The following is a 113,554-nucleotide window of genomic DNA, read 5'->3' as shown; positions in this document are numbered from 1 at the left end:
GAGGCCTGTTAGTAGTATTTTAAAATAACCCATAGGATAACAGTATACATTGGAGTTTTAGCAGTAGGTTGAGAGGGGAAAGGGAAGATCTTGGTAATATTACAGAGAAAGAGGATCCAAACTTTACCCATGGCCATGCATGTGAATGGAGATGGAATTGAAGAGCCAAATGTTACTCCTAGGCAACATGTTTGATGACAAGATAGATGGTAGTACTGTTTACTGTGATGGAGAAAGGGGATAATATGAGCCCAGTTTTAGACATTAAGTTTAAGGCAGTGGAGTGCCATCCATGAGCATATAGCCAGGAGGCAACCCAAGAGTAGGGACTGGATTGCAGGAGTGAGAGCAGGGGTGGATAGATTTGTGTGTGTATCATCTGCATAGAGATTATATCTAAGGCCAAAAGAGTTGATGAGGTCACCAAATGATAGTATGTAGAGCGAAAGAGAGATCTCAGAACAGAGCCCTGATGTATACCCACAGACAGATCAATAGAAGACGAAGACATGTTAGCAACAGAGATGGAGAATGTGTGACAGGAAAGTTATGATGAAAACCAGGATAGAACTGTGTTACGGATACAAAGAGAGAGTTTAGAATATGAAGGAGGAGAGTGATTGAGAGCATCAAACGCAGCAGATAGATCAAGTAGGATTAGTAGGGAAAAGTGACCTTGGGAATTTGCTTTAAGCACAGTCTGTAGAACGAGCTGTACGAAAGGCAGGTTGTAAAGGATCCAGGAGGGAATGTGATTTAAGAATGTTGACATTCTAGCAATTAGGAGACAAACAGCAGGAGGGATACAGGGTGGTAGTTAGTAAGGCACATAGGGTGTAGGTTGTTTCTGAGAAAAGGGTGACCACTACAGGCTTAAAGTAAGAGGGTAAAGAGCCAGAGAATATGGAGGAATTGAAGATGTGGGTGAGAGTGGGGACTAAGAGATGCAGTAAGGTGTGAGGGGATATGATCTAGAGGGCATGTGGTAGAGGGAGAAGAGAAGATGATTTGCTTCCAGCTCTGTAAGAGAAGAAAAAGAGTCAAATGCAGAAGGAGAATTAGGTAGGAGAGAAGGGGGAAGGGACAGAAGGAATCTCCTTGTGGGTGGCATCCACCTTGTCTCTGAAGTAGTCAAATGCTTGAGGAGAAGTGAAGGAAGGATGGCAAGTGTGAGGAGAAGGTTAGTGGAGGGAGTCAAATACAGGGAAAAAAAGACAGCGTAAATTAAATTTGAGTGTTGATGAATGTGAAAAAAAAGTAGTGTGGTTTGGCCCCAAAGAGCAGCTTTATACAGGACTGGAGACATTTTTACTGTAGAAAAATCAAATATCAATTGTGTGATTTCCTTCATAGGCATTAAGAACAGCGAGTGGAAGTGTGATGAACATGTTTGGGAATTTAGCCAAGGGTGTGGGTTAGAGGGACGAGTGTGTCAGAACCTAGAAGGGGCATATAGATAGGAGGATAGCATTGCAAGAGTTAATAAGATTGTTAGTTTAAGTGAAAAGAGAGAGAGAGCAGAGAGGTTAGAGTAGATGTCAGAGGAGAGTTTAATTAAGCAGAGGAAAATCAGTGGGACAGGTAAGACACGGTGAGGGGAATGACTGATTGTGACTGATGAGAGCAGAAGAGGTTATGTACAACTAGAGCCTTGTTAGTAATAGTGGACATTCCAGAGGGCACAGGAGAAGGGAAGAGAAAAGTAAGGAAAGGAATGTGGATTACATTAGATAGGTTAACACTCTTAGTAGGGAGGCCTGATGTGTATATGAGCCGGTCCAAGATTATAAGAGATATCCCCCAACATCAGCGAGCATAGAAGGAGACACAGAGATAGGTGTAGAGAGAGACAGAGATAGGGGTATGTAGAGAGAGAAGGACGTCAAGAGAATGAGACAGATAGACGTAGAGAGAGGAGACGTAGAGAGAGGGGGCGTAGAGAATGAGGGAAGGTGGAAGAGAATAGGATGTGCAGGAGTGCATTTCATTGAGCAGTGCAGAAATAGCTGCAATAGAGGTCTGTACAAATGGTGCTTTGTGTAGACACATGCAAAGGTAGGGGAAGGAAAGTGTATAGAACATGTGGATAAAAGCAGGAGTGTGGAAGTTAGAGAAATTAGAAAAGTTTTACAGAGGAGTGAGGAAACAGTAAACAGAAAGAACAAGAGAGAGGTTACATTGGGATGACGTGCTGTGGTAGAGAGAAATGCTAGGAGAGAGCCTCCAGATATTAGAGGACATGAATTGAGGGAGCAAATGTATAAATCAAAACCGGAGGGGGAGGTATAGCACGAAAGCTTGCACAGCAGTTGATGAAGATTATAGTCTTAAAGTTGCGTGTACCTGTCAGGGCACTCAAGAAGGTCAATGCTCACAAGTGCAGAGTTCATGAAGAAATGCTGAATCCAGTTCCCCTCCAATTTAATTTTAATATAACTTTTTCATTCTTCATTACTGCAAAAAGCAAACAAAACAAAACCACATTGCATTACTATTTTCAAAATGGATTGAATGACATATTCAACAGTAACTGTGTGATGCCAATATTGCCTTCTCACTCGTAGGCCAGTACGGTCAGGTACCCAGTACTGATAAAACAATAAGTGCCCGTACTAAGTACCAATATGAATTATAAGGAAATGTAAAATCTCCAGGTCTCTCTCCATCTCTGCAACAGATATATGGATAAGCCCATATTAAGGCATCACGTGACCGGAGCCGTCACTGACTGGGTATATGCAAAGATGCAGGGAGATGCAAAGAAAGGGAGGGAGAGAGACAGGGAGAAGATGGGAAACGGAGGGAGGCACGGATGGCGGGCCTCTCTCTTTCACTGGTGCATGCAAGGAGCTGGTCCCAACATCCACAAAGTGTGTGTGTATTATTGGTTGTGTTTTATGGCGGTAGGAGGATAGTGTGTATATTGTGTGTGTGTGGGAGTATTATATTGTGTGTAGGGTATTATAGTGTGTATATTATGTTGAGGTGCAGAGGAGAGTATTAGATTGGGTATCTTGTGTTAGGGGGTATTGTGTATATTGTGTTTAAGACTATAATATTATTGGGGAGATTATTATTGAGGAGGTATTAAAGTGTGTATTGTGGGGAGTATTAGTGTATGTATTATTTGTGGGTGACAGATGCTGTGGGTAGGCCAAGAGTACGGGCCAGACTAAGGTGGAGACTTTCTGTATTCTGCATACAGGACTCTACATGCACTGCAGAGGTGAGATTCCCCCAACTCCAATTTGCTACACTCTCCAAGAGAGATTATTGTGATCAGAGGTGGAAGATGAGCAGGGTCACTGCCCAGGGAGTAGCCTGTCAGGGGGCATGGAAATCTCTTTTGGTGCGTATGTTGCCACGTGGCATTGATTGACCGGTCAATTAGCACTGCTTCCTATCACAGTGACATGATCCGGTGCTGTGATCGGTTGCAGCGCTGACCAAGGTGTGTTAGTGCAGCAATTTACAGGGAGGGAACAGAGGTTGTGGGTGACAGATGCTGGGGGTAGGCCAAGAGTACGGGCCAGAGCAAGGTGGAGATATTCTGTACTCTGCATGCCCAGGACTCTGCATGCATGCCAGTGGCTGTGGGGTGTGTGTGTGTAGGTATGCCAAGTGTCAGTGTGCATAAGTAAGTGTGCTGTGTGTGTAAGTAAGTTTGCCTGTGTGGCAGGAGGTGTAGGGGGGTGGGGGGCGGGGGGCGGTTCAGCTGGAGGACTTTACCCAGCACAAAAGCACATAGATGCCTCTGATTATATCACCCCAAATGCTGATAATATCCTGCTGTAGATGCACTTTACAGAAGATGATATAGATGTCATCAGTGTTTGGTGGGTTCATTAAATCAATCCATCATATAATAGCCACACTGTGCATATGATGTACTGAATCAGTAACACCAATCACATGAAGACATCTCCATGGTAGGGGTAGTGTTGAAGTTAACAAAATATGTCCAGCACTGTGGAGTGGAGCCCATACATAATAATTGTGCACATTACCAGAACAACATATTGTCAACTGCATGATCATTTTGCTGCTTGTAGTGTATACTCTTGTCCTGTGCAGTGTTGTAGTAGATCCGTCTCTTCGGTGTTCACTGCAATAAAAGTAAGACATTGCATTAATATTACAGAAGTTTGGGGGCTGAAATCCCACTATGCTAATGACAGTTTCCCTTTGCATAAGATTCTTGTGATTATATCTCAATGATGATCAATAACAACTACATCATAACACAGCTGCTCTATACAGAATATGTATTTGCCATCAATGGTCATGGAGGCAATATGTCACACAATGTACATATATAGCAAGGATTATTTCTTCCTATGGTGTATTATGATGGGAGGGTGAGATTCTGCATTATCAGCATCAGTAAATCTGTAGGAAACTGAGTGATATTCTATTTTTTAATGCAATATTAGGGTAAAATAAAGCTTGCTGTATCTATAGCCATGCTCTACCCATGATGTGCTGAATCAATGACTGCAGAGCGATTTAGAGTGGTAAACATGACTTGAACTCATCTCTGAATAGAGGGTAGCACAGTAGTGCAGAGTAGAAGGTGAATGTATCTCAAATGGAAACCCTTAGCAGCTGTGTGGGGAGTAGACAGTACAGACTGACCAAGTAAATAGTAAAAAGTAGTAACTTCAACATTACTTGGTTTTGTTCTCCACTCCTGTTTTTCTGTTCTTTAAATCACTAATACTGATGCCATATGTAACCTGTACTGAGAGTTATATACTCTACTGGCCTAGATCAAATTAAATGATGCAAACAGGATCCCTCCCACTCAAGATTCATATGATTGCACCACCTCAACCTTTCATAGCAATAACATAGAACTGCAGCAGTGCGCTACTGCACATGTTCTTGTTATGAATGGTAGTAGATGTGGTCCTTGGGTCAGTACTTCATACTGTAGCCACACTCTATTCATGATGTATTGAATCAACAAAAATCTGCATGGTACAGATCACAGGAAGGGGTGGAGTAGAGGTGAATATGTCCAATGCGAAACCCTTAGCAGCCGGATTTTTTGGAGTCAATAAAACGACAAATACTAAATGAGAAATATACACATTGCTTATCTGTCTCTGTGTAGTCATTTTCCTCCTCTTCAACTGTCCTTCAATTTTCTATTTTGCAAGAAAATGAACACATGGCTTCAATATTCACTTCTGTTCTGCAGTCTTTCCTCTTGAAATAAAAAAGTTAAGCATTGCATTATTATTATTATAATTATTATTGACGATACATACAATGAACCTTGCTCCAAACCATGTGATACAAAGCAAATCCACCTCCCTCCCACAGCTGTGCTCCTTCTAGAGCTTCTACCACACAAGTTATTCATGTCAGTGAAACTGTACTGCAGTCCCGGTCTGCACACAATCTACTGAATCAATGACATCACACTGTGTCACACAATGTCATGCTAACGACAGGAAACAATCTTTGTATATATCTTTGTATATATAATAATAATAATAATAATAAAAAAAATAAGACAGGACAGACACTCCTACATTGCAATCAATAGAAAATAACTGGGACAGGCACTTCAAGGATGCATACAGTCCCGGATAAACTGTAGCTACCTATACAGGTGTGCCTTGTCTCTAGACTCTGCATATATCTCTATTTATATACCACCCATTGTGTACTCAGCGCTTTACAAGAGAGACCAAAAAGTACAGGAAATTATTATACAATAAGTTCAACAAACAAAAACAGACAATAGGAAAGTAAATCCCTGTCCTGGGTAGTTTACAATCTAAGAGAAATGTAAGGAGACTTACAGAGAGACAACAGGTGGGGGAACAAGTGCAGTAGATGACAATGCTTGTCCTTAATGGTGGGTACTTGTAGTATAAAGCACTTCTTGGGAACAATAGTTAGTGACTGAATGAGTGACAGTAGCAACGAGTAAAAGCTATTGAAATGCTTCATTTAAGTTGTGAATTTTAAGGTTGATTTTAAATGTGGGTGGAAGAGGTTATGTTGGCATATACTGAGTGTGTGTGAGTTTCACAGGTAAATTGATGGGAAAGGGTTTCAGGCAAGAGAGCGAGTGCGCAGTAGAGGTGTAAGAAGTATAATGGAGACAGTTATTAGTAGAGCTTAGGAGACGAGGAAGGGCATAACGAGACCAAAGATGATATGTAGGAAGGAGCAGATGAATAGAGAATAGTGTTGGACTGGGTCCTCAACTATAAAAAAATGGGTAACGGGTACCCGGCCAAAATGAAAGGTTCTACCCGGTCGGGTACACGGTTTGGCACTTACCTTCCGGGTGGCGGTGAAATCTAGGATCAGCAGCAGTCCTGTGACGGTGGCAGCATCTGTGGTGTCTTCAGCCGGCGGGGGAGCTGCAGGCTCACAGACACAGCTTACCTGCTTCGGTGCTGTGGAAGTGATTCCTGCAGCTCCCCCCGCCAGGTGAAGACACCTCTGATGCTGCCAACATCAGAGGACTGCTGCTGCTGATCCTAGATGTCTTAGGAAAGGTAAGTATAAAAGATTATTTCCAGCTGCCCTGACATTACCCGACGCCGGGTATTACCCGGCCAAGTCCACTTCTCAGTGGCCGGTTTCGAAAGAGTTTAGAATATGAATGAGAAGAGTGATTGACAGTATCAAAAGCAGAAGAGAGATCAAGCAGGATTAGTAAGTAAAATGGACCTTGGGAATTTTCTTTATGTACATAATTGGTTACATTGGGAAAGGCAGATTGTGAAGGGCCCAGAGGAGCATGTGATTTAAGAATGTTGATCAAACGGGAGATCACAAGACGTTCTAGCAATTAGGAGGCAAATGGTAGGAAGGATACAGGGCGATAGTTAGAAATTCACACAAGGTCAAGGTTATTTTTGAGAATAGGGGTGACCACTGCATGCTTAAAAGGAAGAGTTGAAAGAGCCAAAGGATATGGAGGAATTGAAGATGTGGGTGAGAGTGAGAATATAGGATTGAGAGGGCATGTGGTAGAGGGAGAAGAGAAGATCAGGTTCCAGCTTTGTGACAGGAGAAAAGGAGTCAAGAGTGCAATGAGATCTAGATAGAAAAAGAGAGAGGGGGAAGGGAGAGAACGAATCTACTTGTGGATGGCATCCACCTTGCCTCAAGTGAGCAAAGGCTTGAGGAGAAATAAAGGATGGATGTTAAGTGGGAGGAGAAAGTCAGTGGTGGGACTCAAATACATAGAAGACAGTGTGAATGAAATTGGAGTGTTGATGAGTGAGGAAAAAGTAGTGTTTGACCTTAAAAAAAGGAGCAGAGTTTTACAGAACAGGACAAAGGTTTAGTGTAGAAAATCAGACTGTGAGATTTCCTCCATAGGTGTTAAGAGCAGCAGTGTGATGTGATGAAGTGTGATGAGAGCGTGCTTGTGAATTTAACCAATGCATGGGTTAGGCTGCGTCTATAGTAAGCACGCAACAGAAGGCAAAGTTAGCGCATGCCTGTCGCTCCAGCAATCCCTGCACTGAGGTCCGAGGCGACGGGGAGGCCCTGCATCGCTCGCACGCACTGTGGACGACCAAGCGTGTGACCATGATAATCACGGCCTTAGAGGGATGAGTGTGTCAGAGCCTAGAAGGGGCATATAGATGATGGAGGAGGAGGGAGGAGGAGATGATAGCATTGTAAGAGTTAACAAGATAGTTAGTTTAAGCAGAAAGTGAGGAAAGGTTAGAGATAAGGGTAGATGTCAGAGGAGAGAGTTCAATTAAGCTGAGGTATCGAGTAGGACAGGGGTGAGGGGAATGAGAAGTGGTGGATGATGAGAGCAGAAGAGGTCATGTACAAATAGACCATGTTAGTCGTAGAGCAGACATTCCAGAGGGCACGTGAGAAGGGAAGAGTAAAGTGAGACAAGGAATGTGGATTACATTAGATGGGTTAATACGCTTAGCAGGGAGGTGGAGAGAGAGGCAAGAGGCAGAGGGTGGTGTAGGGGTAGAGGAAGAGATGTTGCATGTACCTTGTCAGAACATTAAAGAACGTCAATTCACACTGGTGCAGAGTTGATGATGAAATGCTGAATCCAGTTCACGTCCAATTCAATTTTAACAGAACTTTTTCATTCTTCATTACTGCAAAAAAAAAAAAGTAAAAAACAATGCATTACTATTTTCAAAATGGATTGAATTCCCCCACCAATGACTATGTGTTACCAATATATCCCTCTCAGTCCCACTGCAGCACATACTGTACCAGTGTGAAAGTAAGAAGGTACACAGTACCGGTAAAACAATACGTGCCGGTACTATGCACCATATGAATTATAAGGGGATGTAAATCTCCCAGTCTCTCTCCATATCCGCAACAGAGTGGGCTCCGGTCAGTGGCATGGATGCCCATATATGGATATGCTCATATTTGGGCATCCCATGTCACTGACCGGAGCCGGCTCTGAGTATAGGGATATATGCGGAGACGCAGAGGTGCAAGGAAATGGGAGGAGGCACGGTGAGAAACAGGGAGAGACCACAGGAAGATAGAGGGCAACAACTTCCACAAGGTACGTCTATGTGTATAATTGTTTGTATTTTGTGCAGAGGGGGTAATTTCAGATAAAATACAATTCTCCACCCTCTACGAAATAATTCCACTTTGTTCAGTAAGCCAGAAAGTCTTGGTTCCATGGGGACTGAATTTTAATGCAAATAAGGTCCTTAATACACAAGTAAAGAATAAAGTTACTTATTCTCTACTGTAAGAAGTGCCACATTGCCCACTATTTGGGTCCTGTGCCCAGATTGTGACCATGCATGGCAGAGGTGAGATTCCCCCAACTCCAATTTGCTACACTCTCCAAGAGAGATAATTGTGATCAGAGGTGGAACTAGGGGAGGGGGTGAGCAGGGTCACTGCCCAGGGAGTAACCTGACTGGGGGCACGGAAATCTCATTTAGTGCATATGTTGCGGCACTGCATTGATTGACCGGTCAATCTGCACTGCTGCCTGTCACAGTGACATCCTGATCGGCACTGTGATCAGCTATAGCACTGACCCAGGTGAGATAGTTCAGCACTTTACAAGGAGGGAACAGATGTTGTGGGTGACAGATGCTGGGGGTAGGCCAAGACTGTTGGCCAGAGTAACGTGGAGACTTACTGCACTCTGCATGCCCATCCTCTCCCTGACATCAGGGGAAGGAAGTGGCCCTGGGGTGTGTGTAGGTATGCCAGATGTCAGTGTATGCATAAGTAAGTATGCCTGTGTAGTGGGAGGTGTAGGGGCGTTAAGCTGGAGGACTTAAAACAGGCACAAAAGCACATAGATACCTCTGATTATACCGCACCAAATGCTGATAATATCATGCTGTAGCTGCACTTTACAGAAGATGATGCAGATGTCATCATTGGTTGGTGGGTTCATTAAATCAATCCATCATATCATAACCACACTGTGCATATGATGTACTGAATCAGTAACACCAGGAAGACATCTCCATGTTAGGAGTAGAGTTGAAGTTAACAGAATATGTCCAGCACTGTGGTGTGTAGCCCATAAATAATAATTGTGCACATTACCAGAACAACATACTGTCAACTGCAAGATCATTTTGCTGCTTGTAGCGTATGCTCATCCTGTACAGTGTTGTAGTAGATCCGTCTCTTCAGTGTTCACTGCAACAAAAGTAAGACATTGCATTAATATTACAGACGTTTGGGGGCTGAAATCTCACTTCGCTGCGGACAATTTCCCTTTGCATAAGATTCTTGTGATTATGTCAATGATGATCAATAACTGCATCATAACACAGCCGCTCTATACAGAAGATGTACTTGCTCTCAATGGTCATGGAGGTAATACGTCACACAATGTACAGATATAGCAAGGATTATTTCTCCAACTGGTGCATTATGGCATTATGATGGGAAATGTTGTGAGATTCTGCATTATCAGCATCACTGAATCTTTTGGAAATTAAGTGATATTCTATGTTTTAATGCAATATTATGGATGATCAGCCGGTAAAATAATAATAGCTTGCTGTATCTGTAGCCATGCTCTACCCATGATGTGCTGAACCAATGACTGCAGAGAGATTCAGAGTGGTAAACATGACTGGAACGCATCTCTAAATAATGGGCAGCAAAGCAGTGCAGAATAGGAGGTGAAAGTATTTAAAATGGAAGATCCTTAGCAGCTGTGTGGAGAGTAGACAGTACAGACTGACCAAGTAAATGGTAAAAGGAGTAACTTCAACATTACTTGGCTTTGTTCTCCACATTGAAGCTTTCCTCCTCTTTAAATCACTAATACTGATGCCATGTGTAACCTGTACTGAGAGTTATATAATCTACTGGCCTAGATGAAACCATATGATGCAAACAGGATCCATCCCACTCCAGATTCATAGAATTGAACCACCTCAACCTTTCATAACAATCACATAGAACTGCAGCTGTGCGCTACTGCACATGTTCTTGTTATGAATGGTAGTAGATGTGGTCCTTGGGTCTTTACTTCATACTGTAGCCACCCTCTACTCATGATGTATTGAATCAACGAAAACTTGCATGGTTCAGATCACAGGAAGGGGTAGAGTAGAGATGAAAATATTCAATGTGAAACCCGTAGCAGCCGGATTGTGTGGAGTCAATAAAACGACAAATACTAAATGGTAAATGAGAAATATACACATTGCTTATCTGTCTCTGTGTAGTAATTTTCCTTCTCTTCAACTGTCCTTCAAATTTTCTCTTTTGCAAGAAAAGGAACACATGGCTTCAATATTCACTTCTGTTCTGCAGTCATCCCTCCTGAAATAAAAGTTAAGCATTGCATTGTTATTATGATAATACATACAATAAACCTTGCTCCAAACCATTTGATGCAAAGCAAATCCACCTCCCACCCACAGCTGTGCTCCTTCTAGAGCATGCATGTCAAACTCCAGTCCTCGAGGGTCCCAAACAGGCCAGGTTTTCAGAAGGGATATCCTGAAAACCTGGCCTGTTTGCTGCCCTCGAGGACTGGAGTTTGACATCCTTGTTCTTGAGCTTCTACCACGCAAGTCATCCATGTGAGTGACACTGTACTGCAGTCCTGGTCTGCACACAATCTACTGAATCAATGACATCACACTGTAAAGGCAATCTACAAGATGTATTAGTTGTCCACACTTCCGAAATGTTACTTTTATGTCCAAATCACTTATTCCCATGACCTGATATTTGTATTTGTTATTTATAGGATTGTCACAAAGAGTTGATGAGGTCACCAAATGATAGTATGTAGAGAGAAAGAGAGATCTCAGAACAGAGCCCTGATGTATACCCACAGACAGATCAATAGAAGACGAAGACATGTTAGCAACAGAGATGGAGAATGTGTGACAGGAAAGTTATGATGAAAACCAGGATAGAACTGTGTTACGGATACCAAGAGAGAGTTTAGAATATGAAGGAGGAGAGTGATTGAGAGCATCAAACGCAGCAGATAGATCAAGTAGGATTAGTAGGGAAAAGTGACCTTGGGAATTTGCTTTAAGCACAGTCTGTAGAACGAGCTGTACGAAAGGCAGGTTGTAAAGGATCCAGGAGGGCATGTGATTTAAGAATGTTGACATTCTAGCAATTAGGAGACAAACAGCAGGAGGGATATAGGGCGGTAGTTAGTAAGGCACATAGGGTGTAGGTTGTTTCTGAGAAAAGGGTGACCACTACAGGCTTAAAGTAAGAGGGTAAAGAGCCAGAGAATAGGGAGGAATTGAAGATGTGGGTGAGAGTGGGGACTAAGAGATGCAGTAAGGTGTGAGGGGATACGATCTAGAGGGCATGTGGTAGAGGGAGAAGAGAAGATGATTTGCTTCCAGCTCTGTAAGAGAAGAAAAAGAGTCAAATGCAGAAGGAGAATTAGGTAGGAGAGAAGGGGGAAGGGACAGAAGGAATCTCCTTGTGGGTGGCATCCACCTTGTCTCTGAAGTAGTCAAATGCTTGAGGAGAAGTGAAGGAAGGATGGCAAGTGTGAGGAGAAGGTTAGTGGAGGGAGTCAAATACAGGGAAAAAAAGACAGCGTAAATTAAATTTGAGTGTTGATGAATGTGAAAAAAAAGTAGTGTGGTTTGGCCCCAAAGAGCAGCTTTATACAGGACTGGAGACATTTTTACTGTAGAAAAATCAAATATCAATTGTGTGATTTCCTTCATAGGCATTAAGAACAGCGAGTGGAAGTGTGATGAACATGTTTGGGAATTTAGCCAAGGGTGTGGGCTAGAGGGACAAGTGTGTCAGAGCCTAGAGGGGGCATATAGATAGGAGGATAGCACTGTAAGAGTTAATAAGATTGTTAGTTTAAGCGGAAAGAGAGAGAGAGGTTAGAGTAGATGTCAGAGGAGAGTTTAATTAAGCAGAGGAAAATCAGTGGGACAGGTAAGATGGGGTGAGGGGAATGACTGATTGTGAATGATGAGAGCAGAAGAGGTCATGTACAACTAGAGCCTTGTTAGTCAGAGAACGGCCATTCCAGATGGCATAGGAGAAGGGAAGAGAAAAGTAAGGAAAGGAATGTGGATTACATTAGATAGGTTAACACTCTTAGCAGGGAGGCAGAGGCAGGGAGGCCCGATGTGTATATGAGCAGGTTCAAGATTATAAGAGATATCCCACACATCAGCAAACATAGAAGGAGACACAGAGATAGGTGTAGAGAGAGACAGAGATAGCTCTATGTAGAGAGAGAGGGACGTAGAGAGAATGAGACAGATAGGCGCAGAGAGAGGGGGCGCAGAGAGAGGAGGCGCCAAAAGAGGGGGCGCAGAGAGAGAGGGGGTGCAGAGAGAGGGGGCACAGAGAGAGGGGGCACAGAGAGAGGGGGCACAGAGAATAGGATATTAAAGAGTGCTTTTCATTGAGCAGTGCAGAAATAGCTGCAATAGAGGTCTGTACAAATGGTGCAGTGTGTAGACACATGCAAAGGTAGGGGAAGGAAAGAGGAGAACATGTGGATAAAAGCAGGAGTGTGGAAGTTAGAGAAATTTGAAAAGTTTAACAGAGGAGTGAGGAAACAGCAAGCAGAAAGAACAAGAGAGAGGTTACATTGGGATGACGTTCTGTGGTAAAGAGAAAATGCTAGGAGAGAGCTTTCAAATATTAGAGGACATGAATTGAGGGAGCAAATGTATAAATCAAAACCTGAGGGGGAGGTATAGCACGAAAGCTTGCACAGCAGATTATAGTCTTAATGTTGCGTGTACCTGTCAGGGTATTCAAGAAGTTAAATTCTCACAAGTGCAGAGTTCATGATGAAATGCTGAATCTAGTTCCCCTCCAATTTAATTTTAATATAACTTTTCCATTCTTCATTACTGCAAAAAGCAAACAAAACAAAACCACATTGCATTACTATTTTCAAAATGGATTGAATGGCATATTCAACAGTGACTGTGTGATGCCAATATTCCCCACTCACTCGTAGTGAAGCACATATTGTACTAGTGTTGAAAGTAGGCCGGTAGAGTCAGGTACGCAGTACTGATAAAACAATAAGTGCCCGTCGTAAGTACCAGCTCCGCAACAGTGCGGGCATCACATTAGTGACGTGGATGAACATATATGGATAAGCCCATATTAAGGCATCACGTGACCAGAGCCGTCACTGACTGGGTATACGTAAAGACGCAGGGAGATGCAAGGAAAGGGAGGGAGAGAGACAGGGAGAAGATGTGAAACGGAGTAAGGCACGGATGGAGGGAGTTCTTCCGAGCTTCTGCGGGCCTCTCTCTTTCACTGGTGCATGCCGGGAGCTGGTCCCAACATCCACAAAGTGTGTGTGTATTATTGGTTGTATTTTATGGGGGTAGGAGGGTAGTGTGTATATTGTGTGTGTGGGAGTATTATATTGTGTGTAGAGGTGCAGAGGAGAGTACTAGATTGTGTATCTTGTGTAAGGGTGTTGTGTATATTGTGTTTGGAGCTATAATATTATTGGGGAGATTAGTATTGAGGAGGTATTATAGTGTGTATTGTGGGGAGTATTAGTGTGTGTATTGTTTGTGGGTGACAGATGCTGGGGGTATGCAGCAATCCCTGCACTGAGGTCCGAGGCGGCTCTGCATCGCTCGCACACACTGTGGATGACCAAGCATGTGCCCATGATAATCATGGCCTTAGAGGGATGAGTGTGTCAGAGCCTAGAAGGGGCATATATATGATGGAGGAGGGAGGAGGAGGGAGGAGGAGGAGATGATAGCATTTTAAAAGTTAACAAGATAGTTAGTTTAAGCAGAAAGTGAGGAGAGGTTAGAGATAAGGGTAGATGTCAGAGGAGAGAGTTCAATTAAGCTGAGGTATCGAGTAGGACAGGGGTGAGGGGAATGAGAGGTGGTGGATGATGAGAGCAGAAGAGGTCATGTACAAATAGACCTTGTTAGTCAGAGAGCAGTCATTCCAGAGGGCACGTGAGAAGTGAAGAGTAAAGTGAGACATGGAATGTGGATTACATTAGATGGGTTAATACGCTTAGCAGGGAGGTGGAGAGAGAGAGGCAAGAGGCAGAGAGTGGTGCAGGGGTTGAGGAAGAGATGTTGCATGTACCTTATCAGAACATTAAAGAACATCAATTCACACTGGTGCAGAGTTGATGATGAATCCAGTTCACCTCCAATTCAATTTTAACAGAAATGTTTCATTCTTCATTACTGAAAAAAAAGAAAAGTAAAAAACATTTCATTACTATTTTCAAAATGGATTGAATTCCCCCAACAATGACTATGTGTTACCAATATATCCCTCTCAGTCCCACTGCAGCATATACTGTACCAGTGTGAAAGTAGGAAGGTACACAGTACCGGTAAAACAATACGTGCCGGTACTATGCACCATATGAATTATAAGGGGATGTAAATCTCCCAGTCTCTCTCCATATCCGCAACAGAGCGGGCTCCGGTCAGTGGCATGGATGCCCATATATGGGTATGCTCATATTTGGGCATCCCATGTCACTGACCGGAGCCGGCTCTGAGTATAGGGATATATGCGGAGACGCAGAGGTGCAAGGAAATGGGAGGAGGCACGGTGAGAAACAGGGAGAGACCACAGGAAGATAGAGGGCAACAACTTCCACAAGGTACTTGTATGGGTATAATTGTTTGTATTTTGTGCAGAGGGGGTAATTTCAGATAAAATACAATTCTCCACCCTCTACGAAACAATTCCACTTTGTTCAGTAAGCCAGAAAGTCTTGGTCCCATGTGGACTGAATTTAATGCAAATAAGGTCCTTAATACACAAGTAAAGAATAAAGTTACTTATTCTCTACTGTAAGAAGTGCCACATTGCCCACTATTTGGGTCCTGTGCCCAGATTGTGACCATGCATGGCAGAGGTGAGATTCCCCCAACTCCAATTTGCTACACTCTCCAAGAGAGATAATTGTGATCAGAGGTGGAACTAGGGGAGGGGGTGAGCAGGGTCACTGCCCAGGGAGTAACCTGACTGGGGTCACGGAAATCTCATTTAGTGCATATGTTGCGGCACTGCATTGATTGACCGGTCAATCTGCACTGCTGCCTGTCACAGTGACATCCTGATCGGGCACTGTGATCAGCTATAGCACTGACCCAGGTGAGATAGTTCAGCACTTTACAAGGAGGGAACAGATGTTGTGGTGACAGATGCTGGGGGTAGGCCAAGACTGTTGGCCAGAGTAACGAGGAGACTTACTGCACTCTGCATGCCCATCCTCTCCCTGACATCAGGGGAAGGAAGTGGCCCTGGGGTGTGTGTAGGTATGCCAGATGTCAGTGTATGCATAAGTAAGTATGCCTGTGTAGTGGGAGGTGTAGGGGCGTTAAGCTGGAGGACTTAAAACAGGCACACATCTCACTTCGCTGCGGACAATTTCCCTTTGCATAAGATTCTTGTGATTATGTCAATGATGATCAATAACTGCATCATAACACAGCCGCTCTATACAGAAGATGTACTTGCTATCAATGGTCATGGAGGTAATACGTCACACAATGTACAGATATAGCAAGGATTATTTCTTCCTCTGGTGCATTATGGCATTATGATGGGAAATGTTGTGAGATTCTGCATTATCAGCGTCACTGAATCTTTTGGAAATTAAGTGATATTCTATGTTTTAATGCAATATTATGGATGATCAGCCGGTAAAATAATAAAAGCTTTCTGTATCTGTAGCCATGCTCTACCCATGATGTGCTGAATCAATGACTGCAGAGAGATTCAGAGTGGTAAACATGACTGGAACGCATCTCTAAATAATGGGCAGCAAAGCAGTGCAGAATAGGAGGTGAAAGTATTTAAAATGGAAGACCCTTAGCAGCTGTGTGGGGAGTAGACAGTACAGACTGACCAAGTAAATGGTAAAAGGAGTAACTTCAACATTACTTGGCTTTGTTCTCCACATTGAAGCTTTCCTCCTCTTTAAATCACTAATACTGATGCCATGTGTAACCTGTACTGAGAGTTATATAATCTACTGGCCTAGATGAAACCATATGATGCAAACAGGATCCATCCCACTCCAGATTCATAGAATTGAACCACCTCAACCTTTCATAACAATCACATAGAACTGCAGCTGTGCGCTACTGCACATGTTCTTGTTATGAATGGTAGTAGATGTGGTCCTTGGGTCTTTACTTCATACTGTAGCCACCCTCTACTCATGATGTATTGAATCAACGAAAACTTGCATGGTTCAGATCACAGGAAGGGGTAGAGTAGAGATGAAAATATTCAATGTGAAACCCGTAGCAGCCGGATTGTGTGGAGTCAATAAAACGACAAATACTAAATGGTAAATGAGAAATATACACATTGCTTATCTGTCTCTGTGTAGTAATTTTCCTTCTCTTCAACTGTCCTTCAAATTTTCTCTTTTGCAAGAAAAGGAACACATGGCTTCAATATTCACTTCTGTTCTGCAGTCATCCCTCCTGAAATAAAAGTTAAGCATTGTATTGTTATTATGATAATACATACAATAAACCTTGCTCCAAACCATTTGATGCAAAGCAAATCCACCTCCCACCCACAGCTGTGCTCCTTCTAGAGCATGCATGTCAAACTCCAGTCCTCGAGGGTCCCAAACAGGCCAGGTTTTCAGTAGGGATATCCTGAAAACCTGGCCTGTTTGCTGCCCTCGAGGACTGGAGTTTGACATCCTTGTTCTTGAGCTTCTACCACGCAAGTCATCCATGTGAGTGACACTGTACTGCAGTCCTGGTCTGCACACAATCTACTGAATCAATGACATCACACTGTAAAGGCAATCTACAAGATGCATTAGTTGTCCACACTTCCGAAATGTTACTTTTATGTCCAAATCACTTATTCCCATGACCTGATATTTGTATTTGTTATTTATAGGATTGTCACAAAGAGTTGATGAGGTCACCAAATGATAGTATGTAGAGAGAAAGAGAGATCTCAGAACAGAGCCCTGATGTATACCCACAGACAGATCAATAGAAGACGAAGACATGTTAGCAACAGAGATGGAGAATGTGTGACAGGAAAGTTATGATGAAAACCAGGATAGAACTGTGTTACGGATACCAAGAGAGAGTTTAGAATATGAAGGAGGAGAGTGATTGAGAGCATCAAACGCAGCAGATAGATCAAGTAGGATTAGTAGGGAAAAGTGACCTTGGGAATTTGCTTTAAGCACAGTCTGTAGAACGAGCTGTACGAAAGGCAGGTTGTAAAGGATCCAGGAGGGCATGTGATTTAAGAATGTTGACATTCTAGCAATTAGGAGACAAACAGCAGGAGGGATATAGGGCGGTAGTTAGTAAGGCACATAGGGTGTAGGTTGTTTCTGAGAAAAGGGTGACCACTACAGCTTAAAGTAAGAGGGTAAAGAGCCAGAGAATAGGGAGGAATTGAAGATGTGGGTGAGAGTGGGGACTAAGAGATGCAGTAAGGTGTGAGGGGATACGATCTAGAGGGCATGTGGTAGAGGGAGAAGAGAAGATGATTAGCTTCCAGCTCTGTAAGAGAAGAAAAGGAGTCAAATGCAGAAGGAGAATTAGGTAGAAGGAGAGAAGGGGGAAGGGACAGAAGGAATCTCCTTGTGGGTGGCATCCACCTTGCCTCTGAAGTAGTCAAATGCTTGAGGAGAAGTGAAGGAAGGATGGCAAGTGTGAGAAGAAGGTTAGTGGAGGGAGTCAAATACAGGGGAAAAAAGACAGCGTAAATTAAATTTGTGTGTTGATGAATGTGGAAAAAAAAGTAGTGTGGTTTGGCCCCAGAGAGCAGCTTTATACAGGACTGGAGACATTTTTACTGTAGAAAAATCAAACATCAAGTGTGAGATTTCCTTCATAGGCATTAAGAACAGTGAGTGGAAGTGTGATGAACATGTTTGGGAATTTAGCCAAGGGTGTGGGTTAGAGGGACGAGTGTGTCAGAGCTTGAAGGGGCATATAGAGGATAGCATTGTAAGAGTTAATAAGATTGTCAGTTTAAGCAGAAAGAGAGAGAGAGAGCAGAGAGGTTAGAGTAGATGTCAGAGGAGAGTTTAATTAAGCAGAGGAAAATCAGTGGGACAGGTAAGATGGGGTGAGGGGAATGACTGATTGTGAATGATGAGAGCAGAAGAGGTCATGTACAACTAGAGCCTTGTTAGTCAGAGAACGGACATTCCAGAGGGCATAGGAGAAGGGAAGAGAAAAGTAAGGAAAGGAATGTGGATTACATTAGATAGGTTAACACTCTTAGCAGGGAGGCAGAGGCAGGGAGACCCGATGTGTATATGAGCAGGTTCAAGATTATAAGAGATATCCCACACATCAGCAAACATAGAAGGAGACACAGAGATAGGTGTAGAGAGAGACAGAGATAGCTCTATGTAGAGAGAGAGGGACGTAGAGAGAATGAGACAGATAGGCGCAGAGAGAGAGGGGGCGCAGAGAGAGAGGGGGCGCAGAGAGAGAGGGGGCGCAGAGAGAGAGGGGGCGCAGAGAGAGAGGGGGCGCAGAGAGAGAGGGGGCGCAGAGAGAGAGGGGGCGCAGAGAGAGAGGGGGCGCAGAGAGAGAGGGGGCGCAGAGAGAGAGGGGGCGCAGAGAGAGAGGGGGCGCAGAGAGAGAGGGGGCGCAGAGAGAGAGGGGGCGCAGAGAGAGAGGGGGCGCAGAGAGAGAGGGGGCGCAGAGAGAGAGGGGGCGCAGAGAATAGGATGTACATGAGTGCTTTTCATTGAGCAGTGCAGAAATAGCTGCAATAGAGGTCTGTACAAATGGTGCAGTGTGTAGACACATGCAAAGGTAGGGGAAGGAAAGAGGAGAACATGTGGATAAAAGCAGGAGTGTGGAAGTTAGAGAAATTAGAAAAGTTTAACAGAGGAGTGAGGAAACAGCAAGCAGAGAGAACAAGAGAGAGGTTACATTGGGATGACGTTCTGTGGTAGAGAGAAAATGCTAGGAGAGAGCTTTCAAATATTAGAGGACATGACTTGAGGGAGCAAATGTATAAATCAAAACCTGAGGGGGAGGTATAGCACGAAAGCTTGCACAGCAGATTATAGTCTTAAAGTTGCGTGTACCTGTCAGGGCATTCAAGAAGGTAAATTCTCACAAGTGCAGAGTTCATGATGAAATGCTGAATCCAGTTCCCCTCCAATTTAATTTTAATATAACTTATCCATTCTTCATTACTGCAAAAAGCAAACAAAACAAAACCACATTGCATTACTATTTTCAAAATGGATTGAATGGCATATTCAACAGTGACTGTGTGATGCCAATATTCCCCACTCACTCGTAGTGAAGCACATATTGTACTAGTGTTGAAAGTAGGCCGGTAGAGTCAGGTACGCAGTACTGATAAAACAATAAGTGCGCGTCGTAAGTACCAGCTCCGCAACAGTGCGGGCATCACATTAGTGACGTGGATGAACATATATGGATAAGCCCATATTAAGGCATCACGTGACCAGAGCCGTCACTGACTGGGTATACGTAAAGACGCAGGGAGATGCAAGGAAAGGGAGGGAGAGAGACAGGGAGAAGATGGGAAACGGAGGGAGGCACGGATGGAGAGAGGGAGTTCTTCCGAGCTTCTGCTGGCCTCTCTCTTTCACTGGTGCATGCCGGGAGCTGGTCCCAACATCCACAAAGTGTGTGTGTATTATTGGTTGTATTTTATGGGGGTAGGAGGGTAGTGTGTATATTGTGTGTGTGGGAGTATTATATTGTGTGTAGAGGTGCAGAGGAGAGTACTAGATTGTGTATCTTGTGTAAGGGTGTTGTGTATATTGTGTTTGGAGCTATAATATTATTGGGGAGATTAGTATTGAGGAGGTATTATAGTGTGTATTGTGGGGAGTATTAGTGTGTGTATTGTTTGTGGGTGACAGATGCTAGGGTATGCAGCAATCCCTGCACTGAGGTCCGAGGCGGCTCTGCATCGCTCGCATGCACTGTGGATGACCAAGCATGTGCCCATGATAATCATGGCCTTTTGAGGGATGAGTGTGTCAGAGCCTAGAAGGGGCATATAAATATATAATGGAGGAGGGAGGAGGGAGGAGGAGGAGATGATAGCATTGTAAAAGTTAACAAGATAGTTAGTTTAAGCAGAAAGTGAGGAGAGGTTAGAGATAAGGGTAGATGTCAGAGGAGAGAGTTCAATTAAGCTGAGGTATCGAGTAGGACAGGGGTGAGGGGAATGAGAAGTGGTGGATGATGAGAGCAGAAGAGGTCATGTACAAATAGACCTTGTTAGTCAGAGAGCAGACATTCCAGAGGGCACGTGAGAAGTGAAGAGTAAAGTGAGACATGGAATGTGGATTACATTAGATGGGTTAATACGCTTAGCAGGGAGGTGGAGAGAGAGAGGCAAGAGGCAGAGAGTGGTGTAGGGGTTGAGGAAGAGATATTGCATGTACCTTATCAGAACATTAAAGAACATCAATTCACACTGGTGCAGAGTTGATGATGAATCCAGTTCACCTCCAATTCAATTTTAACAGAAATGTTTCATTCTTCATTACTGAAAAAAAAGAAAAGTAAAAAACATTTCATTACTATTTTCAAAATGGATTGAATTCCCCCAACAATAACTATGTGTTACCAATATATCCCTCTCAGTCCCACTGCAGCACATACTGTACCAGTGTGAAAGTAGGAAGGTACACAGTAACGGTAAAACAATACGTGCCGGTACTATGCACCATCTGAATTATAAGGGGATGTAAATCTCCCAGTCTCTCTCCATATCCGCAACAGAGTGGGCTCCGGTCAGTGGCATGGATGCCCATGTATGGATATGCTCATATTTGGGCATCCCATGTCACTGACCGGAGCCGGCTCTGAGTATAGGGATATATGCGGAGACGCAGAGGTGCAAGGAAATGGGAGGAGGCACGGTGAGAAACAGGGAGAGACCACAGGAAGATAGAGGGCAACAACTTCCACAAGGTACGTGTATGTGTATAATTGTTTGTATTTTGTGCAGAGGGGGTAATTTCAGATAAAATACAATTCTCCACCCTCTACGAAATAATTCCACTTTGTTCAGTAAGCCAGAAAGTCTTGGTTCCATGGGGACTGAATTTTAATGCAAATAAGGTCCTTAATACACAAATAAAGAATATAGTTACTTATTCTCTACTGTAAGAAGTGCCACATTGCCCACTATTTGGGTCCTGTGCCCAGATTGTGACCATGCATGGCAGAGGTGAGATTCCCCCAACACCAATTTGCTACACTCTCCAAGAGAGATAATTGTGGTCAGAGGTGGAACTAGGGGAGGGGGTGAGCAGGGTCACTGCCCAGGGAGTAACCTGACAGGGGGCACGGAAATCTCATTTAGTGCATATGGTGCGGCACTGCATTGATTGACCGGTCAATCTGCACTGCTGCCTGTCACAGTGACATCATGATCGGGCACTGTGATCAGCTATAGCACTGACCCAGGTGAGATAGTTCAGCACTTTACAAGGAGGGAACAGATGTTGTGGGTGACAGATGCTGGGGGTAGGCCAAGACTGTTGGCCAGAGTAACGTGGAGACTTACTGCACTCTGCATGCCCATCCTCTCCCTGACATCAGGGGAAGGAAGTGGCCCTGGGGTGTGTGTAGGTATGCCAGATGTCAGTGTATGCATAAGTAAGTATGCCTGTGTAGTGGGAGGTGTAGGGGCGTTAAGCTGGAGGACTTAAAACAGGCACACATCTCACTTCGCTGCGGACAATTTCCCTTTGCATAAGATTCTTGTGATTATGTCAATGATGATCAATAACTGCATCATAACACAGCCGCTCTATACAGAAGATGTACTTGCTATCAATGGTCATGGAGGTAATACGTCACACAATGTACAGATATAGCAAGGATTATTTCTTCCTCTGGTGCATTATGGCATTATGATGGGAAATGTTGTGAGATTCTGCATTATCAGCATCACTGAATCTTTTGGAAATTAAGTGATATTCTATGTTTTAATGCAATATTATGGATGATCAGCCGGTAAAATAATAATAGCTTGCTGTATCTGTAGCCATGCTCTACCCATGATGTGCTGAATCAATGACTGCAGAGAGATTCAGAGTGGTAAACATGACTGGAACGCATCTCTAAATAATGGGCAGCAAAGCAGTGCAGAATAGGAGGTGAAAGTATTTAAAATGGAAGACCCTTAGCAGCTGTGTGGGGAGTAGACAGTACAGACTGACCAAGTAAATGGTAAAAGGAGTAACTTCAACATTACTTGGCTTTGTTCTCCACATTGAAGCTTTCCTCCTCTTTACATCACTAATACTGATGCCATGTGTAACCTGTACTGAGAGTTATATAATCTACTGGCCTAGATGAAACCATGTGATGCAAACAGGATCCATCCCACTCCAGATTCATAGAATTGAACCACCTCAACCTTTCATAACAATCACATAGAACTGCAGCTGTGCGCTACTGCACATGTTCTTGTTATGAATGGTAGTAGATGTGGTCCTTGGGTCTTTACTTCATACTGTAGCCACACTCTACTCATGATGTATTGAATCAATGAAAACTTGCATGGTTCAGATCACAGGAAGGGGTAGAGTAGAGATGAAAATGTTCAATGTGAAACCCGTAGCAGCCGGATTGTGTGGAGTCAATAAAACGACAAATACTAAATGGTAAATGAGAAATATACACATTGCTTATCTGTCTCTGTGTAGTAATTTTCATTCTGTTCAACTGTCCTTCAAATTTTCTCTTTTGCAAGAAAAGGAACACATGGCTTCAATATTCACTTCTGTTCTGCAGTCATCCCTCCTGAAATAAAAGTTAAGCATTGCATTGTTATTATGATAATACATACAATAAACCTTGCTCCAAACCATTTGATGCAAAGCAAATCCACCTCCCACCCACAGCTGTGCTCCGTCTAGAGCATGCATGTCAAACTCCAGTCCTCGAGGGTCCCAAACAGGCCAGGTTTTCAGTAGGGATATCCTGAAAACCTGGCCTGTTTGCTGCCCTCGAGGACTGGAGTTTGACATCCTTGTTCTTGAGCTTCTACCACGCAAGTCATCCATGTGAGTGACACTGTACTGCAGTCCTGGTCTGCACACAATCTACTGAATCAATGACATCACACTGTAAAGGCAATCTACAAGATGTATTAGTTGTCCACACTTCCGAAATGTTACTTTTATGTCCAAATCACTTATTCCCATGACCTGATATTTGTATTTGTTATTTATAGGATTTTCACATGTATTACTACTGTGAAACGCTATATACATTAATAGTGCTATATAAATAAATACATACACATTTATATATAATAATAATATCAGCATGTTCTTTTAAAGCGCTGCTAGTTTTACGTAGCGCTATACAGAGACATTTTGCAGACACAAGTCCCTGCCCCATAGAGCTTACAATCTATGACATTGGTGCCTGAGGCACAGAGGATATGAAGTGACTTGCCCAAGGTCACACACACACATAAATATATACACACACACACACACACATATATATGAAAACTAACACAGAAAAAAAGAATCCCCTGAATAGCACTCTAACATACACAAATTGTATCAATAAAGGTTTATTAATCACATACACATAAATGGTTAAAATGAGGAGCAGTGGTGACCTACAAAGCTGTTATAAACTGAACCTTAAGGTGTGGGGAAAAATGCTACACTGCAGTAATAAGTACAAAGTGTGTAAATAAAGTGTAGAGGCAAGAAATATATGGAAATGAGAACACTCAGACCGGCTGGTCAAGTACTACCTAAGTTGAAGCCCCCTGTGTGAAGTGCTTGTATGAAACTAGTGTATAACTAACAAGCAAGGAAATGAATAAGTTAATTATATAAGTTAGTAATATGATCCAAGCCTATAGATATGAAACACACAGATGAGCAAAAAATTGGCAGATATAACTAACAAGCCAAAATAGGTAGCAAAAGTACTTAGACCAGTCCTGAGTGTACAGCAAAGTGTCCAGCAGAGTGATAGCTGAGATCACCACCACATCCTAGATGAGACAGACAAGCCCTGACTTGCTTGTTTCACCAAATGCTTTGTCCGGGGGCTTAACATATAGACAGTTGATAGATGTATTTGAAGTTGCATATTCTGTGCCGTGGATTAATCAGTGTACTGAAAGCAACTGAAGATGGTACAGTAGCTGTGATAGGTTGGCCTCATAGCTCCTCCTTCAATGGAGGAATCGGCTCACAGAGCACTTAACTCCCTAAATGCCCAAAGAAAAAAGTAAGCATGCAGTACTTAAAGTGAAAGTAAAATGAGAAATGAAATAAACACACACATTGAAAAATCACTCACCCGACTGAGAGCGCCTTCTACAGAGCGCTGTACCACTGCTCAGCTAGCAGCTAAAACTGTCTCATTTTCCCACCATTGAAGTTTACACATGTCCACGCCCCACTCTAACAAGACGCTGTGTACGGAAGCTCGCAGGAGACAAACTAGTGAGAGAATGTGTAGCTGCTAGCCACACTCCACGAGGTGCATTGTGGGAAATGTAGTTCTTTGCCTGCTAGCTTCTCTGACTGGTTACTGATCACATGATGTCACTAGGGGCGGGATTAGTGTGTTGCAATGTAACGGCCCGGCTGTATGATTGTCACAGAAGGGGGGAGCCTGAGAATGTCACGGATTTAATTACACATGTAATGATGTAATAACACAGCCATGAACTAAGCCAGTATACATATGGTCGTGTGATATTTATAATGCATTTATTAACATTATTGTGTGGATTTGGGCTGAATTAAACTTGTATGGGATTGTCACTTTAATATCACAGTACCACTACTGTTTAACACTTATAATGACCTCCTGATTACAGATTATTAGGGACAGACTTAAAAAGGCCTGTGTAAATATTTATTATAGAGTGGCCTCTTTACTTTATAATATCAGGGAGTATCAGACAGGCCTGTGTTTATTTTTAATATACATTAGGGTGACCTGACTCCAGATTATTGGCCTTTCCCTCTGACAAATGCATATTTTCCTATACTGTGTTAATTTTGTTAGAACAAAATAAATATTCATGCGCTAAATGACAGTACCAGTGTGAGTCCCAATAAGAAGTAGTGAGGTAAAAAACCATGGTACCAGCAACATATGTAACTGATGGGGAGGGTGCTAAAATATATGGAGTGTGGCGTCCTGATTGCTAAATGAGGTGTATTATATCATAAGTGCATATAACAATATCCCTCATAGCAATCTATTAAGAACCAACAAGAACTAGGTAGCACAATAATCAGTGCTGCAGTTATAGCCTAATAATAAGTATATATATATATATATATATATACTGCTGCGGCCAAGTTTATTCGAGCATTTGCCCGTTCTTGGCCGCAGCAGTAGCCTGGCGCGCGCCCGAGAGTGACGGGCGCGCGCCGAAGCAGCGGAAGAGCGCCCTCCGATCGGGGCGCTCTCCCTACCGCTGCCGGGTCCGCCGGGTCCCCCGGAACCCCCTGCCGCTGTCCCGCGATCGCGGGACACCAGGGCTCCCTCGGGGAGCCCCTGGACGCGCGTGCAGGGGGCGCACGCTCCCGAAGACGCGTGACCGCGCGTCTATGACGCGCGGCACGCCGAGGGGCGGCCACTAGCAAGCCGGGAAATCTCCCGGCTTGCGGTACCGGCCACACTCGAATAAAGTGTGTCGGTACTATATATATATATATATATATATATATATATATATATATATATGTAACCCATATTCCATATCGCAGATAGGGTGCATGTGAGGGGAGCTATATGTATTACCCAGTGTGGTGCTTTACCTGTGAGGCTCACAGGAGGCCTGAGCCTCCGCCAATGAGAGCCTGGGGTGTATCCTCCTGAACAATACTATATGGTGCAGCGCCTCCACCTGTGATGGCTCCAAGCAGAGCGGGAGTTGTTCCTCACAGGACAATAATATAATATCACGCACACAGCATATAAAAGAACAGTGACTTTTCTAACAGTAACATAACTATGCATGTCATACATTAAGTGTCTCTCTTCTAGGAGACACAGTAACTCACGTGTCTCGCAGGATGCAACCCCTCACCGTGTACCCACACCATGTCCAACTCCCCACACCACAACCCCACCCCCAAAGTAAGGTATGTGTGTGTGTGACTGCACAGCCACTATGTACTGATTTATAGTTGGTGCACTTATGGATGTTACCTGCCGAGCGCTCCAGCGCTAGGACCTGCAAACAGACTTCGCAAAGGATCCGACGGTGAAGATACGTCAGGGTTACCTTCCAGGGCGATCCCACCCGGTTGGTTGCTGCTGTGCTTGAAGAGGTCTGATCCTAAACCTCTGTAATGGTGCTGCGACAGTCTCTGCTTCCTTCACTTCTCTCTCTCTCTAAAGTGACAGGTTCCTGTACTAGGGCCTGTCCCTGTGACCACCCACCCTCACTAGTGGGAAGTCAGGGCCTCAACTCTAGCCTGGGGATTTCTGGCCTAGGGCAGAATCTCGCAGCTCTCTGCCCACCTTCTTTCCCCCTTTGTCCCCTAAGTCTCACTCACTCACGTGCTTCCCAGTCTGCTTCCTGACTGCACAAAACAATGTATCAAATTCCCTGCTGCAGAGAATCTGCAAGTCTCAGTGGCTGGTTGGTTGCAGGTGACAGGGAATTCACCAGAGGCTGCTGGGGGATGTAGTCCACTCAGAACCTCTTTCCTATGGGGACTGTGTGCGCGGTCTCTACTGCACCTGTGCAAAGCTGTAGTGGCCACCGCTACACATAACTGCACCTGCGCAACCTACCAGATCTCCTGTACACTTGTAATGGCCACCACTACCCTTGCCAACCTCTGCGTATTGCGCGAACCTCGCACCAAACACAACATGGCCGCTGTGGCTATCTGCGCATGCTCGAGCATCAGGGCCCCCGACGGCGCCGGCACAGATAGCGGCGCCAACTGGGAAAAGTCGCCATCCCCTTCCCCCACTGCCACAGGGGTAAGGCAAGGGGCAAAGGAACATCAGGGAAGCCGGGAGTGGCCCCCTTACATATATATATATATATATATATATATATATATATATATATATATATATATATATATATATATATATATATATTGTGGTTGACAAATCACCCAAAAATCTACTCGCTGAACAAAAAAATCTACTCATCACCTAGCCCCGCCCCAGGCCCGCTTTAAAAAAAATTGAATAAATTCCTAGTAAGAACAACATTCGTTTTTGACATGTTTATTTATTGTATTACATTATACTACAATTAGTCCTTGTTAAGAGTGTGTGTGTGACACAGAGAGAGTGTGCGTGTGTGTGTGACACAGAGAGTGTGTGAGACACAGAGAGTGTGTGAGACACAGAGAGTGTGTGAGATAGGGTGAGGCAGAGGGTGACAGGGTGAGGCAGAGGGTGACAGGGTGAGGCAGAGGGTGACAGGGTGAGACAGAGAATGACAGGGTGATACCGAGAGATACAGAGGTTGACAGGGAGAAAATGGGTGACATGGTGTGACACAGGGTGACAGGGTGAGACAGAGGGTGACAGGGTGAGACAGAGGGTGACAGGGGGAAACAGAGGGTGACAGAAAGTGAGACAGAGGGTGACAGAAAGTGAGACAGAGGGCGACAGAAAGTGAGACAGAGGGAAACAGGGTGGGTGACACACACACACACACACACACACACACACACACACACACACACACACACACACACACACACACACACACACTCTCCCTCTTACACACACACTCTCTCTCTCCCTCTCACACACACACACACACACAGACAGACATCAAACCCCTCCCCTCTGCGAGAGCGAGGGTCCGCCCTCACAAATTCCTCTATGCCTCTTATCAGCGGTGCAGACAGGAGATGAAATACAGCAGTGACCGCACGACCCTTCTTTTGGCGATGTTACATATATATACTGATAATAGTAAAAAGCAGAACAAATAATATAAAAAGGCAATTGCTTGCTTGGGAAGTAGCTTCTGCTGGGCCCAATTTGAGGAATCCCTTGTCAGTAGGGCCGCCAGCAGAAATCTTGGGGCCCAGGACAAATGCAAGGATCAGGCCCCCCTCCCTACCCCATAGCACACCTACCATGACATTTTTTTTAGGGCACAACTTTTACTCAAATGGTAGTGTTGCAAGGCCTATTTCACACCTCGCAAACCCCCCCATTTTACACTTTTTTATATTTTTATATATATATAAAAAGAGAGAGAGAGAGAGAGAGAGAGACAATCAAGTGGTTTCTTCTTCTCTTAGCCAAAGACGTACTACTCTATGTTCCTTTTCTCATTCTCCTATTTTTGTACCTTGGTATAATTGTATATACATACTTCACAGCATATGTTCCACCAAAGTAACTACGTCAGCGATGACAGCGACCAACAGTGGCACTACTGTGTTTAGGGTTCTACAGTGCACAGCCACCCTACACTACCCATCTGGTATTTCCACAGCCCAGATAGTTGAACAAACTGGCTGCGGTCCATATTATCTCTGACTCCAGCAATGCTTGGACAGTTTCCCCTATCTCTTTCTGCTCAATTTATTGGATACATAGCTTTGGATATATTTCAGCATTCTATGACACTCAGGATAGCGCTCATGATGTCATCAACAACCAGGGGACTCCCAATAGTTGCTATTATGTGATCAATTTTTACTGCACGCAGTCCTGAGTATACTATCAGCTTTGCCACAGTTGAGAGTCTGGCACATTTCTCTGCTGTACAAATGTGTCAGAGAACACATCCAGGCATTCAGTATACATCCCAGTTAGGCAGCGCTTATAGTAAGTGCGACGCGACGGGAGTAACGCTGGCGACTCAAAATTTGGAGCTGGGGAAATCAGATTTTTCAGAGGCTGTCGCCACATGTGACAGCCTCTGAACCAATCAATGCCCATGTCGCCAGCGACATCCCCGAAAGTTAAATTATAACTTTCGCAGGTGACGTCACCCGTCACTTCGCCAGTCGCGTTGCTGGCACTATAAGCATGACCTAGGGGAGGGCACAGTTCCAGTCCTCGAGAGCCGCAAACAGGCCAGGTTTTCAGGATACCCTAACCCTAACTTCTTTCACTGCAGCCATTGTAATCAGACACTGCTAATGGAGGGTATGATACATTCTCTACCACTGAAAGAATATACATCTCAGTGGTAGACGGCTGATAAGAAGCTGTTTCAGTCTGGTTCTGCCAATTCGATCGGTTTAAAAAATCCTCCATTTTCAGGTCTATGTATGTTGATCTGATTTCTTAGGCTTTCAAGACGTTATAGCAGTCCTGTTTTTAGTGCTCATTCTCTCCCCCTTTATCTCTCAACTTTTCTCTCTCCCTTTATCACTCACTCCCCCTTTATCTCCTTCTATATGACCCTTGCCTCACTTCCCCTGACTCAAACTAATCAATCTTTAATCACCTCTCTCTACCTCTTCTCCCTCTCCCACTCCCTTCTCGCTCCCTTCTCTCTCACTCTCCCTTCTCTCCATTTTTTCACTCGGACTCCCACTGGTATTAGTATCTCAGATTTATTTTGATTTTTGGTGTGCAACATTTTTCCACATTACATAGCACTTGTGAGCAAGACATCCAGTCCAGCCACGGCTGATGGGACACTGTTCTTTCACTGATCGCTATATCTGAGCTATTGGGAAACAATTTTAAACACTATTACATTCTCTGCTCTTTCTCTCAGCTGCTATCTCGGTCATTGTGCCCAGCATATGGCGTCATCAGGCATATTAATGCTTCCAACATCCCAGGAGAAAATGGTTATATTGTTTTGAACAAGGGGCCTATTTCTGATGACTTATTCCTGCATTAGTAATATGTGTCATATATCTTGGCTCAATCAGAGGCTTGGTTGAAAACTGAGCCCCTGATGGAACCACATGTGCTTAAGGTGGGATATCCTGAAAACCTGACCTGTTGGACAGGCTTGAGTACTGGAGTTGAGAACCCCTGTTCAAACATTTATCTTCCTACCAGTACATAGGTAATTTCAAGAAATTAAACAAAAAAAGGTAGAAAAACTTTAAACAGCAAAATAACCATACAGTAACTTGTAAACCTTGAGAAATGCATCTTAATAGGGTCATGTCACACTGAAAATATAGTATTCCCAGGTTTAACCCTTGCATTCATCAGCCAGATATGTTGAGTCTTTAAGTTGCATTCATTGTTTTGAAATAGACTTGGTATTTTATGTCTCTTTTTTCCTGTACACCGTAAAGGATTTTGCGGCCTAGTCTAGAAACTCTGAAGTGAGACAAATCACTTCGAAAGAGCACTCTAGATGCGAATTGGCATGGTTTGCTATGCTGCAAGCCCTTCTCGCATGTCCAATCTGTATCTAAAAAGGCTTTGTACGAAGCTGTTTCAGTCTGGTTCTGCCAATTCGATCGGTTTTAAAAAATCCTTCATTTTCAGTGTATGTTGATCTGATTTCTTAGGCTTTAAAAACATTAAAGCAGTCCTGTTTTAAGAGCTCATTCTCTCCCCCTTTCTCTCTCCCTTTATCACTCACTCCCCCTTTATCTCTCTCGATATGACCCTTGCCTTACTTCCCCGACTAAAACTGCCCCCTCTTTAAACACCACTCTTTACCTCTGCTCTCTCTCCCTCTCCCTTCTCTCTCCCTCTCCCTTCTCTCTCATTTTCCCTTCTATCTCACATTCCCTTCTCTCTCACTTTCCCTTCTCTCCATTTTTTCACCCTGACTCCCACTCTATTTCTTTCACTCAACCCGTCTCTTGCTCTCACACATACTCCCAAAGAGTAACCCTAGAAAATACAAAAGATATCTAGAAATCTAATTGCAAGGTAATAAGTCACATTAAGTGAAATGCACAATGGAATAGTCCCCCCCTTTTTTAAAAAAAACGGTAGATTCCTTACATTTTAGCTATTTGCACTTCTATATTTGTAACACTGGTAATTGCTATAATAACACTGTTACTTTTTTTTAGTTTGTACATGCACACACACACAATTAAATGACCTACTGTATCTCAGTACCTCAGATAGACACAGACACACACACACGCCTATGCAGTAAGCGTTCATAAGCCACTTATCAAGCACTTAATGCCTACTGCTATTCAGTAAGCAGTGATAGTGGCTGATAAGGCGGGAAGGTTGGAAGAGATCACGTGCCACTACATGGGTATTCTGAAGTATACACAGCGTGAAGTGTTCGAATAAAGGCCGCTGCTGCTGCAGCTGTACATTCATATGTGCAATAATGAAAGAAAAATCAATGGCGTCTATCCTCATACAATGAGTTTTGGATTCAAATAAGGCATTTCATAGCACAAGGAGAAAAACATATTAGTTAGTAATTTTGCATTTAAAATGGGAAATGCTCAATAATATAATAATATAATTTATAATAATATAATATAGGTCCCTGCCCCATGGAGCTTACAATCTATGTTTTTGGTGCCTGAGGCACAGGGAGATAAAGTGACTTGCCCAAGGTCACAAGGATCTGACACCAGGAATTGAACCAGGCCCCAGGCTTCAAACTCTCAGTGCCACTCAGTGTCTTTTACTCACTGAGCCACTCCCTCTCCACAAGAGTGCAAGAGTGCAAGAGTGCAAGAGTGCAAGAGTGCAAGAAAGCAAGAAAGCAAGAAAGAAAGAAAGCAACTGTCTATACTTCCTAATGTGTGGATTCAGAACCACAAACATGAAAAAATATATAATTAAGCAATAATTAAGAGCGGAGAGAAAAATACTAAAATAATTCAGTCAATTCATAGTGAATTAAAAGAAATTAGAGAATTAGTACATGTAAAATATTTTTATTTGTTAAGAATAGATTGATTTAAGATGACACACACACATACACACACACACACACACACACACACACAATTAAATGACATATCCCTGGACCTCAGACACACACACTGACATTACAATAAGCAGAATAGATACATTTAGTTTTTGTTACAATTTGTCTCACTCCCAGTTGTAAGACATCAATCATTGTAAACTCTTGAACTCCAGGATGAGTTTGCAGCAAAGCTTCATGGGCACTGTAGTTTTTTTGTCTCTGCTACAAATTCTCTAATTGGTCACTGATCATGTGATGTCAGATGGGCCTGGGCTTCAATTCAAAGTGTTTAACCGAGTGGTGTGTGTCTCAAATACAGTAAGTTGCTTTATTTTTTTATCTCTGGGAATCTTCTGTGATTAAAGAGGGTCTGTTACTGAAAAAGCACAAAGCTGCTGATTACTTTCTGTTTAATAGAGAAATATTCATAAGGTATCAGTGTTTATTTGAGATGTGTCTGTACCTGAAAGGCTCAACCACCCCTGTTTGTGGGGCTCTTGTGTATGAAATAGCCCAGAGCAACTACCCCTAGAGATAATATACACACATACACACCCACATACTGTAATGTGTGTGTGTGTGTGTGTGTTTGTGTGTGTGTGTGTGTGTGTATATATATCCACTTTTTATTGTCTCTATAAGAGTTCTGATAAAGATTGTAAATACTGTAAATGTTTATCAGTTGATCAAAAAAGATTTGATCAGAAGAGTTGCCCTGTAAATTATCTATTCAGAGCAGCAATACCAGTATATATGTTAGACAGTGATTGTGGTTTGAATGGTGAATTTTGCAAGTATCTATCTGCGAGTTAATAACATACAAAACATTTACAGACCTGCTGTTATTACTCTGTGAGTTATGATATGATCTCAAACTGATTTTTGCCAACATTTGTTTGCTAGCTAGCCACATACAAATCAATTACAGACCTGCTGTTATTACTCAGAGTCATGATATGATGATATATGGCAAGAGATCCAAATAATCCTCATCCTATTTACATATCAGCCACAAAAAGGGATTTTTAATAATGTATATGTGTTTTTAATTATCTATGTAGAATTAATAAAATGTTATTATTTTCTGATATCCGCAGTGATTCTGGCCAACCTGACAGATCTGCAGTAATATACTGCAAGACCAATTTGTTTGCTAGCTAGCCACATGCAAATCAATTACAGACCTGCTGTTATTACTCTGAGAGTCATGATATGATGATATATGGCAATAGATTCAAATAATCCTCATCCTATTTACATATCAGCCACAAAAAGGGATTTTTAATAATGTATATGTGTTTTTAATTATCTATGTAGAATTAATAAAATTTTATTATTTTCTGATATCCGCAGTGATTCTGGCCAACCTGACAGATCTGCAGTAATATACTGCAAGACCAATTTGTTTGCTAGCTAGCCACATACAAATCAATTACAGACCTGCTGTTATTACTCTGAGAGTCATGATATGATGATATATGGCAATAGATCCAAATAATCCTCATCCTATTTACATATCAGCCACAAAAAGGGATTTTTAATCATGTATATGTGTTTTTAATTATCTATGTAGAATTAATAAAATTTTATTATTTTCTGATATCCGCAGTGATTCTGGCCAACCTGACAGATCTGCAGTAATATACTGCAAGACCAATTGTTGTCTACCTTTACCATACGAATGACAATAGAGTGCTGTATATAAGGGGAACTCTTCTGATCAAATCTTTTTTGATCAACTCTGATAAACATTATATCTATACCCCTTGAGCACCTGTCGTTTGATCCTATATACCTATTCATAACGGTGATTGCGGTCACATTCACGTACTTTAAATACTGTACATGTTAATTTTTCTTTGGTTTGAAATATGGTATTCATTGGTTTATCATCAACCAGCCCTGTTTGTGGGTGGCTCTTTGCATAGTTCTGTGTATTCTCTGTGTTTTTTCTGTTAAGTTTGCTGAGTAACCTTGTGATATAAAGAGATGGCAGCCTTAGTTTGTTATGCCTCTTTTTTCCCCTGTAAACCTCAATGGCTTTTGCGGCCTATCCTAGCCACTCTGAAGTGAGACAAACCGCTTCTAAAGAGTACTCTAGATGCAAATGTAAATAAAAAGTATAATAGAATTTGAACACATGGCTGCTCAACTCAAGTCCTTAAGCCACGAAACATGTCTGAATTTCAGGATTTTCCAGCTTCAGCACAAGTGGCTCAAACAGAGGCTTGTTTGAAGACAGAGACCCTGATTGAGCCACCTGTGCTGAAGCAGGGACTGATTAAAGCATCTGTGTTGAAGCTTGGATATCCTGAACACCTGACCTCCCTTCTCTCTCTCCCTTTCCCTTCTCTCTCTTTCCATTCTCAACCTCTCCCTCTCCCTTCTCTCTCTCTCTCCCTCTCCCTTATAACTCCCTCGTCATTCCCTCTCCCTCTCCCTTCTCTCTCTCAACCATTCCTTTCTCTCTCACCCTCTTCCTTCTCTCTGTCTCTCCCTCTCTCTTCTCTCTCTCGCCCTTCTCTCTCCTCTCTCCCTCTCCCTTCTCTCTCCCTCTCCCTTCTCTCTCCCTTTTCCTTGTCACTCCCTCATCACTCTCTCTCTCTCCCTTCTCTCTCTCTCTCTCTCTCTCTCTCTCTCTCTCTCTCTCTCTCTCTCTCTCTCTCTCTCTCTCTCTCTCTCTCTCTCTCTCTCTCTCTCCTCTCTCTCTCTCTCTCTCTCTCTCTCTCTCTCTCTCTCCCTCTCTCTCCCTCCCTCCCTCCCTCCCTCCCTCCCTCCCTTCTCCATCTTCCTTCTTCTCCATCTACCTTCTCTCTCTCCGTATCCCTTCTCTCTCTCCCTATCCCTTCTCTCTCTCCCTCTTCCTTCTCTCTCCCTATCCCTTGTCGCTCCCTCTCCCTTGTTTCTACCTCTCCCTTGTCTCTCCATTCTCTCTCCCTCTTCCTTCTCTCTCCCTCTTCCTTCTCTCTCCCTCTTCCTTCTCTCTCCCTCTTCCTTCTCTCTCCCTCTTCCTTCTCTCTCCCTCTTCCTTCTCTCTCCATCTTCCTTCTCTCTCCCTCTTCCTTCTCTCTCCCTCTTCCTTCTCTCTCCCTTTTCCTATCCCCTCCCTTTTCCTTCTCTCTCCCTCTCCCTTCTCTCTCCCTCCTCTCTTCCTTGTCACCCCCTTCTCTCTCCCTATCCCTTCTCTCTCCCTTTCCTTGTCTCTCCTCTCCCTTGTCTCTCCATTCTCTCTCCCTTTCCTTCTCTCTCCCTTTTCCTTCTCTCTCCCTTTCCCTTCTCTCTCCCTTTTCTTTCTCTCTCCCTTTTCTTTCTCTCTCCCTTCTCTCTCCCTTCTCTCTCCCTTTTCTCACTCCCTTCTCTATCCCTCTGCCTTCTCTCTCCCTTCTCTCTCTCCCTATCCCTTCTCTCTCCCTCTTCCTTCTCTCTCCCTCTTCCTTCTCTCTCCCTCTTCCTTCTCTCTCCCTTTCCAATCTCTCTCCCTTTTCCTTGTCTCTCCATTCTCTCCCTTTTCCTTTCCCCTGCCCTCTCCTTCGCTCTCCCTCTCCCTTCTCTCTCTCTCTCTCCACTCCCTTCTCTCTCTCTCTCCACTCCTTCTCTCTCTCTCTCCCCCTCCTTCTCTCCTCCCCTCTCCCTTATAACTCCCTCATAATTCCCTCTACCTCTCTCTCTCCCTCTCCCTTCTCTCTCTCTCCCTTTCCCTTCTCTCTCACCCTCTTCCTTCTGTCTGTCTCTCCCTCTCCCTTCTCTCTCTCTCCCTTCTCTCTCTCCTCTCTCCCTCTCCCTTCTCTCTCCCTCTCCCTTCTCTCTCCCTTTTCCTTGTCACTCCCTCATCACTCTCTTTCTCTCCCTTCTCTCTCTCTCTCCCTTCTCTCTCTCCCTCTTCCTTCTCTCTCCCTATCCCTTGTCGCTCACTCTCCCTTGTTTCTACCTCTCCCTTGTCTCTCCATTCTCTCTCCCTCTTCCTTCCTCTCTCCCTCTTCCTTCTCTCTCCCTCTTCCTTCTCTCTCCCTCTTCCTTCTCTCTCCCTCTTCCTTCTCTCTCCCTCTTCCTTCTCTCTCCATCTTCCTTCTCTCTCCCTCTTCCTTTTCCTTCTCTCTCCTTCTCTCTCCCTTCTCTCTCCCTCCTCTCTCCCGTGTCACTCCATTCTCTCTCCCTCTCCCTTCTCTCTCCCTATCCCTTCTCTCTCCCTTTCCTTGTCGCTCCCTCTCCCTTGTTTCTACCTCTCCCTTGTCTCTCCATTCTCTCTTCCTTTTCCTTCTCTCTCTCTCCTATTCCTTCTATCTCCCTTTCCTTCTCTCTCCCTTTTCCTTCTCTCTCCCTTTCCCTTCTCTCTCCCTTTTCTTTCTCTCTCCCTTCTCCATATCCACATTTATTGACTATAAGAGTTCTGATAAAGATTGTAAGTACTGTAACTTGTAATGTTTATGCGGTTAGAAATATGGTATTCATTGGTTTATCATCAACAGCCCTGTTTGTGGGTGGCTCTTGTGTATGAAATAGTCCATAGCACCTACCCCTAGAGATAATGTACACATACACACCCACATACTGTAATGTGTGTGTGTGTGTGTGTGTGTGTGTGTATATCCACATTTATTGTCTACAAGGGTACTGATAAAGATTGTAAGTACTGTAACTTGTAATGTTTATGCAGTTTGAAATATGGTATTAATTGGTTTATCATCAACCAGCCCTGTTTGTGGGGCTCTTTTGTGTGAAATAGCCCAGAGCACCTACCCCTAGAGATAATGTACACATATACACCCACATACTGTAATGTGTGTGTTTATATCCACATTTATTGTCTATAAGAGTTCTGATAAAGATTGTAAGTACTGTAACTTGTAATGTTTATGTGGTTTTAAATATGGTATTCATTGGTTTATCATCAACCAGCCCTGTTTGTGGGGCTCTTGTGTATGAAATTCCCCAGAGCACCTACCCCCTTTATTGTCTCCATAAGAGTTCTGTTAAAGATTGTAAATACTGTGAATGTTAATGTTTCTGTGGTTTGAAATTTGGTATTCATTGGTTTATCATCAACCAGTTCTGTTTGTGGGTGGCTCTTTGCATTGTTCTGTGTATTCTCTGTGTTTTTCTGTTATGTTTGCTGAGTAACCTTGTGATATAAAGAGATGGCAGCCTTGGTTTGTTATGCCTCTTTTTTCCTGTACACAGCAAAAGATTTTGCGGCCTATTCTAATCACTCTTAAGTGAGACAAACCGCTTCTAAAGAGCACTCTAGATGCAAATGTAAATAATAGGTATCATAGAATTTGAACACATGGCTGCTCAACTCAAGTCCTTAATCCCCCAAACTGGTCTGAATTTCAGGATTTTACAGCTTCAGCACAATTTTACAGCTTCAGCACAAGTGGCTCAAACAGAGGCTTGTTTGAAGACAGAGACCCTGATTGAGCCACCTGTGCTGAAGCAGGGACTGATTAAAGCATCTGTGTTGAAGCTTGGATATCCTGAACACCTGACCTCCCTTCTCTCTCTCCCTTTCCCTTCTCTCTCTCTCCCTTCTCAACCTCTCCCTCTCCCTTCTCTCTCTCTCCCTCTCCATCTCTCTCTCTCCCCCTCCCTTCCTCTCTCCCCTCTCCCTTATAACTCCCTCGTCATTCCCTCTCCCTTCTCTCTCTCTCCCTTTCCCTTCTCTCTCACCCTCTTCCTTCTCTCTCCCTCTCCCTCTCCCCTTCTCTCTCTCTCCCTTCTCTCTCTCCTCTCTCCCTCTCCCTTCTCTCTCCCTCTCCCTTCTCTCTCCCTTTTCCTTGTCACTCCCTCATCACTCTCTCTCTCCCTTCTCTCTCTCTCTCTCTCTCTCTCTCTCTCTCCCTTCTCTCTCTCTCCCTTCTCCATCTTCCTTCTTTCTCATCTCCCTTCTCTCTACATCTACCTCTCTCTCTCCGTATCCCTTCTCTCTCTCCCTATCCCTTCTCTCTCTCCCTATCCCTTCTCTCTCTCCCTATCCCTTTTCTCTCTCCCTCTCTTCCTTCTCTCTCCCTATCCCTTGTCGCTCCTCCCTCTCCCTTGTTTCTAACCTCTCCCTTGTCTCTCCATTCTCTCTCCCCTCTTCCTTCCCTCTCCCTCTTCCTTCTCCTCCCCATCTTCCTTCTCTCTCCATCTTCCTTCTCTCCTCCATCTTCCTTCTCTCTCCATCTTCCTTCTCTCTCCCTCTTCCTTCTCTCTCCCTCTTCCTTCTCTCTCCCTTTCCAATCTCTCTCCCTTTTCCTTGTCTCTCCATTCTCTCCCTTTTCCTTTCCCCTCCCCTTTCCTTTGCTTTCCCTCTCCCTTCTCTCTCTCTCCACTCCCTTCTCTCTCTCTCTCTCTCTCTCTCTCTCTCCCTTATAACTCCCTCATCATTCCCTCTACTCTCTCTCTCTCTCCCTCTCCCTTCTCTCTCTCTCCCTTTCCCTTCTCTCTCACCCTCTTCCTTCTCTCTGTCTATCCCTCTCCCTTCTCTCTCTCTCCCTTCTCTCCCTTCTCTCTCCCTCTCCCTTCTCTCTCCCTCTCCCTTCTCTCTCCCTCTTCCTTCTCTCTCCCTATCCCTCTTGTCACTCCCTCTCCCTTGTTTCTACCTCTCCTTCTCTCTCCCTCTCCCTCCTCTCTCCCTTTTCCTTGTCACTCCCTCATCACTCTCTCTCTCCCTTCTCTCTCTCTCTCTCTCTCTCCCTTTCTTCTCTCTCCTCCCTTCTCCATCTTCCTTCTTTCTCCATCTCCCTTCTCTCTACATCCTACCTTCTCTCTCTCCGTATCCCTTCTCTCTCTCCCTATCCCTTCTCTCTCTCCGTATCCCTTCTCTCTCTCCCTATCCCTTTCTCTCTCCCTCTTCCTTCTCTCTCCCTATCCCTTGTCGCTCCCTCTGCCTTGTTTCTACCTCTCCCTTGTCTCTCCATTCTCTCTCCCTCTTCCTTCCCTCTCCCTCTTCCTTCCCTCTCCCTCTTCCTTCTCTCTCCATCTTCCTTCTCTCTCCTCTTCCTTCTCTCTCCCTCTTCCTTCTCTCTCCCTCTTCCTTCTCTCTCCCTCTTCCTTCTCTCTCCTCTTCCTTCTCTCTCCCTTTCCATTCTCTCTCCCTTTTCCTTTCCGCTCCCCTTTCCTTCTCTCTCCCTCTCCCTCCTCTCTGCCTTGTCACCCCCTCCTCTCTCCCTCTCCCTTCTCTCTCCCTATCCCTTCTCTCTCCCTTTCCTTGTCTCTCCCCTCCTCCCTGTCTCTCCATTCTCTCTCCCTTTTCCTTCTCTCTCCCTTTTCCTTCTCTCTCCCTTTTCCTTCTCTCTCCCTTTCCTTCTCTCTCCTTTTCCTTCTCTCTCCGGCTCTTTCTTTCTTCTCTCTCCCTTTTCTCACTCCCTTCTCTATCCCCTCTGCCTTTCTCTCCCTTCTCTCTCCCTATCCCTTCTCTCTCCCTCTTCCTTCTCTCTCCCTCTTCCGTCTCTCTCCCTTTCCATGCTCTCTCCCTTTTCCTTATCTCTCCATTCTCTCCCTTTCTCCTTCCTTTCCCCTCCCCTTTCCTTTGCTCTCTCTCCACTCCCTTCTCTCTCTCATCCACTCCCTTCTCTATCTCCCCCTCCCTTCTCTCTCCCTCTCCCTTATAACTCCCATCGTCATTACCCTCTCCCTTCTCTCTCTCAACCATTCCTTTCTCTCTCACCCTCTTCCTTCTCTCTGTCTCTCCCTCTCTCTTCTCTCTCTCTCCCCTTCTCTCTCTCCCTCTCCCTTCTCTCTCCCTCTCCCTTCTCTCTCCCTTTTCCTTGTCACTCCCTCATCACTCTCTCTCCTTCTCTCTCTCTCTCTCTCTCTCTCTCTCTCTCTCTCTCTCTCCCTTCTCCATCTTCCTTCTTCTCCATCTCCCTTCTCTCTCTCCCTATCCTTCTCTCTCTCCCTCTTCCTTCTTTCTCTCCCTCTTCCTTCTCTCTCTCCCTCTTCCTTCTCTCTCCTATCCCTTGTCGCTCCCTCTCCCTTGTTTCTACCTCTCCCTTGTCTCTCCATTCTCTCTCCCTCTTCCTTCTCTCTCCCTCTTCCTTCCCTCTCCCTCTTCCTCTTCTCTCCCCATCTTCCTTCTCTCTCCATCTTCCTTCTCTCTCCATCTTCCTTCTCTCTCCATCTTCCTTCTCTCTCCATCTTCCTTCTCTCTCCATCTTCCTTCCCTCTCCTCTTCCTTCTCTCCCCATCTTCCTTCTCTCTCCATCTTCCTTCTCTCTCCCCCTCCCTTCTCTCTCCCTCTCCCTTATAACTCCCTCGTCATTCCCTCTCCCTTCTCTCTCTCCCTTTCCCTTCTCTCTCACCACCCTCCTTCCTTCTCTCTCCCTCTCCCTCTCCCTTCTCTCTCTCCTTCCTCTTCCTTCTCTCTCTCTCTCCCTCTCCCTTCTCTCTCCCTCTCCCTTCTCAATCCCTTTTCCTGTCACTCCCTCATCACTCTCTCTCTCTCCCTTCTCTCTCTCTCCCTCTCCTTCTCCATCTTCCTTCTTTCTCCATCTCCCTTCTCTCTACATCTACCTTCTCTCTCTCCTCCCTCCGTATCCCTTCTCTCTCTCCCTATCCCTTCTCTCTCTCCCTATCCTTCTCTCTCTCCCTATCCTCTCTCTCTTCCTCTCCTCTTCCTTCTCTCTCCCTATCCCTTGTCGCTCCCTCTCCCTTGTTTCTACCTCTCCCTTGTCTCTCCATTCTCTCTCCCTCTTCCTTCCGCTCCCTCTTCCTTCTCTCTCCATCTTCCTTCTCTCTCCATCTTCCTTCTCTCCTCCATCTTCCTTCTCTCTCCATCTTCCTTCTCTCTCCATCTTCCTTCTCTCTCCCTTTCCATTCTCTCTCCCTTTTCCTTTCCCCTCCCTTTTCCTTCTCTCTCCCTCTCCCTTCTCTCTCCCTCCTCTCTCCTTGTCACCCCCTTCTATCTCCCTCTCCCTTCTCTCTCCTATACCTTCTCTCTCCCTCTCTTCTCTCTCCTCTTACTTTCTCTCTCCTTTCCATGCTCTCTCCCTTTTCCTTATCTCTCCATTCTCTTCCCTTTCCTTTCCCCTCCCCTTTCCTTCGGCTCTCTTCCTCTCCTTCTCTCTCTCTCTCTCCACTCCCTTCTCTCTCTCTCTCCTCCCCTCCCTTCTCTCTCCCTCTCCCTTATAACTCCCTCGTCATTCCCTCTACCTCTCTCTCTCCCTCTCCTTCTCTCTCTCCTCCCTTTCCTTCTCTCTCCCTTTCCCTCTCTCTCACCTCTCCTTCTCTCTGTCTCTCCTCTCCCTTCTCTCTCTCTCCCTTCTCTCTCTCCTCTCTCCCTCTCCCTTCTCTCTCCCTCTTCATGCTATCTCCCTTTTCCTTATCTCTCCTTCTTCTCTCCCTTTTCCTTTCCCCTCCCCTTTCCTTCGCTCTCCCTCTCCCCTTCTCTCTCTCTCACTCCCTTCTCTCTCTCTCTCCCCCTCCCTTCTCTCTCCCTCTCCCTTATAACTCCCTCGTCATTCCCTCTACCTCTCTCTCTCCCTCTCCTTCTCTCTCTCCCTCTCTCTCACCCTCTTCCTTCTCTCTGTCTCTCCCTCTCCCTTCTCTCTCTCTCCCTTCTCTCTCTCCTCTCTCCCTTCTCTCTCCCCTTTCCTTGTCACTCCCTCATCACTCTCTCTCTCTCCCTCTCTCTCTCTCTCTCTCTCCCTTCTCTCTCTCTCTCTCTCCCTTCTCTCTCTCTCCCCCTCCCTTCTCTCTCCCTTATAACTCCCTCGTCATTCCCTCTACCTCTCTCTCCCTCTCCCTCTCTCTCTCTCTCCCTTCCCTTCTCTCTCACCCTCTTCCTTCCTCTGTCTCTCCCTCTTTCCTTCTCTCTCTCTCCCTTCTCTCTCTCCTCTCTCCCTCTCCCTTCTCTCTCCCTCTCCATGCTCTCTCCCCTTTTCCTTATCTCTCCATTCTCTCCCTTTTCCTTTCCCCTCCCCTTTCCTTCGCTCTCCCTCTCCCTTCTCTCTCTCTCCACTCCCTTCTCTCTCTCTCTCTCTCTCCCCCTCCCTTCTCTCTTCCTCTCTACCTCTCAGGCGTCTCCCTTCTCTCCTTCTCTCTCTCCCTTCTCTCCTCTCTCCTTTCCTTCTCTCTCACCCTCTTCCTTCTCTCTGTCTCTCCCTCTCCCCTTCCTCTCCTCTCTCTCCCTTCCTCTCTCCTCCCTCTCCCTCTCACTCTCTCACTCGTCACCTTCTCTCTCACCTTTTCCTTAGTCACTCACCTCATCACAACCTCTCCTCCTCACCAACCTCTCTCTCTCCCCTCTCTCTCTCTCACTCTCTCTCTCTCTCTCTCTCTCCTCTCACTCTCACCCTTCTCTCCTCTCTCCCTTCTCCCATCTTCCTTCTTTCTCCATCTCCCTTCTCTCTACATCTAACCTTCTCTCTCTCTGTAACCCTTCTCTCTCTCCCCTATCCCTTCTCTCTCTCCCTATCCCTTCTCTCTCTCCCTATCCCTTCTCTCTCTCCCTATCCCTTTTCTCTCTCCCTCTTCCTTCTCTCTCCCTATCCCTTGTCGCTCCCTCTGCCTTGTTTCTACCTCTCCCTTGTCTCTCCATTCTCTCTCCCTCTCTTCCTTCCTCTCCCTCTTCCTTCTCTCTCTCATCTTCCTTCTCTCTCCAACTTCCTTCTCTCTCCATCTTCCTTCTCTCTCCATCTTCCTTCTCTCTCCATCTTCCTTCTCTCTCCCTTTCCATTCTCTCTCCCTTTTCCTTCCGCTCCCTTTTCCTTCTCTCTCCCTCTCCCTTCTCTCTCCCTCCTCTCTCCCTTGTCACCCCCTCCTCTCTCCCTCTCCCTTCTCTCTCCCTATCCCTTCTCTCATCTCCTTTCCTTGTCTCTCCCTCTCCTTGTCTCTCCATTCTCTCTCCCTTTTCCTTCCCTCTCCCTTTCCTTCTCTCTTCCCTTTTCCTTCTCTCTCCTTTTCCCTTCTCTCTCCCTTTTCTTTCTCTCTCCCTTTTCTCACTCCCTTCTCTATCCCTCTGCCTTTCTCTCCCTTCTCTCTCCCTATCCCTTCTCTCTCCCTCTTCCTTCTCTCTCCCTCTTCCGTCTCTCTCCCTTTCCATGCTATCTCCCTTTTCCTTATCTCTCCATTCTCTCCCTTTTCCTTTCCCCTACCCTTTCCTTCGCTCTCCCTCTCCCTTCTCTCTCTCTCCACTCCCTTCTCTCTCTCCCCCTCCCTTCTCTCTCCCTCTCCCTTATAACTCCCTCGTCATTCCCTCTCCCTCTCCCTACTCTCTCTCAACCATTCCTTTCTCTCTCACCCTCTTCCTTCTCTCTGTCTCTCCCTCTCTCTTCTCTCTCTCCCTTCTCTCTCCTCTCTCCCTCTCCCTTCTCTCTCACTCTCCCTTCTCTCTCCATTTTCCTTGTCACTCCCTCATCTCTCTCTCTCTCTCTCTCTCTCTCTCTCTCTCTCTCTCTCTCTCTCTCTCTCTCTCTCTCTCTCTCTCTCTCTCTCTCTCTCTCTCTCTCTCTCTCCCTTCTCCATCTTCCTTCTTCTCCATCTTCCTTCTTCTCCATCTCCCTTCTCTCTACATCTACCTTCTCTCTCTCCATCTACCTTCTCTCTCTCCATATCCCTTCTCTCTCTCCCTCTTCCTTCTCTCTCCCTATCCCTTGTCGCTCCCTCTCCCTTGTTTCTACCTCTCCCTTGTCTCTCCATTCTCTCTCCCTCTTCCTTCTCTCTCCCTCTTCCTTCTCTCTCCCTCTTCCTTCTCTTTCCCTCTTCCTTATCTCTCCCTCTTCCTTCTCTCTCCATCTTCCTTCTCTCTCCATCTTCCTTCTCTCTCCATCTTCCTTCTCCCTCCCTCTTCCTTCTCTCTCCCTTTCCATTCTCTCTCCCTTTTCCTTTCCCCTCCCTTTTCCTTCTCTCTCCCTCTCCCTTCTCTCTCCCTCCTCTCTCCCTTGTCACCCCCTTCTCTCTCCCTTTCCCTTCTCTCTCCCTATCCCTTCTCTCTCCCTTTCCTTGTCGCTTCCTCTCCCTTGTTTCTACCTCTCCCTTGTCTCTCCATTCTCTCTCCCTTTCCTTCTCTCTCCCTTTCCTTCTCTCTCCCTTTCCTTCTCTCTCCCTTTTCCTTCTCTCTCCTTTTCCCTTCTCTCTCCCTTTTCTTTCTCTCTCCCTTTTCTCACTCCCTTCTCTATGCCTCTGCCTTCTCTCTGCCTTCTCTCTCCCTATCCCTTCTCTCTCCCTCTTCCTTCTCTCTCCCTCTTACTTCTCTCTCCCTTTCCATGCTCTCTCCCCTTTTCCTTATCTCCATTCTCTCCCTTTTCCTTGCCTCCCCTTTCCTTCGCTCTCCCTCTCCCTTCTCTCTCTCCACTCCCTTCTCTCTCTCTCTCCCCCTCCCTTCTCCCTTATAACTCCCTCGTCATTCCCTCTACCTCTCTCTCTCCCTCTCCCTTCTCTCTCTCTCCCTTTCCCTTCTCTCTCACCCTCTTCCTTCTCTCTGTCTCTCCCTCTCCCTTCTCTCTCTCTCCCTTTTCTCTCCCTCTCCCTTCTCTCCCTTTTCTCTCTCCTCTCTCCCTCTCCCTTCTCTCTCCCTCTCCCTTCTCTCTCCCTTTTCCTTGTCACTCCCTCATCACTCTCTTTCTCTCCCTTCTCTCTCTCTCTCCCTTTTCTCTCTCCCTCTTCCTTCGCTCTCCCTCCTCTCTCCCTTGTCACTCCCATCTCTCTCCCTCTCCCTTCTCTCTCCCTATCCCTTCTCTCTCCCTTTCCTTGTCTCTCCCTCTCCCTTGTCTCTCCATTCTCTCTCCCTCTTCCTTTTCTCTCCCTTTTCCTTTTCTCTCCCTTTTCCTTTTCTCTCCCTTTTCCTTTTCTCTCCCTTTTCCTTTTCTCTCCCTTTTCCTTTTCTCTCCCTTTTCCTTTTCTCTCCCTCTCCCTTCTCTCTCCCTCTCCCTTCTCTGTCCCTCCTCTCACACTTGTCACTCCCTTCTCTCTCCCTCTCCCTTCTCTCTCCCTCTCCCTTCTCTCTCCCTCTCCCTTCTCTCAAATTTTTTCTCTCTTACTGCCACTCTATCTCTTTCATTTCAACCCGTCTCTTGCTCTCACACACATTTCTTTCTTCCACTTCTCTCTCTCTCTTTCTTTCTCACACCGTCTCTTTCTCTCCCTGCTCTCTATTACTCTCCCTGACTAGCATCCCTGCTCTTTCTAAATCACCTGTATTTTACTCTCACAAATGTCCTTTCTTTCTCTCTCTCTCTCAAGGACTACCACTCTCCCCTCTCTCTCACAAACCCCTCTCTCACTCAGTCTAAGCATTGTTTATTTAGTCCATCAGTGAAAGAGGGTCCTCAACTGCATTGCTCTAAAGGGGATTGCATTATATTTTTTCACTTATCTTGGGTAAAATTTATTTGCAGTATGAAAATAGGTAAGTTCGTCTATCAAGATGCTGTTCACAAAGGACATACAAACAAAGAGGTAAGTAGTTGAGGTAAGTGAGTACACCTACACAATGCATTGCTTTTATCTCTCAGGATATAAAGCTTTGAGTTGATTTCTCTCCCTTTACACGAGTGTGCCCTTTTAGAGTCAGGCAGTGAACTCTTCGCTACTGTCCCATCTGCAGCGCTAGCTCGACTGTAAATTGGGGGAAGAAAGCATACCCCTTTACGGACGATAGACAGTAGTGCTTCTTCACTCCTAGCATACGGCAGAGGAGAAGCTCCACTCTGTACAAAACGGATCTAGTCCTCAATGTCCAAGTACTTAGTAGTGAGGTAAAAGCTAGCTCTTTACCTCTAAGGGTGCCTCTCGCTAACATGCAACGAATGCAAGAGTTTTCAAATTTTTGAATGACTAACTGCATATAAATACAACATGTCAATTGGATAGGGAATAGAATATATACAACAAAATAGAAAGGGCAGGCTCACAGACTGATTCCATGCCCTCCCTCACCTGCTCTTACCCTCCTTGACCCATGTTCACTATAACCCACCACCTCATCCACCTTCACCCACCCACCATTGCCCATTCACCAACACCTTCACTCACCCACACCTTCACTCATCCACTTTCAACCTACCTCACCTACATTCACCAACCTTTAACCCCACCTAAACACACCCTCCCTCTTCCACCTTAATCCTCACCCTCCCTCACCCACGTTTACTCTACCTTACTGGCCTCAACCTTACCTACAAAGCCTCCTATACCCATATTAACCATCCCTCACCCACCTTCAACATCACCTTCCCAAACCCTCCTTCACCCAACCTCCCTCACCCACCTTCTACCCTCCATCATCCATATTAAAATTCACCTTCACCACCCTTACCTGCACACCCATACCCAGCCTCACCCTTGCCCACTCACCCATACCTTAACTGACCCACACTTTTTTCACTCACCTTCATCCTCACCCTCCCAAACACATTTACTCACCCTCCCTAATCCACCTACAACACCACCTACCCACTCTCTTCATCATCCACCTTCCCTCACAAACCTTCAACCTCCCTTACCCACACCCACCATACATCCCTAAACCTCCCTCACCCACCTACCCACAACCTCCCTCACCTGCTTACCCACTTACACTTTTTCTTACCACACTTTCAACCCCAAACCACACCCTCCCTAAATTATTCAGAACTTAACTCTCATTGGTCAAGTGTGACTAAATGAGTCACATAACTAAAAATGTTCTATTCTTTTTTAACCAAACACAAATACAAAAATAATCATAAGGGTCAACCCTAACTTTGAACCCTAACCCTAACTCTTCTCTGATTGGTTAGTACCCAAATGAGTCACATACCTAAATTTTCGTATTCCCCTATAACCCTGGGCCAAACAAAAATAGAAAAATAACCCTAACTTTCAACCCTAACTTTCAACCCTAACTTTCAACCCTAACTCTTCTCTGATTGGTTAGTACCCAAATGAGTCACATACCTAAATTTTCGTATTCCCCTATAACCCTAACCCTAACCCTAACTTTGAACCCTAACCCTAACTCTTCTCTGATTGGTTAGTACCCAAATGAGTCACATACCTAAATTTTCGTATTCCCCTATAACCCTAACCCTAACCCTAACCCTAACCCTAACCCTACTCACCTATATCTCTCACCCCCGCACACAGCTTTGCGTATTCTCAGATGCCTCCACAAAGGCTATAGCAGCGGTGACCTACCTAAAAACCACGGACGTGGGTGGAAGTTACCACATCAGGTTCATCCTTGGCAAGGCTAAGCTGGCGCCACAACCCGACCATACTATACCCAGACTCGAGCTATGTGGTGCAGTGTTACCGGTAGAACTGGCGGAGCTCCTCGAGAACGAGATGGACAGCAAACCAGATGCCATCAGATTCTACACAGATAGCAGGGTGGTACTGGGCTACATATACAACAAGAAAAGAAGATTCTACATATACGTGGCCAACCGTGTAGAAAGAATCAGGAAGTCAACCCAAACAGAACAATGGCACCACGTGCCCACAGATCAGTACCCGCATCACAACTGCAGAACACGTCGTGGCTCACAGGACCAACGTCTCTTGCGCAGCCCGCGGAAACGCCACCAACCCCAGTTGGCGACTTTGAACTCGTGGATCCCGAGAAGGATACGGAGATAAGACCCATCACAGAGATTATCCTCCTAATGCCTTAATCGGACTATAACAAGGAAGAACTGACTACCAGTTCTGTGAACTCTGAGAGACATTGTGGTGCATCAAGCTAACCTAGAGCTGTGCATCCACCTACCTACCTTACCGAGATGGTAGAGGACTTCAAGCTGGTGGTACCAGCCGGTATCCCATCGTTATGTGGACATGAACTTTGCATTGTTATGTTATGATATTGCACATATGTTCCACATATACCTAGAATATAGTGGTATCTCCAGATACCAGACGGGGAGTGTCCTGGAAATAGATTCCATATTCCTCTGTCTCTCCTTTAGTTTATGGGTTCATTTCTCCCTTGTTCAGTTGCCTGTCATTTTCCCCTGTCCCAGCAGCTTGCTGTATTAGAAATGCAACATTATTGCTACATGTTGTGGTTTCCTTAGACATTTCAGTGAGTTGCTATAGCAACCCCAGCCTTTCTCCCAAATGGGCTAGTCTGCTTTCTCCCCCTCTGCTCTGCCTACAGATGGTCTGTCCCCAGGCTATCTTGCTACCCAGAATACATTGGGACTTCCTTTCCACCATTATCACTGGCTGAGTGAGTACCTTCTGTAACTGCTCTAGTGGCAGGATTACCCTTTTCACCTGCCCTTACTACAAATCACCCACAGAGAAACTTTATCCCATCACAAATATCTCTTCCACAAGTGCCTGTCTTTGTTGCCACTTTCCCTAAAATAAAGTGAAGAAAATATACAGGACTTGTTGCGTTTTGGAAAGAGAGCCAAGTTGAACCTATCTGGGCTAATCATCCTACACATGACCCTGGCCTCCAGAATAGTCCCTGTGGCTGCCCGCCCGGCGGGGAAACCGCGCAGCAGGCAGAGGAGCCAGGAGCGGGAAGGCAGACACACACACTCACCGTCTGCTCTGCACAAAGCGGAAGCCCCGCCCCCGGCTTCCTCAGACCTGCTTGCGACCAATCCCCTTCATCCCGGCCGGCATTCTAAGCCCCGCCTCCTTCATTCAAACCCATGCAGCTCTTCATCCAATCCCCCGGCAGCATTCACTCACACAGAGAATACTTACCAGCAGCCGCATCCTCCTCACCGCCGCCGTAACCGGGACACATTGGCTGGGACGCAAAAATATTCATTGTGGGCCGCATCCCCCTATTCTCTCTCCCTTCCCTCCCCACCCCCATTCGCTCAATCCCCTTTATTCTCTCTCCCCCCACCCATCTCCCTCTCCCCCCCCCCCTCCATTCTCTCCCCCCCTCCCCCATTCTCTCTCTGACCTGCACAGACGCACACAGCCACTGACCTACAGACACTCACACAGACCTACAGACACCAACACAGACAGACCAACAAAGACAATGACCACACACAGACACCCACACAGTCACTGCTGGCCTGCACAGACACACACAGCCACTGATACACACAGCCACAGATACACACACTCCCCCCAACACACACACACTCTCTCCTCCCCCCCACACACACACACTCTCCCCCCCCCCACACACACTCCCCACACCCCCCCCACACACACTCTCCCCCCCCCCCACACACACTCTCCACCCCCCCCCCCACACACACTCTCCACCCCCCCCACACACACACTCTCCCCCCACACACACACACTCTCCCCCCACACACACACTCTCCCCCACACACACACTCTCCCCCTCCCCAAACCCTGTCCCCCCCCCACCACACCCTCTCCCCCCCCCCCACACACACTCTCCTCCCCACACACACTCTCTCCTCCCCACACACACTCTCTCCTCCCCCACACACACTCTCCCCCCCCCCACACACACACACTCTTCCCCCCCACACACACTCTTCCCCCCCACACACACACTCTCCCCCTGACACACACTCTCCCCCCGCACACACACTCTCCCCCACACACACACTCTCCCCCCACACACACACTCTCCACCCATACACACTCTCCCCCACACACACACTCTCCCCCTCCCCACACCCTGTCCCCCCCCCACACCCTCTCCCCCCCCCCACACACACTCTCCTCCCCACACACACTCTCTCCTCCCCACACACACTCTCCCCCCCCCCCACACACACACACTCTTCCCCCCCACACACACTCTTCCCCCCCACACACACACTCTCCCCCCCCCCCACACACACTCTCCCCCTGACACACACTCTCCCCCCGCACACACACTCTCCCCCACACACACACTCTCCCCCCACACACACTCTCTCCCCCCCCACACACACATTCTCCCTCCCCCCACACACACATTCACTCTCCATCCCCCCCCACACACATAATCTCCCCCCTCCCCCCACACACATACACTCTCCCCCCCACACACACACTCTCCCCCACACACATTCTCCCCCCCCACACACACACTCTCCCCCCCACACACACACTCTCCCCCCCACACACACACTCTCCCCCCCACACACACACTCCCCCCCCACACACACCACTCCCCCCCACACACACTCCCCCCCCCCCCCCACACATCTCCCCCCCCCCCACACACACACACTTTCCCTCCCCCCCACACACACACTCTCCCCCCTCCACACACACACTCTCCCCCCCCATACAAACACACTCTCCCCCCCACACACACACTCTCCCCCCCACACACTCTCCCCCCCCACACACAACTTCCCCCCCCCACACACAGACTCTACCCCCACACACACACACTCCCCCCTGCACACTCCCCCCCACACACTCCCCCCCCACACACACACGCTCTCCCCCCACACACTATCCCCCCCACACACACTCACTCTCCCTCCTCCCCACACACACACTCTCCCTCCCCCCCACACACTCTCCCTCCCCCCCCCCACACACACTCTCCCTCCCCCCCCCACTCACACACAAAGTTGTTGGCCGCATGTGCCCGCGGGCCGCGAGTTTGACATGCTTGTTCTACGAGGACCTATACAGTGGAGAAAAAGTGGCACATAATGGAATGACAAAAATGGCTCTGAGGGAGTTCCTGACGAGCTCGGGCCTGCCAAAACTGAATAGGTTGAGAGAGTACCTAGGTGCAGATTCTACAATTGAGGAATTAACACAGGTCATTGAGGAGCTGAAGCCGTCAAAGGATTCGGGTCCAGGTGGCTTTTCAGGCCTCTAATATAAGAAATTCCTTAAACATCTGGCCCCCTGTTTGCTCCAGATGTTTAATGCAGTCTTAGCGGGGGCCTCATTCCCGGAACGGATGCTCCAAGTGTCTATCACAGTAATACACAAACCAGGTATAGATCCGCTAGATTGTAAAAGTTATAGCTAATATAACTAACTAGCTGAGAGACCCGGCGTTGCCCGGGATGTAATGTTCCCGTTCCTCTCTCTCCTCCCCCCTCTCTCTGTTTGTCCCCCATTCACATCAATCCAGTCCCCCCCCTCCCTCCCTCCTTTATAGCTTCATGTAGCGTGTGTGCGTCAGTGACTGTGTGTTTGCTCGCGCGTCAGTGAGTCTGAGGCAGAAACACAAACACACACAGACTGACTGACGCACACACAGTCAGTGTGTGCCTCAGTCAGTGTGTGCGTGCGTCAGTCAGGGTTTGTGTGCGCGTCAGTCAGTGTGCGCGTGCGTGCGGCAGTCAGTCAGTGTGTGCGCGGGGGGCGTCAAAGGCAGGGGGGGCGTCAAAGGGAGGGGGGGGGGCGTCAAAGGGAGGGGGGGGGGGGGAAAGGGAGGGGGGGGGCGTCAAAGGGAGGGGGGGGGCGTCAAAGGGAGGGGGGGGGCGTCAAAGGGAGGGGGGGGGCGTCAAAGGGAGGGGGGGGCGTCAAAGGGAGGGGGGGGGGCGTCAAAGGGAGGGGGGGGGCGTCAAAGGGAGGGGGGGGCGTCAAAGGGAGGGGGGGGGGCGTCAAAGGGAGGGGGGGGGGCGTCAAAGGGAGGGGGGGGGGCGTCAAAGGCATGGATTCCTCCCCCTGCATTTCCTGCAGTGGACAGGAGGGGGGGGGGGCAGTGGACAGGAGGGGGGGGGCAGTGGACAGGAGGGGGGGGGCAGTGGACAGGAGGGGGGGGGGCAGTGGACAGGAGGGGGGGGGGGCAGTGGACAGGAGGGGGGGGGGCAGTGGACAGGAGGGGGGGGGGGCAGTGGACAGGAGGGGGGGGGGGCAGTGGACAGGAGGGGGGGGGGCAGTGGACAGGAGGGGGGGGGGCAGTGGACAGGAGGGGGGGGCAGTGGACAGGAGGGGGGGGGGCAGTGGACAGGGGGGGGGGCAGTGGACAGGAGGGGGGGGGGCAGTGGACAGGAGGGGGGGGGGCAGTGGACAGGAGGGGGGGGGGGCAGTGGACAGGAGGGGGGGGGGGCAGTGGACAGGAGGGGGGGGGGCAGTGGACAGGAGGGGGGGGGCAGTGGACAGGAGGGGGGGGCAGTGGACAGGAGGGGGGACAGGAGGGGGGACGCAGTGGACAGGAGGGGGGACGCAGTGGACAGGAGGGGGGCGCAGTGGATAGGAGGGGGGGGCAGTGGATAGGAGGGGGGGGCAGTGGACAGTGACACACACACACACACACACACACACACACACACCTCAGTTGATGCGCCCTTTCTCAGTTCCGTTTGGCGCCGGAGGTGGGGAGCGACACCTACCTGTACTTCCGGGCGCCGCCACCATCTGACTCGGCGCCGCGAGGGAGGAAGGGGGTCCGCCATCTTACGCGCCGCGTGGCAGCTGCGGGAAGCGAGGTGATTTGGAGTGGGGAGGGGGGAGAGGTGATTTGGAGCGGGGAGAGGTGATTTGGAGCGGGGAGAGGTGATTTGGAGCGGTGAGGGGGAGAGGTGATTTGGAGCGGTGAGGGGGGAGAGGTGATGCCGCTGGGGAGGGGGAGAGGTGATTTGGAGCGGGGAGGGGGAGAGGTGATGCCGCTGGGGAGGGGGAGAGGTGATTTGGAGCGGGGAGGGGGAGAGGTGATGCCGCTGGGGAGGGGGAGAGGTGATGCCGCTGGGGAGGGGGAAGAGGTGATGCCGCTGGGGAGGGGGAAGAGGTGATGCCGCTGGGGAGGGGGAAGAGGTGATGCCGCTGGGGAGGGGGAAGAGGTGATGCCGCTGGGGAGCGGTGAGAGGTGATTTGGAGCGGTGAGAGGTGATTTGGAGCGGGGAGAGGTGATTTGGAGCGGGGAGAGGTGATTTGGAGCGGGGAGAGGTGATTTGGAGCGGGGAGAGGTGATTTGGAGCGTTGAGGGGGGAGAGGTGATTTGGGGAGGGGGAGAGGTGATGCCGCTGGGGAGGGGGGAGAGGTGATTTGGGGAGGGGGGAGAGGTGATTTGGAGCGGGGAGGGGGAGAGGTGATGCCGCTGGGGAGGGGGGAGAGGTGATTTGGAGCGGGGAGAGGTGTGTGTGTGTGTGTGTGTGTGTGTGTGTTTGTGTGTGTTTTATTTATTTTTTTGTACCTTTGGCCCGTCACTCCGCCTCAGGCCAATGAGAGGTGTGGGGGGCGGGCCAAGGGGGTGGTGTGAGTGTGTGAGGCCAATGAGAGGTGTGCGGGGGCGGGCGGGCCAAGGGACCAATGAGATTGCCGCTAGGGACACCGGACATCCAGACAGGCAGGCAAACATACAGTGCTTTCACTAATATAGTATATAAGTTACTTTTTACCCAGGAGCAGGAGGAGGGGGCCAGTCTCTGTATGAAATTCGAGCACAAACTGTTCAAGGATCTCTGCCTTGGTACGCTGTTCTGGTTGTATCCACAAGTGGTGGGCTATGGCCCAGGGTCTGTCTCTGTGTATTTGACTGTCCGGACCACTGCCGGTAGGTCTCCGGGGTGAGGCCTAGATGATCCAGAATGGCAGCCTTTAGTCTCTGATAGTCCGTGGCCTCGTCTGCCGGTAGAGCCTGGTTGGCTGCCTGCGTTTCTCCTATGAGGTTTGGAGCCAAAGTCGTTACCCAGCGACCAACTGTCCAGCCCTGGGCAGTGGCTACCCTTTTAAAAGAGAAGAGGAAAGCCTCTGGGTCTTCTGTTGGCTTTATTTTAGGCAGCATCACCAGCGATTTATTTGGAATCTATGGTCTGACTGAGACTGCACCTGGAGCCAGCATGTGGAGGAGCTTTTCTGTTTGCTGAGCCTGCTTGCTGGTGCAGGAACTGAGAAAACATTTCCTCCATTTTTTTAATGTGTGCCCTTTGGATGCATGGGCCATCCAAGATCCCACTTCGCACCACCTGTGGCAGGACGGCTTCGCAATAGGGTCAGTAGGAGTCCCAACCAGTGAGTAAGGCTTTTAACTCCAGTGGTTTATTTTCCACAATCAAATAAACATTAGGCACACTGTCCCTTTAAGGCAAACAAACCATAAAATAAAACCCTACTTCATTAGGGGACTAACTATACAGAAGGTCCCTATCTCTCCTCTGGGTAGCTAGCCTACTTCCAGGTTAAACAAGATTATGCAAATATCTGCAGTGAAAATATATAAAGTCCTTATCTGTGTTTGGGGAGCTTTGTCCCTAGAGAGTCCAAGTAATCCCTTCTGGATACTGCAACAGCAGCTTTAATTCCTCTGCAGGGTTAGGAGGCTGGTTACTAGTAGACAGGGCTGTGTCCAGCAGGCTTGTCTCAGCTTGTGGCAAACCTCTGTCTGGGGGAGCAGAACCTCCGGCGTACTTCCTGGTTTGGAAAAGTCTCTCTCCCTTCCTGCTCAGGTCTGGCATCTTATACAGCTGCCTGACAGCTACCTTAACTCAGCCCTGATGCCCAGGTATCTCTGTGTTAACCCTCTGACTGGTGGTTTCAGACGTCAGAGGTATGTTTCCCATGCATAATTGACAGCGAATGACTTCACCCTGTCACAATCATCCTCCTTCAGAGCTTTTTCAGGATGGTCATGGACAGGAAAGCCTTCCTGAGAATGAAACTCGCTGCTGTGAGCATACAGATGAGGTCAACACCCTAGTGTTAGCTGGATGACCGCTGCACCCTGCATAGAGCACAATCCGAGGCCTAACCCAGGGGTGCGCAAACTGGGGGGCACAACATTTTCAGAGTGCGGCGCTTAGAAGCCCCATGCTCTTCCCCACAACATTTAAATTAAATGCCGGGGGAGAGCGCGAGGCCTCTGTAAGGCTCTTACTTTGTCTCCGGCGGCTTCTTGTGGGTGCAGACAAAGCTTGCTTACCCCTGGCTTAAACCTTTCACTGTCAGGGAACAATGTGTTGCAGGCATCTCCGGCAGTGAAAGGATTAATCATACTACGTATTCAAACCTTGTTTTTTTTGTTTGTTTTGTTTTTCCCTGTATATAGTTTAAAAAATAAATTATATTAAAAAAACACGGATTGCTCTTTCCAACACGGTTTTTATTTTTAAAATCTGATGCTTTGTTCAGGAGATAGAAGCTTATGCAATATTAAGTGTCTGGGAGGTTAAAATAGAGCTCTCCCCAGGGCCCAGTGCTGTATAAAGTTTACCATGGTAACATCTGAAGCAAGAGATTAATGGAGACATAATTTCTAACTGTAGCCAGGTCCCCTCTGGCTCCCCGGTTCCCCGCCCTCTCTCCTCTTAACTCCGCTGCTGCCGTGTGGTTGCGGGTGGCGGCGAGCTCGCCAGCGGCCCCTCTGCAGGGTGCCGCCATGTTGGATTGGTGCATACGCATGCGCAAAGGCTCGCGCAGAAAGTGCGTGGCGGCCATTGAAGGGTTGCACATGCGCAGTGGAGTGAGCGCACATGGCGGCCCATAGGTGCTTAGGGGCAGGAGTACCACACGACGCCAGGGAGCCAATCGCTCGGCTAGGTCTCCTGCAGGAGATACTATTTTGTGGCTGGAATAGGAAGTGTCAGTAAGTGCTGGGACAGGACAGGGGTAGGAGGTATGTGAACAGGGGTCTGTGACCCTCTGCTCTAGGCCAGATTCCCCCTAGGCCCCAGCTAGGCCCCGGCTCCACCAATTAGTTTGTAGCTGCTACAGGGACAGGCCCTTAGGTAGGGACCCTGCCCCACTAGCTAGTAAATAGATCAGGGACACAGCTGGGACCTGGGACCAGATCACTCCTGCTGACAAAGACTGTCATCAAGGTGGGACACTCCAGCGGGAAACCACCCCACGCGGAGGCAGACTCGTCGCGGAGGCTATCGTTGGATCAACGCATCCCTTGTCTGTTCAGTCGGCGCGTCCGGTTGCTGGAGCACCCGGCAGGTACCTTACAGAACGTGCACCAACTGTACTACACTCCATTTAGTGGGCCGCGCAGTCACACACATTGGGGTGGGTGTGGGACCTTGTGGGACTGGGATTCTCTGGACACAGTGTGGGTTACACGGTGGTGGGGTACAGCCGTGTGAGGCGTGTGGCAGTTGTATCTTTAGTCACATAGAGTTATAAGGTATTATAGAGTATAAGATATGTTACAGTAAAGGCCTTTCTATTTTACATTGTGTGTGTTCATTGTTTGGGTCCTGTGAGGGGCTCCTCCCACTACGTTGGGATCCCTCTCAGGTGGAGGCGCTGCACCAAGGTTGTAAGTATATCACCCTAGGCTCCCCGTGGCGGAGGCTTAAGACCCTGTGAGCCAACAGGTAAAGGGCAGCACCTGTAGCCATCTTGTTTACGGGGAAACAGGGCTACATAACACTTAAAAGATTTTTTTAAAGAGCAGAACCTGCTGAGGCAGCGAAATACTAACATTTATCATATTTATCCTGATCAGTCCCTAAAAAACCTCCCTGAGAGCCTCGGTAACCACATTGGGACTCTATGGAATAGATTATATAGTCAGTTTAGTTTATATCAATGTCTGTTATTTCAGCGTTTAACGTATATAATGTGTTTATATTAACCAGCAGCCAATAAGTGGCTAATAGGGCTATTGGCCATTACTATGGGGGAGTGAGGCTTGTGGGGGAGCCCGTGTTGGGGGTAGGGGCCTCGGTAAGTGCCAGTGACATACCAAATAAGACATAAGTGAACTCTAAAGTTTAATGGACATAGGTGGGAGTTCAAAGATTGATCCGCTTTTGAGATCTCATGAGTATCTGCAGAGATTTCTGAGGTTTTCTTAGGATCTTTAATATAAAAGGGTGTTGGAGACCCGGGTACAATATCCCACATTGTAGAGTCCCACCTATTCCTGAGCCACCATATGCCTTTTGTCACAGAATGCCGTGACGGTCGCCATAGTCTTGATCATCTTTACAAAAAATGCATCTTTAGAATGTTCCGTGGCTGGAACTTCACTGCATTTCAAACACTAACATTTCAGGGATGAGACCTCAAACTTTGATAACTCATAACTGGTGCCTGCTTCTTCTGCGATAAGGAGCTGCCTCTGTTACCAAATTGCTTTAAGACCACTTTGGCAGTGTGTGGGTTAGCGCGCAGCATCCATTGCTCCATGCCTGGATATGGCGACCTGCTGCTTTGCCATGTGTGTGCCTCTGCAGACACGCTGGAGGTCGTTCCGTGTAAGACGGCAGCTGGACCACAGGCAGAGTGCCGTGGCGTTTATCCACGCTTTGTGGAGGGGATGCAGCCAGCGACGGAAGTACAGGAGACACATTCAAGATATCACGCTGCTCCAGGCCCTGTGCAGAGGCTACTTGCAGCGACGGAGGTACGGGGGGGGAGGGATGGGGACGGACATGGGGGGCAGTGGTTTTAAAGCAGTAATGTGCTCTTCTCACCGTGAAATGTAACCGCCTTCTCTCATTTTTAGCATTGCTGCGGTTTGCAGCAACCCCGCTCATTAAGAAAAAAAATTGAATTTTGTAAATATGAGTTGCCGAAAATTTGTCTCGTGGGGAGATTAAAATGGCTGCAATCCACTAAGAGTAGCATCTGTTGCATACACATATACATATACATATATATATATATATATATATATATATATATATATACATAGATATATACATATATATAAAACAACTGTAAATATTACTGTATGTTCATTTGCATGTCTTAGACAGGTCTGCAACCCTTGCTGCAGTGGAAGCGCTGTATGCTGGGCGATAATGGGGAAAGACAGGGTTGCAGACCTGTCTAAGACATGCAAATGAACATACAGTAATATTTACAGTTGCTTTATGCTTTACTGTGGAGGGTTTTTGTCACTTTTTTTACCCACCATAACCTTAATAATAGTGGTGATTACCTAGTCTAGTCTCAAACCTGCTTAGCCATTAAGACCAACCTCACACTGATGATACCCATCAAGGTTGAAACATGTCTGTGAGTGGGTTTAATGGCTTTGCATCTCATCCCAGCCTCTGTCTAAAAGCTGTGTTTAAAACAGCATGCATTGGCTTGAGGATTTGCTTGTGTAATACGAGCTTGAGACAAAAGGTGGCACTGAGTGTTCATTTGCATGTCATTTCCCAGTATCCCTTGCTGCAGTGGAAGCGCTGTATGCTGGGCGACAATGGGGAAAGACAGGGTTGCAGACCTGTCTAAGACATGCAAATGAACATACAGTAATATTTACAGTTGCTGTATGCTTTACTGTGGAGGGTTTTTGTCACTTTTTTTTACCCACCATAACCTTAATAATAGTGGTGATTACATATATATATATATCTGTATGAATGTATATATAATAGTCTGATTTCTGATTAGCTAAGCTTGTTGACTACTGTACCTGTGTGTACTCCGATGTATCATCCACGATGTAACATTAATGAAAAGAAAGAAATGGCGGGTGAGCAATGTCCGCCACCATTCACCCACATTAAGAAGGCAGGTGTTGCCATGGTAACAGATTATGCCGGTGAAATATGGTAATAAACAGATGCAAACTCGGCAGAAAATCAAGATTTAGTTGAAATGAAACATTAGAGATTAACACGGCAGGAGCTGCCAAGGTGTCACTTTTTGTGACTTACTACCTGTGTTATGTTCTATGGGATGTTACACATTCGTCCATCAAGTTCAACCTACGCTAAATGTGGATGACAGATACTTTATCCTATAACCCTATTTACAGTATATTGATCCATAGAAAGGCAAACAAAAAACCCCAGTAAAATATCATCTAATGATATCTCATTAGGGGAAAAATAAGTCCATTCCTGACTCCAAGAATTGGCAATCACATTACTCCCTGGATCAACATCTTTCCCATGTATACTTATTTGGTATATCCCTGTATTTCCTTTCTAAAAAGATGTCCAACCTTTTTTTTACACATCTATTGTATCTGCCATCACAGTCTCCATGGGTAATGAATTCCACATTTTCAAAATTATCATATCCCCTCTTAGCTGCCTCTTTTCTAATGTAAAAAAATCGAATTTAGCTAGCCTCTCCTCATAAATCAGATTATTTGTCCCATGTATTAATTTGGTGGCTCTTCTCTGCACTTTCTCCAATTTATAATGTCTTTTCTAAGGACTGGTGCCTACAATTGTACTCCATATTAAAGGTGTGGTCTTACTAATGCTTTGTAAAGGGGCATAATTATGTTTACTTCCCTTAAATCCATTGGCCATTTATTGTAAGATAAGATCTTGTTTGCCTTTGCAGTTACTGCATGACTTTGGGCACTATTGCTGTACACTATTTTGTACATTAACCTCTTGTGTGGAACCGTATCAAAGCCTATGCAAAATCGAAGTAGATCACAATAATTTAGTATTTTCTATAAATACTTTTTAGTGTAATTTTCAATCCCCAATATAATAGTGGTTGGATGGTAATGTTAATATAATATCCGTCTTACCAGGTACAAGGAGATGGTGTCTGAGAAGAGGAGACAGGAAGCCCTTGAACGAGAAGAGGAGCATAAATGGAGACATGACAACTCTGATGGAATGCAGAAGGCAGAAGAAGAGGAGAAAGGAGGGAGAAGGCAGAACGAGGTGGGGCAGGGGGAAGCAGAGGTGATGCCCGAGGAGAGCCTAGAGAGCAAGGAGAAGCTGACAGAGTAAGGACCTGCAGATATGTGGCATATCGGTCTGTGTGTACTTGTATCTGTATGATTCACTTATCAGAGAGAGTGACTGAGCATGGACTTCCCTTCCATCCATTGCCCATTTATTGTAAGATAAGATCTTGTTTGCCTTTGCAGTTACTGCATGACTTTGGGCACTATTGCTGTGTACAAGCACTCCTAAATCCTTCTCCATCAAGGATTCCCCCAATTTATCCCCATTTAATTTGCAAGTCTCCTGTTTATTCTTGTTTCTCAAATGCATAACCTTACATTTATCTGTATTAAACCTCATCTGCCATTTACCTGCCCAAGTTTCCAGTCTCCCCAAGTCCTTCTGGAGAGAAATTACATCCTGCTCTGATTCTACTACCTTACACAATTTAGTTTCATCAGCAAAGATTGAGACTTTGCTCTCGATGCCAACCTCAAGGTCATTAACAAACAAGTTAAAAAGCAGGGGTCCCAGTACCGATCCCTGAGGTACTCCACTCACGACTTTAGCCCAACCTGAAAAAGTTCCATTTACGACAACTCTATGTTGTGTATCCTTCAACCAGTTTTCAATCCAGGTGCAAATATTTTTAGAGTCCAATTTGCTTTATTTTGTACATTAACCTCTTGTGTGGAACCGTATCAAAGCCTATGCAAAATCTAAGTAGATCACAATAATTTAGTATTTTCTATAAATATTTTTAGTGTAATTTTCAATCCCCAATATAATAGTGGTTGGATGGTAATGTTAATATAATATCCGTCTTACCAGGTACAAGGAGATGGTGTCTGAGAAGAGCAGACAGGAAGCCCTTGAACGAGAAGAGGAGCATAAATGGAGACATGACAACTCCGATGGAGTGCAGAAGGCAGAAGAAGAGGAGAAAGGAGGGAGAAGGCAGAATGAGGTGGGGCAGGGGGAAGCAGCGGTGATGCCCGAGGAGGAGAATCCAGGGGAGAGCCTAGAGAGCAAGGAGAAGCTGACAGAGTAAGGACCTGCAGATATGTGGCATATCGGTCTGTGTGTACTTGTATCTGTATGATTCACTTATCAGAGAGAGTGACTGAGCATGGACTTCCCTTCCATCCATTGCCCATTTATTGTAAGATAAGATCTTGTTTGCCTTTGCAGTTACTGCATGACTTTGGGCACTATTGCTGTGTACAAGCACTCCTAAATACTTCTCCATCAAGGATTCCCCCAATTTATCCCCATTTAATTTGCAAGTCTCCTGTTTATTCTTGTTTCTCAAATGCATAACCTTACATTTATCTGTATTAAACCTCATCTACCATTTACCTGCCCAAGTTTCCAGTCTCCCCAAGTCCTTCTGGAGAGAAATTACATCCTGCTCTGATTCTACTACCTTACACAATTTAGTATCATCAGCAAAGATTGCGACTTTGCTCTCGATGCCAACCTCAAGGTCATTAACAAACAAGTTAAAAAGCAGGGGTCCCAGTACCGATCCCTGAGGTACTCCACTCACGACTTTAGCCCAACCTGAAAAAGTTCCATTTACGACAACTCTATGTTGTGTATCCTTCAACCAGTTTTCAATCCAGGTGCAAATATTTTTAGAGTCCAATTTGCTTTATTTTGTACAGTAACCTCTTGTGTGGAACCGTATCAAAGCCTATGCAAAATCTAAGTAGATCACAATAATTTAGTATTTTCTATAAATACTTTTTAGTGTAATTTTCAATCCCCAATATATTAGTGGTTGGATGGTAATGTTAATATAATATCCGTCTTACCAGGTACAAGGAGATGGTGTCTGAGAAGAGCAGACAGGAAGCCCTTGAACGAGAAGAGGAGCATAAATGGAGACATGACAACTCCGATGGAGTGCAGAAGGCAGAAGAAGAGGAGAAAGGAGGGAGAAGGCAGAACGAGGTGGGGCAGGGGGAAGCAAAGGTGATGCCCGAGAAGGAGAATCCAGGGGAGAGCCTAGAGAGCAAGGAGAAGCTGACAGAGTAAGGACCTGCAGATATGTGGCATATCGGTCTGTGTGTACTTGTATCTGTATGATTCACTTATCAGAGAGAGTGACTGAGCATGGACTTCCCTTCCATCCATTGCCCATTTATTGTAAGATAAGATCTTGTTTGCCTTTGCAGTTACTGCATGACTTTGGGCACTATTGCTGTGTACAAGCACTCCTAAATCCTTCTCCATCAAGGATTCCCCCAATTTATCCCCATTTAATTTGCAAGTCTCCTGTTTATTCTTGTTTCAAAAATGCATAACCTTACATGTATCTGTATTAAACCTCATCTGCCATTTACCTGCCCAAGTTTCCAGTCTCACCAAGTCCTTCTGGAGAGAAATTACATCCTGTTCTGATTCTACTACCTTACACAATTTAGTATCATCAGCCAAGATTGAGACTTTGCTCTCGATGCCAACCTCAAGGTCATTAACAAACAAGTTAAAAAGCAAGGGTCCCAGTACCGATCCCTGAGGTACTCCACTCACGACTTTAGCCCAACCTGAAAAAGTTCAATTTACGACAACTCTATGTTGTGTATCCTTCAACCAGTTTTCAATCCAGGTGCAAATATTTGTAGAGTCCAATTTGCTTTTAACCTCTTGTGTGGAACCGTATCAAAGCCTATGCAAAATCTAAGTAGATCACAATAATTTAGTATTTTCTATAAATACTTTTTAGTGTAATTTTCAATCCCCAATATAATAGTGGTTGGATGGTAATGTTAATATAATATCCGTCTTACCAGGTACAAGGAGATGGTGTCTGAGAAGAGCAGACAGGAAGCCCTTGAACGAGAAGAGGAGCATAAATGGAGACATGACAACTCCGATGGAGTGCAGAAGGCAGAAGAAGAGGAGAAAGGAGGGAGAAGGCAGAACGAGGTGGGGCAGGGGGAAGCAGCGGTGATGCCCGAGGAGGAGAATCCAGGGGAGAGCCTAGAGAGCAAGGAGAAGCTGACAGAGTAAGGACCTGCAGATATGTGGCATATCGGTCTGTGTGTACTTGTATCTGTATGATTCACTTATCAGAGAGAGAGGCTGAGCATGGACTGGTCATGTCTGCGATATGTTTCCTGTATAGTAATATATATTTTTCCTTAGTAAAGGAATGTATATTTATTTATAATACATACACCTTCAAAATGCAGAAGTATGTATATGAATTTGTACATGCATACAAATATATGTGTGTGTGTGTCTGTGTATGCATACAAATAGGGGGTATATATACACATCTGTGCAAGGGGGTTGAAATACATGGATGAGGGGGGGGGGTTGGAAATACAAGCAGGGTGTGTGTATATATGTGTGTTGTTTCACCTTCCAGGAACAAACTCCAGAGGAACCCGTCCAAGATCAGCGAAGCCAGCACCATCCAGAGCTCCTGCGACTTGGCGGGAGGGAGGAAGGTACATAGGGAGGGGGAGGGAGGAAGTTATATCAGGGGGAAGGGAGGGAGGAAGGTACATCAGGGGGGAGGGAGGGAAGAGTGTGAGCTGTGTGACGTGTCAAACCCTCTTGCAGCGCTCACATGTTACACCCCCCATTCTCTCACCCCATCCTCAACCGCAACCCGCTTCTGTCTCACCCTCCCTTCTCACTCGCCCCCTTTCTCTCTCGCCCCAACCTTTTCTCTCCCCCCCACCCTCCCTTCTCTTTTGCCCCGGCCTTCTCTCTCGCCCCGACCTTCTCAATCCTCTTGGGTAACAGAGGGAACACCTCCTTGTTGCCGTGGTAACACTGATCCCTCCCTCAGAACCTGGGAAACCATCACTTCGGGGTGCACGTGGGGGACCTGATCAGTGAGACGTCCTCGGTGCCCGTTGTCATGGAGATGCTCTTAGAGTACCTGGAGATGTACGGCCTGCACACGGAGGGCATCTACCGGAAGTGTGGGGCAGCCAATCGCATGCGAGAGCTCAAACAGTCCCTGGAGAACGGTGCGCTGGGATTGTGAGGGAACCGGGGGAGGCACACATTTAGGGACAAATAAGATATTATCATTTAAATGTGCAATCCCTGGCAGTTCACAATGAAACTACATTTTTGTAAAGAATGTCATTTTCCTGTAACATACAGTAACTGGGCTCAAAGCAAAACATTGGCTGCTGTCATTATTTGGGAAATAAAGCATTTAAAGGAGGGAGGATGCTTCTCAGCAGTGTTTACTCAACCTCTGGCCACCCTGTGAGAGCCAATAAAGATAAGGGAGGAGGGGGCTTTGCCTGTGCAAACTCCTGTTCAGCACATGGTGAAATCAGACAAAAGGGAAGCCAGAGGAAATCGCCCCCCCCCTCCCAAATCTCAGCTCATCGTGTTTACAAAGGAACTTGAAATAATGAATAATATATACTTATAGGTGTTATATATTTTTGTTTTTTTAAAAAGGCATAAGTCACCCAGGTGTGACCCCTTAAACATCTCACGGTCAGTAGTACATTTTGGTCCTAGGAGGGACTGACCCTTTAAACAGTGGAATAATATACAGGCAGTCCTCGGTTATCCGACACAATGCGTTACTCAAAATGGCGTTGGATAGCGAAACGTTGTAAAGCGAAACACGTTTTCCCACAGGAACACTGTTTAAATGAAAGGTTCCGTTCCTGAAGGCATTTTTAACACTAAAATACACCAAATATTTTACACAGGCAATAAGATATGCAGCACACACATACATTATATAGTGTATATACTGTATTATATATATATATATATATATATATATATATATATATAATATAACATAATAAATAATATATTATGTAATATAATATAATATTATATATATGCTCTTACGACGCTTTGCAACGTTGTTTATGTGTATATATATATATATTTATACATACACACATACACATAAACAACGTTGCAAAGCATCGTAAGAGCGCTGGATAAGCCGTTTTGGCGTTGTAAAAATGAACATAGGTATGCATTGCATAGCGCTGGATAAGCCATTCGTTGTAAAGCGAAGCGCTGTAAAACGAGGACTGCCTGTAATCGTCTTTAACACATTTAATTACTCTTAACTTTTTTCCTGGCAGACTACACAACGACACACTTCAGCTTACCAAAATGTTTTCATAAGGCCAGGTCCCCGCTGGCTACTGCAGCGACCGCTGTGGCGGACGCTGCAGGGACAAGAGCCGCCCCACAATGGGGCCGGGCCCGCTGCGAGTTTTTGAGGTACACATGAAAATTGAGATAGGAACTAGCGACAGAGCGCTAGGCCACGCCCACCGGCGGTTTAGCCAATGAGGGCGAACCTGCCAGGTGATGTCACGGCCGCGCCCCAGTAATGCCCCCCCCCCTGTCTTTCCCCTTGCAGCTCTCTGTAGACCGGAGAATTCGCAGGTGCGTGCAGCGCAGGCAGCGTGGCCGCAGCCTAATACTTATTTTTGTGAGGAGAAAAAAAACAATATTTCCATGTATCTAAAATGTTTTCTCTGTATTTGTGCTCCGCGGATAGTGCCTATAAAAGGGTGATGGGGATCGGTCATTACAAGTCCTCTTGTTTTCTCACATGTTTTCTGTCTCCCTTCTGGACAGACCCCAGCTCTGTGAAACTGGATAATTACCCCATCCACGTCATCACTGGCATCCTGAAGCAGTGGTTGCGTGAGCTCCCGGAGCCACTCATGACCTTCGCTCAGTACAACGAGTTCCTACGAGCCGTGGGTAAGTGCAGAGAGGAAGGTAACCCTCCCTCTGTAGAGTCGCGGGGCTTAGTGACAAATTGCAGAGAGGATCTCCACTGCAGAACACGAAATCCTGGATGGGCAGGAGAGATCTACAGTACCTTTGTGCTTTATCCTATGGTGGGAGGCGTAGACTCCATTGGCCAGAGATACTTTGTCACCCTGAGGTGAAAGGGAGCGATGCCGTATGCGCCTTATTTTTGGGTCACACTCAGTGGAACATCTACTCGGTCTGTTTCATTTTAATGTTGGAGGGACAGACTCCACCGGCTAAAAGTCCCTTTTGTTTGTGTCACTGTGGAAAGGGAGATATTGCATGGGCCATAGGCCTCTTATCTCTGTGTTAGACTTGGTGAACAGAAATCCTTTCAGTCTTTGTCACTCTGCTGGTGAAGCGACAGACTCAGTGGGCCATAAGTTATGTCTGTACGTCTGTCAGCTTCAAGTTGAGGGACAGACCACATGGGCCATAGGTCTCTCCTGTTTGTCACTGTCACCCAGTGGTTGGTGTGACACACTCCATGGGCCATAGGACTATTATGTCTGCCTCTTTTTACCAGGGGTACGGACTCTGGGTCAGGCTCAGTGGGACATGGGTGCCTTCTGTCTGTGCCACTGTCACCTGCAGTGGGAATGACAGGCGTCATGGTCCATAGTCCCCTTTGGTCTGTGATGCCCTGCAGTAGGAGAGTCAGACTCCAGGATCTGTGCCACACTAGACGAACAGACATTTACTTCTTTATCTCCACTAACCCTTGTAGCGCCTGAGGGGTCTGCCATGCACTGCAGAACAAGGTGTCCGGCCTCTCTAGCACTGAAGGTGTTTAGTAAACCTCTCCCACGTCTCCGTTACCCATCTATTGCTTTGCCTTCTCCCTTTAGAGCTCCCTGGGAAGCAGGAACAGCTGTGTGCCATCTACAAAGTTCTGGGACAGCTTCCCCAGGCCCATTACAACACTCTGGAGAGGCTGATCTTTCACCTTGTCAAGTAAGATGCAGGAGAGGTTGCAAACCCCTTTGTGTGATTGCAGGGGAGGATGCAGACCTGTAGTGCTCAATGTCAGTGTGCTGCTAGGAGTGTTCCTGGGCATACAGGAGCGGGCCCCAACTCTGTGTTCAAATGAGTCCCTCACTTGTCAGTGTATTGTTTTAATACACATAATATAATTTTAAATCTAAGATTTAATCAACCTAAATTCTGTGTGCATCTCCCCGGAGATAATCAGTCTGTAGACTTTCGTACACTTTTTAAATGGCTGTTTCCTCTCTTATAGACGTACGGATGAGGCCTGCATCAGAGAATCGGGGATTGTGTGTGTTATTTATTCCCAATACTGTATATATGTATATATGTATACACACACACACACACACACACACACACACACACACACACACACACACACACACACACACACACACACACACACACACACACACACACACACACACACACACACACACACACACACACACACACACACACACACACACACACACACACACACACACACACACACACACACACTTTGCCTTTAACCCTTTAACCCCAAGAGGACTTGCTAAGCAATAGCAAACCCAATGTATTGTCCCCCCCACAGACCACAGATGGAGAGAATGTATTGCTTTGCACAGGGATTCCTTCCTGTGTCTTCCTGCATATAGTGAGGTGTGGCTGTGTAACCACAGGGCATTTTCCTCATATCTGTAAGCAGTGCTGGCCGCTCAGGAATCACATTAGTTAGGAAGAATGTACAGATCCATTATAGCAAGGGTGCTCAACTCCAGTCCCGAAGCCCCCTCCCCCCCCCCAACAGGTCAGGTTTTCAGGATATCCCAGCTTGAGCACAGGTGGCTCAGTCGAAGCCTCTGATAGAGCCACCTGTGCTGAAGCAGGGACTGATTGAGCCACCTGTGCTGAAGCAGGGATATCCTGAAAACCGGACTTGTTGGGGGAGCTTGAGGATGGGAGCTGAGCCCCATTGCATTATAGGGAAGTGCAGAGATGAAGAGGTGCATGTTACAGTGCTCTAATAACTGGGCAGTGAGGGTCACACCTGGAAGGCTCCGTCTGCTAAGCAGCCCTGGAAACACGGGCTCAGATAGCCCCATGCCTGCTGAGAGCCCAGCAGGGCAATGCATTGTGGGGCATTCTCTAACGCCACCCTATTTTGCAGAGTGGCTGTGATGGAAGATGCGAACCGCATGTCCTCAAATTCCTTGGCCATCATCTTCGCGCCCTGCCTCCTGCGCTGTCCAGCCAACTATGACCTACAGACCACCCTGAAGGAGGTTTCCAAAACCATCACGTAAGGTTTCGATTATGCCGGCGTTTTTTGGTAAAATCACAGCCTAATTCAGGCGCCCGCCTGTCCCTTTCCTTCCGCCCATTCAGGGCATGTTATTTATTTGCTTCGATATGAGCTGTTGAAATATTGAAGGACCGGGAAGTCAGAATGTCGCTCCCTCCCAGGCCCAGCGCAGTCTCAAAGTTACCGTCGTGATCTGCGCTGCTGCAGATTGAGACAATCAAGGGAGCAAAATACTGTTATGCGCTAAACTCGTGTAGGTTTTATTTGGGGGGGGGGGGGGGTTTCTGCCTTAAAAGAGGTAAAATCTTCTCGAGCAATTCAGCCCGGATAGGGGCCTTGGTCGGAGGCTGCACCCGTTGTAAACGGATTAAGGGAAGGGGAGTCTAGTGGTTAATTCACTGCCTTTGAAGTGGGTGTGCAGTGCCGGCACCATGTGACCACCCAAAAACTGAGATAGTAAGCTCAGAAGACAAGCTCCTGTGTCTGACGCTGCGGTGTGTAGTACCGGATAAGACGACTTTCTCGTATGATCTGCACAGTGATTCTGTCCTATCCCCGTGGGCCCTGCTGTCGCACTTCAGAGCTGTAATCTCCCGTGTTCTCATGTTTCCATAAGAAATGTTTTTGTTTTCCAGCTAATTGACCAAGTCGCAAACTAATGGTTTCCTGCCGAAGAATTCATTGGGAATACATTTGTGGGGTTTTTAAAGGGAACTTGGGGGAAATAATGAAATAAAACGGGGTGGATATTTTGAAGACTACGGTTTGCCCATCTCAGACGGGGTTAGGGATGCCACCTCTATTCACCCCTTCCTTGCCAGAGGGGTCAGGGACTTGTTATAAAGCAAGGGGTTAAGTGGAAGGCTCTGTAACCCGATTGTCCTTGTGCTTCCCCTGTAGGTGTGTGGAGATGCTGATTAAGGAGCAGATGAGGCAGTACATACTCAAAATTAAGGAGATTGGCATGATGAAAGCAGCAGAGACACAAGCGCTGTGTAGCCTGTCCCTGCTCAAACACAACACGGTGAGTACCCCAAAAAAGCCCTGCAATGTAATGTTTCTGTGGAGGAGGCAGTCACGCAGCCCCTTCTGTGGATGAGATTCCAGACACTCACACGGGGGAGGAGGGGGGGGGGGGGGGGTTAGGGGTGGTGTCCCTCTAGATGTGGGGTCCCACACACACTCAGGGACCCCCTCCAAGATGGGATGGCGGAAACTCACATGGGGGCCCCCTCTGAGTTGGAATCCCAGAAACTCACACCCTTGCAGTTAGGGAGCTGCCCTTTAAAGTGGGAAGTTTCTCCTTGAGTCCCGGTCTAAAAGAACATATTGTAAGTTGGTGAAGTAGTGAGTCGTTGCTTCAGTGTTCAATGCTGGCTATAGAAGCATCTCCTGTATACGCCTGTATCCCCTTCCATGCACGGGAGGGGTTATACATAGATACATTTTTTTAATGAGTTAATTCTTGGGATATTTGTATGCAAAACCCGACTTCCACATCAGTATTCTGCTCCCTGAAGACAGTTTTCCTTTCTCTGACAGCCTTGGCCTGTACATTTAGGATTTATTTCTCCTTATGAAGGGATCCTGGTTGCTCCACACCGCCCTCTCCCTTGCACGCCTGGAATTGCTTCTCCCGCGGTTTGGAGCACAAGTTGGGTTTCCCTGTGATAAGAGTGGAATCCAATAATACTTGTCACATATTTATTTTAGTATAGCTATCAAAGTTTAATTTGACTAAATACCAATATTACATTCATTTTTTTTTTTAGGTGGAATGCGCCCCGAAGGGATCTCCGTGTTCTAATATTCTCTGAATATATCCCAGGTAGCACACACCTCTCTATATTAATACTCGGTGAGTTATGTCTGTCTATCTCTCTGTCTATTTCTCAGTCTATGTGTCTGTCAGTCAGTCTGTCTCTGTCTGTGTGTCTGTCTGTGTCTCTCTGTGTGTCTGTCTCTCAGGCTCTCTTTGTGTGTGTCTCTCTGTGTGTGTGTGTGTGTTTGTGTCTCTCTGTCTCTTTCTTTCTGTCTCTCTGTGTCTCTCTCTCTGTGTGTGTCTCTGTGTGTGTCTCCCTCTCTCTGTGTGTGTGTTAGAATCACGGCTAGGCTCCGCCCCCTGACGCGGTGCCCGCAGCGTGCGCAGACCCCTTTCTGCGCGTGTGCGCCAGCCAACCAGAACAACTTATTTAAGGAATGAATCCATAAATAAATCAATGAATTGGGCACGTATCAATGCACACCAAGGGAGGAGAATGAAGTATCAATATATCAGAAAATATTTTAATTCCCATTCAATGTTCATACCCCTTGGATGGACTGGATCTAAGGTGAAAATCCAATACATTTCTCTTCGATTGAGGAAATTAAGTCTGTCTCCTCCCCTGGTATGTGGAGACACATGTTCCAAACCAGAGAAATTAACATTAATTATACCGCCTTGCAAACAGCTTGAGAAATGTCTGGATACTGGATGAGACAGATCATGTCTTGTGATTAACCGAACATGTTCAGATATCCTAGTTTTCAAGGGTCTGATTGTACGACCCACGTAACGTTTGCCGCAACCACACCAAAGTGTGTAAACGACAAAACTTGTATGACAATTAATAAAAGTTTGAATTTTATAACAGTTTTTTGACTGTGCGCTTTTTACTTTTTTTAAAGGTCTGGCATACTGACAGAAATTACAATGGCCGCAACAGAAAAACCCATTGGGGCTGCCACGGATATGACTACTCACTAATGGACTGAAATACACTTGGGGAAATCGATGATACAATCGTTTTAGCTTTTTTGAAGACTATTCTTGGTCCTTCTTGCAGAATACGTCTAAGATCTGCATCTAGTTTTAATATGTCCCAATGGTTTTTTTATGATGGTACGGATTTGGTTAGCTTGTTTATTAAATTGTGTAATGAATAAAGGTTTCTGAAAACCCTGTTTGATGTCTTTATTGTGAGTTTTATAACAAACTAAATATTTTCTATCAGTGAATCTAGCTTGTTCAAATGCGGATTGTATATCATCCATGGCGACCATGTGGTCCGCCACCGGACAAAATCTTGTCGCCCGTGGCGATCGGGTTTGTTGACCACTGTGTATTATACATATATAAAATCAATGTCAATCTCTCCTGAGCTTGTGTTGAACGGAGTACATTTATAGCGTGACCCATGTCATTGTCCTGTAAGAATAAAATAAATAAATACGTTTTGCTTCACCCCTGCTCAACACAAAAACTTAAATTTTCATAGAACCGTAGGTTTATTTCGAAAAGTACTGTGTGTGTGTTGACCTCACTAACCAAACCAAAAAAAAAAAGCCAGAACCCATTAACCAGTGTCAGGATGCCCCCTCTTAACAATTTCCAAATCAGCAATCCCGCCTGGGATCTTACCTGATCCGCAGTTCCTCAAGGTACTATACGGGAGGGGAGGTGTTCCCTACCTGTCTTCCGATGTCCCCCGTGGGAAACTTGAGTCAGATCTGGAAGAAAGCAGAATAGGTTATTTCGGTGTAGGTATAGTGCAGTTAAGATAAAACAGAGAGAGTGGGTGAGGGTGACAGACAGAGAGTGAGTGAGAGGGTGACAGAGAGAGAGAGAGGGTGGGAGAAAGGGACGGTGGGAGAGAGAGAGAGAGAGGGTGGGAGATAGAGAGAGGGTGGGAGAGAGAGAGAGAGAGAGGGTGGGAGAGAGAGAGAGAGAGGGTGGGAGAGAGAGAGAGAGGGTGGGAGAGAGAGAGAGAGGGTGGGAGAGAGAGATGGTGGGAGAGAGAGAGAGAGAGAGAGAGAGAGAGAGAGGGTGGGAGAGAGAAAGAGAGAGGGTGGGAGAGAGAGAGAGATAGGGTGAGAGAGAGAGAGAGAGAGAGGGTGGGAGAGGGTGGAGGAGAGAGAGAGGATGGAGAGAGAGAGAGAGGGTGGGAGAGAGAGAGAGAGGGTGGGACAGAGAGAGAGGGTGGGAGAGAGAGAGAGAGGGTTTGAGAGAGAGAGGGTGGGAGAGAGAGAGAAAGCGTGGGGGAGAGAGAGAAGGTGGGAGAGAGAGAGAGGGTGGGAGAGAGAGAGAGGGTGGGAGATAGAGAGAGGGAGGGTGGGAGAGAGAGAGGGTGGGAGAGAGAGAGGGTGGGAGAGAGAGAGGGTGGGAGAGAGAGAGGGTGGGAGAGAGAGAGGGTGGGAGAGAGAGAGAGGGCGGGAGAGAGAGGGTGGGAGAGAGGGTGGGAGAGGGTGGAGGAGAGAGGATGGGAGAGAGAGGTAGGCCAAGAGTACGGGCCAGACTAAGGTGGAGACTTTCTGTATTCTGCATACAGGACTCTACATGCACTGCAGAGGTGAGATTCCCCCAACTCCAATTTGCTACACTCTCCAAGAGAGATTATTGTGATCAGAGGTGGAAGATGAGCAGGGTCACTGCCCAGGGAGTAGCCTGTCAGGGGGCATGGAAATCTCTTTTGGTGCGTATGTTGCCACGTGGCATTGATTGACCGGTCAATTAGCACTGCTTCCTATCACAGTGACATGATCCGGTGCTGTGATCGGTTGCAGCGCTGACCAAGGTGTGTTAGTGCAGCAATTTACAGGGAGGGAACAGAGGTTGTGGGTGACAGATGCTGGGGGTAGGCCAAGAGTACGGGCCAGAGCAAGGTGGAGATATTCTGTACTCTGCATGCCCAGGACTCTGCATGCATGCCAGTGGCTGTGGGGTGTGTGTGTGTAGGTATGCCAAGTGTCAGTGTGCATAAGTAAGTGTGCTGTGTGTGTAAGTAAGTTTGCCTGTGTGGCAGGAGGTGTAGGGGGGTGGGGGGCGGGGGGCGGTTCAGCTGGAGGACTTTACCCAGCACAAAAGCACATAGATGCCTCTGATTATATCACCCCAAATGCTGATAATATCCTGCTGTAGATGCACTTTACAGAAGATGATACAGATGTCATCAGTGTTTGGTGGGTTCATTAAATCAATCCATCATATAATAGCCACACTGTGCATATGATGTACTGAATCAGTAACACCAATCACAGGAAGACATCTCCATGGTAGGGGTAGTGTTGAAGTTAACAAAATATGTCCAGCACTGTGGTGTGGTGCCCATACATAATAATTGTGCACATTACCAGAACAACATACTGTCAACTGCATGATCATTTTGCTGCTTGTAGTGTATACTCTTGTCCTGTGCAGTGTTGTAGTAGATCCGTCTCTTCAGTGTTCACTGCAATAAAAGTAAGACATTGCATTAATATTACAGAAGTTTGGGAGCTGAAATCCCACTATGCTGCAGACAGTTTCCCTTTGCATAAGATTCTTGTGATTATATCTCAATGATGATCAATAACAACTACATCATAACACAGCCGCTCAATACAAAAGATGTATTTGCTATCAATGGTCATGGAGGCCAAACGTCACACAATGTACAGATATAGCAAGGATTATTTCTTCCTCTGGTGCATTATGATGGGATGTGTTTTAATGCAATATTATGGATGATCAGCCGGTAAAATAAAGCTTACTGTATCTGTAGCCATGCCATCAACATTACTTGGCTTTGTTCTCCACATTGAAGTTTCTCTTGTTTTTTCTGTTCTTTAAATCACTAATACTGATGCCATGTGTAATCTGTACTGAGAGATATACTCTACTGGCCTAGATGAAACCATATGATGCAAACAGGATTCATCCCACTCCAGATTCATATGATTGCACCACTTCAACCTTTAATAAAACACATAGAACTACAGCAGTGCGCTACTGCACATGTTCTTGTTATGAATGGTAGCAGATGTAGTCCTTGGGTCAATACTTCATACAGCAGCCACACTCTACTCATGATGTATTGAATCAACAAAAACCTGCATGGTACAGATCACAGGAAGGGTAGAGTAGAGGTGAATATGTCCAATGCGAAACCCTTAGCAGCTGGATTGTGTGGAGTCAACAAAATGACAAATACTAAATGAGAAATATACACATTGCTTATCTGTCTCTGTGTAGTCATTTTCCTCCTCTTCAACTGTCCTTCAAAATTTCTCTTCTGCCAGTAAAGAAACACATGGCTTCAATATTCACTGTTCTTCCCTCCTGAAATAAAAGTTAAGCATTGCATGGTTATGATCATACATACAATGAACCTTGCGCCAAACCATGTGATCCAAAGTAAATCCACCTCCCTCCCATAGCTGTGTTCCTTCTAGAGCTTCTACCACACAAGTCATTAATGTTCGTGACACTGTACTGCAGTCACAGTCTGCACACAAAGTACTGAATCAATTACATCACACTGAAAAGGCAGTCTACATGATGCAATAGTTATCCATAATAACTCTGTCATGCAAATGACAGGAAAACCTATATGTATATCATTAGGGGAGAGGGGAAAAATAAATAAAAAATAAGTGCGACAAATAAAAACAGATTATAGGAAAGTAAATCCTTGCCCTGGGAACTTTACAATCTAATAGAAATGTTAGAAGACTTAAAGAGAGGCAGCAGTTGGGGGAAGAAGTGCAGTAGATGACAATGCTTGTCCTTAATGGTGGGTACAATTAGTAGAAAGCACATCTTGGGAACAATAGTTGTTAGCAGTGACTGTGGGTGTGGGACAGTAGCCACGAGTCAAAGTTTTTGAAATGCTTGATTTAAGTCGTGAATTTTAAGATTGGTCTTAAATGTGGGTGGAAGAGGTTATGTTGGCATATACTGAGTGTGAGGAAGTTTCACATGTACGGTGCAGTGATGGAAAATGCTTTCAGGCAAGTGAGAGAACAGTAGAGGTGAAAGAAGTTTACAGGAGACAGTTATGGTTATAGTGCAAGAGACAAGCAAGGGCATAATGAGAGATCAAAGATGATATGCAAGAAGGAGCAGATTAATGGAGATACTTAACAAAAAGGTAAGGAGGAGAACTTTGTAGGTGATACAAAAACTTGATGGGATGCCAGGACAGGGATTTAAGGAGATGAGCAGAGACTGTTGTGGGAGAAAGTGAGATAATTCAAGCAGCAGAGTTTTGCATAGGAGAAAGTTGTGAAGCATGGAGGCCTGTTAGTAGTATGTTAAAATAACCTATAGGATAACAGTATACATTGGAGTTTTAGCAGTAGGTTGAGAGGGGAAAGGGAAGATCTTGGCAATATTACAGAGAAAGAGGCAACACATTTTACCCATAGCCGTGCATGTGAATGGAGATTGAATTGAAGAGCCAAATGTTACTCCTAGGCAACATGTTTGATGACAAGATAGATGGTAGTACTGTTTACTGTGATGGAGAAAGGTGATAATATGAGCCCAGTTTTAGACATTAAGTTTAAGGCAGTGGAGTGCCATCCATGAGCATATAGCCAGGAGGCAACCCAAGAGTAGGGACTGGATTGCAGGAGTGAGAACAGGGGTGGATAGATTTGTGTGTGTATCATCCGCATAGAGATTATATCTAAGGCCAAAAGCATTGATGAAGTCACCAAATGATAGTATGTAGAGAGAAAGAGAGATCTCAGAACAGAGCCCTGATGTATACCCACAGACAGATCAATAGAAGACGAAGACATGTTAGCAACAGAGATGGAGAATGTGTGACAGGAAAGTTATGATGAAAACCAGGATAGAACTGTGTTACGGATACAAAGAGAGAGTTTAGAATATGAAGGAGGAGAGTGATTGAGAGCATCAAACGCAACCGATAGATCAAGTAGGATTAGTAGGGAAAAACCTTGGGAATTAGCTTTAAGCACAGTCTGTAGAACGAGCTGTACGAAAGGCAGGTTGTAAAGGATCCAGGAGGGCATGTGATTTAAGAATGTTGACACTAGCAATTAGGAGGCAAAAAGCATGAGGGATACAGAGCGGTAGTTAGTAAGGCACATAGGGTGTAGTTTGTTTCTGACAAAAGGGTGACCGCTACAGGCTTAAAGTAAGAGGGCAAAAATCCAGAGAATAGGGAGATTGAAGATTGAAGATGTGGGTGAGAGTGGGGACTAAGAGATGCAGTAAGGTGTGAGGGGATACGATCTAGAGGGCATGTGGTAGAGGGAGAAGAGAAGATGATTAGCTTCCAGCTCTGTAAGAGAAGAAAAGGAGTCAAGTGCAGAAGGAGATTTGGGTAGAAGGAGAGAAGGGGGAAGGGACAGAAGGAATCTCCTTTTGGGTGGCATCCACCTTGCCTCTGAAGTAGTCAAATGCTTGAGGAGAAGTGAAGGAAGGATGGCAAGTGGGAGGAGAAGGTCAGTGGAGGGAGTCAAATACAGAGGAAAAAAAACAGCGTAAATTAAATTTGAGTGTTGATGAGTGTGGAAAAAAGTAGTGTATTTAGCCCTAGAGAGCAGCTTTATACAGGACAGGAGACATTTTTACTGTAGAAAAATCAAACAAAGTGTGAGATTTCCTCCGTAGGTATTAAGAATAGCGAGTGGAAGTGTGATGAGTGTGTTTGGGAATTTAGCCAAAGGTGTGGGTTAGAGGGATGAGTGTGTCAGAGCCTATAGGGGGCATATAGATAGGAGTATAGCATTGTAAGAGTTAATAAGATTGTTAGTTTAAGCAGAAAGAGAGAGAGAGAGAAGAGAGGTTAGAGTAGATGTCAGAGGAGAGTTTAATTAAGCAGAGGCAAATCAGTGGGACAGGTAAGACGCGGTGAGGGGAATGACTGATTGTGACTGATGAGAGTAGAAGAGGTTATGTACAACTAGAGCCTTGTTAGTAAGAGTGGACATTCCAGAGGGCACAGGAGAAGGGAAGAGAAAAGTAAGGAAAGGAATGTGGATTACATTAGATAGGTTAACACTCTTAGCAGGGAGGCCTGATGTGTATATGAGCCGGTCCAAGATTATAAGAGATATCCCCCAACATCAGTGAGCATAGAAGGAGACACAGAGATAGGTGTAGAGAGAGACAGAGATAGGGATATGTAGAGAGAGAAGGACGTCAAGAGAATGAGACAGATAGGCGTAGAGAGAGGAGACGTAGAGAGAGGGGGCGTAGAGAATGAGGGAAGGTGGAAGAGAATAGGATGTGCAGGAGTGCATTTCATTGAGCAGTGCAGAAATAGCTGCAATAGAGGTCTGTACAAATGGTGCTTTGTGTAGACACATGCAAAGGTAGGGGAAGGAAAATGTATAGAACATGTGGATAAAAGCAGGAGTGTGGAAGTTAGAGAAATTAGAAAAGTTTTACAGAGGAGTGAGGAAACAGTAAACAGAAAGAACAAGAGAGAGGTTACATTGGGATGACGTGCTGTGGTAGAGAGAAATGCTAGGAGAGAGCCTCCAGATATTAGAGGACATGAATTGAGAGAGCAAATGTATAAATCAAAATCGGAGGGGGAGGTATAGCACGAAAGCTTGCACAGCAGTTGATGAAGATTATAGTCTTAAAGTTGCGTGTACCTGTCAGGGCACTCAAGAAGGTCAATGCTCACAAGTGCAGCGTTCATGAAGAAATGCTGAATCCAGTTCCCCTCCAATTTAATTTTAATATAACTTTTTCATTCTTCATTACTGCAAAAAGCAAACAAAACAAAACCACATTGCATTACTATTTTCAAAATGGATTGAATGACATATTCAACAGTAACTGTGTGATGCCAATATTGCCTTCTCACTCGTAGGCCAGTACGGTCAGGTACCCAGTACTGATAAAACAATAAGTGCCTGTACTAAGTACCAATATGAATTATAAGGAAATGTAAAATCTCCAGGTCTCTCTCCATCTCTGCAACAGATATATGGATAAGCCCATATTAAGGCATCACGTGACCGGAGCCGTCACTGACTGGGTATACGCAAAGATGCAGGGAGATTCAAAGGAAGGGAGGGAGAGAGACAGGGAGAAGATGGGAAACGGAGGGAGGCACGGATGGCGGGCCTCTCTCTTTCACTGGTGCATGCAAGGAGTTGGTCCCAACATCCACAAAGTGTGTGTGTATTATTGGTTGTGTTTTATGGCGGTAGGAGGATAGTGTGTATATTGTGTGTGTGTGGGAGTATTATATTGTGTGTAGGGTATTATAGTGTGTATATTATGTTGAGGTGCAGAGGAGAGTATTAGATTGGGTATCTTGTGTTAGGGGGTATTGTGTATATTGTGTTTAAGACTATAATATTATTGGGGAGATAATTATTGAGGAGGTATTAAAGTGTGTATTGTGGGGAGTATTAGTGTATGTATTATTTGTGGGTGACAGATGCTGTGGGTAGGCCAAGAGTACGGGCCAGACTAAGGTGGAGACTTTCTGTACTCTGCATACAGGACTCTACATGCACTGCAGAGGTGAGATTCCCCCAACTCCAATTTGCTACACTCTCCAAGAGAGATTATTGTGATCAGAGGTGGAAGATGAGCAGGGTCACTGCCCAGGGAGTAGCCTGTCAGGGGGCATGGAAATCTCTTTTGGTGCGTATGTTGCCACGTGGCATTGATTGACCGGTCAATCTGCACTGCTTCCTATCACAGTGACATGATCCGGTGCTGTGATCGGTTGCAGCGCTGACCAAGGTGTGTTAGTGCAGCAATTTACAGGGAGGGAACAGAGGTTGTGGGTGACAGATGCTGGGGGTAAGCCAAGAGTACGGGCCAGAGCAAGGTGGAGATATTCTGTACTCTGCATGCCCATCCTGCATGCCCAGGACTCTGCATGCATGCCAGTGGCTGTGGGGTGTGTGTGTGTAGGTATGCCAAGTGTCAGTGTGCATAAGTAAGTGTGCTGTGTGTGTAAGTAAGTTTGCCTGTGTGGCAGGAGGTGTAGGGGGGCGGGGGGCGGTTCAGCTGGAGGACTTTACCCAGCACAAAAGCACATAGATGCCTCTGATTATATCACCCCAAATGCTGATAATATCCTGCTGTAGATGCACTTTACAGAAGATGATACAGATGTCATCAGTGTTTGGTGGGTTCATTAAATCAATCCATCATATAATAGCCACACTGTGCATATGATGTACTGAATCAGTAACACCAATCACAGGAAGACATCTCCATGGTAGGGGTAGTGTTGAAGTTAACAAAATATGTCCAGCACTGTGGTGTGGTGCCCATACATAATAATTGTGCACATTACCAGAACAACATACTGTCAACTGCATGATCATTTTGCTGCTTGTAGTGTATACTCTTGTCCTGTGCAGTGTTGTAGTAGATCCGTCTCTTCGGCGTTCACTGCAATAAAAGTAAGACATTGCATTAATATTACAGAAGTTTGGGGGCTGAAATCCCACTATGCTAATGACAGTTTCCCTTTGCATAAGATTCTTGTGATTATATCTCAATGATGATCAATAACAACTACATCATAACACAGCTGCTCTATACAGAATATGTATTTGCCATCAATGGTCATGGAGGCAATATATCACACAATGTACATATATAGCACGGATTATTTCTTCCTCTGGTGTATTATGATGGGAGGGTGAGATTCTGCATTATCAGCATCAGTAAATCTGTAGGAAACTGAGTGATATTCTATTTTTTAATGCAATATTAGGGTAAAATAAAGCTTGCTGTATCTATAGCCATGCTCTACCCATGATGTGCTGAATCAATGACTGCAGAGCGATTTAGAGTGGTAAACATGACTTGAACTCATCTCTGAATAGAGGGTAGCACAGTAGTGCAGAGTAGAAGGTGAATGTATCTCAAATGGAAACCCTTAGCAGCTGTGTGGGGAGTAGACAGTACAGACTAACCAAGTAAATAGTAAAAAGTAGTAACTTCAACATTACTTGGTTTTGTTCTCCACTCCTGTTTTTCTGTTCTTTAAATCACTAATACTGATGCCATATGTAACCTGTACTGAGAGTTATATACTCTACTGGCCTAGATCAAATTAAATGATGCAAACAGGATCCCTCCCACTCAAGATTCATGATTGCACCACCTCAACCTTTCATAACAATAACATAGAACTGCAGCAGTGCGCTACTGCACATGTTCTTGTTATGAATGGTAGTATATGTGGTCCTTGGGTCAGTACTTCATACTGTAGCCACACTCTATTCATGATGTATTGAATCAACAAAAATCTGCATGGTACAGATCACAGGAAGGGGTGGAGTAGAGGTGAATATGTCCAATGCGAAACCCTTAGCAGTCGGATTTTTTGGAGTCAATAAAACGACAAATACTAAATGAGAAATATACACATTGCTTATCTGTCTCTGTGTAGTCATTTTCCTCCTCTCCAACTGTCCTTCAATTTTCTATTTTGCAAGAAAATGAACACATGGCTTCAATATTCACTTCTGTTCTGCAGTCTTTCCTCTTGAAATAAAAAAGTTAAGCATTGCATTATTATTATTATAATTATTATTGACGATACATACAATGAACCTTGCTCCAAACCATGTGATACAAAGCAAATCCACCTCCCTCCCACAGCTGTGCTCCTTCTAGAGCTTCTACCACACAAGTTATTCATGTCAGTGAAACTGTACTGCAGTCCCGGTCTGCACACAATCTACTGAATCAATGACATCACACTGTGTCACACTATGTCATGCTAACGACAGGAAACAATCTTTGAATATATCTTTGTATATATAATAATAATAATAATAATAAAAAAAAAAGACAGGACAGACACTCCTACATTGCAATCAATAGAAAATAACTGGGACAGGCACTTCAAGGATGCATACGGTCCCGGATAAACTGTAGCTACCTATACACGTGTGCCTTGTCTCTAGACTCTGCATATATCTCTATTTATATATCACCCATTGTGTACTCAGCGCTTTACAAGAGAGACCAAAAAGTACAGGAAATTATTATACAATAAGTTCAACAAACAAAAACAGACAATAGGAAAGTAAATTCCTGTCCTGGGTAGTTTACAATCTAAGAGAAATGTAAGGAGACTTAGAGAGACAACAGGTGGGGGAACAAGTGCAGTAGATGACAATGCTTGTCCTTAATGGTGGGTACTTGTAGTATAAAGCACTTCTTGGGAACAATAGTTAGTGACTGAATGAGTGACAGTAGCAACGAGTAAAAGCTATTGAAATGCTTCATTTAAGTTGTGAATTTTAAGGTTGATCTTAAATGTGGGTGGAAGAGTGTATGTTGGCATATACTGAGTGTGTGTGAGTTTCACAGGTAAATTGATGGGAAAGGGTTTCAGGCAAGAGAGCGAGTGCGCAGTAGAGGTGTAAGAAGTATAATGGAGACAGTTATTAGTAGAGCTTAGGAGACGAGGAAGGGCATAACGAGACCAAAAGATGATATGTAGGAAGGAGCAGATGAATAGAGAATAGTGTTGGACTGGGTCCTCAACTATAAAAAAATGGGTAACGGGTACCCGGCCAAAATGAAAGGTTCTACCCGGTCGGGTACACGGTTTGGCACTTACCTTCCGGGTGGCGGTGACATCTAGGATCAGCAGCAGTCCTGTGACGGTGGCAGCATCTGTGGTGTCTTCAGCCGGCGGGGGTTAGGGTTACCAGCTTACCTGCTTCGGTGCTGTGGAAGTGATTCCTGCAGCTCCCCCCGCCAGGTGAAGACACCTCTGATGCTGCCACCATCAGAGGACTGCTGCTGCTGATCCTAGATGTCTTAGGAAAGGTAAGTATAAAAGATTATTTCCAGCTGCCCTGACATTACCCGACGCCGGGTATTACCCGGCCAAGTCCACTTCTCAGTGGCCGGTTTCGAGTAATGTCCGGGTAGCTGGAAATGTGTCGGGTAACGCCGGGTACTCGGTACACCACTAATAGAGAACCTTAACAAAAAGGTAAGGAGGAGAACTTTGTAGGTGATCTGAAACTTGATGGGAAGCAAGGAGAGGGATTTAAGGAGGAGGAGGAGATGAGCAGATACTGTTGTGGGAGAAAGGGAAATTATTCAAGCAGCAGAGTTTTGGATAGATTGCAAATGAGAAAGTTGTGAAGCAGGGAGCCCTGTTAGCAGTATGTTAACCCATACGATAAGGGCATGCATTGGCGTTTTAGCAGTAGATTGACAGAGAAAAGGGCAAATCTTGGAAATATTACAGAGAAAGAATCGACAAACTTTAGCCAGTGTCGTGAATGAAGATGGAAAGGGAAGAGTCAAATGTTACTCCTAGGCAATGTGCTTTCATGACAGGATGATGGTAGTACTGTTTACTGCGATGGAGAAAGGTGATATTAGGCAAGATTTAGGGGGAAATATGAGGAGCTCAGTTTTAGACATTAGGTTTAAGGCAGAAGAGTGTCATCCATGGAGGATATAGCCAGGAGGCAACCCGAAACTAGGAACTAAATTGCAGGAGTGACGGTAGGGTGGATAGGTGTGTGTATCATCTGCATAGAGATGATATCAAGGGCCAAAATAGTTGATAAGGTCAACTAGTGATAGTATGTAGTGAGAGAGGTCCCAGAACAGAGTCCTGAGGTATACCAACAGACAAAACAACAGGAGACAAAGACACGTTAGCAACAGAGATGGAGAATGTGTGATGGAGAAGTATGATGAAAACCAGGATATAAGTTTGCTGCGGATACGAAGAAAGAGTTTAGAATATGAATGAGAAGAGTGATTGACAGTATCAAAAGCAGAAGAGAGATCAAGCAGGATTAGTAAGTAAGATGGACCTTGGGAATTTTCTTTATGTACATAATTGGTTACATTGGGAAAGGCAGATTGTGAAGGGCCCATAGGAGCATGTGATTTAAGAATGTTGATCAAACGGGAGATCAAAAGACGTTCTAGCAATTAGGAGGCAAATGGTAGGAAGGATACAGGGCGATAGTTAGAAATTCACACAAGGTCAAGGTTATTTTTGAGAATAGGGGTGACCACTGCATGCTTAAAAGGAAGAGTTGAAAGAGCCAAAGGATATGGAGGAATTGAAGATGTGGGTGAGAGTGAGAATATAGGATTGAGAGGGCAGAGTGGTAGAGGGAGAAGAGAAGATCAGGTTCCAGCTCTGTGACAGGAGAAAAGGAGTCAAGAGTGCAATGAGATCTAGATAGAAAAAGAGAGAGGGGGAAGGGAGAGAATGAATCTACTTGTGGATGGCATCCACCTTGCCTCAAGTGAGCAAAGGCTTGAGGAGAAATAAAGGATGGATGTTAAGTGGGAGGAGAAAGTCAGTGGTGGGACTCAAATACATAGAAGACAGTGTGAATGAAATTGGAGTGTTGATGAGTGAGGAAAACGTAGTGTTTGACCTTAAAAAAAGGAGCAGAGTTTTACAGAACAGGACAAAGGTTTAGTGTAGAAAATCAGACTGTGAAATTTCCTCCATAGGTGTTAAGAGCAGCAGTGTGATGTGATAAAGTGTGATGAGAGCGTGCTTGTGAATTTAACCAATGCATGGGTTAGGCTGCGTCTATAGTAAGCACGCAACAGAAGGCAAAGTTAGCGCATGCCTGTCGCTCCAGCAATCCCTGCACTGAGGTCTGAGGCGACGGGGATGCCCTGCATCGCTCGCACGCACTGTGGACGACCAAGCGTGTGCCCATGATAATCACGGCCTTAGAGGGATGAGTGTGTCAGAGCCTAGAAGGGGCATATAGATGATGGAGGAGGAGGGAGGAGGAGATGATAGCATTGTAAGAGTTAACAAGATAGTTAGTTTAAGCAGAAAGTGAGGAGAGGTTAGAGATAAGGGTAGATGTCAGAGGAGAGAGTTCAATTAAGCTGAGGTATCGAGTAGGACAGGGGTGAGGGGAATGAGAAGTGGTGGATGATGAGAGCAGAAGAGGTCATGTACAAATAGACCATGTTAGTCGTAGAGCAGACATTCCAGAGGGCACGTGAGAAGGGAAGAGAAAAGTGAGAAAAGGAATGTGGATTACATTAGATGAGTTAATACGCTTAGCAGGGAGGTGGAGAGAGAGGCAAGAGGCAGAGGGTGGTGTAGGGGTAGAGGAAGAGATGTTGCATGTACCTTGTCAGAACATTAAAGAACGTCAATTCACACTGGTGCAGAGTTGAGGATGAAATGCTAAATCCAGTTCACGTCCAATTCAATTTTAACAGAACTTTTTCATTCTTCATTACTGAAAAAAAAAAAGTAAAACACAATGCATTACTATTTTCAAAATGGATTGAATTCCCCCAACAATGACTATGTGTTACCAATATATCCCTCTCAGTCCCACTGCAGCACATACTGTACCAGTGTGAAAGTAGGAAGGTACACAGTACCGGTAAAACAATACGTGCCGGTACTATGCACCATATGAATTATAAGAGGATGTAAATCTCCCAGTCTCTCTCCATATCCGCAACAGAGCGGGCTCCGGTCAGTGGCATGGATGCCCATATATGGATATGCTCATATTTGGGCATCCCATGTCACTGACCGGAGCCGGCTCTGAGTATAGGGATATATGCGGAGACGCAGAGGTGCAAGGAAATGGGAGGAGGCACGGTGAGAAACAGGGAGAGACCACAGGAAGATAGAGGGCAACAACTTCCACAAGGTACGTCTATGTGTATAATTGTTTGTATTTTGTGCAGAGGGGGTAATTTCAGATAAAATACAATTCTCCACCCTCTACGAAACAATTCCACTTTGTTCAGTAAGCCAGAAAGTCTTGGTCCCATGTGGACTGAATTTTAATGCAAATTAGGTCCTTAATACACAAGTAAAGAATATAGATACTCATTCTCTACTGTAAGAAGTGCCACATTGCCCACTATTTAGGTCCTGTGCCCAGATTGTGACCAAGCATGGCAGAGGTGAGATTCCCCCAACTCCAATTTGCTACACTCTCCAAGAGAGATAATTGTGATCAGAGATGGAACTATGGGGGGGGGGGGGGTGAGCAGGGTCGCTGCCCAGGGAGTAGCCCGACTGGGGGCACGGAAATCTCATTTGGTGCATATGTTGCAGCGTTGCATTGATTGGCCGGTCAATCTGCACTGCTGCCTGTCACAGTGACATCATGATCGGGCACTGTGATCAGCTATAGCGCTGACCCAGGTGACATAGTTCAGCACTTTACAAGGAGGGAACAGATGTTGTGGGTGACAGATGTTGGGGGTAGGCTAAGACTGTTGACCAGAGTAACGTGGAGACTTACTGCACTCTGCATGCCCATCCTCTCCCTGACATCAGGGGAAGGAAGTGGCCCTGGTGTGTGTGTAGGTATACCAGATGTCAGTGTATGCATAAGTAAGTATGCCTGTGTAGTGGGAGGTGTAGGGGCATTAAGCTGGAGGACTTAAACCAGTCACAAAAGCACATAGATACCTCTTATTATACCGCACCAAATGCTGATAATATCATGCTGTAGCTGCACTTTACAGAAGATGATGCAGAATCCATCATATCATAGCCACACTGTGCATATGATGTACTGAATCAGTAACACCAGGAAGACATCTCCATTTAAGGGGTACAGTTGAAGTTAACAGAATATGTCCAGCACTTTGGTGTGTAGCCCATAAATAATAATTGTGCACATTACCAGAACATACTTGCAACTGCAAGATCATTTTGCTGCTTGTAGTGTATGCTCGTCCTGTGCAGTGTTGTAGTAGATCCATCTCTTCAGTGTTCACTGCAACAAAAGTAAGACATTGCATTAATATTACAGACGTTTGGGGGCTGAAATCTCACTTCGCTGCGGACAATTTCCCTTTGCATAAGATTCTTGTGATTATGTCAATGATGATCAATAACTACATCATAACACAGCCGCTCTATACAGAAGATGTACTTGCTATCAATGGTCATGGAGGTAATACGTCACACAATGTACAGATATAGCAAGGATTATTTCTTCCTCTGGTGCATTATGGCATTATGATGGGAAATGTTGTGAGATTCTGCATTATCAGCATCACTGAATCTTTTGGAAATTAAGTGATATTCTATGTTTTAATGCAATATTATGGATGATCAGCCGGTAAAATAATAATAGCTTGCTGTATCTGTAGCCATGCTCTACCCATGATGTGCTAAATCAATGACTGCAGAGAGATTCAGAGTGGTAAACATGACTGGAACGCATCTCTGAATAATGGGCAGCAAAGCAGTGCAGAATAGGAGGTGAAAGTATTTAAAATGGAAGACCCTTAGCAGCTGTGTGGGGAGTAGACAGTACAGACTGACCAAGTAAATGGTAAAAGGAGTAACTTCAACATTACTTGGCTTTGTTCTCCACATTGAAGCTTTCCTCCTCTTTAAATCACTAATACTGATGCCATGTGTAACCTGTACTGAGAGTTATATAATCTACTGGCCTAGATGAAACCATATGATGCAAACAGGTTCCATCCCACTCGATTCATAGAATTGAACCACCTCAACCTTTCATAACAATCACATAGAACTGCAGCAGTGCGCTACTGCACATGTTCTTGTTATGAATGGTAGTAGATGTGGTCCTTGGGTCAAAACTTCATACAGCAGCCACACTCTACTCATGATGTATTGAATCAACAAAAACCTGCATGGTACAGATCACAGGAAGGGTAGAGTAGAGGTGAATATGTCCAATGCGAAACCCTTAGCAGCTGGATTGTGTGGAGTCAATAAAACGACAAATACTAAATGAGAAATATACACATTGCTTATCTGTCTCTGTGTAGTCATTTTCCTCCTCTTCAACTGTCCTTCAAAATTTCTCTTCTGCCAGAAAAGAAACACATGGCTTCAATATTCACTGTTCTTCCCTCCTGAAATAAAAGTTAAGCATTGCATGGTTATGATCATACATACAATTAACCTTGCGCCAAACTATGTGATCCAAAGTAAATCCACCTCCCTCCCACAGCTGTGTTCCTTCTAGAGCTTCTACCACACAAGTCATTAATGTTCGTGACACTGTACTGCAGTCACAGTCTGCACACAAAGTAATGAATCAATTACATCACACTGAAAAGGCAGTCTACATGATGCAATAGTTATCCATAATAACTATGTCATGCAAAGGACAGGAAAGCCTATATGTATATCATTAGGGGAGAGGGGAAAAAAATAAATAAAAAATAAGTGCGACAAATTAAAACAGACAATAGGAAAGTAAATCCTTGCCCTGGGAACTTTACAATCTAAGAGAAATGTTAGAAGACTTAAAGAGAGGCAGCAGTTGGGGGAAGAAGTGCAGTAGATAACACTGCTTGTCCTTAATGGTGGGTACTTTTAGTAGAAAGCACTTCTTGGGAACAATAGTTGTTAGCAGTGACTGTGGGTGTGGGACAGTAGCCACGAGTCAAAGTTTTTGAAATTCTTGATTTAAGTCGTGAATTTTAAGATTGGTCTTAAATGTGGGTGGAAGAGGTTATGTTGGCATATACTGAGTGTGAGGGAGTTTCACATGTACGGTGCAGTGATGGAAAATGGTTTCAGGCAAGTGAGAGAACAGTAGAGGTGAAAGAAGTTAACAGGAGACAGTTATGGTTATAGTGCAAGAGACGAGCAAGGGCATAACGAGAGATCAAAGATGATATGCAAGAAGGAGCAGATTAATGGAGAGCCTTCACAAAAAGGTAAGGAGGAGAACTTTGTAGGTGATACAAAAACTTGATGGGATGCCAGGACAGGGATTTAAGGAGATGAGCAGAGACTGTTGTGGGAGAAAGTGAGATTATTCAAGCAGCAGAGTTTTGCATAGGAGAAAGTTGTGAAGCAGGGAGGCCTGTTAGTAGTATTTTAAAATAACCCATAGGATAGCAGTATACATTGGAGTTTTAGCAGTAGGTTGAGAGGGGAAAGGGAAGATCTTGGTAATATTACAGAGAAAGAGGATCCAAACTTTACCCATGGCCATGCATGTGAATGGAGATGGAATTGAAGAGCCAAATGTTACTCCTAGGCAACATGTTTGATGACAAGATAGATGGTAGTACTGTTTACTGTGATGGAGAAAGGGGATAATATGAGCCCAGTTTTAGACATTAAGTTTAAGGCAGTGGAGTGCCATCCATGAGCATATAGCCAGGAGGCAACCCAAGAGTAGGGACTGGATTGCAGGAGTGAGAGCAGGGGTGGATAGATTTGTGTGTGTATCATCTGCATAGAGATTATATCTAAGGCCAAAAGAGTTGATGAGGTCACCAAATGATAGTATGTAGAGAGAAAGAGAGATCTCAGAACAGAGCCCTGATGTATACCCACAGACAGATCAATAGAAGACGAAGACATGTTAGCAACAGAGATGGAGAATGTGTGACAGGAAAGTTATGATGAAAACCAGGATAGAACTGTGTTACGGATACAAAGAGAGAGTTTAGAATATGAAGGAGGAGAGTGATTGAGAGCATCAAACGCAGCAGATAGATCAAGTAGGATTAGTAGGGAAAAGTGACCTTGGGAATTTGCTTTAAGCACAGTCTGTAGAACGAGCTGTACGAAAGGCAGGTTGTAAAGGATCCAGGAGGGAATGTGATTTAAGAATGTTGACATTCTAGCAATTAGGAGACAAACAGCAGGAGGGATACAGGGTGGTAGTTAGTAAGGCACATAGGGTGTAGGTTGTTTCTGAGAAAAGGGTGACCACTACAGGCTTAAAGTAAGAGGGTAAAGAGCCAGAGAATATGGAGGAATTGAAGATGTGGGTGAGAGTGGGGACTAAGAGATGCAGTAAGGTGTGAGGGGATATGATCTAGAGGGCATGTGGTAGAGGGAGAAGAGAAGATGATTTGCTTCCAGCTCTGTAAGAGAAGAAAAAGAGTCAAATGCAGAAGGAGAATTAGGTAGGAGAGAAGGGGGAAGGGACAGAAGGAATCTCCTTGTGGGTGGCATCCACCTTGTCTCTGAAGTAGTCAAATGCTTGAGGAGAAGTGAAGGAAGGATGGCAAGTGTGAGGAGAAGGTTAGTGGAGGGAGTCAAATACAGGGAAAAAAAGACAGCGTAAATTAAATTTGAGTGTTGATGAATGTGAAAAAAAAGTAGTGTGGTTTGGCCCCAAAGAGCAGCTTTATACAGGACTGGAGACATTTTTACTGTAGAAAAATCAAATATCAATTGTGTGATTTCCTTCATAGGCATTAAGAACAGCGAGTGGAAGTGTGATGAACATGTTTGGGAATTTAGCCAAGGGTGTGGGTTAGAGGGACGAGTGTGTCAGAACCTAGAAGGGGCATATAGATAGGAGGATAGCATTGCAAGAGTTAATAAGATTGTTAGTTTAAGTGAAAAGAGAGAGAGAGCAGAGAGGTTAGAGTAGATGTCAGAGGAGAGTTTAATTAAGCAGAGGAAAATCAGTGGGACAGGTAAGACACGGTGAGGGGAATGACTGATTGTGACTGATGAGAGCAGAAGAGGTTATGTACAACTAGAGCCTTGTTAGTAAGAGTGGACATTCCAGAGGGCACAGGAGAAGGGAAGAGAAAAGTAAGGAAAGGAATGTGGATTACATTAGATAGGTTAACACTCTTAGCAGGGAGGCCCGATGTGTATATGAGCCGGTCCAAGATTATAAGAGATATCCCCCAACATCAGCGAGCATAGAAGGAGACACAGAGATAGGTGTAGAGAGAGACAGAGATAGGGGTATGTAGAGAGAGAAGGACGTCAAGAGAATGAGACAGATAGATGTAGAGAGAGGAGACGTAGAGAGAGGGGGCTTTGAGAGGGGGGCGTAGAGAATGAGGGAAGGTGGAAGAGAATAGGATGTGCAGGAGTGCATTTCATTGAGCAGTGCAGAAATAGCTGCAATAGAGGTCTGTACAAATGGTGCTTTGTGTAGACACATGCAAAGGTAGGGGAAGGAAAGTGTATAGAACATGTGGATAAAAGCAGGAGTGTGGAAGTTAGAGAAATTAGAAAAGTTTTACAGAGGAGTGAGGAAACAGTAAACAGAAAGAACAAGAGAGAGGTTACATTGGGATGACGTGCTGTGGTAGAGAGAAATGCTAGGAGAGAGCCTCCAGATATTAGAGGACATGAATTGAGGGAGCAAATGTATAAATCAAAACCGGAGGGGGAGGTATAGCACGAAAGCTTGCACAGCAGTTGATGAAGATTATAGTCTTAAAGTTGCGTGTACCTGTCAGGGCACTCAAGAAGGTCAATGCTCACAAGTGCAGAGTTCATGAAGAAATGCTGAATCCAGTTCCCCTCCAATTTAATTTTAATATAACTTTTTCATTCTTCATTACTGCAAAAAGCAAACAAAACAAAACCACATTGCATTACTATTTTCAAAATGGATTGAATGACATATTCAACAGTAACTGTGTGATGCCAATATTGCCTTCTCACTCGTAGGCCAGTACGGTCAGGTACCCAGTACTGATAAAACAATAAGTGCCCGTACTAAGTACCAATATGAATTATAAGGAAATGTAAAATCTCCAGGTCTCTCTCCATCTCTGCAACAGATATATGGATAAGCCCATATTAAGGCATCACGTGACCGGAGCCGTCACTGACTGGGTATATGCAAAGATGCAGGGAGATGCAAAGAAAGGGAGGGAGAGAGACAGGGAGAAGATGGGAAACGGAGGGAGGCACGGATGGCGGGCCTCTCTCTTTCACTGGTGCATGCAAGGAGCTGGTCCCAACATCCACAAAGTGTGTGTGTATTATTGGTTGTGTTTTATGGCGGTAGGAGGATAGTGTGTATATTGTGTGTGTGGGAGTATTATATTGTGTGTAGGGTATTATAGTGTGTATATTATGTTGAGGTGCAGAGGAGAGTATTAGATTGGGTATCTTGTGTTAGGGGGTATTGTGTATATTGTGTTTAAGACTATAATATTATTGGGGAGATTATTATTGAGGAGGTATTAAAGTGTGTATTGTGGGGAGTATTAGTGTATGTATTATTTGTGGGTGACAGATGCTGTGGGTAGGCCAAGAGTACGGGCCAGACTAAGGTGGAGACTTTCTGTACTCTGCATACAGGACTCTACATGCACTGCAGAGGTGAGATTCCCCCCAACTCCAATTTGCTACACTCTCCAAGAGAGATTATTGTGATCAGAGGTGGAAGATGAGCAGGGTCACTGCCCAGGGAGTAGCCTGTCAGGGGGCATGGAAATCTCTTTTGGTGCGTATGTTGCCACGTGGCATTGATTGACCGGTCAATTAGCACTGCTTCCTATCACAGTGACATGATCCGGTGCTGTGATCGGTTGCAGCGCTGACCAAGGTGTGTTAGTGCAGCAATTTACAGGGAGGGAACAGAGGTTGTGGGTGACAGATGCTGGGGGTAGGCCAAGAGTACGGGCCAGAGCAAGGTGGAGATATTCTGTACTCTGCATGCCCAGGACTCTGCATGCATGCCAGTGGCTGTGGGGTGTGTGTGTGTAGGTATGCCAAGTGTCAGTGTGCATAAGTAAGTGTGCTGTGTGTGTAAGTAAGTTTGCCTGTGTGGCAGGAGGTGTAGGGGGGTGGGGGGCGGGGGGCGGTTCAGCTGGAGGACTTTACCCAGCACAAAAGCACATAGATGCCTCTGATTATATCACCCCAAATGCTGATAATATCCTGCTGTAGATGCACTTTACAGAAGATGATATAGATGTCATCAGTGTTTGGTGGGTTCATTAAATCAATCCATCATATAATAGCCACACTGTGCATATGATGTACTGAATCAGTAACACCAATCACAGGAAGACATCTCCATGGTAGGGGTAGTGTTGAAGTTAACAAAATATGTCCAGCACTGTGGAGTGGAGCCCATACATAATAATTGTGCACATTACCAGAACAACATATTGTCAACTGCATGATCATTTTGCTGCTTGTAGTGTATACTCTTGTCCTGTGCAGTGTTGTAGTAGATCCGTCTCTTCGGTGTTCACTGCAATAAAAGTAAGACATTGCATTAATATTACAGAAGTTTGGGGGCTGAAATCCCACTATGCTAATGACAGTTTCCCTTTGCATAAGATTCTTGTGATTATATCTCAATGATGATCAATAACAACTACATCATAACACAGCTGCTCTATACAGAATATGTATTTGCCATCAATGGTCATGGAGGCAATATGTCACACAATGTACATATATAGCAAGGATTATTTCTTCCTATGGTGTATTATGATGGGAGGGTGAGATTCTGCATTATCAGCATCAGTAAATCTGTAGGAAACTGAGTGATATTCTATTTTTTAATGCAATATTAGGGTAAAATAAAGCTTGCTGTATCTATAGCCATGCTCTACCCATGATGTGCTGAATCAATGACTGCAGAGCGATTTAGAGTGGTAAACATGACTTGAACTCATCTCTGAATAGAGGGTAGCACAGTAGTGCAGAGTAGAAGGTGAATGTATCTCAAATGGAAACCCTTAGCAGCTGTGTGGGGAGTAGACAGTACAGACTGACCAAGTAAATAGTAAAAAGTAGTAACTTCAACATTACTTGGTTTTGTTCTCCACTCCTGTTTTTCTGTTCTTTAAATCACTAATACTGATGCCATATGTAACCTGTACTGAGAGTTATATACTCTACTGGCCTAGATCAAATTAAATGATGCAAACAGGATCCCTCCCACTCAAGATTCATATGATTGCACCACCTCAACCTTTCATAGCAATAACATAGAACTGCAGCAGTGCGCTACTGCACATGTTCTTGTTATGAATGGTAGTAGATGTGGTCCTTGGGTCAGTACTTCATACTGTAGCCACACTCTATTCATGATGTATTGAATCAACAAAAATCTGCATGGTACAGATCACAGGAAGGGGTGGAGTAGAGGTGAATATGTCCAATGCGAAACCCTTAGCAGCCGGATTTTTTGGAGTCAATAAAACGACAAATACTAAATGAGAAATATACACATTGCTTATCTGTCTCTGTGTAGTCATTTTCCTCCTCTTCAACTGTCCTTCAATTTTCTATTTTGCAAGAAAATGAACACATGGCTTCAATATTCACTTCTGTTCTGCAGTCTTTCCTCTTGAAATAAAAAAGTTAAGCATTGCATTATTATTATTATAATTATTATTGACGATACATACAATGAACCTTGCTCCAAACCATGTGATACAAAGCAAATCCACCTCCCTCCCACAGCTGTGCTCCTTCTAGAGCTTCTACCACACAAGTTATTCATGTCAGTGAAACTGTACTGCAGTCCCGGTCTGCACACAATCTACTGAATCAATGACATCACACTGTGTCACACAATGTCATGCTAACGACAGGAAACAATCTTTGTATATATCTTTGTATATATAATAATAATAATAATAATAATAATAAAAAAAATAAGACAGGACAGACACTCCTACATTGCAATCAATAGAAAATAACTGGGACAGGCACTTCAAGGATGCATACAGTCCCGGATAAACTGTAGCTACCTATACAGGTGTGCCTTGTCTCTAGACTCTGCATATATCTCTATTTATATACCACCCATTGTGTACTCAGCGCTTTACAAGAGAGACCAAAAAGTACAGGAAATTATTATACAATAAGTTCAACAAACAAAAACAGACAATAGGAAAGTAAATCCCTGTCCTGGGTAGTTTACAATCTAAGAGAAATGTAAGGAGACTTACAGAGAGACAACAGGTGGGGGAACAAGTGCAGTAGATGACAATGCTTGTCCTTAATGGTGGGTACTTGTAGTATAAAGCACTTCTTGGGAACAATAGTTAGTGACTGAATGAGTGACAGTAGCAACGAGTAAAAGCTATTGAAATGCTTCATTTAAGTTGTGAATTTTAAGGTTGATTTTAAATGTGGGTGGAAGAGTGTATGTTGGCATATACTGAGTGTGTGTGAGTTTCACAGGTAAATTGATGGGAAAGGGTTTCAGGCAAGAGAGCGAGTGCGCAGTAGAGGTGTAAGAAGTATAATGGAGACAGTTATTAGTAGAGCTTAGGAGACGAGGAAGGGCATAACGAGACCAAAGATGATATGTAGGAAGGAGCAGATGAATAGAGAATAGTGTTGGACTGGGTCCTCAACTATAAAAAAATGGGTAACGGGTACCCGGCCAAAATGAAAGGTTCTACCCGGTCGGGTACACGGTTTGGCACTTACCTTCCGGGTGGCAGTGACATCTAGGATCAGCAGCAGTCCTGTGACGGTGGCAGCATCTGTGGTGTCTTCAGCCGGCGGGGGAGCTGCAGGCTCACAGACACAGCTTACCTGCTTCGGTGCTGTGGAAGTGATTCCTGCAGCTCCCCCCGCCAGGTGAAGACACCTCTGATGCTGCCAACATCAGAGGACTGCTGCTGCTGATCCTAGATGTCTTAGGAAAGGTAAGTATAAAAGATTATTTCCAGCTGCCCTGACATTACCCGACGCCGGGTATTACCCGGCCAAGTCCACTTCTCAGTGGCCGGTTTCGAAAGAGTTTAGAATATGAATGAGAAGAGTGATTGACAGTATCAAAAGCAGAAGAGAGATCAAGCAGGATTAGTAAGTAAAATGGACCTTGGGAATTTTCTTTATGTACATAATTGGTTACATTGGGAAAGGCAGATTGTGAAGGGCCCAGAGGAGCATGTGATTTAAGAATGTTGATCAAACGGGAGATCACAAGACGTTCTAGCAATTAGGAGGCAAATGGTAGGAAGGATACAGGGCGATAGTTAGAAATTTACACAAGGTCAAGGTTATTTTTGAGAATAGGGGTGACCACTGCATGCTTAAAAGGAAGAGTTGAAAGAGCCAAAGGATATGGAGGAATTGAAGATGTGGGTGAGAGTGAGAATATAGGATTGAGAGGGCATGTGGTAGAGGGAGAAGAGAAGATCAGGTTCCAGCTTTGTGACAGGAGAAAAGGAGTCAAGAGTGCAATGAGATCTAGATAGAAAAAGAGAGAGGGGGAAGGGAGAGAACGAATCTACTTGTGGATGGCATCCACCTTGCCTCAAGTGAGCAAAGGCTTGAGGAGAAATAAAGGATGGATGTTAAGTGGGAGGAGAAAGTCAGTGGTGGGACTCAAATACATAGAAGACAGTGTGAATGAAATTGGAGTGTTGATGAGTGAGGAAAAAGTAGTGTTTGACCTTAAAAAAAGGAGCAGAGTTTTACAGAACAGGACAAAGGTTTAGTGTAGAAAATCAGACTGTGAGATTTCCTCCATAGGTGTTAAGAGCAGCAGTGTGATGTGATGAAGTGTGATGAGAGCGTGCTTGTGAATTTAACCAATGCATGGGTTAGGCTGCGTCTATAGTAAGCACGCAACAGAAGGCAAAGTTAGCGCATGCCTGTCGCTCCAGCAATCCCTGCACTGAGGTCCGAGGCGACGGGGAGGCCCTGCATCGCTCGCACGCACTGTGGACGACCAAGCGTGTGACCATGATAATCACGGCCTTAGAGGGATGAGTGTGTCAGAGCCTAGAAGGGGCATATAGATGATGGAGGAGGAGGGAGGAGGAGATGATAGCATTGTAAGAGTTAACAAGATAGTTAGTTTAAGCAGAAAGTGAGGAAAGGTTAGAGATAAGGGTAGATGTCAGAGGAGAGAGTTCAATTAAGCTGAGGTATCGAGTAGGACAGGGGTGAGGGGAATGAGAAGTGGTGGATGATGAGAGCAGAAGAGGTCATGTACAAATAGACCATGTTAGTCGTAGAGCAGACATTCCAGAGGGCACGTGAGAAGGGAAGAGTAAAGTGAGACAAGGAATGTGGATTACATTAGATGGGTTAATACGCTTAGCAGGGAGGTGGAGAGAGAGGCAAGAGGCAGAGGGTGGTGTAGGGCTAGAGGAAGAGATGTTGCATGTACCTTGTCAGAACATTAAAGAACGTCAATTCACACTGGTGCAGAGTTGATGATGAAATGCTGAATCCAGTTCACGTCCAATTCAATTTTAACAGAACTTTTTCATTCTTCATTACTGCAAAAAAAAAAAAGTAAAAAACAATGCATTACTATTTTCAAAATGGATTGAATTCCCCCACCAATGACTATGTGTTACCAATATATCCCTCTCAGTCCCACTGCAGCACATACTGTACCAGTGTGAAAGTAAGAAGGTACACAGTACCGGTAAAACAATACGTGCCGGTACTATGCACCATATGAATTATAAGGGGATGTAAATCTCCCAGTCTCTCTCCATATCCGCAACAGAGTGGGCTCCGGTCAGTGGCATGGATGCCCATATATGGGTATGCTCATATTTGGGCATCCCATGTCACTGACCGGAGCCGGCTCGGAGTATAGGGATATATGCGGAGACGCAGAGGTGCAAGGAAATGGGAGGAGGCACGGTGAGAAACAGGGAGAGACCACAGGAAGATAGAGGGCAACAACTTCCACAAGGTACGTCTATGTGTATAATTGTTTGTATTTTGTGCAGAGGGGGTAATTTCAGATAAAATACAATTCTCCACCCTCTACGAAATAATTCCACTTTGTTCAGTAAGCCAGAAAGTCTTGGTCCCATGGGGACTGAATTTTAATGCAAATAAGGTCCTTAATACACAAGTAAAGAATAAAGTTACTTATTCTCTACTGTAAGAAGTGCCACATTGCCCACTATTTGGGTCCTGTGCCCAGATTGTGACCATGCATGGCAGAGGTGAGATTCCCCCAACTCCAATTTGCTACACTCTCCAAGAGAGATAATTGTGATCAGAGGTGGAACTAGGGGAGGGGGTGAGCAGGGTCACTGCCCAGGGAGTAACCTGACTGGGGGCACGGAAATCTCATTTAGTGCATATGTTGCGGCACTGCATTGATTGACCGGTCAATCTGCACTGCTGCCTGTCACAGTGACATCCTGATCGGGCACTGTGATCAGCTATAGCACTGACCCAGGTGAGATAGTTCAGCACTTTACAAGGAGGGAACAGATGTTGTGGGTGACAGATGCTGGGGGTAGGCCAAGACTGTTGGCCAGAGTAACGTGGAGACTTACTGCACTCTGCATGCCCATCCTCTCCGACATCAGGGGAAGGAAGTGGCCCTGGGGTGTGTGTAGGTATGCCAGATGTCAGTGTATGCATAAGTAAGTATGCCTGTGTAGTGGGAGGTGTAGGGGCGTTAAGCTGGAGGACTTAAAACAGGCACAAAAGCACATAGATACCTCTGATTATACCGCACCAAATGCTGATAATATCATGCTGTAGCTGCACTTTACAGAAGATGATGCAGATGTCATCATTGGTTGGTGGGTTCATTAAATCAATCCATCATATCATAACCACACTGTGCATATGATGTACTGAATCAGTAACACCAGGAAGACATCTCCATGTTAGGAGTAGAGTTGAAGTTAACAGAATATGTCCAGCACTGTGGTGTGTAGCCCATAAATAATAATTGTGCACATTACCAGAACAACATACTGTCAACTGCAAGATCATTTTGCTGCTTGTAGCGTATGCTCATCCTGTACAGTGTTGTAGTAGATCCGTCTCTTCAGTGTTCACTGCAACAAAAGTAAGACATTGCATTAATATTACAGACGTTTGGGGGCTGAAATCTCACTTCGCTGCGGACAATTTCCCTTTGCATAAGATTCTTGTGATTATGTCAATGATGATCAATAACTGCATCATAACACAGCCGCTCTATACAGAAGATGTACTTGCTCTCAATGGTCATGGAGGTAATACGTCACACAATGTACAGATATAGCAAGGATTATTTCTCCAACTGGTGCATTATGGCATTATGATGGGAAATGTTGTGAGATTCTGCATTATCAGCATCACTGAATCTTTTGGAAATTAAGTGATATTCTATGTTTTAATGCAATATTATGGATGATCAGCCGGTAAAATAATAATAGCTTGCTGTATCTGTAGCCATGCTCTACCCATGATGTGCTGAACCAATGACTGCAGAGAGATTCAGAGTGGTAAACATGACTGGAACGCATCTCTGAATAATGGGCAGCAAAGCAGTGCAGAATAGGAGGTGAAAGTATTTAAAATGGAAGATCCTTAGCAGCTGTGTGGAGAGTAGACAGTACAGACTGACCAAGTAAATGGTAAAAGGAGTAACTTCAACATTACTTGGCTTTGTTCTCCACATTGAAGCTTTCCTCCTCTTTAAATCACTAATACTGATGCCATGTGTAACCTGTACTGAGAGTTATATAATCTACTGGCCTAGATGAAACCATATGATGCAAACAGGATCCATCCCACTCCAAATTCATAGAATTGAACCACCTCAACCTTTCATAACAATCACATAGAACTGCAGCTGTGCGCTACTGCACATGTTCTTGTTATGAATGGTAGTAGATGTGGTCCTTGGGTCTTTACTTCATACTGTAGCCACCCTCTACTCATGATGTATTGAATCAACGAAAACTTGCATGGTTCAGATCACAGGAAGGGGTAGAGTAGAGATGAAAATATTCAATGTGAAACCCGTAGCAGCCGGATTGTGTGGAGTCAATAAAACGACAAATACTAAATGGTAAATGAGAAATATACACATTGCTTATCTGTCTCTGTGTAGTAATTTTCCTTCTCTTCAACTGTCCTTCAAATTTTCTCTTTTGCAAGAAAAGGAACACATGGCTTCAATATTCACTTCTGTTCTGCAGTCATCCCTCCTGAAATAAAAGTTAAGCATTGCATTGTTATTATGATAATACATACAATAAACCTTGCTCCAAACCATTTGATGCAAAGCAAATCCACCTCCCACCCACAGCTGTGCTCCTTCTAGAGCATGCATGTCAAACTCCAGTCCTCGAGGGTCCCAAACAGGCCAGGTTTTCAGAAGGGATATCCTGAAAACCTGGCCTGTTTGCTGCCCTCGAGGACTGGAGTTTGACATCCTTGTTCTTGAGCTTCTACCACGCAAGTCATCCATGTGAGTGACACTGTACTGCAGTCCTGGTCTGCACACAATCTACTGAATCAATGACATCACACTGTAAAGGCAATCTACAAGATGTATTAGTTGTCCACACTTCCGAAATGTTACTTTTATGTCCAAATCACTTATTCCCATGACCTGATATTTGTATTTGTTATTTATAGGATTGTCACAAAGAGTTGATGAGGTCACCAAATGATAGTATGTAGAGAGAAAGAGAGATCTCAGAACAGAGCCCTGATGTATACCCACAGACAGATCAATAGAAGACGAAGACATGTTAGCAACAGAGATGGAGAATGTGTGACAGGAAAGTTATGATGAAAACCAGGATAGAACTGTGTTACGGATACCAAGAGAGAGTTTAGAATATGAAGGAGGAGAGTGATTGAGAGCATCAAACGCAGCAGATAGATCAAGTAGGATTAGTAGGGAAAAGTGACCTTGGGAATTTGCTTTAAGCACAGTCTGTAGAACGAGCTGTACGAAAGGCAGGTTGTAAAGGATCCAGGAGGGCATGTGATTTAAGAATGTTGACATTCTAGCAATTAGGAGACAAACAGCAGGAGGGATATAGGGCGGTAGTTAGTAAGGCACATAGGGTGTAGGTTGTTTCTGAGAAAAGGGTGACCACTACAGGCTTAAAGTAAGAGGGTAAAGAGCCAGAGAATAGGGAGGAATTGAAGATGTGGGTGAGAGTGGGGACTAAGAGATGCAGTAAGGTGTGAGGGGATACGATCTAGAGGGCATGTGGTAGAGGGAGAAGAGAAGATGATTTGCTTCCAGCTCTGTAAGAGAAGAAAAAGAGTCAAATGCAGAAGGAGAATTAGGTAGGAGAGAAGGGGGAAGGGACAGAAGGAATCTCCTTGTGGGTGGCATCCACCTTGTCTCTGAAGTAGTCAAATGCTTGAGGAGAAGTGAAGGAAGGATGGCAAGTGTGAGGAGAAGGTTAGTGGAGGGAGTCAAATACAGGGAAAAAAAGACAGCGTAAATTAAATTTGAGTGTTGATGAATGTGAAAAAAAAGTAGTGTGGTTTGGCCCCAAAGAGCAGCTTTATACAGGACTGGAGACATTTTTACTGTAGAAAAATCAAATATCAATTGTGTGATTTCCTTCATAGGCATTAAGAACAGCGAGTGGAAGTGTGATGAACATGTTTGGGAATTTAGCCAAGGGTGTGGGCTAGAGGGACAAGTGTGTCAGAGCCTAGAGGGGGCATATAGATAGGAGGATAGCACTGTAAGAGTTAATAAGATTGTTAGTTTAAGCGGAAAGAGAGAGAGAGGTTAGAGTAGATGTCAGAGGAGAGTTTAATTAAGCAGAGGAAAATCAGTGGGACAGGTAAGATGGGGTGAGGGGAATGACTGATTGTGAATGATGAGAGCAGAAGAGGTCATGTACAACTAGAGCCTTGTTAGTCAGAGAACGGCCATTCCAGATGGCATAGGAGAAGGGTAGAGAAAAGTAAGGAAAGGAATGTGGATTACATTAGATAGGTTAACACTCTTAGCAGGGAGGCAGAGGCAGGGAGGCCCGATGTGTATATGAGCAGGTTCAAGATTATAAGAGATATCCCACACATCAGCAAACATAGAAGGAGACACAGAGATAGGTGTAGAGAGAGACAGAGATAGCTCTATGTAGAGAGAGAGGGACGTAGAGAGAATGAGACAGATAGGCGCAGAGAGAAGGGGCCCCGAGAGAGAGGGGGCGCAGAGAGAGAGGGGGCGCAGAGAGAGAGGGGGCGCAGAGAGAGAGGGGGCGCAGAGAGAGAGGGGGCGCAGAGAGAGAGGGGGCGCAGAGAGAGAGGGGGCGCAGAGAGAGAGGGGGCGCAGAGAGAGAGGGGGCGCAGAGAGAGAGGGGGCGCAGAGAATAGGATGTACATGAGTGCTTTTCATTGAGCAGTGCAGAAATAGCTGCAATAGAGGTCTGTACAAATGGTGCAGTGTGTAGACACATGCAAAGGTAGGGGAAGGAAAGAGGAGAACATGTGGATAAAAGCAGGAGTGTGGAAGTTAGAGAAATTAGAAAAGTTTAACAGAGGAGTGAGGAAACAGCAAGCAGAGAGAACAAGAGAGAGGTTACATTGGGATGACGTTCTGTGGTAGAGAGAAAATGCTAGGAGAGAGCTTTCAAATATTAGAGGACATGACTTGAGGGAGCAAATGTATAAATCAAAACCTGAGGGGGAGGTATAGCACGAAAGCTTGCACAGCAGATTATAGTCTTAAAGTTACGTGTACCTGTCAGGGCATTCAAGAAGGTAAATTCTCACAAGTGCAGAGTTCATGATGAAATGCTGAATCCAGTTCCCCTCCAATTTAATTTTAATATAACTTATCCATTCTTCATTACTGCAAAAAGCAAACAAAACAAAACCACATTGCATTACTATTTTCAAAATGGATTGAATGGCATATTCAACAGTGACTGTGTGATGCCAATATTCCCCACTCACTCGTAGTGAAGCACATATTGTACTAGTGTTGAAAGTAGGCCGGTAGAGTCAGGTACGCAGTACTGATAAAACAATAAGTGCGCGTCGTAAGTACCAGCTCCGCAACAGTGCGGGCATCACATTAGTGACGTGGATGAACATATATGGATAAGCCCATATTAAGGCATCACGTGACCAGAGCCGTCACTGACTGGGTATACGTAAAGACGCAGGGAGATGCAAGGAAAGGGAGGGAGAGAGACAGGGAGAAGATGGGAAACGGAGGGAGGCACGGATGGAGAGAGGGAGTTCTTCCGAGCTTCTGCTGGCCTCTCTCTTTCACTGGTGCATGCCGGGAGCTGGTCCCAACATCCACAAAGTGTGTGTGTATTATTGGTTGTATTTTATGGGGGTAGGAGGGTAGTGTGTATATTGTGTGTGTGGGAGTATTATATTGTGTGTAGAGGTGCAGAGGAGAGTACTAGATTGTGTATCTTGTGTAAGGGTGTTGTGTATATTGTGTTTGGAGCTATAATATTATTGGGGAGATTAGTATTGAGGAGGTATTATAGTGTGTATTGTGGGGAGTATTAGTGTGTGTATTGTTTGTGGGTGACAGATGCTGGGGTATGCAGCAATCCCTGCACTGAGGTCCGAGGCGGCTCTGCATCGCTCGCATGCACTGTGGATGACCAAGCATGTGCCCATGATAATCATGGCCTTAGAGGGATGAGTGTGTCAGAGCCTAGAAGGGGCATATAAATATATAATGGAGGAGGGAGGAGGGAGGAGGAGGAGATGATAGCATTGTAAAAGTTAACAAGATAGTTAGTTTAAGCAGAAAGTGAGGAGAGGTTAGAGATAAGGGTAGATGTCAGAGGAGAGAGTTCAATTAAGCTGAGGTATCGAGTAGGACAGGGGTGAGGGGAATGAGAAGTGGTGGATGATGAGAGCAGAAGAGGTCATGTACAAATAGACCTTGTTAGTCAGAGAGCAGACATTCCAGAGGGCACGTGAGAAGTGAAGAGTAAAGTGAGACATGGAATGTGGATTACATTAGATGGGTTAATACGCTTAGCAGGGAGGTGGAGAGAGAGAGGCAAGAGGCAGAGAGTGGTGTAGGGGTTGAGGAAGAGATATTGCATGTACCTTATCAGAACATTAAAGAACATCAATTCACACTGGTGCAGAGTTGATGATGAATCCAGTTCACCTCCAATTCAATTTTAACAGAAATGTTTCATTCTTCATTACTGAAAAAAAAGAAAAGTAAAAAACATTTCATTACTATTTTCAAAATGGATTGAATTCCCCCAACAATAACTATGTGTTACCAATATATCCCTCTCAGTCCCACTGCAGCATATACTGTACCAGTGTGAAAGTAGGAAGGTACACAGTACCGGTAAAACAATACGTGCCGGTACTATGCACCATCTGAATTATAAGGGGATGTAAATCTCCCAGTCTCTCTCCATATCCGCAACAGAGTGGGCTCCGGTCAGTGGCATGGATGCCCATGTATGGATATGCTCATATTTGGGCATCCCATGTCACTGACCGGAGCCGGCTCTGAGTATAGGGATATATGCGGAGACGCAGAGGTGCAAGGAAATGGGAGGAGGCACGGTGAGAAACAGGGAGAGACCACAGGAAGATAGAGGGCAACAACTTCCACAAGGTACGTCTATGTGTATAATTGTTTGTATTTTGTGCAGAGGGGGTAATTTCAGATAAAATACAATTCTCCACCCTCTACGAAATAATTCCACTTTGTTCAGTAAGCCAGAAAGTCTTGGTTCCATGGGGACTGAATTTTAATGCAAATAAGGTCCTTAATACACAAGTAAAGAATATAGTTACTTATTCTCTACTGTAAGAAGTGCCACATTGCCCACTATTTGGGTCCTGTGCCCAGATTGTGACCATGCATGGCAGAGGTGAGATTCCCCCAACACCAATTTGCTACACTCTCCAAGAGAGATAATTGTGGTCAGAGGTGGAACTAGGGGAGGGGGTGAGCAGGGTCACTGCCCAGGGAGTAACCTGACAGGGGGCACGGAAATCTCATTTAGTGCATATGGTGCGGCACTGCATTGATTGACCGGTCAATCTGCACTGCTGCCTGTCACAGTGACATCATGATCGGGCACTGTGATCAGCTATAGCACTGACCCAGGTGAGATAGTTCAGCACTTTACAAGGAGGGAACAGATGTTGTGGGTGACAGATGCTGGGGGTAGGCCAAGACTGTTGGCCAGAGTAACGTGGAGACTTACTGCACTCTGCATGCCCATCCTCTCCCTGACATCAGGGGAAGGAAGTGGCCCTGGGGTGTGTGTAGGTATGCCAGATGTCAGTGTATGCATAAGTAAGTATGCCTGTGTAGTGGGAGGTGTAGGGGCGTTAAGCTGGAGGACTTAAAACAGGCACACATCTCACTTCGCTGCGGACAATTTCCCTTTGCATAAGATTCTTGTGATTATGTCAATGATGATCAATAACTGCATCATAACACAGCCGCTCTATACAGAAGATGTACTTGCTATCAATGGTCATGGAGGTAATACGTCACACAATGTACAGATATAGCAAGGATTATTTCTTCCTCTGGTGCATTATGGCATTATGATGGGAAATGTTGTGAGATTCTGCATTATCAGCATCACTGAATCTTTTGGAAATTAAGTGATATTCTATGTTTTAATGCAATATTATGGATGATCAGCCGGTAAAATAATAAAAGCTTTCTGTATCTGTAGCCATGCTCTACCCATGATGTGCTGAATCAATGACTGCAGAGAGATTCAGAGTGGTAAACATGACTGGAACGCATCTCTAAATAATGGGCAGCAAAGCAGTGCAGAATAGGAGGTGAAAGTATTTAAAATGGAAGATCCTTAGCAGCTGTGTGGGGAGTAGACAGTACAGACTGACCAAGTAAATGGTAAAAGGAGTAACTTCAACATTACTTGGCTTTGTTCTCCACATTGAAGCTTTCCTCCTCTTTACATCACTAATACTGATGCCATGTGTAACCTGTACTGAGAGTTATATAATCTACTGGCCTAGATGAAACCATGTGATGCAAACAGGATCCATCCCACTCCAGATTCATAGAATTGAACCACCTCAACCTTTCATAACAATCACATAGAACTGCAGCTGTGCGCTACTGCACATGTTCTTGTTATGAATGGTAGTAGATGTGGTCCTTGGGTCTTTACTTCATACTGTAGCCACACTCTACTCATGATGTATTGAATCAATGAAAACTTGCATGGTTCAGATCACAGGAAGGGGTAGAGTAGAGATGAAAATGTTCAATGTGAAACCCGTAGCAGCCGGATTGTGTGGAGTCAATAAAACGACAAATACTAAATGGTAAATGAGAAATATACACATTGCTTATCTGTCTCTGTGTAGTAATTTTCATTCTGTTCAACTGTCCTTCAAATTTTCTCTTTTGCAAGAAAAGGAACACATGGCTTCAATATTCACTTCTGTTCTGCAGTCATCCCTCCTGAAATAAAAGTTAAGCATTGCATTGTTATTATGATAATACATACAATAAACCTTGCTCCAAACCATTTGATGCAAAGCAAATCCACCTCCCACCCACAGCTGTGCTCCGTCTAGAGCATGCATGTCAAACTCCAGTCCTCGAGGGTCCCAAACAGGCCAGGTTTTCAGTAGGGATATCCTGAAAACCTGGCCTGTTTGCTGCCCTCGAGGACTGGAGTTTGACATCCTTGTTCTTGAGCTTCTACCACGCAAGTCATCCATGTGAGTGACACTGTACTGCAGTCCTGGTCTGCACACAATCTACTGAATCAATGACATCACACTGTAAAGGCAATCTACAAGATGTATTAGTTGTCCACACTTCCGAAATGTTACTTTTATGTCCAAATCACTTATTCCCATGACCTGATATTTGTATTTGTTATTTATAGGATTTTCACATGTATTACTACTGTGAAACGCTATATACATTAATAGTGCTATATAAATAAATACATACACATTTATATATAATAATAATATCAGCATGTTCTTTTAAAGCGCTGCTAGTTTTACGTAGCGCTATACAGAGACATTTTGCAGACACAAGTCCCTGCCCCATAGAGCTTACAATCTATGACATTGGTGCCTGAGGCACAGAGGATATGAAGTGACTTGCCCAAGGTCACACACACACATAAATATATACACACACACACACACATATATATGAAAACTAACACAGAAAAAAAGAATCCCCTGAATAGCACTCTAACATACACAAATTGTATCAATAAAGGTTTATTAATCACATACACATAAATGGTTAAAATGAGGAGCAGTGGTGACCTACAAAGCTGTTATAAACTGAACCTTAAGGTGTGGGGAAAAATGCTACACTGCAGTAATAAGTACAAAGTGTGTAAATAAAGTGTAGAGGCAAGAAATATATGGAAATGAGAACACTCAGACCGGCTGGTCAAGTACTACCTAAGTTGAAGCCCCCTGTGTGAAGTGCTTGTATGAAACTAGTGTATAACTAACAAGCAAGGAAATGAATAAGTTAATTATATAAGTTAGTAATATGATCCAAGCCTATAGATATGAAACACACAGATGAGCAAAAAATTGGCAGATATAACTAACAAGCCAAAATAGGTAGCAAAAGTACTTAGACCAGTCCTGAGTGTACAGCAAAGTGTCCAGCAGAGTGATAGCTGAGATCACCACCACATCCTAGATGAGACAGACAAGCCCTGACTTGCTTGTTTCACCAAATGCTTTGTCCGGGGGCTTAACATATAGACAGTTGATAGATGTATTTGAAGTTGCATATTCTGTGCCGTGGATTAATCAGTGTACTGAAAGCAACTGAAGATGGTACAGTAGCTGTGATAGGTTGGCCTCATAGCTCCTCCTTCAATGGAGGAATCGGCTCACAGAGCACTTAACTCCCTAAATGCCCAAAGAAAAAAGTAAGCATGCAGTACTTAAAGTGAAAGTAAAATGAGAAATGAAATAAACACACACATTGAAAAATCACTCACCCGACTGAGAGCGCCTTCTACAGAGCGCTGTACCACTGCTCAGCTAGCAGCTAAAACTGTCTCATTTTCACACCATTGAAGTTTACACATGTCCACGCCCCACTACAAGACGCTGTGTACGGAAGCTCGCAGGAGACAAACTAGTGAGAGAATGTGTAGCTGCTAGCCACACTCCACGAGGTGCATTGTGGGAAATGTAGTTCTTTGCCTGCTAGCTTCTCTGACTGGTTACTGATCACATGATGTCACTAGGGGCGGGATTAGTGTGTTGCAATGTAACGGCCCGGCTGTATGATTGTCACAGAAGGGGGGAGCCTGAGAATGTCACGGATTTAATTACACATGTAATGATGTAATAACACAGCCATGAACTAAGCCAGTATACATATGGTCGTGTGATATTTATAATGCATTTATTAACATTATTGTGTGGATTTGGGCTGAATTAAACTTGTATGGGATTGTCACTTTAATATCACAGTACCACTACTGTTTAACACTTATAATGACCTCCTGATTACAGATTATTAGGGACAGACTTAAAAAGGCCTGTGTAAATATTTATTATAGAGTGGCCTCTTTACTTTATAATATCAGGGAGTATCAGACAGGCCTGTGTTTATTTTTAATATACATTAGGGTGACCTGACTCCAGATTATTGGCCTTTCCCTCTGACAAATGCATATTTTCCTATACTGTGTTAATTTTGTTAGAACAAAATAAATATTCATGCGCTAAATGACAGTACCAGTGTGAGTCCCAATAAGAAGTAGTGAGGTAAAAAACCATGGTACCAGCAACATATGTAACTGATGGGGAGGGTGCTAAAATATATGGAGTGTGGCGTCCTGATTGCTAAATGAGGTGTATTATATCATAAGTGCATATAACAATATCCCTCATAGCAATCTATTAAGAACCAACAAGAACTAGGTAGCACAATAATCAGTGCTGCAGTTATAGCCTAATAATATGTATATATATATATATATATATATATATACTGCTGCGGCCAAGTTTATTCGAGCATTTGCCCGTTCTTGGCCGCAGCAGTAGCCTGGCGCGCGCCCGAGAGTGACGGGCGCGCGCCGAAGCAGCGGAAGAGCGCCCTCCGATCGGGGCGCTCTCCCTACCGCTGCCGGGTCCGCCGGGTCCCCCGGAACCCCCTGCCGCTGTCCCGCGATCGCGGGACACCAGGGTCCCTCGGGGAGCCCCTGGACGCGCGTGCAGGGGGCGCACGCTCCCGAAGACGCGTGACCGCGCGTCTATGACGCGCGGCACGCCGAGGGGCGGCCACTAGCAAGCCGGGAAATCTCCCGGCTTGCGGTACCGGCCACACTCGAATAAAGTGTGTCGGTACTATATATATATATATATATATATATATATATATATATGTAACCCATATTCCATATCGCAGATAGGGTGCATGTGAGGGGAGCTATATGTATTACCCAGTGTGGTGCTTTACCTGTGAGGCTCACAGGAGGCCTGAGCCTCCGCCAATGAGAGCCTGGGGTGTATCCTCCTGAACAATACTATATGGTGCAGCGCCTCCACCTGTGATGGCTCCAAGCAGAGCGGGAGTTGTTCCTCACAGGACAATAATATAATATCATGCACACAGCATATAAAAGAACAGTGACTTTTCTAACAGTAACATAACTATGCATGTCATACATTAAGTGTCTCTCTTCTAGGAGACACAGTAACTCACGTGTCTCGCAGGATGCAACCCCTCACCGTGTACCCACACCATGTCCAACTCCCCACACCACAACCCCACCCCCAAAGTAAGGTATGTGTGTGTGTGACTGCACAGCCACTATGTACTGATTTATAGTTGGTGCACTTATGGATGTTACCTGCCGAGCGCTCCAGCGCTAGGACCTGCAAACAGACTTCGCAAAGGATCCGACGGTGAAGATACGTCAGGGTTACCTTCCAGGGCGATCCCACCCGGTTGGTTGCTGCTGTGCTTGAAGAGGTCTGATCCTAAACCTCTGTAATGGTGCTGCGACAGTCTCTGCTTCCTTCACTTCTCTCTCTCTCTAAAGTGACAGGTTCCTGTACTAGGGCCTGTCCCTGTGACCACCCACCCTCACTAGTGGGAAGTCAGGGCCTCAACTCTAGCCTGGGGATTTCTGGCCTAGGGCAGAATCTCGCAGCTCTCTGCCCACCTTCTTTCCCCCTTTGTCCCCTAAGTCTCACTCACTCATGTGCTTCCCAGTCTGCTTCCTGACTGCACAAAACAATGTATCAAATTCCCTGCTGCAGAGAATCTGCAAGTCTCAGTGGCTGGTTGGTTGCAGGTGACAGGGAACATAGGGCATTCACCAGAGGCTGCTGGGGGATGTAGTCCACTCAGAACCTCTTTCCTATGGGGACTGTGTGCGCGGTCTCTACTGCACCTGTGCAAAGCTGTAGTGGCCACCGCTACACATAACTGCACCTGCGCAACCTACCAGATCTCCTGTACACTTGTAATGGCCACCACTACCCTTGCCAACCTCTGCGTATTGCGCGAACCTCGCACCAAACACAACATGGCCGCTGTGGCTATCTGCGCATGCTCGAGCATCAGGGCCCCCGACGGCGCCGGCACAGATAGCGGCGCCAACTGGGAAAAGTCGCCATCCCCTTCCCCCACTGCCACAGGGGTAAGGCAAGGGGCAAAGGAACATCAGGGAAGCCGGGAGTGGCCCCCTTACATATATATATATATATATATATATATATATATATATTGTGGTTGACAAATCACCCAAAAATCTACTCGCTGAACAAAAAAATCTACTCATCACCTAGCCCCGCCCCAGGCCCGCTTTAAAAAAAATTGAATAAATTCCTAGTAAGAACAACATTCGTTTTTGACATGTTTATTTATTGTATTACATTATACTACAATTAGTCCTTGTTAAGAGTGTGTGTGTGACACAGAGAGAGTGTGCGTGTGTGTGTGACACAGAGAGTGTGTGAGACACAGAGAGTGTGTGAGACACAGAGAGTGTGTGAGACACAGAGAGTGTGTGAGATAGGGTGAGGCAGAGGGTGACAGGGTGAGGCAGAGGGTGACAGGGTGAGGCAGAGGGTGACAGGGTGAGACAGAGAATGACAGGGTGATACCGAGAGATACAGAGGTTGACAGGGAGAAAATGGGTGACATGGTGTGACACAGGGTGACAGGGTGAGACAGAGGGTGACAGGGTGAGACAGAGGGTGACAGGGGGAAACAGAGGGTGACAGAAAGTGAGACAGAGGGTGACAGAAAGTGAGACAGAGGGCGACAGAAAGTGAGACAGAGGGAAACAGGGTGGGTGACACACACACACACACACACACACACACACACACACACACACACACACACACACACACACACACACACACATACACACACACACACACACACTCTCCCTCTTACACACACACTCTCTCTCTCCCTCTCACACACACACACACACAGACAGACATCAAACCCCTCCCCTCTGCGAGAGCGAGGGTCCGCCCTCACAAATTCCTCTATGCCTCTTATCAGCGGTGCAGACAGGAGATGAAATACAGCAGTGACCGCACGACCCTTCTTTTGGCGATGTTACATATATATACTGATAATAGTAAAAAGCAGAACAAATAATATAAAAAGGCAATTGCTTGCTTGGGAAGTAGCTTCTGCTGGGCCCAATTTGAGGAATCCCTTGTCAGTAGGGCCGCCAGCAGAAATCTTGGGGCCCAGGACAAATGCAAGGATCAGGCCCCCCTCCCTACCCCATAGCACACCTACCATGACATTTTTTTTAGGGCACAACTTTTACTCAAATGGTAGTGTTGCAAGGCCTATTTCACACCTCGCAAACCCCCCCATTTTACACTTTTTTATATTTTTATATATATATAAAAAGAGAGAGAGAGAGAGAGACAATCAAGTGGTTTCTTCTTCTCTTAGCCAAAGACGTACTACTCTATGTTCCTTTTCTCATTCTCCTATTTTTGTACCTTGGTATAATTGTATATACATACTTCACAGCATATGTTCCACCAAAGTAACTACGTCAGCGATGACAGCGACCAACAGTGGCACTACTGTGTTTAGGGTTCTACAGTGCACAGCCACCCTACACTACCCATCTGGTATTTCCACAGCCCAGATAGTTGAACAAACTGGCTGCGGTCCATATTACCTCTGACTCCAGCAATGCTTGGACAGTTTCCCCTATCTCTTTCTGCTCAATTTATTGGATACATAGCTTTGGATATATTTCAGCATTCTATGACACTCAGGATAGCGCTCATGATGTCATCAACAACCAGGGGACTCCCAATAGTTGCTATTATGTGATCAATTTTTACTGCACGCAGTCCTGAGTATACTATCAGCTTTGCCACAGTTGAGAGTCTGGCACATTTCTCTGCTGTACAAATGTGTCAGAGAACACATCCAGGCATTCAGTATACATCCCAGTTAGGCAGCGCTTATAGTAAGTGCGACGCGACGGGAGTAACGCTGGCGACTCAAAATTTGGAGCTGGGGAAATCAGATTTTTCAGAGGCTGTCGCCACATGTGACAGCCTCTGAACCAATCAATGCCCATGTCGCCAGCGACATCCCCGAAAGTTAAATTATAACTTTGTGACGTCACCCGTCACTTCGCCAGTCGCGTTGCTGGCACTATAAGCATGACCTAGGGGAGGGCACAGTTCCAGTCCTCGAGAGCCGCAAACAGGCCAGGTTTTCAGGATACCCTAACCCTAACTTCTTTCACTGCAGCCATTGTAATCAGACACTGCTAATGGAGGGTATGATACATTCTCTACCACTGAAAGAATATACATCTCAGTGGTAGACGGCTGATAAGAAGCTGTTTCAGTCTGGTTCTGCCAATTCGATCGGTTTAAAAAATCCTCCATTTTCAGGTCTATGTATGTTGATCTGATTTCTTAGGCTTTCAAGACGTTATAGCAGTCCTGTTTTTAGTGCTCATTCTCTCCCCCTTTATCTCTCAACTTTTCTCTCTCCCTTTATCACTCACTCCCCCTTTATCTCCTTCTATATGACCCTTGCCTCACTTCCCCTGACTCAAACTAATCAATCTTTAATCACCTCTCTCTACCTCTTCTCCCTCTCCCACTCCCTTCTCGCTCCCTTCTCTCTCACTCTCCCTTCTCTCCATTTTTTCACTCGGACTCCCACTGGTATTAGTATCTCAGATTTATTTTGATTTTTGGTGTGCAACATTTTTCCACATTACATAGCACTTGTGAGCAAGACATCCAGTCCAGCCACGGCTGATGGGACACTGTTCTTTCACTGATCGCTATATCTGAGCTATTGGGAAACAATTTTAAACACTATTACATTCTCTGCTCTTTCTCTCAGCTGCTATCTCGGTCATTGTGCCCAGCATATGGCGTCATCAGGCATATTAATGCTTCCAACATCCCAGGAGAAAATGGTTATATTGTTTTGAACAAGGGGCCTATTTCTGATGACTTATTCCTGCATTAGTAATATGTGTCATATATCTTGGCTCAATCAGAGGCTTGGTTGAAAACTGAGCCCCTGATGGAACCACATGTGCTTAAGGTGGGATATCCTGAAAACCTGACCTGTTGGACAGGCTTGAGTACTGGAGTTGAGAACCCCTGTTCAAACATTTATCTTCCTACCAGTACATAGGTAATTTCAAGAAATTAAACAAAAAAAGGTAGAAAAACTTTAAACAGCAAAATAACCATACAGTAACTTGTAAACCTTGAGAAATGCATCTTAATAGGGTCATGTCACACTGAAAATATAGTATTCCCAGGTTTAACCCTTGCATTCATCAGCCAGATATGTTGAGTCTTTAAGTTGCATTCATTGTTTTGAAATAGACTTGGTATTTTATGTCTCTTTTTTCCTGTACACCGTAAAGGATTTTGCGGCCTAGTCTAGAAACTCTGAAGTGAGACAAATCACTTCGAAAGAGCACTCTAGATGCGAATTGGCATGGTTTGCTATGCTGCAAGCCCTTCTCGCATGTCCAATCTGTATCTAAAAAGGCTTTGTACGAAGCTGTTTCAGTCTGGTTCTGCCAATTCGATCGGTTTTAAAAAATCCTTCATTTTCAGTGTATGTTGATCTGATTTCTTAGGCTTTAAAAACATTAAAGCAGTCCTGTTTTAAGAGCTCATTCTCTCCCCCTTTCTCTCTCCCTTTATCACTCACTCCCCCTTTATCTCTCTCGATATGACCCTTGCCTTACTTCCCCGACTAAAACTGCCCCCTCTTTAAACACCACTCTTTACCTCTGCTCTCTCTCCCTCTCCCTTCTCTCTCCCTCTCCCTTCTCTCTCATTTTCCCTTCTATCTCACATTCCCTTCTCTCTCACTTTCCCTTCTCTCCATTTTTTCACCCTGACTCCCACTCTATTTCTTTCACTCAACCCGTTTCTTGCTCTCACACATACTCCCAAAGAGTAACCCTAGAAAATACAAGAGATATCTAGAAATCTAATTGCAAGGTAATAAGTCACATTAAGTGAAATGCACAATGGAATAGTCCCCCCCTTTTTTAAAAAAAACGGTAGATTCCTTACATTTTAGCTATTTGCACTTCTATATTTGTAACACTGGTAATTGCTATAATAACACTGTTACTTTTTTTTAGTTTGTACATGCACACACACACAATTAAATGACCTACTGTATCTCAGTACCTCAGATAGACACAGACACACACACACGCCTATGCAGTAAGCGTTCATAAGCCACTTATCAAGCACTTAATGCCTACTGCTATTCAGTAAGCAGTGATAGTGGCTGATAAGGCGGGAAGGTTGGAAGAGATCACGTGCCACTACATGGGTATTCTGAAGTATACACAGCGTGAAGTGTTCGAATAAAGGCCGCTGCTGCTGCAGCTGTACATTCATATGTGCAATAATGAAAGAAAAATCAATGGCGTCTATCCTAATACAATGAGTTTTGGATTCAAATAAGGCATTTCATAGCACAAGGAGAAAAACATATTAGTTAGTAATTTTGCATTTAAAATGGGAAATGCTCAATAATATAATAATATAATTTATAATAATATAATATAGGTCCCTGCCCCATGGAGCTTACAATCTATGTTTTTGGTGCCTGAGGCACAGGGAGATAAAGTGACTTGCCCAAGGTCACAAGGATCTGACACCAGGAATTGAACCAGGCCCCAGGCTTCAAACTCTCAGTGCCACTCAGTGTCTTTTACTCACTGAGCCACTCCCTCTCCACAAGAGTGCAAGAGTGCAAGAGTGCAAGAGTGCAAGAGTGCAAGAGTGCAAGAAAGCAAGAAAGAAAGAAAGAAAGAAAGCAACTGTCTATACTTCCTAATGTGTGGATTCAGAACCACAAACATGAAAAAATATATAATTAAGCAATAATTAAGAGCGGAGAGAAAAATACTAAAATAATTCAGTCAATTCATAGTGAATTAAAAGAAATTAGAGAATTAGTACATGTAAAATATTTTTATTTGTTAAGAATAGATTGATTTAAGATGACACACACACATACACACACACACACACACACACACACACAATTAAATGACATATCCCTGGACCTCAGACACACACACTGACATTACAATAAACAGAATAGATACATTTAGTTTTTGTTACAATTTGTCTCACTCCCAGTTGTAAGACATCAATCATTGTAAACTCTTGAA

At 45.2% G+C, this 113,554-nt stretch overlaps 1 protein-coding gene and 3 long non-coding RNA genes across 10 annotated transcripts; 1 reads left to right on the top strand and 3 right to left on the bottom strand.

Moving 5' to 3' along the window:
• Nucleotides 1-2,204: 2,204 nt before the first annotated feature.
• LOC142475236 (uncharacterized) lies at nt 2,205-14,666 on the bottom strand. Its single transcript, XR_012790815.1, has 8 exons — nt 14,563-14,666; nt 13,224-13,334; nt 10,669-10,788; nt 9,553-9,648; nt 7,997-8,108; nt 5,092-5,211; nt 4,008-4,105; nt 2,205-2,454 (listed from the first exon to the last, which is right to left on the bottom strand). It is a non-coding gene; the product is annotated as an uncharacterized LOC142475236 (long non-coding RNA).
• Nucleotides 14,667-15,697: 1,031 nt separating this feature from the next.
• On the bottom strand, nt 15,698-25,336 carry LOC142475237 (uncharacterized). Its single transcript, XR_012790816.1, has 6 exons — nt 24,789-25,336; nt 24,413-24,696; nt 23,139-23,258; nt 20,885-20,988; nt 19,541-19,651; nt 15,698-16,934 (listed from the first exon to the last, which is right to left on the bottom strand). It is a non-coding gene; the product is annotated as an uncharacterized LOC142475237 (long non-coding RNA).
• A 7,197-nt stretch (nt 25,337-32,533) lies between these two features.
• On the top strand, nt 32,534-70,678 carry LOC142475233 (uncharacterized). 4 transcript variants are annotated; one of them, XM_075581202.1, is made up of 14 exons: nt 32,534-32,637; nt 45,636-45,696; nt 59,534-59,734; nt 60,507-60,722; nt 61,496-61,711; nt 62,474-62,689; nt 63,055-63,136; nt 63,484-63,667; nt 65,274-65,402; nt 66,305-66,410; nt 67,600-67,731; nt 68,635-68,758; nt 69,507-69,562; nt 70,405-70,678. In XM_075581202.1, the coding sequence occupies exons 2-13, from the start codon at nt 45,665-45,667 to the stop codon at nt 69,549-69,551; spliced, it is 1,683 nt and encodes a 560-aa protein (XP_075437317.1). In that variant the 5' UTR covers nt 32,534-32,637; nt 45,636-45,664; the 3' UTR covers nt 69,552-69,562; nt 70,405-70,678. The 4 variants fall into 4 exon arrangements, with proteins under 4 accessions (XP_075437317.1, XP_075437313.1, XP_075437316.1 ...); XM_075581201.1 differs by having other exon boundaries at nt 32,535-32,637; nt 69,507-69,592; XM_075581198.1 differs by lacking the exons at nt 69,507-69,562; nt 70,405-70,678 and having other exon boundaries at nt 68,635-68,839.
• On the bottom strand, nt 66,881-106,401 carry LOC142475235 (uncharacterized). 4 transcript variants are annotated; one of them, XR_012790813.1, is made up of 21 exons: nt 105,857-106,399; nt 105,481-105,764; nt 104,209-104,328; nt 101,955-102,058; nt 100,612-100,722; nt 97,979-98,098; nt 96,863-96,958; nt 95,308-95,419; nt 92,397-92,516; nt 91,313-91,410; nt 89,650-89,760; nt 86,226-86,335; nt 85,123-85,215; nt 83,595-83,706; nt 79,867-79,984; nt 78,783-78,880; nt 77,113-77,223; nt 73,704-73,813; nt 72,847-72,944; nt 71,138-71,226; nt 66,881-69,399 (listed from the first exon to the last, which is right to left on the bottom strand). It is a non-coding gene; the product is annotated as an uncharacterized LOC142475235 (long non-coding RNA). The 4 variants fall into 4 exon arrangements; XR_012790811.1 differs by having other exon boundaries at nt 72,847-73,813; nt 105,857-106,401; XR_012790814.1 differs by having other exon boundaries at nt 72,847-73,813; nt 85,133-85,215; nt 105,857-106,401.
• Nucleotides 106,402-113,554: the final 7,153 nt, after the last annotated feature.

Source organism: Ascaphus truei, unplaced genomic scaffold (genome assembly GCF_040206685.1).
Source record: "Ascaphus truei isolate aAscTru1 unplaced genomic scaffold, aAscTru1.hap1 HAP1_SCAFFOLD_1119, whole genome shotgun sequence".
Lineage (NCBI taxonomy): Eukaryota > Metazoa > Chordata > Amphibia > Anura > Ascaphidae > Ascaphus > Ascaphus truei.
Note: the sequence above shows the minus strand (reverse complement) of the source record. Positions and strands in the feature narration are given on the sequence as shown.

Bases quoted from the DNA above. Each gene is read 5' to 3' on its own strand.
- LOC142475233 (XM_075581198.1), top strand. From the start codon at position 45,665: ATGCTGTTCACAAAGGACATACAAACAAAGAG. The intron at 59,735-60,506 runs GTAAGGACCTGC...CCGTCTTACCAG, and splicing joins AGCAAGGAGAAGCTGACAGA to GTACAAGGAGATGGTGTCTG. The intron at 65,403-66,304 runs GTAAGTGCAGAG...TTCTCCCTTTAG, and splicing joins CGAGTTCCTACGAGCCGTGG to AGCTCCCTGGGAAGCAGGAA.